Below are 144,179 nucleotides of genomic sequence, written 5' to 3' on the forward strand. Positions count from 1 at the left end.
TGTGCTTAATGGTGATAAAGAGTGATACACACTCAAAATTCTCAATGGAGTCTCAAGAATAGAGATCCAATAATACATTGGCTTCAAATTACGTGTACTTAATATGTAATCATTTAAAAATGAATTCACTTTTGCCCTTTTTCTAGAGAAAGGAAATTTTTGGTGCATGAAAGTATGCACGCTTTTTTTTTTTAAGGGGGAGAAAACTAATTCAGTTTCCTGTAGCTTATTTCCTATTTAATACTAATATTTCTATCAGAACTTACAGAAATTAAGTTCTACCCATTCCCAAGGACATGAATTCAGCAACTACCAGGAAGCAGTGTAACTGATTCACAAACATTCAGTCCTTCCCTCTTGTTAAGCGCTGATTAAAGCTAATTCTCAATCTTCCCTTCCTTTTCTCTCTCTTTCTCTCTGAGGGGAGAATTTTGATTGGTACAAACTGATTTAAAAAGTTGTTAGGGATTCCTAGAATGTGGATTGAAAGATCTATTATATGTCTTACCAATTTTTTTAACTGTTGACAAAATCATAAGTGAATCTTTCCATTAAAAAGAGGATGGTGGGTTCTCTTCTTACTGGTTTGCAGAATATTTCTTCACATACATAAGTACAACTGAAAAAAATAAATTATAAATGTTCTTACATTAAGAACTTTTCTCAATCCAGCAGAATTAAGGGAAGGGTTCTGTATACTATGGACATTTTAGCAAATGAATGCTCTTCTTCCCCTAAAAAAAATCTGATAACTTTATTTCCATTGACCTTCCCATAGCGAAGCTATCACAAAAGTGATCTTAAAGTGGCTATGTTACATTCAGAAATCGGTATTTTTCTGCTAGATTAATGGTTAAATATTTCTTTGTCTTCAAAGTTATTTTATGGGGACTTACTTTTTTCCACTTGATTTTTTTTTTTACAACTTCAGCTGATTTGAGGATGAAATACACAATTCTCTACATTATTTTCACAACCAATATGGAACAAAGATCTTTTTCTACAAGTAAAAAAGAAAAAATAAGAATACTTCTTTAACCAATACTCATAATTATACAGATGATATCACCAACATCAGTGAACTTGAGTGAAATCATTATGTTGTTTTCTCTAACAGATATATCTTTTGCCACTGTTCTTGACAAAGTTCAGTAATGCTCTGAAATAGTTACCCTTTACACAGCTGTGTTAAAACAAAACAAAACAAAACAAAACAAAAAATTTCCAGTAAGGGAAATACCTGGAAATAAAAACAGTATTTGTAATTCCCAGTAAGTGAAGAGAGTACCCAAAGATTTTCAGGCAATGGGGTGATGTAATATAAGCTTGCTTAATATACCGTAAAAGTGCCAGTTAATGCTCAGAATATGTTACCATCGGCATTATTTCTCACTTGGTTCCACTTCACATTTAAACATGATTTTCTATATAATCCTCTTTAGCATATCTATGGTTTCTCTTTTTTTCTTTGCCCAGTATAACACAGTAGATCCATTCCAATGTAGCTGCTATTCATTAGAATTTACATTTTTATTCCTTCAAATTTAAAATGGCAATTATTTTTTCAATAGTTTTGAATATCTGTGCTATCAAGGGTAGGGTACACTTCTTTTTTGTTCGTTTGCACTTTTTGTCAGTCTTGGTATCCGTATCCACGTCTAAAAATCATACTGCATATAATATTTTATAAAATTTTATAAACTTTAGTCAGTATATGGTGAATATTTTTCATTTCCTCAAATGCTCTTTGCAACATTGTGAAACCATTTAAAATAATGTCATAGAACGGCCAACATATAAAATGCCATACTTTCCTTAATTGTTGAGTGTTTAAGGGGCATTTATTTAAAAAAATATTGTGATAAAAATCCTTTAGGGTGCCTGGGTGGCTCAGTTGGTTGAGCAGTCAACTCTTGATTTTGGCTCAGGTCACGATCTCGGGGTTCTGAGATTGAGCCCTTGTTGGGCTCCAAGCTCAGTGGGGAGTCTGGTTGAGGATTCTCTCTCTCTCTGGCCATCTGCCCCTCCCCCCACTTGCACTCTTTCTCCCTCCAAAATAAATACATAAATCTTTCTAAAAAATACTTTAAAATTTGCCAGTTTTATCAGCAAAATATGTTGCCTTGTTATTATATCTTTTGAGTAGGTTAAGTACAGCCATCATTCATTGAGGAAATGGGGCAGTGTATTTTAAAGGATACATTTTGTCTTTTGTTCTTCACATTAACTCCATAAGTAGATATTATAGTTAACATTTGATGGAGGTTACCAAGGCTGGTGGACACTGAGACATCTTCCCTGTGACACAAAGTTAATAAGTAATGGAGTCCATTACATTACCCAGACATCTCTGATCCACTTTTATAATGGGGTGATGATTGTTTTCTCTTAAATTTATTGGAACAGTTTACATATTAAGTAGTTTAACTCATTGTCTATAATAATACTAGACTAATGTATGCACACACTAGTATTTTTAAATTAAACTTTTTACTTTTGAGATAACTATATATTCACATGAAGCTGTAAGAAATAATTTGGAGAAATCTCATGTAATCTTTACCCAATCCACCGCTCCCCCCCCCCGAGTGGTAACATCTTGCAAAACTAGAGTAAAATATGACATTGATACAATCAAGTTACAGAACATTTCTATCATCACAAGATAATAACCACACCCCTAGTGGGATAAATAGGGAAAAGTGCATCTACTCCATCTTTCCGGAAACAGAAGTCTTTCAGCATTTCTTTTTAAAAAGACTTTAGCATTGAGTCAAATGCTCCAATAATTTATTTTAAGAGACATTGAACTAAAAAAACTCTATAAATTACAAGGTTTGCCACATTTTAAACTGATCTCGAGGGCACCTACCAGCAGTCCCTGTCAGAAGTCCTTTTCTGCATCCATACATCAGAGTATACTTCAATAAGCCGTTACCTAATGGGAGCTAGGGCAAAATGGTAGACAAATATTTTGTAGGTGTCGCTACAGGAAAAAGAACCACAAAAATGGAAACAAATATCCTATACTCATAGTATTAAACTTGGAAACTGAACAGGGACATTTATGTTTATCATCTACCATCATCTATCATCTAGCAGACCTGGGTCAATTTCCATTATATGCCTGGGCCTCAGTTTCCTCCTGTGTAGAATTGGAATAAGAACCAACTATCAAATTTATGAATATTAAGTTATAACAATAAAAGTAAAATGTTACCTACTGTGTATATATAGGCAATCAGGTGGCAGATAGTCTACTCATTTAGCAGATCAATAGATGAAGAAATTGAGGAATTAAGTGACTTTGTTTAACATCAAATAGATCTTATGTGATGGGAATAGAGAATAAATATGACTGCCTTCCTCTAGAGCCTTTCTCTTCTCATTTGATAAATGAGAAAGCATTTTGCCAAATAGATCCACTAAATAAAAGATATGACTCACTGAGGAAAAAAACAGGAGGGGTTATGAGACCCTGTTTTCAGAGAAAGGGCAACAGGTATTTTTATATGTTGTAGACCTTATCACTGAGAAAAGAAGTTAGGAATAGAATGCATTCACCCAAATTATATCCATTGATTGTCTAGTATATCCCAGTGACTCTTACAAGCACCGTGGCTATAGATGATACTTTTGTGCAAAAGGCCTATTGTTGGGAAATGCCTTCTCATGATGTAGTCTTTTGACCTCTGTAAGAATGGGCCTTGGGCCTGGAGCACTTCCTTCACAAGAGAAAGAGAACTCACAGCCTGTGCCAGGCTTGTCACCCTGTGTGGGAATATCTTTCCCTGTTTCAGACTCAGTATGTATGCTTTATTCTTCTAGTGTATATCTGTGATACAGCCCCTGGACAAACCCACTACTATATCTGACCCTGTGAGGAGGGCACAGGGTCCTTTGTCCTGTGATACAAGAGGGATGTACACAGGCCAATGGCTGGCCACAGGGGGCCAATATCCACCACTGAAGCTGATCTTGCTCTGCTCTTCTCTGTGTGAATATGGTGTTCCATTCAGTGCTTGACTGTGTTGTGTTTTCCTTGGTGACTATGATACCAAGTTGCAGCGGGTAGATATGCCCAGACTTCTGATAATTAGTAACAGATGCTATCTGTTCTACACGTATTCAGAGAAGAGAAAAAGGAAATGCCAATGTGGGTGGATTACCACAAGCAGTGGGGTGGGTGGTGAGCTTGGAGAGTTAGGCAGAGGTCATAACTCGTAGACCATAGTAGGACATGGTGAGGCATTAGATTTCACTCAAAATGTGTTGGCAAATTATATTTGAGTGTTTTAAGCAGGAAATTACTTTCCTCTGATTGAATTTTGGAATGACTACCATTGGCTATGTGTAGAAAAGGGCCAAAAAAGGAAGCACATAAATAGTTTAGGAGGCTATATTCCAGTTATACTAGTAGGTATTAGCCTCTTCTGTTGAGCACACAGTATCAGAAGGCATTAGATTAGCCCTACTTACTTGGGATGACTTATGTTGTATGACAATAAATTTCAACTAACATGAATGAGCACTCACTTTTTGTTAGGTGCCATTGTAAGAATTCATCATATATTATCTTATTTAATCCACACTCTCCCTACGGTAGATGCCATTTGATCGTTGAGAAATCCAAGGCACAAAAAGGTCATGTAATTTGCTTGAGGTCATTGCAGTTAGTAAGTGGCAAGGCCAGGATTTAAACTAAAATAAATAAATTAATTAATTAAATAAAAATTTGTCTCCAGAGCCTATTCTCTTAATTAAGGCTGATTGTTGGCAAACAATGGGCATTTGACAGGAAAGAAGAAATGTGATTATAACATAAAAAGAAAAGTTGTGCAAGGTGATTTTTAACTTTCCTCCTAACTCTCAGAAACAAATGGATTCTTAAAAATGTAATTTCTGGGGGCATGTGGGTGGCTCAGTTGGTTAAGCAACCAACTCTTGATTTTGGCTCAGGTCATGATCTCAGGTCCTGGGATGGAGCCCACATCAGGCTCTCTGTGGCAGTCTGATTGAGATTCTCTCTCCCTCTCCTTCCGCCCCTATCCACCCTGCCCCACCCCCTGCTGTGGTGCTCACATGCACGTGTGCTCTCTCTCTTTCTCTCAAATAAATAATAAATCTTTAAAAAAATGTTATTTCTAAAAGTAGATTGGGTTGATAACTTGAAAAAAGACTGTTGATTTATTCATCTTGGGTAAAAGTCACTACTTTTCTAAGTAAACAAACTATATTTCCTTTCAAGCAGAGGAATGTAAGCAAATGGTGAATCATGGAACACTACATCAAAAACTAATGATGTAATGTATGGTGATTAACATAACAATAAAAAATTAAAAAAAATATTTTATAAATAATCTTAGAAGATGTAACTTTTTTCTCATATTACCACTCTGTGACCACAATATTCCACACTTTAATTTTTATTTTTTTATTAAAACAAGAGTTGTTGAGAATGACAAGTGAGTTAATGGTTGAGTAATGGTTTTTGCTTCACTTGCCTTCTTTTTGCCTAGATCGGTACATTTTTTTCCATGCCCATTCTCTTTGGTTCTTGGTATAGACTATATCACCCATGTCCTTATCAGTAGCTGATAAGGAGGTGGAGTATAAGGAGCTGTCAAATTGTCACCAATTCCATTAATTTCCCTTCTAGAACACATGCTTTTCTAGGGAAATAAGCATCATTAGGTAGTTAATGATAGTTCTTTGCTCTAATGTAATTCTGCATTATTATTTTAGAGAATACCCTAATAGTTTAGTTATATATTCATATGTTATGATTTTATTAATATTTGCATTGTATACCTCATGGAGCCAGAGACAATATCTGCTTTTTTTTTTTTCCTGGATATCCACAGCAGCACAGTGTCTATTGAGTAATAGATTTCAAAAACAAAAAATTAATGAGTAACTAAGAAAATAACTGATAAGACTGAATCTAGGAAACTAAATGCTGACATGGGTGAGGTAGTGTCAGAGAAATGGCTCTGAGCTTTAAGACCATGACAGGGAATTATCTGTAACCTATTTAGGCAGGAAGATTAGGGGAAGCAATGTAGGAAAAGGGCTAGATGGATAGCAGCAGACACTCAGCTATATATATCCTTCAAGGGCATGTGTCTAGATATCAGAAAACCAGGGAGAGAGATGTAACTCAACAAAGAACTATGACATATAAGAAACTACTAATTAATAGCTTGAATTAAGAAGCTATTAATTATGGTGAATGCTAAAAGGTAGAATTCCTATCACACTAAATGAAATCTAACCAATAAATATTCGTAAATTAACATGTGTCTACAACTTTGCTAAACTGTGAAAATTACGTGCATAAGATTTGCTTCTGGACTTCAAGAATGTCATAGTCATGTAGGAAAGATAGAAATATAATCCATCAACATATGGGAACATGTAAATTCAGACTGAAGAGATCTAAACCCATAGGAATTTACCACAGTAAATGGGATTCAGTCTGATGGTGCACCAAAATACCATAGCCGATTTATGAAGGTAGAAAAAGTCCACAATTATTTTCTTTGAGATCACATTTATATTATGAGAATTAATAGATGAGGGCAGAAACTGAATGTTACAGTGAAATGTCAGGCTCAACAGATCTTTTCCAAGTATAAGATGTGATTGAACAAATATTTACATACTAATTATTTCCTATAATTTGGAGTAATGGAATTTAATTCTCCTTTTCAAAATATCATAATTTTAAAAGGAGAGTATCAAGACTAATACATTTAGGTTTATTTGTTAAATTAAAACTTTACCTTAAATTTTGACTATTTTTTTATTTTGACTATTTTTTAAACCATATCACACCCATATGTGAATTTGCTGCTTTGTCATATACCATATAGTGCACATATTATAAGTATTTCCACGGAAATTCCACTTTTTACAAGCTATTTTTCATGTGTATTCTTCCTATTATTCCTGCACTGTTCTGTGTTATTTTTCCTTTGGTTCCTGTATATCAATTTAAATATTAAAATGACAAGACTGGGCGCCTGGGTGGCTCAGTTGGTTAAGTGACTGCCTTCGGCTCGGGTCATGATCCTGGAGTCCCGGGATCGGTCCCGCATCGGGCTCCCTGCTCAGCAGGGAGTCTGCTTCTCCCTCTGACCCTCCCTCCTCTCATGGGCTCTCTCTTTCTCATTCTCTCTCTCAAATAAATAAATAAAATCTTAAAAAAAATGACAAGACTGGCGGAGCAAGATGGCGGAGGAGTAGGAGACCTAGATTTCGTCTGGTCTCAGGAATTCAGCTGAATAGGGATCAAACCATTCTGAACACCTACGAACTCAATAGGAGAGTAGCAACAACTCTCTGAACAGAGAAGCGACCACTTACTGGAAGGTAGGACGTGCGGAGACGTGAATCCGAGGCGATATTCGGGAGGATAGACGGCGGGGGAGGGGCCTCCGTCGGCCGCTTCTGGCAAGTGATAGAGCCGCGGAGCACAAAATCGGACCTTTTAGAAGTTGGCTCGGCGGAGGGACGTCGCTGCAGTGGCTAAGCGGGGGGTGGAATCCTCCCCCGACAGTGTGGTCTCAGGACCCTTGGGGTCACAGAGAGACCGGGGGTTCCTCAGTGCGCCAGAGCTCCCAGGTATCAGAGCGGGGAAGCCGGCTGCAGAGACGGAGCCGAGGCGCGGGCTCTCAGCTCGGGGTTGCCATAAACTGTGATCTGCGGCCCAGTCGGGGCATGGCTCCCCCAGCAGGGACCCAACAAGCAGCAGATCCGGGGAGACTACCCTTCCTTCCCGGGGAGGAGCGGTGCGGGAACGCACTGCAGGGATCTGCTGGGTTTGGAGACTCCGTGCGGGGTCGGGTGCCAGAGATAGCAACGCTCGATCACAGGCCGGGTGAGCACGGAGTACGGCCGGAGACCAGGGACACGGAAGTGACTGCTTTTCTCTGGGGGCACACTGAGGAGCGGGGCCCCGAGTTTTCAGCTCCTCCGGGTGGAGATTGGGAGGCCACCATTTATGCCCTGGTCCTCCAAAGCTGTACCGAGAGCTTGCAGGGAACAAAAGCTCCTGAGAGCAAACCGGCGCAGCTTCCTTAGCCCGGACCGACAAGGGCAGGGCAATTCCGCCTCCGGCAAAGACATTTGGAAACCACAGCAACAGGCCCCTCCCCCAGAAGATCAGCACAAACAGCCAGCAAGCCAAGACCAAGTTGATCGATCAAGGAGAATGGGAGAACTCCGGCGCTAGGGGAATACTGCACATAGATTCATGGTTTTTTTTTTTTTTTACCATGATTCATTATTTCATCAAAGTTAATTTTTGTTGACTGTTTTTTTTTTATTTTTCTTTTTCCCTTTTTCAACCAACATCAATCCCTTTTTAAAAAAAAAAAAAAAACATTTTCTATTTTTCATTTTTAGAGTCATATTTTATCCCTTCATAGTAGTTACCCTTATTTTTGGCATATATATATAAGTTGTTCTCTCTTTAAAATTTTGAGGTACAGTTTCTTCTAACAGATCAAAATATACCCTAAATCACTAGTGTATGGCTTTGTTCTAGTCTCCTGCCTGATCACATTCTCTCCCTTTTTCCTTTTTTTTTCTTTTTTTTCTTAAATCTTCTTTCTTTTTTCAAACAACTTATCTTACCAAGTCCTTTTATAAAATCTTTTATAATTTTCAACTTTACAGTCATCTTCCATCCCTTCATTGTATCAACCCTTATTTTGTACATATATGTCTTTCTTCCTTTAACATTTTAGGAGACACTTTTTTCTAACAGACCAAAATACGCCCAAAAACTAGTGTGTGGCACTGATCTATGCACTAGCCTGATCATATTTGATCATATTCTGCTTTTTTTGTATTGGTTTGTTTTTGTTTTTATCTTTTTTTCTTTTTTTTTCTTTTTTTTTTTCTCTTTCTTTTTTCTTTCTTTCCCTTTCTTTTCCCCTGCTTTCAGGTCTTTTCTGATTTCTATACAGTATATTTGCTGGGGACGTTGTAAACCTGTTAGCATTTTGTTCTCTCATTCATCTATTCTCCTCTGGACAAAATGACAAGACGAAAGAAATCACCTCAGCAAAAAGAACAAGAGGTAGTACCGTCAGCCAGGGACCTACTCAATACGGACATTAGTACGATGTCGGACCTAGAGTTCAGAATCATGACTTTAAAGATACTAGCTGGGCTTGAAAAAAGCGTGGAAGTTATTAGAGAAACCCTTTCTGGAGAAATAAAAGAACTAAAATCTAACCAAATCGAAATGAAAAAGGCTATTGATGAGGTGCAATCAAAAATGGGTGCACTAAATGCTATGATAAATGAGGAAGAAGAGAGAATCAGCGATATAGAAGACCAAATGATGGAAAATAAAGAGGCTGAGAAAGAGAGAGAGAAACAACTACAGGATCACGAGGGCAGAATTCGAGAGATAAGTGATACAATAAGACGAAACAACATTAGAATAATTGGGATCCCAGAAGAAGAAGAGAGAGAGAGAGGGGCAGAAGGTATATTGGAGCAAATTATATCAGAGAACTTCCCTAATGTGAGGAAGGAAACAGGCATTAAAATCCAGGAGGCACAGAGAACCCCTCTCAAAATCAATAATAATAGGTCAATACCCTGAAATCTAATAGTAAAACTTACGAGTCTCAGAGACAAAGAGAAAATCCTGAAAGCAGCTCGGGAGAAGAGATATGTAACCTACAATGGTAGAAACATTAGATTGGCAACAGACCTATCCACAGAGACCTGGCAGGCCAGAAAGGACTGGCAAGATATCTTCAGAGCACTAAACGAGAAAAATATGCAGCCAAGAATACTATATCCAGCTAGGCTATCACTGAAAATAGAAGGAGAGATAAAAAGCTTCCAGAACAAACAAAAACTAAAGGAATTTGCAAACACGAAACCAGCCCTCCAAGAAATATTGAGAGGAGTCCTCTAAGCAAAGAGAGAACCCAAAAGCAGCAAAGAGCAGAAACAAACACAGACAACAGACAGTTAACAGTCACCTTACAGGCAATACAATGGCACTAAATTCATACCTTTCAATAGTTACCCTGAATGTAAATGGGCTCAATGCCCCAATCAAAAGACACAGGCTATCAGATTGGATTAAAAAACAAGACCCATCAATATGATGTCTGCAAGACACTCATTTTAGAACCAAAGACACCCCCACATTGAAAGTGAGGGGGTGGAAAACCATTTACCATGCTAATGGACACCAAAAGAAAGCTGGGGTGGTAATCCTTATATCAGACAAATTAGATTTTAAAACAAAGACTGTAATAAAAGATGAAGAAGGATACTATATCCTACTTAAAGGGTCTATCAACAAGAAGATCTAACAATTGTAAATACCTATTCCCCTAACATGGGAGCAGCCAATTATATAAGGCGATTAATAACAAAAGCAAAGAAACACATTGACAACAATACAATAATAGTGGGGGACTTTAACACCCCCCTGACTGAAATGGACAGATCATCTAAGCCAAAGATCAACAAGGAAATAAAGACTTTAAATGAAACACTGGACCAAATGGACTTCACAGACATATTCAGAACATTCCATCCCAAAGCAACGGAATACACATTCTTCTCTAGTGCCCATGGAACATTCTCCAGAATTGATCACATCCTAGGTCACAAATCAGGTCTCAATCGGTACCAAAAGATTGGGATCATTCCCTGCATATTTTCAGACCACAATGCTTTGAAACTAGAACTCAACCACAAGAGTAAAGTCGGAACGACCTCAAATACATGGAGGCTAAAGAGCATCCTACTAAAGAATGAATGGGTCAACCAAGACATTAAAGAAGAATTTAAAAAATTCATGGAAACCAATGAAAATGAAAACACAACTGTTCAAAATCTTTGGGATACAGCAAAGGCAGTCCTGAGAGGAAAGTATATAGCAATACAAGCCTTTCTCAAGAAACAAGAAAGGTCTCAAATACACAACCTAACCCTACACCTAAAGGAGCTGGAGAAAGAACAGCAAATAAAGCCTAAACCCAGCAGGAGAAGAGAAATCATAAAGATCAGAGCAGAAATCAATGAAGTAGAAACCAAAAGAACAGTAGAACAGATCAACGAAACTAGGAGCTGGTTCTTTGAAAGAATTAACAAGATTGATAAACCCCTGCCAGACTGATCAAAAAGAAAATGAAAGGACCCAAATCAACAAAATCATGAATGAAAGAGGAGAGATCACAACCAACACCAAAGAAATACAAACAATTATAAGAACATATTATGAGCAACTCTATGCCAGCAAATTAGATAACCTGGAAGAAATAGGTGCATTCCTAGAGATGTATCAACTACCAAAATTGAACCAGGAAGAAATAGAAAACCTGAACAGACCTATAACCACTAAGGAAATTGAAACAGTCATCAAAAACCTCCCAAGAAACAAAAGCCCAGGGCCAGATGGCTTCCCAGGGGAATTCTATCAGACATTTCAAGAAGAATTAATACCTATTCTCCTGAAACTGTTCCAAAAAATAGAAATGGAAGGGAAACTTCCAAACTCATTTTATGAGGCCAGCATTACCTTGATCCCAAAACCAGACAAAGACCCCATCAAAAAAGAGAATTACAGACCAATATCCTTGATGAACATGGATGCAAAAATTCTCACCAAAATACTAGCCAATAGGATCCAACAGGACATTGAAAGGATTATTCACCATGACCAAGTGGGATTTATTCCTGGGCTGCAAGGCTGGTTCAACATCCGCAAATCAATCAACGTGATACAATACATTAACAAAAGAAAGAGCAGGAATCATATGATCCTCTCAATAGATGCAGAAAAAGCATTTGACAAAGTACAGCATCCTTTCTTGATCAAAACTCTTCAGAGTATAGGGATAGAGGGTACATAACTCAATATCATAAAAGCCATCTATGAAAAACCTACAGCGAATATCATTCTCAATGGGGAAAGGCTGAGAGCTTTTCCCCTAAGGTCAGGAACGCGGCAGGGATGTCCACTCTCACCACTGCTATTCAACATAGTATTAGAAGTCCTAGCCACAGCAATCAGACAACAAAAAGAAATCAAAGGCATCCAAATCGGCAAAGAGGAAGTCAAACTCTCACTCTTTGCAGATGATATGATACTGTATGTGGAAAACCCAAAAGACTCCACCCCAAAACTGCTAGAACTCATACAGGAATTCAGTAAAGTAGCAGGATATAAAATCAATGCACAGAAATCAGTGGCATTCCTATACACCAACAACAAGAGAGGAGAGACAAATCAAGGAGTCGATCCCATTTACAATTGTACCCAAAACCATTAGATACCTAGGAATAAATCTAACCAAAGAGGCAAAGGATCTGTAGTCAGAAAACTATAAAATACTCATGCAAGAAATTGAAGAAGACACAAAGAAATGGAAAAACGTTGCATGCTCATGGATTGGGAGAATCAACATTGTGAAGATGTCAATGCTACCTAGAGCAATCTACACATTCAATGCAATCCCTATCAAAATACCATCCACTTTTTTCAAAGAAATGGAACAAAGAATCCTAAAATTTTATGGAACCAGAAGAGACCCAGAATAGCTAGAGGAATACTGAAAAAGAAAAGCAAAGCTGGCGGCATCACAATTCTGGACTTCCAGCTCTATTACAAAGCTGTCATCATCAAGACAGTATGGTACTGGCACAAAAACAGACACATAGATCAATGGAACAGAATCGAGAGCCCAGAAATGGACCCTCAACTCTATGGTCAACTCATCTTTGACAAAGCAGGAAAGAATGTCCAATGGCAAAAAGACAGTCTCTTCAACAAATGGTGTTGGGAAAATTGGACAGCCACATGCAGAAGAATGAAACTGGACCATTTCCTTACACCACACACAAAAATAGACTCTAAATGGTTGAAAGACCTAAACGTGAGACAGGAGTCCATCCAAATCCTAAAGGAGAACACAGGTAGCAACCTTTTCGACCTTAGCCGCAGCAACTTCTTCCTAGAAACATCGCCAAAGGCACGGGAAGCCAGGGCAAAAATGAACTATTGGGATTTCATCAAGATAAAAAGCTTTTGCACAGCAAAAGAAACAGTCCAGAAAACCAAAAGACAACCGACAGAATGGGAGAAAATATTTGCAAATGACATATCAGATAAAGGGCTAGTATCCAAAATCTATAAAGAACTTATCAAACTCAACACCCAAAGAACAAATAATCCAATCAAGAAATGGGCAGAAGACATGAACAGACATTTCTCCAAAGAAGACATCCAAATGGCCAACAGGCAAATGAAAAAGTGCTCAACATCGCTCGGCATTAGGGAAATCCAAATCAAAACCTCAATGAGATACCACCTCACACCCGTCAGAATGGCTAAAATTAACAAGTCAGGGAACGACAGATGTTGGTGGGGATGTGGAGAAAGGGGAACCCTCCTACACTGTTGGTGGGAATGCAAGCTGTTGCAACCACTCTGGAAAACAGTATGGAGGTTCCTCAAACAGTTGAAATTAGAGCTACCATTCGATCCAGCAATTGCACTACTGGGTATTTACCAGAAAGATACAAATGTAGGGACCCGAAGGGGTACGTGTACCCCAATGTTTATAGCAGCAATGTCCACCATAGCCAAACTGTGGAAAGAGCCAAGATGCCCATCGACAGATGAATGGATAAAGAAGAGGTGGTATATATACACAATGGAATATTATGCAGCCATCAAAAGGAATGAGATCTTGCCATTTGCAACGACGTGGATGGAACTGGAGGGTGTTATGCTGACTGAAATAAGTCAATCAGAGAAAGACATGTATCACATGACCTCACTGATATGAGGAATTCTTAATCTCAGGAAACAAACTGTGTTACTGGAGTGGTTGGGGGTGGGAGGGATGGGGTGGTTGGGTGATAGACATTGGGGAGGGTATGTGCTACAGTGAGCGCTGTGAATTGTGCAAGACTGTTGAATCACAGATCTGTACTTCTGAAACAAATAAAGCAACATATTTTAAGAAAAAAGAAAAAGAAGAAGATAACAGGAGAGGAAGAAAAGGGGAGTATGTCAGAGGGGGAGACGAACCATGAGAGATGATGGACTCTGAAAAACAAACTGAGGGTTCTAGAGGGGAGGGGGGTAGGGGGATGGGTTAGCCTGGTGATGGGTATTGAGGAGGGCACGTTCTGCATGGAGCACTGGGTGTTCTGAACAAACAATGAATCATGGAACACTGCACCAAAAACTAATGATGTAATATATGGTGATTAACATAACAATAAAAAAATTTAAAAAAAAATGACAAGACTATAATATGTAAAGTGCTCTTATTGTGTAGATTATAGGGCTAATTTTTTTTAGGAATGCAATATAAATCAGATTTTTCTCAAAGACAAAATATTATTTAGTTTGGTTTAAGATAAGGGTGTGGGGAAAAATAAATTATTCAATCTTTATGTGGAGGGTGTATCTATGTGGAAAGGAAAGGAATCATTGGCATTTTCTGCTTTTGTGCATCTATATCCTTAGTGCCAAAATCTGCCTGATTTTGTACTGATACATTCTTAAGACTAGGTGTATAGTAGAAACACAAACTACTTAAAAATTATTTTTAAAAAATTAACTTTCTATTAATTATATTATATATAGATAAAAGAGCACAGATCATAACATATAGTTTAAGGAATCATAAAAAAGATCATATATGTAAACATCATTGAGTGTAAGACACAGACATTCCCAGCATCCAAATCTTCTGCCCACTTCCAGTTACTATGCTCAGCCTCTTCCACAAAGCTCAGGGTAGCAGTGAATATAAGTGGTTTAAGATAGGATCAGCTCTAGGTTTTCATAAATGACAACGTAACTGTCTCCGATCTCTTTGCCTTACCAATTTGAAATGCTATGTGTGTCACTTATTATGCTTTTAGTAGCTATTATTTTAAATGTGTTTGTTTCCAGTACCAATACTACATTATTAATTAATCAACTTAGAAGTATTTTAATACATGTTTTGTAAATCCTCATTCATAACTCCTTTTTAGAAGATGTCTGAGTGTTCCTGTACAAGGATTAATCTCACCAAAATTTGTCAAACAAACAAAAAAATGTATGAAGTTTTTATCATTGTCTAATAAATGTATAAATATGGATTAGATTCATTAAGAGGAACATCGATTTCTTTTCTAAATCCTCTCAATCATAATTTTTGTCTCCATATATATTCAAAATTTTTTTCATGTGCCTGAAAACTTTGTAGCGTGCTTCACTTACCCCCTTTAGACTTTCATTATGTTTATTTTAGAGACTTTTAATTTGGATTTTACTTTGGATGAGATTTTTTACTGCCATTTTATTTTCAAACTAGTTACTGTTGCTAGATAAGAAAATTATAAGCGGCCAGTTATTAGAGTTTTAATTAATTACAATAGTTTTAAAACTAATGAATAAATGATATTTAAATTAATAAGTTTTATTAACTGAATAAATGGTATTAATTTTTTAAGAGAAACTGATGCCCATGGTGAGAAATACCACTAAAAAATAGTATAATCTATCCTATCCCATGAGCCAATATCCATTCATGCAGTAGGTTAACATTTCACTAAAACTCTGAAGGTTGAGACAAGAAAACAGAAGATTTGGGGGGCTCCTGGGGGGCTCAGTCAGTTAAGCATCTGACTCTTGATTTGATTCATGATCTCAGGGTCATGATCTCAGGTTCCTGAGATCTGGCCAAGTGGGGCTCTGCATAGGGCCTGAAGCTCAGTGAGCATGGAGTCTGCTTGTCCCTCCCCCTCCCTTTCTGCCTCCCCGCCCCCACGCTTGCGCACGTGCCTGCTCTCCCCCACCCCACCTCTCTCAAATAAATAAAGTCTTAAGAAAAGAACAAGATTTTCATATTTTTCAGTAACATTCCTCTTTAGCTATCCAGTAAAGATACTTTTTAGTGATCCCAAACCACTTTTTGTGTACTCAGATATGACTAGAAAATTTGAACAAAAATGTTCAAGAAAGAAGTCAATTTCAAGTAAGGTAAATTTCAAGTAAGACTAGAGAGAGTTAAAAGGTGGAATGGATTAGAAGTTTTCTGGCTCACATGAAGTAAGTCACTGCTCTGAGAATTTAGAGATGACAATCTGAGTTGGATTGGGTAACTGCTCCAAGTTGAATGCCCTGGGAAGCAGACTGTGAGATGGAAAGTAATGTGAAAAAAGTTTATTGAGGAGTCTTGTTGGGACAAACACAGATCAAAAAAAAAAAAAAAAACAAGCAAGCAGGAATGGCAGAGAGAAGTTGGCTGCACCATCGTTACAACAAAGATGTCAGCAGATCCCAGGGAAAGCTCTGAGCCTGGGATGGCCCCCCAGGGATATGTTGTTGTCACAAGAGGGTTTGTCTTTGTACGGCTCCCTGGAAGAGTCACTGGATGAAGCCTGCCCCAGGAAAAGGGCATGACTTTAGGCAAGGCTGCTCTCTACAGAGAAGGGAAATTGCCAGTCAGAGCTGACAGCTGCAGGCTGTTTGCCAGCAGCCAATCCAACAGCTGTGGGGATTAAGTCATCAGTACTGAAAGCGGATCTGGGCAGTACACCCCAGCATCCCTTAGTATAACCTCTGTGTCATAATAGAAATTCAAAGAGATCCCTAGAAGAATGAGTCAGACAGATGTCTAGAAGGTAGATTCTGTAAACCATAAACTAGAGATCCAACATCATTTCCCGGCAAATAAATTGCTAGGTAGACATTTTGTAGGCACCTAGAATGGAAAGTGGTAAGTGAGAACAAGAATGTCATATGAACTCATTTCTATTTCCCCTGAATCAAATAGCCTAAGTTGTGCCGAATTAAAAACTTGGAGTTACAAACAATAGTAAACCCAACATAAAATAAACCACATTTTCCATTTGAAAATTAAAAAGAAATTATGGAAAAGGAAATGCATGTATATATATATATATAGATATAGATAAATAGGAGCCTTATCTTGTGCTCTGTCCCATTCAACCATTTTAATAATGGTTTGAACAAAGGTCTAGTTTGCTTCAAATATTCTTGGAGCATGTATGCAGCAGACATAATGTTAGATGATCTATATGCGCTATATCATCTAAGGATATAAATGCATATTCACAAAATTTATAGATGATCTAATCCAGAGGATAAGCTAATGAATTTGATGGCAGCATGAGAATTCCAGAAGATATTTATCAGCTATTTTCATACTCTAAATAAGACAAGATGAAGTATAAAAATTATAAGTCCCGGAATTTGGTTCCAAAAAATATCACAAACAAAAGTTAAGATTGATATAAGTAAGAGGAACCCATGAAGAAAAATACCCAACTTGAGGGTTTTTGTTGACTGTTAATTCAGTACAGTTCAGTAGTGTTATATAAAACAGCTAAAATTATGTTAGGTGTAAATATTTTTTCCATGAATAAGATGATTCCTCACTGAGACAGTTTTCCAGATAGAAAGTCAAAGCCCTACTTATGCTACACATGCTAGGACCAGACTTCACTTAACCAGTCCTGCCTTGAGCCAATAAATTATCTTTTTGCTTAAGCTAGTTTGTACTGTTTTACTGTACCTTGCAGTGATTCCTTTCCATCTAAAATGTAGGAGAATGATGAGACTTATTCCATATCACTCTAAGAGGTAGGACAAAAATTAATCACTAACATCTCAAAAGCGATACATTAGGATTTAGTTCTCTAGAGAAGATTTTCTAGAATGTAAGCTACATGATTCAAAGTATCCTTTGAAATAAGATGCTATGTTCTAGGTCATATGGAGTGTTCAAGGAGATGTTTGAATGACTTGTAGATGACTTCAGCATCAGATGGGGAAGTACACCAGATAACCTCTGACGTCCCATCCGATTCTAAAGATCTGTGATTGCAATTAACAATTTTATGATCAAACAGTTATTCTACCATTAGAAAAGTTTTTAATATATTTATTAAGTATATTATTTAATATATTAAGTATATTAATATATTTATTATTATTAAGTATTTAATATATAGTCAGTCGAATAGCTATTCTGTAGTATGCCTTTAAAGTATCCCTCGAAAATAAAGTGAATGTAAAAATTCAGTGTTATAAAAATGCATAATCATAGTTTAAGCAATTCCTCTTACATTAAGAAGATACATTGTAGATATATGACTTTATTCTCAAAAATTTCCATAGGTTTAAATGAAAGGAAACCTATAAAAAGGTATAAAATCTCACAAGAGATGATACATTATGAACAACCAGAATCTTTTGCCCCTAATGTTTTAAATAACTGCCAATTTGGAATGAGAGAGCTTTTCAAAATCTAATTTGAATTATACAAACCAGATTGTCTATAAAAGCCATACAATAAAAATTCCCCCTCAGAAGAAAACTTTGAGGACATAAAGGCCACTTTTTCCCAACTGTAAAGTATTGGAGAATTGAATCTAAATCATACGTTAATGGTTAATGATGAATATTTGCATCCCCTATAGCACCAGCAGGGTACCTGTTCAAAATAGATGAATCAGAAGACATTTTTTGATTAGAATCAAATTTCCTGGATGAATGCAATGTTCATTTCCCTCAAGAGAATCTGGTGGTGGTGAGGATCATGTTGGAGATGTTGTATTTTATATATTTCATTTAAATATATTTAAATTAAAATATTTATTTTTTCTAATATAGTGTGAAAATATGGTCATTTTAGAAAACTTTAAAAAATTAAGAAATAAGTGAAAAAGAATAAAAATCACCTATGAACAGATGACTACTATTAATATTATGGTACATCTTAAGCCTTCTATAAAATCTATTTTCTGGAGGTGAGATTTCTCAATATATACTATTTGTTCATTTTTTTAATCAACATTATTTCAAAAACACTCTCCAGTATCATTACATATTCCCACAATTTTAGTGGAAGCACATAATTTCATTACTTCATCCTTAATTCTTAGTTGGAAGAGAATCACAGATTTCTTTGACTATCTGGTGAAAGGATGGACCCCATTCTCAAAAAAGTCCAAAAATATATAAAGGCTGAATAATATTCTAGAATGCATGGGTCCCCCTGAAGATCATGGGCCTCGGCTTAAGAAGAGTTCCTTGTTAATGTTCTCATTTATGCTTAGCACAGCATAGATCATATGTGCTACTAAACTTTATTAAGGTAAATTAGGAATAAATTCAGGAAATTTATTTTATATCATTTGCACATAGTGCATGTTCAATGTGTTGCCCTCATTTTTATTTTCATTATTTTAAGCATCTATATTTGCCTAATACTTTTAAAACATACTCAAATTTATGTGTATGTGAATATTTCTGGGTAGTAGATCAGTAGCTCCCCCTTAAAAATTTGAAGGATCTTGTGCTCCTAAATACGAACTTTTTCACTGCAAGAAAAAAAAACTAAGATTTGTGAAGTTTAAATTTGGGGGTCATAATTAGCTTTATTCAACTAAAAATAATGTTTTACATGAAATGGCATCTTTGCTACCAAAAGAGAAGTACAAGTGCTGTAACTTGATAAATCTATAAGCTTTGGTGTTGTTTATTAATACAGATTAAGGGAGTTAAGAAAAAACTTTATGTCCTGAACGAGAATGTTGTTGGTGCAAACTTAATTTGACACTAGGTACAGTGTGAATTGTGGATTTATTTTCTTACTCCTGAGTCCAGATTGGAAAAGCGCTCTATATACTCAAGATACCAGAGTGTTGAGTTGGTAGGGAGAAGTCTGGCAATCTAGTTGGGTCCAGGTGATGCTGCCTACTAGTTGTTTAAGAACTTTGGATTTTATTCATAAGGACAGTAGAGAGTTCCTGGAGAGTTGTAAGAGGGGTGTGACGTGTGGTAATTGCTTTACTTCAAGTACCTGTACTAAAATGGATTTTGGAGGCTGTATAGAATAGTGGCTAGGAGTGCCTCCATTAGTTTCGAGAAAGACCTGGGATCAAAATTCAGTTTTCCTACTGGCAGATCTCATCTGGGCCTTTGTTGCTTCATCTGTAAAATGGGTGTGATGATGTCCATGCAGCATGGTTCTACAGTTAAATACTGACAATGTATGCACTGCACTTAGTACTGTGTCTGGTCTGACACATTGAAAATACCCAATAAGTGATGTGGAGCATTTTTTCATGTGTCTGTTAGTCATTTGTACATCTTCTTTGGAGAAGTGTCTTCATGTCTTCTGCCCATTTCTTGACTGGATTATTTGTTTTTTTGGGTGTTGAGTTTGGTAAATTCTTTATAGATTTTGGATATCAGCACTTTATTCAATGTGGAACATAAGGAATAGAGCAAAGGACCACAGGGGAAAGGAAGGAAAACTGAATGGGAAGAAATTAGAGAGGGAGACAAACCATCAGAGACTCTGGACTCTGAGAGAGAAACTGAGGGTTACAGAAGGGAGGGGGTAGGAGGATGGAGTGACTGAGTGATGGGTATTAAGGAGGGTATGTGTTGGGATGAGCACTGGGTGTTATACATAACTAATGAATCATTGAACACTACAACAACAACAAAAAAATAAAATAAAGTAAAATGGCTCCTAAGGAAAAGAAAAAAGAAGAAGAAAATATCCAGTAAGTATAACTAATTATTGTTGAAGAAAGAAGGACAGTGATACTCAAAAAAGTTTTCTAGTGCCTCCAGTAGTGTGATGTAACAAGTACATGAATAGCTAAAGTGTATTTTAACTTTAAACCTGTGAATTCCAAAGACTGTGTTTTATCTGCCCATAATCCTTAAGGCATAGTATATGCCACATAACTCTGATCCTTCCTTTTCTTTCTTCCATCTTTCATTTTACTCCAAAAGAAGGGATTGAGGAACTTATCCCTATTTTACCTAATTTCCCTCTAGTTTTTCTTTAGATATTTCAAAATGAGCTGGGTATACAGGCTGTTAAAAACAGAAATGTCATGCTAGGGAGGTGGGCATATTTCTCTGGGAATCTCTGTTAAAGAAACCTGTGCACTCCTCAATAAATATGTTCTAAATGTAAACTAGAGGAAAATTTGTGACAAATGCCAGATTGCATAGGTGCCAGTTACTTGCAAATCTTATATCCTCCTGACACGACTGAAACACTACTCAAAAATGCAACCATGAAAACAGATCTCTAACAGGAGCCGGCAGCAAAAAAGTATGCCTTCCAACAACTAAACCGCCCTTGTTAATGAAATTGATCATTCCTTCTGTGGTGCAAAATATTTTTAAACCACTGATTTATCAGGGCACTTGGGTGATGCAGTTGGTTGAGCGTCTGTGTCTTGGTTTCAGTTCAGGTGGTGATCTCAGAGCCGTGGGATTGAGCCCACCATGGTGCTCCATGCTCAGTGTGGAGTCTGGTTGAGAGTCTCTCTCCCTCTCCCTCTGTCCCTACCCCCAACCCCTGCCATGTTCTCCCACTCTCTCTTTCTCTCTCTCTCTAATAAATAAATAAATAAATCTTTAAACCACTGATTTATCTAAATTTGCCTCTTTACTCCTAGGGCTTCCATTGAAGGGTTCTATGTTGGGTTGTTAACTTATTCAATCATTCATCAGCTAACTATTGAGACACATGATCAATGTCTGGCATCTACTGGACACTCAAACATTGTCGGCAAGAATGTACATCAGGCAAAGTGTTTGATAGAAGGATAGAGTTGTGGACAAGACAGACAAAAGTCTTGGCCCTCATAAAGTTTACAATGCAGTGAGGGGGACATGTGTATTAAAACAATTATATTCCCACCCAAAATGATTTGTTTTGCAATTATGCTAAATATATTGAAGAATGTTCATAGGGTACTGTGGATGTGATATTTAGGAGGAACCCATTCTAAGGGTTCCAGGAGACATTTCTGAGGAAGTAAAATTTTCGTTAGAGGTTGCTACCTCTTAACCCCACATGAAGAAACAAGTAATATATCTCAGTGAAGCTGGGCTCCAAGTGCATGTGAATATATGTATACAGGTCCTAAAATCTCAGACCCATCCAGAAGGTTTATTCATCAGCTAATGGTTCCAGCTGCCATGTACAAACATGGACACAAATGTTGCCAGATCCCCATTTTAAAATAAATGACTGAAACTGATGGTTCCTGTAAAATTTGGTCTCTAATGCATAAAACACTGCATGTTCAACACAGAAGTTGGTAATCTATATATTTAAGTTGATGCTTAAGGGATAAGGTAGGGGCAGGATTGGGTCAGATGAGGAGAGGGACATTCGAAGAAAAGTGAACAGCATTAGCAGGAGTCCAGAATGGAAAAGGGCTATATGTACTCGAGGGTACAATGTGGCAAGTTGATAGAAGACTGGCAACCTAATTGGGTCCAGGTGATGCTGCCTAGCAGTTGTTTTAAGAACTTTAGATTTTATTCCTAAGGACAGTGGAGAGTTACTGCTATTAGTTTTAAAGGGTGATAATTGCTAGATGCTAATGTATCAAATCACATAGACATTTATTGTCCCCAGGAAGTAAACTCTTCTAGACTCTCTGTCATTTGGGGTTAGAATTTTAAGATAACACTTCTATGATCCACATCACACTTATAAATATCATAATTATGAAGTTCTAAATTATGAAGACAGAATCTAAAATATCATAGCTGGTATTTGGAGATAACCTGCCCCAGACCTGCCATGTTAAGAGATAAAGAACAGATCTAAATATATTAAATATATCACATATTTAGAAGCAGGTAGAACTAGAACGCCAGCATCTACTAGCCTCTTGTTCTTTTTCCAAGCCCACTCTCTATATTTTCATCATTCTTAAAAAAAATTCTACTGTACAGTGTCATTGAATTGTCATAGTACTTGTCTATCAAAATTAGCTTTATCAGACATTCTAAAGAGTGTAACAATCATGAAAACAAATGTGTTGATGCATAAGTAATATACACAGGGTATATACAGGCTATGCATTGTTGACATCACTATAACTCTGATTCATTATGTTTAAACAGAGGCATATAGACTTATCAATTCATTTACAGCTGCAGGGACACTAGAAAAATACAGTAAAAGTTTTGACATTTACTCTTAGCAGAACTATCATTAGTCCCTGGAAGACAGCTAATACAAAACTGTTCAGTGAAAAGCACATTCGTCTGGGCAGGAAATAATTTTTATTGCCATATTTAATGCTACCCAGGAAAGCTATCTGATTACCTTGTGCCCTATTTATCCTAATAGTAATCTTGGTTAATATTTTCCTAGCAATAATTATGGGCCAGATACTTTAATGTTTTAATATTAATTTTTAAAACCGTTAAATGTTTTAAAATCTTGAGTCTTTAATCATTTCTATAGTAAGTCGATGTAGTATTATCATTTCTATTTTACAGACAGGGAAATTGAGAATCAGACAAAAGTTACATAGCTAAGAAGTCTCAGAATTGGGATTTGAACCCAAGCAATTGAGATCCAGACCTGGTAATTTTAACTGCTATTCTATTTTGCTGCCTATTCCTAGATCTCCCCTGTTACATGTGAAAAATGGGGGCAATGTAAATGGACTCTATTTCAGGAAAATACAGCTACTTTGGTATTTAATATGATAAAGGAGTGCACTTGTTTTCAGATTACATCATGGCTATGAAAGAAATTACTTCGGAGAAGACAGAAGTATCAGAAAGACCTTGAAAATGGAATGAACACAATATTCAATATAAAGTACTATGGGTAGCAAAAAAGATGGTGTGTATGGTGTGTCAATCTCATTACAGGCTATAAGAGATGGCAGAAAAACATAAAACCAAAATTTTGGCATGGTTATGCACTTCTCAGGAAAGTGTCAGGGATTTGGGGTCCAGAGACTCATAGTCCAGCTTGGGAGCCACAGTTTCCCCACTACTTAATCCTTATGACTTGAAATACCTTCATCTGTTAAATTGGAATATTTTTACTCTTTTCACAGCATGGCAGTGGGCACTACAGCAGATAATAGATGTGAAAAACATCTGGAAACTTAAGTGAAATGTTCATGCCTTATATGATTAATTTTATATTAACAATTAATTATTTAAGGTCTACAGGAGAGTAGTATCAATGTGAAGCAAAAAAGAAGAGGAAATTGCCCAAGGAAAGAGCATTAATTATTTACATAATGCATGAATATTATAAATATAAATCTAAAACAAAAGTACAGGTGCAAATATTATATACCTATAAGCATAGCAAAATGCCTGGCCAGATTCACATTGTTTTCTCTTGGTGATGACATTGGAGGGATAACAGAGTTGTAGAATGATACTTTTTTACATAAATGTAAATATAATTATGTATACTGATAAGTACACATGTATATATGCACATATGCCACATGCATACATACACACACATAACCCTTTTATAGATACACATACATGATAAAATTATGGGTGATTTTAACTGTTTTTCTGTATTTTTCAAAAATTTTATAAAAAAAGAAAGAATGGTTATGTATTATATAAATATCTACTTATAAAGAGTGGAAATAAACACATACTTAGATAAGAAGACACTACCAAGCCTTTAAAAATCTAAATAGGTAGTTAAGATAGGGCAAAAGAAAACATTGATATGAGAGCATTTGCTTAGAGAAGTAGAAACTGATATATTGGAGAAAGCTCTTGATTCATTAAATACTCCCCATGTGTCAGAAATAGTTACAAACACAGTCACATAAAATCCTTCAACGAATCCTATGGCTGAGACACTGATTATTTCCATTTCACAGGTGAGCAGTTAATTCACTTCTGAAAGTAACCCAATAGTGGCAAAACTATCATCTACATTCAGGTCTGCCAGATTCCAAAGACCCCAGCTGATTAAACTTCCTGATTGCTATAGTGCTATGGACTGGTGGAAACACCAAATACATGAAAGCACACTTTTTGGAAAAAAAGGGAAAAAATAATAAGGTTTTTAAGTCAAGGTAGGACTTCTAAAAAAAAAAAAAAGGTGTGCTCACCACAATACATCATATAGAGTTTGTAGTGTTGATGTAAGCTCATGGCAGGCCATTCCAAAGACAAAGGAAATAGTGAAGTTTTTGAGACAACCCAATCACTACATGAGAACTCCAGAAATACCAGGTATTGGAAAGCATTTCTGCTGCTGAACTCCAACTATAAAGCCTTTGCAGAGATTTGCTTTATGACAGTCACTAAAAGAAAAGCTACATGTGGCAAATAGAGCAGTGGTTTAAAAAAAAAATCAAAACAAAGCACACTCTTTTTTTGGTCATACTCTGAGGAAATATGCCACATGGAAAGGAGGTAGACAGAAAAACTATAAGGATTATAGAGCAAAGCAAAGAAGTAGAGGACTGTAAGCAATAAGTAAGCTGGGGAATAAGACACTCATAATAGCTGCAAAAGTAATATTTTGGCAGCAAGGTCACTCCTTAGAAGAAGGCAAGGTAAAATAGGGAATTGAGTGGTCAAAGGTAAAGAAGGTGGAGACCAAGAAAATAAGTCATAATCATTATTTATACTTCTGGTTCAAGGGTTAAAAATAGAAAGAAATACTTGAAAATGCCTCCAAGAAATTTATCTTTCACATTCTAGTCTTAAAAATACATATCTCTCTTCTGAAAAGGCATACAGGAAAAAAAAAATGTGTGAAGGAGCAAACTTATTGCAAAAAACTCAAGTATCATTACAATAAAGGAGGAAGAATCTGTCACAGCTTGAAGACAATTGGTCTGAATAAGACATGTCGTTTAGCGCTGGAAAGGTAAAATTGCATTCTATTTTCTCCTGAAAGAACTCTATGTTCTCCCGTGAGAAACAATTTCTCCCTTTCATAAAACCAAATGTCTGCCACCTATTGGTTCTTTCAAATTATCTCTTTGGGCCAGTACGCTCAGTTATTAAGAGTATCATTAATAGTGAGGTCGTCTCAAAGATAAGGAGGACAAAGAAGCAATTTCCTCTGGGCCTATTCTGGAAAGATAATCTACAAGTGAATGTGGCATTACTGAAATGCTCAAGTCCAATGTGTCAGTTGAAACAAAGCATGAAACATGGAATGACTGAGTATCAGTGGAAGAAAAAAAGAAGTGAGATAAAGTGACAATGCTACAAGGCTAGATAGATCCCATATAATGCAAAGGGATAAATGACAGACACGAGACCAAAAGTTGGGGGGACCCATGGGGCAAACTACTGTTTGATAAAGGGGGACACATAGCGAACATGAAGGAGGGAAATTCGATGTATTGTCAGAATGAGTATTGGGAACCCAGTCATGAAAGAGAAGATAAAATGGTTAAGTTGAAGAATATAGTACAAGGAGTACAGAAACTGAAAAATAAAATTCATGTCGTGATGAACACTGGGTGTTATATGCAACTAATGAATCGTTGAATACTACATTAAAAACTTAGTAATTAAGGCACACATTTCTATGTGGTATCTCTACTTACCCCACATTTGTGATTGCACAGTAAATATTGGGTTACATGGAAATGTTACTAAACTGAAGAGAAACCTGTCTTCACATTACCATTTAATAGGTTGAGATGAGTGGTAGGAACTTCAAGATAGCAGATTGAAAAGACACTTGTGCTTGTGACTGGTGTTGCCAACCCTATTCCCCTCTGCAGGTATCCAGAAAGAATGGCAAGTTCCCCTTTGAAGATTGAATTTCAAGGGTCTCAAATCTGTGTTGAGTACAATGGCAAAACATATGCTTTTGGGGCCAGCCACAATGGAGTAAGAGAAAATAAATGATATTCAATTGCTGTCACTTAAGTTCTAGAGCACAGAGAACTTCAGAGGATTAATGAGCAAACTGTGACCCCTGAATCATACCACACAACCCTTCCATGTGTGGTTCTAACCCAACCGCTACTCCAAGTGGGAGCCTCATGTCTCACTTGTTCTATGGACTTTTGGTGCTCTGCATACAGAGAACTCCCAGCAAACTTAGTGGCCCCTATGGTACTAGATAAAAGTAAGGCAATGATGGGGGTGTGCAGGGAGGGAGGGAGGGAAGGACCAGGCAGAGATGGTATAGTGGTTGAATTATGTCCCCCAAAAAGATATGTTCAAGCCTTAATTCCCAGCGCCTGTGAATGTGACCTCACCTGGAAATAAATGCAGATGTAATTAAGAATAGGCCGTACTGGATTAGAGTGGGCCCTAGATCTAATGACTTGGGTACAGAGGCACATAGGGAAGAAGGTTGTGTGATTATGCAGCAGAGACTGAAATGATGCAGTAATAAGCCAAGAAATGTCAGGAGTCACTGGAAGCTCAGAAGAGACAAAGAAGGATACTTCCCTAGAGCCTTCGCTTCAGAGGGAACATAGCCTTCCCAATACCTTAATTTCAGACTTCTGACCTCCAGCATTGTCAGAGAGTAAATTAATTCTTTCTTTCTTTCTTTCTTTCTTCCTTCCTTCCTTCCTTCCTTCCTTCCTTCCTTCCTTCCTTTCTTTTTTTTTTTTTAAACCACCTGTCTGTAGTTCTTTGTTATGGCAGTCTTAGAAGACTGATATACAGGGAGAGAGAGGGAGGGAGGACAGACTCATAAGAACACAAATGCATTCTACTTCACTTGATCATTAATCTATCTTTCCTGAAAAGGAATTCATAAACTGTCTTGGTGTAACCTTGACAACAACATCAGTAGTGATCATATCAACAGGTTGTTTTGAAACATTTTTGGGTTTCCAAAGTAATCACCATAAAAATGTTTGAGTAGATATCTGTCATCTATGTATACTCATCTATGTATGCAATAGTCAAATGTACTAATATACTAGCATTTATTAAAAATTATAACTAAATTAAAATATTAATTAATGTATAGAATAAAGAAGAACAAAGAAATGTCTTAAACACCGTTATATTTATTAATGATACATAAAATCATTTTTCTCACTAACCTATTACACAACATATTACTAATAATAACATTTTCAGAGAAAGCAATCGGATTGGATTTGCCTTATAATTTTTTTAAAATTCTTGCATGCACACTTTGTCATAAAGCTTTGAAAAGCCCAACTGTTTTGCAGTATCTGGTTTTAATGACTGTAAGAATCATAAAATTTACCTCATGATGATGCACGGGCCCACTATTGGAGGGGGGCAATGTTGACTGTTCTCATGAAGTCATGAAACTTTATTTCCAACCTCACGCACTAATTAATGTAAGGCTTGGACTAAAAATAAGCTAGTGAATTTCCCCTCCCTTGCTGTCTATGTATTGCATTTTCAAACCAGGTATATTTTTTTCCAGTTTAATCAAAGTGATCAAATCCATTAAAACTTCTCATGTAAAGGATATTGAAACAGCTTACAAAATTTCAAAGTACCATTTCTGAGCATAAGTGCCCAGGTATGAGAGTTTTTATAGGTGGTATACTTAATATTTTAAAAAACAAACTCATACAATGATAGAAATATTCCCACACATCTGTTTTTAAAAGCTTTCTCCATTCCATGATTTTCCTTCTAAAGGTAGTAATTTTTCTCACTCACTGTTAAAACATCATTTTTACTTTGAAGATGCAAATTAAGTGTGACAACAACACAATAGAGATGGCTTCCTTTATTGGAAAAAGCCTTATAAGGTGTGCTTTGGGGGCTACTGCAAAAAGGACTGATCTCTTCCAATAACAATAAAAAAAAATACTATCCACATAATGGCCAGTCAACTTTTGTTAGGGGAAATTTTATTCTAACATAAGCAAGATGTGTTGTATTCATAGATATGTATGTGTATATATGTATGTATATATATATATATATATACATACATATATACCATATACATACAGTATACATACTATATTCATGCATATGTACACATGTCTGTATGTATACATATATACAAGTGTGTATACTATACACTATATACCTACTATAGGCATATATATTATATTCTACAAGAAGAAAGACTTTGGCTAGAATCAAATCTATCCCCCACCTTCCACCCCCAGCATCTGGTACTTTGCATATAATATGTCATGCAATCTTCACAACAGTTTATGAGAAATAGGCACTATTGTTTATCCCTATTTATAGAGGAGGAACATAAAATGAGAAAGGATGTGAAATAAGTTAAATAGTGAGGGTTAAATGAGTAATTATGGGTAGGTCATAACAATAGCAACCATTAGGACTTGGTTTTGCAATTGGTTGTATCTGATTCCAAAACTAATGTTCTGATATCAGCCCCATTCTGGTTTCAGGTTTTGGTGATAGGTTTGGGTGTAAGGAGATAAATAATTCAAATATACTCAAGTCCTAACGAAAGCTCAGTAAGTGTTTCAAGTGCGGTAAACCTGGGGGATGTAGAGCAGTTAGAGGCTGACAGTAAAAGCCTACTGCAAACTTTTGCTTAGGGTTTGTTCGTATTTGTGATCTCTTCATATAAACAGTTAAAACAGACAAAATTACATAAGAAGGAGTATAAAAAAACCCAGAACATCACCATGCTTTTGTGTGAGACACTGCCTTGAGACATCTGCGATACTTAGAGTGGATATATACAATGTATGTCAAAGCTTTATGAACTAGAGCAAAATAATAATGCAGGAAAGAAGGTTGAGTGCAGTCAAATTATTTTCCTCTTTTAGTAATTCCATGTCGTGATTCAGTAAATCCTGGCATACTCTTTGGACATCCATTATGCATATACAAGCAAAATGTTTCTGGCATCTACTCGCAAAACAGCCTTCTTCTGTCCGTTTAGTTCTTTAGAACATTTGGTGTATTATGAACATGAATAGTATACTTAGGAACAAAAAGGAAATTTTGTTTAAGAAAAGAGAAGGGACAGTTCTTCACATGTAGGGCTCTCAGTACTGATTGCCAGGAAAGCAGATGAAAAAATGAAAAATGGCTGGAGAGTTTTGTTGCAGAGTTGGGCCCAATTTATAATGAGAAAAAAAAACATGATAGGTTGCAAGAACATTATAGTCTAGGGTACAATGTAATTGCAGAAAAAATTGAAACCAATAGCAGAGAGAAGTCCTAAGGAGTAATAGGAAGGACTAGGGGCCACACCAGGAATGACAAGAGAGGAAGGCAATAGGCAAATATGGAACCCCAAAAGTGATGACATAGAAACCAAGGACAAAGATTAGAGAATGTATTAAGGAGAGACATGGGACACTCATGAAAAATCCTACAGTTCTGATAGATGGTCTTTGTTTAGTTTAAGCCAGTTTTATGTGGGGTGCCTGAGCTTGCTTTTGACTTTGTTCTCTAACTAAAATGGATTTTTTTTAAAAAAAAAAAGCAGAAGACACACAAACATTTATTTTGTATTCACTCTCTCTTCAATTTTCCCCCCAAAATTAATTTTTTTTTACTAGAAACAGAAAATGGGCTTGAAAATGGGCCATCAATTATTGCTCAATGTTCATTACTGAAAATAAAATTAATTTGATTTGAATTTTTCACCTAACATGTGCCGGGCCATGTTTTAAATAACTTTAAGAGAATTATTTAATCCTCAAACAATACTAATTCTGAGGATGTGAAGAAACAAAATTGACAATGAGTTGATGATTGTTTAAACTGGATAAGCGGCAGATGGACATATACAAGACCTTTCTCTTTAATTTTATGTATGTTTAAAAATTTCCAAAATTAAAAAAAATATATAAAAAAGCAACATTAGTTATAAGTTATCAGCCCCATTATAGGGGATGAGAAAATTGAATTTGGGAGAGTGCAGATGACTTAGTCATAATCAAAAACAAGCAATGAGTGATACAGGTAGAATTTAGACCCATGTCTCACTGGTTTCAGAATAAAAAGTTCTAAAACCACAGCAGCAATAGAAGCACCAACATGTAAATGCTCAATATATAAACCATGAGACAGTTTCCACCTCAAAATTCTCATATCAGGCCACAGTGTAGTATCAGAGCAGGTACAAAACAAAGACATTCAGTTTCTCTCCAGATAATTTACAAATAGTATATTAATATCAGTTTAAACAATATTTGTCCCATGACATAAATTTTATCAATATTAAATGAATAATAGATTTTGGTCAATAATGACTTCAACATGAGTCTATCATTCTTCCAAATTTGAGTTACTATTTCACAGATCCCAAAGTAAGGAATTAGGAGCACAAATTCTAGACTCTGGTACACCCGAATTTGAATCCTTTGTCCATCATTACAGCTCTGTGAACTAGGTACACTAACTACTCTAAGCCCTAATATTTGCTTTGCAAAATGGAGATAATAAAGACCTAAGCATAGAAGGTCATGACGGACAGCTTAATAAAATGTGAGTAAAGTATTTATCAAGGAATGGAGCCCATAGCACTTGACAACAACTTGAAAAGTTATTGACTATTATTATGAATATAAACCCGGTACTCTGGGCTCAAGGAAGTCTCCCAGAGGAGCCAATATTTTAATGGGGTCTAAAAGATTGCAAGGAATTTGATTAGTGAGGAAAGAGAAAGAGGTGGCCATTTTAAGAAGAGGAAATACCGAGTGATATAGATGATAAAAAGATGTGTGTCGGTCTCATAGAGGCAGCAAGAGATAGAGGAAAAACATAAAGTCAACAGTTGAAGAGGAGAGAAAGATCTCACCAATAAAGGATTATACCTGATCATTGAGTAATTTGCCAAAAAAATTGCTGAAAATCCTTACTGAATGTTGAGCATTCATAATTACCACTCACTAACTCATCTAAGGGTGACACTGGCTATAGGGCCTGGCAAGGAAATCTCTGATTTTTTTGCCAAAAAATTCCTTTAAATGAAATGGCACCTTATCTTCTTAATTGAATTGTGAATTTCTTTAAGGAAATAGACAAACTTCTACATTCCTTTCATGATCCACAGCAGCTAGTATGCACTAATAAATAAATATTGATTAGCAGATTAGAAAGGGAAGGGAAAGATGCATGTTGTTAGAATTGTCACACAGCGTCAACCAAACATCTCCAGGGCTGGAAAGCGTTTTCCTAACCACCATGCCAAAGAACATGCTATGTATGCAGCCTCACAAATCAAATGGGAAAAAAGCAGGTTTAACTTGTAGAAAGTAGATGCAACAACATGGGTAAAAATACAACAAAATAAAAATTAAGAAAAACCATAACTCCCAAAGCTACAGAAGCAGTCAGATGCTAAAGTACTGGAAGTCATCAACATTAGTTCCCCTTGAAATAACTGCATAAAAACAGCAAAGATATGTGCAAAGATGTTTTTGTGCTCAGTTTAAGAAAATTTTATTTCTTGAAGACAGTAATTTTGTTCAATTTCATCATATAAGAAACCAGCTTTAAAAACAGAATTTCCTGAACAAATCTTAGTACAAAGAGAGACAAAAAGACTAAAGGTATGCATCGCCTAGGGGTATCTTGTATGTGGATGGTCAGCATTGCCAGGTAAGAACACCTACAGAGGAGCAGCGTTAAGAAAATTCCTTGAAATTAACCAGGAAAAATGAACTTCAGCATCACCCACAGAAAACCACACAACAATTAGCATTGGTGGGAGAAAAAGAGGAAACTTGCTTCATAGTCTTTCCTTTTGCAAAAGAATTACTTTAAAAAATAAAACATTCTCTTTTAACTGACAATCTCTTACCTGTCTAACATTATCAAGTGTGGTAAATAGGCTTTCTAACTCCCCTATTATTACTCTTTCTGGTGACTGAGCTGTGGTTTTAAAAGGCAATGGGAGAAAAAAAAAAACAAAAACAAAAACCAAACCAAAACAAAACAAAACATTTTTAATGTTAGTTTACATGCAAAAATTTCGGTATGTCTTCAAGCAGAGGGCAATGTCAGAAACATAACTTTCCCAATTCAAAAATCTTAATATAGGAGAAAGAATGTATGTATCAACTCTTTCATAAAAAATGGAGTGAGTTTCATTCCACTTTACAAAAGACAGTTTTCTTCTTCCTTTGGGAAAAAAAGATCATCATTTCAAAACCTGGGAAAACAGACAAATAAATGATTCAGTGAAAAAGCACACAAAAAATAATTAACAACTATATTTAGGCATTGTACAAATCGCTTAAGAAAAGGTGAAAGAGGCTTTAAAAATGAGGAATAAAACTGAGTTCTAGAATTCTCTAAGTTTAAATTAAAAGTGGAAAATATTTAAAAAAAAGATTTGGAGTTGGAAAAAAATGACAACACAACATGCTTTTTAATGTTATACAAAAAGCCAGAAAGAAGTTTATCCTGCTTTTAATGTGGAACCATGAGCATGACAAAAATAAGTAATGTGATGGAAGGTGTTTTCAATTAAGTTCAACACCATTTAGCATTGGGTCAATGGAAATAAAAAACATTATAAAGTGCATTTGTGAGGTTTCTTGAAGTAGAACTATGAACTGGGGCTGTGAATTGCTGAACATGTTTCAATTGCTAAGATATTTATTGCCTGACATGTTTAAAATAAAATGATTCAAAATCCTACAAATGGGAAAATTAGTAATAGGTCTTTAGAACCACCTAGGTTGTAGGTGGTTTTCTTGTAATACATAAATATGTGTTGTTCAGATAATGTATCTTATGAGAAAATGTCAAAGCAGAAACCAACTTTGACAACAGGAGAAATAATGAAGAACTATTCAATAAAAAATGATGAAAGCCAGACCTTTTTTTCGTAATAGGGATATATTTTAATCTTATGCCAACAAGTATATTCATTATATACTTATGCCAACCAGATCCATATCATTATAACAAATATGCCAGTTATATATGGGCTTTTACATGAGGTAAATAATAGTGAAATACCCTATTTTTTACGCTATATGTCTTTTAGAAAGCATGCTTATTTCCCCACTTCTTCCTTGCTGTGTTCTGACTCTAAGTGCTTAGTGACCAGGCCAATAGGTACATGATAGGCAGACACTCTATAGAGGTGTGTAAGGCAATGATGTAATAGTTCAACTGGTTAATGATTTCAAACAGCATAGTGCATTGATACAGACTATATTATACCTACATTTCTGGCAACAACATAATTATTACCCTACTGTTTTAATTTTTCTAAGCTAACTATATTCATTGTCTGTTAATATATAAAAATAATTCAATAATACAAAAATGCTAACCACTTAAGCAGAACATTTTCAGGTGAAAACCTGTTCTCAACTGGTTGTAAAGACAGAGAAACAAAGAACTCAACAAACATACAAATATGAAATAGCTATAAAGTTTTACTTTTTTCTAAAAATTTTTCAAACAAAATATCATGTTTTTCTAGAACTGGTTATATTCAAAGGAAATGTGTACATTGCATATAATGTAGCTGACCATACACTAATCATATGCCATAGTATGTCATATATTAATTACGTACTATAATATACTCCATCCTAATCATAAACCATAATGTAATTTATATTAACATCCAAAGAAGACATAAATGAAGATTTTTACATCTCTAATGTGATAGAAGTCTATCTTTTGCTGATGTCATATTTGTTTGCAAAAGAAGAATCAGATGAAAAGATAAAGAATTTCCTTGAATATATATTCTTGTTTTACTCTGCTGAAACATATGCTAGGTAAAGGTAATCAATGATTAGTTGATTGATATTTGAAGCAATTTCTATTTTTAAAATAAAATAAATTAAAAATGTGTTCCTTTATTTTGAATATAGAATTTTTAAAAGTGACATATTAAATGAAAGCTTTTCATTGCTTATGTGTATTTTAGTGGACCATTACAATGATTTTGATAGTTGAGGATGACAGGAAAATAAAAAAGAAATACTCAGGTTTTAATGATTATACTTTTTCAACCGTTCAAGGACAGGGATATCTGTCTATCTATCTATCTATCATCTATCTATCCATCTAAAGAGATAGAGGAGGGCAGGTATCAATACCCTACTTGACAATTTTGCCTACATCTAGTCATGTAAGAGATGATATTTCCATTTAAATCAAATTATCTCAAACAGGTGAATTTCTAAATACCAGCTAACCTTGTAGGAAGAAATTACCCTACATATATATGAGCTTGAAAATTAGTTACAACTCAATGTTTCCAGTTATTTTATAGTCAGATTTCAAGATCAAATGTTTCAAATTAACTAAAAATTCTCCATGCCAATTCTCTCTAACTCATTTTAGATGAAGGAATGCATATGATCAACAAATACCCTCTCAGAGTCCACATAATATAATGTGGTTTTCTTATTCTAGCCCTTTATTGTGATGTCAGTTTCATCGGGGCCAAAATATTTATTATACTACCATTATGATAAATAATAACATAATTCTTTATATAGCACTTCAAACTATTTAATTAATATTTCATTAATATTAAATGCTGTGATTTCAAGAAATATCTTGGGAAGAATTATATTTCAAAACCTGAAAGTAATAAAATATTTTTCGGTGTCATAAGCAGAAAACATATCCTGTAGATTATGATAGTCACAACGGCAACTTTCATCTACCTGTGTCATATGCCATATTGAGTGAGGAACATAGGCACATGGGTGTGGCTGAAGAGATTGAGAACATAGTCAAATATCATTTAAATGGCTTTTACAACTGCTTAAGTGTTTGCACAATGACAAAGTTTGAACAAGATAACAGTGTTAGTATTCAATAAAAGCAAATCCAGGGGCTCCTGGGTGGTTCAGTCGTTAAGCATCTGCCTTTGGCTCAGGTCATGATCCCAGGGTCCTGGGATAGAGCCCCTCATCGGGCTCCCTGCTCTGCGGGAAGCCTGCTTCTCCCTCTGCCACTCCCCCTGCTTGTGTCCACTCTCTTGCTGTGTCTTTCTCTGTCAAATAAATAAATAAAATCTTTTAAAAAAATTTAAAAAAAAATAAAAGCAAATCCATACAATTCTTGTATTTGAATGAGTAAATAAAATATTCAACTCTCCAAAGGTACTGAAAAACCAAGATACTTTGTGATGACTTAATAATGTCCTTGTGCAAGGAAGGGTGGTGGCTGAATCATCAGAGAATGAAGGACACACTAATGAATTAAAAATCATGAGTAAACCCAACAAAAATATTTTTTATTCCAAAGAAATAATGGATAGTAGTTGCTTCTGTTTGTGTAAAGTAGAATTGCATTAATGGCAATGCTGAAATAAAAAGTCTTATCTCTGCCCTACTTAACTTGTATAGTCATTTTGTATGTATAAATTCCAACAGAATTTGCTTTACATTCTAGTCATGTAATAGCCATGAAAAATTGTTCCAAACTATGAAATTTCTCTTAAAAAGAACATTTTTGCTTCTTGAAAAAGGCAATGTTGGAGAATTGATGTCACCAAGATGGCAGCATAGGTCATTGCTGACTTTGCTCTTCCTCGCAAGAAGAACAAACTAACAACCATTCATGGACAAGACAAGACTGAGAGAATCTTAGAACACAAAAGTGAGACTGAAGTACTCTCCCTTTCACCACAAAGACCAAGACAGACTGCATTAGAAAGGTAAGAGGAAGGGCTATACACTGACCACATTGCTCCCTACCCATACCAGTGAAGGACATCACAGAGATGTCTCCCCTAAGCCTATTGTTCTTCCAGTGAGAAAAGAGAGCCCAGGGGTGACATCCAGCTGCCCAGTGTTGTGGGTTGCTTTGTGGGAGTCCCTACTCTGGTTTTATCCCATGGGAATCACAGATGAATACGCAAGGCTCACCTACTGACTGTGATGAAGAAGGGGGAGGAGTTTCTAGCAACCAGTTCTCTGATCTTGGCAGAATGAATTCCTACCCACAGAGGCCAGGTAGTAGTGCCAACCAGTGGTTCTGCTCATCTGCAGAACCATTTTGGGGTTACTGTTTGACCAAGGAACTTGGTGAGGTGCATGTCCATCTAATCTGGGTCCTCAAATGAGGAGTTTTGCCCACCCTGGAGCCTTCCCTGTCCATGCCTAGCAGAATATCTGACTCATAACTCCCCCCACTACGATTCCTGACCCCTCAACCAGAAAACCTGTTCAGAAAAATTTGGGAGCTGCCTGAAATGGGCCCTCCCAGTCCCACCCAGGCAGGAGACTGATTCATCCCCTCTCCCCCCAAAATTATGGAGCACGGTCCCCAGCCCTATCTGATAGGAAGCGCTGGTGAGAATACCTGGAAGCTGCATAACTCAGCAACTGTTGAGCTGAGAATCAGGTGGGCAGAACTCATTACTCCAAAGAAAACCTGTGACACTGTTCAGCCAGGAAATTTGGAACACAGTTTAGCTTGAGTCAAGACCACAACCAAGAGTGTCCTGCTGTACCAGGTTAAAAAAATTAATTCATAGCTCCACTTATTGCTAAATACAGCCTTTAGATTACCTGACCAGGGGATGTTGCCAGACCACATGTGAAATTGTGTAGCCCATCCAACAACCCTGCTCATAATGGCACTGGAATAGAGCACAGCCCATAGCTTTCCCTATCAACAAAGAAAAAAAAATGGTCCTCATCTGACCAGGATATTTAGTATACATTCTTGCCTGGCCTTTTCCCTAAGCAACCAGTCATGGAGGCCTGGGGCTCTGTCCTACTGCTCTACCAGGACAGGGAAGTTAATTCATAGCCCCACCGGAATATGGCATCTAGCCCCAAATATCTAGTAAGCCATCCCAGAGAATTCAGGAAACCATGAAGTCCAGCCTACAGCCTCACTTAGGCAGGGAACGAGGCCAGCAGTCCTACCAGCTGTTCTTAACCAGTGGAAAACCCACCATCCCCATCATCAGGGCTCAAGCAGTTGCCTCACCCAAAAATAGACCCCAATAGCAGGCCCTATCTGCCCAAGGACATATTCCTTGACACCAGCGGACACATTCATAAGCCCTAACTGAGCTGACTGTCTGGTGAAGAACTATTTCTGCCAAAGTGAACCTTCAAAGTCTGGAAGAGGAGCTCAGTTATTCAAATGCAGATATCGATGTAAGAAATCAAGGATCACAGAAAACCTGGTAAATATGATTACCACCAAAGGAAATTAATAAAGCTTTAATAACCAATACTGAAGAAACAGAGATTCTTTGTCAGACAAAGAAACCAGAATATTCCTCTGAAAGCATTTAGCAAACTACAGGAACACAAAGGAGGACAATTAAAAAGATTTTTAAAATAACGCATGAATTAAATGAGAAGTTCAACAAAGAAAAAGATAAAATTTAAAAAAACCCACTGAAATCCTTGAACTGAGAAATTCAATAACTGAACTGAAGAATTCAGTAAAAACCTTCAAAAACAGACTTGACTATGCAGAAGGAAAAAATCCAGTCAGAAGAGCAAAAAGAAAAATGAGTGAAAAAGAGTGAAGAAAATCCATGGGAATTATGGGATACAATAAAAAGAAAGACTATTCTCATGATGGGAATTCCAGAAGAAGAGAGAGAGAAAGGAACAGAAAGTATATTAAGCAGTAATGGCTGAAAACTTTCCAAACCTTGGGAGAGAAATGGACATCCAGCTCCAAAAGGCCCAGAGGACTCCAAATAGGTTGAACCTGAACAGGGCTACACCAAGACAATTTATAACTAAGTTGTCTAAAGTCAAAGACAAAGAAAGAATTTTGAAAGCAGCAAAAGAAGAGAGAACTTACATACAAGAGAACTCTCATAGAACCATTTCTCAACAGAAACTTTTTTAGCCAGTAAAGAATGGGATGATACATTCAAAATATTGAAAGAAAAAGAAAAGGTCAATGAAGAACACTATAATCGGTGAAGCTATTCTTCAGAAATGAAGGAGGGATAAAGACTATCCCAAGCAAACAGAAGCTGAGAGGAAACATCATTACTAGACTTACTTTAAGAAAAATGCTAAAGGGAGTTCTTTGAGTGGAAGTAAAAGAATGCTAAGTAAGTAAGAAGGTAGTGTAAAACTCACTGGTAATGCTTAATATATTGTCAAAGTTGGATTCTGTAACATGGGAATGGTAATGTGGTGCACAATTCACTTACAACTCTAGTTTAAAAGTGAAAAACAAATATAGTAAAAATAGCTATAACTACCATAATCTGTTATTAGTTACACAATATAAAAAATATGGAAATTAGAACATTAGAAACCTAAAATTTGAGGAGTTGAGAAGTAAAGTGTGAACTTAGGAACTCTATTGAAGTTGCTATTAGTTTAAAATAGGGTGTTATAATTTTGATATATTTTATGTAAGCCTCCCAGTAACCACAAGGGAAGAACCTATAAAAAGACACAAAGAACATGACAAAGAAGTCAAAGCATGCTGATACCACAAGACTTCAAGACACACACAAAAAGACAGCAGTATAAGAAACAAGGAATAATAGATACAGAACAATCAGAAAACAACTAGTATGGCAATAATAAGTCCTTATCAATAATTACTTTAAATGTAAACAGACTAAATTGTCCAATCAAAAAACAGAATGGCTGCATGGATTAAAAAAAAAGAGAGAGAGATCCAATGATATGCTGCCTACAAGAGACTCACTTTAACCTTAAAGACACACAGACACTCAGAGTGAAGTAAAAGAAAAAGACATTTCAAACAAATGATAATAAAATCCCCCAAAACCAAAAACAAAAGAAAAAGCAGCCCCCCCAAAAAAACTGGGTAGCCATACTTACATCAGACAAAATAGACTTTAAACTAAAAATGCCAAAAATGAGACCAAAAAAAAAAGGTGATAATAAAATTATCAAGGAGTCAACCTAACAAAATATGACAACTGTAAATATTTCTGCACCTAAGATTGGAGAACCTAAATATATTAAATAAATCTTAAGGAGGGCACATATTGCATGGAGCACTGGGTGTTATATGCAACCAATGAATCACAGAACACCACATCAAAAACTGATGAGGTACTGTATGGTGACTAACATAACATAATAAAAAAAAATCTAAAGAAAAAACTAACAGATAAAAAGGAGCAATAAACAGTAATACAATAATATGTAGGGACTTTTAATACTCTCAACAATGAATAGATCATCCACACAGAGAATCAATAAGGAAACAGATTTGAAGAACACTTTAGACTAAGTGGATCTAACAGACATATACAGAAAATTCTAACAGCAAAATACACAGTCTTCTAAAGTGTACATGGGGCATAAAATAGATTATATGTTATGCCCCAAAGTAAGTCTTAACAAACTCAAGAAGATTTAAATTATACCAAGTATCTTATCTGATCACAATGGCATAAAACTAGAAATCAATTAACAGGAAAACTGGAAAATTCACAAACACTTGAAAATTAAACAACACTTGCCTAAACAACAAATGGATTAAATAAAAAATTAAAGGGTAGATAAAAAAGTATCTTAAGACAAATGAAAATGGAAACCCAGAATACTGAAACTTCTGGGAGGCAGCAAAAGCAGTTCTAAGAGTGGAGTTCGTAGCAATAAATGTCTACATTAAGAAGCAAGAAGATCCCAAATAAGCAAACTAGCTCCACACTTTAGGGATCCAGAAAAAGAAAAACAAATCTAGCCTGAAGTTAGCAGAAGGAAGAAAATAATAGAGATTAGAGCAGAAATTAATGAATAGAGAACAGGAAAACAATGGAAAAGATTAACCAAACTAAGAGTTTGTCCATTGAAAAATTAAACAGAATTGACAATCCTTTAGCTGGATTAACCAAGGATAAAAGAGAGAGGACCCAAACCAACAAATTTATAAATGAAAAAGGAGACATTACAGTGATTCTACAGAAATACAAAGAATCATAGGAAGCTACTGTGAACAACCATATGCTGACAAAGTGGACATCCCAGAAGAAATTGAAAAATTCTTAAAAACATATAAACTACAAAGACTGAATCAAGAAGAAATAAAAACTTTGGATAGACCAATTACTAATAAGGAGATTGAAAGAGTCATCAAAAATCTCCCAATGAAGAAAAGCCCAGGCCCAGATGGCTTCCCTGGGGAATTTTACCAAATATTTAAAGAATTAATGTCAATCCTTCTCAAAATCTTTCAAAAAATGAAGAGGAGGGAAAACTCCCAAACTCATTTTCTGAGGTCAGCATCACCCTGATACCAAAAACAGAAAAAGACAATACCAGAAAAGAAAACTATATACCAATATTGCTGATGAATATTAATGAAACAATTCTCAGTAAAATAGTAGTAAAATTCAGCAACACATTATAAAGATCATTCACCATGATCAAGTGGGATTTATACCTGGAATGCAAGGATGGTTCAACATATACAAATTAATGTGATGCATCACATTAATAGAATTTTAAAAATCACATGATCATCTCAACAGACACCAAAAAGTCATTTGACAAAATTCAAATTCAGTTCATGATAAAACCCTTAACAAATTAGATATAGAAGTAACATACCTCAACAGATAAAGGCCATATATGATAATCCCACAGCTAATATCATACTCACTGATAAAAGGTTGAAAGCTTTTCCTTTGGGTCAGTAACAAGACAAGGGTGTCTACTCTCACCACCTCTAGTCAGTATAGTACTGGAAGTCCTTGCCAGAGCAATCAGGTAAGAAAAAGAAATAAAAGACATCAGAATTGGAAAAGAAGAAGTAAAATTGACTCTATTTGCAGATGACATGATTTTATATATAGAAAATCCTAAAAATCCCATGCAAAAAAACTGTTCAAACTAAACAATGAATTTAGTAAAGTTGCAGAATACAAAATTAACATGCAAAAATCAGTAGTGTTTCTATACACTAGCAATGAGATATCTGAAAAACAGTAAAGAAAATGATCCTATTCACATTGCATTAAAAACAATAAACACGGGGTGCCTGGGTGGCTCATTTGGTTAAGCATCTGCTTTCAGCTCAGGTCATGATACCAGGGTCCTGGGATCAAGCCCCACATCTGGCTCCCTGCTCAATGGGGAGCCTGCTTCTCCCTCTCTTCCCGGCTTGTGCTCTCTTGCTATCTCTGTCTCTTTCTCTCAAATAAATAAATAAAATCTTAAAAAAAATAAAAACAATAAAAATACTTTTTTATAAGATTTTTTTTTTATTTATTCATTTGAGACACAGAGATACAGAGAGAGAGAGCATGAGCAGGGAGAGAGGCAGAGGGAGAGGGAGAAGCAGGCTCCCTGCTGAGCCAGGAGCCCAATGTGGGGCTCGATCCCAGGACCCTGGGATCATGACCTGAGCCGAAGGCAGACGCTTAACCAGCTGAGCCACCCAGGGGCCCCAACAATAAAAAATGCTTAAGAATAAACTTAACCAAGGAGGTGAAATTCCCCTGCTCTGAAAACTATACAGCTCTGATGAAGCAAATAAATGGAAAGGTACCCTGTGTTCATGGATTGGGAGAACTAATACTGCTAAAATGTCTATACTACCAAAATCCATCCATGGATTCAATATAATCTTGATTGAGATTCCAATGGCCTTTTTTACAGAGGTAGAAAAAATAATCCTCAAATGTATATGAAACCACAAAAGACACTGAATAGTCAAAGTAATCCTGAAAGAGAACAAAGTGGGAGATAAACTACTTGATTCCAAGCTATACTACAAAGCTCTAATAATCAAAACAGTAGGATACAGCCATAAAAACAGACATATAGATCATTAGAACAGAACTGAGAGCCCAGAAATAAACCCAAGCTTATATGGTAAACCAATATTGGATAAGGGAACCAAGAATACTCAATGGAAAACCAATATTGGACAAGGGAACCAAGAATACTCATTCAATAAACAATGTTGGGGAAATTGGGTAGTCACATGTAAAAGAGTGAAATTTGCCCCCTGTCTTATATTACCAACAAAAATTAACTCAAAATTGATTAAAGGTTTAAATTTAAGACCTGAAACTATGAAACTCCTAGAAAAAAAAAAGGAAAAAACATCCTTGATATGAGTCTTAGCAATGAATCTTTTTTTTTTATTTTATTTATTTGTCAGAGAGAGAGAGGGAGAGTGCACAAGCAGGGGGAGCAGCAGAGGAGAGGGAGAAGCAGTCTCTCCTCTAAGCAAGGAGCCCAATATGGGACTCAATTCCAGGACCCTGGGATCATGACCTGAGCCAAAGGCAGACAACTTAACCAACTGAGCCACCCAGGTGTCCCCTTTTCTTGGGATACAATACCTAAAGCACAAGCAACAAAATAAGCAAGGGGGGGTGCACATCAAATAAAAAAGCTTCTGTGAAGCAAAAGAGAGTGAAAAGATATCCTACAGAATGGGAAAAAATATTTGCAAACCATATAGCTGATATCTAAAACATATAAAGAACTCATAGAACTCTATAACAAAAAACAAAGACCCAAGTGATCCAATCAAAATGTCAAAAGATCTGAATAGACATTTCTCCAAAAAAGGTATGCAAAGGCCAATAGTAAGTAAAAAGATGTTCAACATTGCTAGTCATTAGGAAAATGCAAATTAAAACCACAAAGAGATATTATCTCATGCCTCTTAGAATGTGTAAGAGCTAACAAGAGCTAACAAATGCTGGTGAGGATGTGGAGAAAAAGGGAACCCGTGTGCACTCTTAATGGGACTGAAAACTGGTACAGTCACTATGGAAAACAGTACAGAGGATCCTCATAAAATAAAAAATAGAACTATCATATGATCCAGCACTTTCACTTCTGGGACTATATACAAAGGAAACACAAACACTAACTTGAAAAGATATCTGTACCCCCTTGTTCATACAATATTATTTACAATAGTTATGTATATTTCAAGTGTCCATTGATGGGTGAATTGATGAAGAAAATGTGAGATAGATAGATAGATAGATAGATAGATAGATAGATAGATAGATAATTACTCAGCCATAAAAAAGAAGGAAACCTTGCCATTTGTGACAATGTGGATGGGCCTTGAAGGCATTATGCTAAGTGAAATAAGTCAAAGACAAATACTGTATGATCTCAGTTATGTGTGGGATCTAAACCAAACCAAAGCAAACCAAACCAACAACTCATAGAAAAAGGGATAATATTTGTGGTTACTAGAGGCAGGTGTTGGGGGCAACAGAAAAAAGGTGATCAAAAGGTACAAACTTCCATTTACAAAATAAATAAGTACTAGGGATGTAATACACAGTCTGATGACTCTAGTTAACCCTGCTGTATAATATATAAGAAAGTTGTTAAGAGAATAAATCCTGAGAGTTCTTATCACAAGGAAAACTTTTTTTTCTTTTTTGCTTTCTCTTTTTATTGTATGTATATGAGATGATGGATGTTAACTAAACGTATAGTGGGAATCATTTCACAGTATATGTAAGTCAAACTATTACATCGTACACCTTAAACGTATACAGCAATGTTTGTCAATTACATCTCAATACAACTAGAGAAAGATAAAAAAATAAATAACAAAAAAATATAGCCCCCAAATCAATATCTTTAGAGGTGCCTGGGTGGCTCAGTTGGTCAAGCATGGGACTCTTGGTTTCAATTCAGGTCATGATCTCAGGGTCCTGGGGTTGAGCCCCACATTATGCTCAGTGCTCAGCAGGGAGTCTGCTTGAGATTGTCTCCCTCTTCCTCTCCCCCTCACGTCTGTCCCTCTCCCCATTCGCACTCTCTCCCAAATAAATAAATGAATAAAATCTTTAAAAAATAAATCAGTATCTTTTTTAAAAAGATTTTATTTATTTGAGAGAGAGAGAGCAAGCATGAGCGTGGTAGGGGGTAAGGGAGGGGCAGAGGGAGAGGGAGAAGCAGACTCTCTACTGAGCAGGGAGCCTGAAGCAGGCCTTGATCCCAGGACCCTGGGACATGACCTAAGCAGAAGGCAGATGCTTAACCGAATGAGCCACCCAGGCACCCCTTAATCTGTATCTTTGATAAAGCATTAGTAATGGATTTTTAAAAACTTATTAATATATCTATTAGCAACACTTTCAAATATGCATTGTATTATTTTTTTCCAGTGGGTTCCTAAACTTTCAGTTGCCTTCAGAATATTATCATCTTAGTACAGTATTTTTTTTTTAAACAGGTTAATCGATGACCAGTTTTATTGTCTTAAAAAAGGGGAGGGTGCTTATTTGAAAATACAGCTAAGTACATTCTTATCTATGATTATTTACATTCATATACTGAAAATATTTATTATCTGGACAAATCCTGTGATATGCCATTTGTTATAAAATGAAGTTCTTACAATGAGTATGAGTAATTTATCCTTTTCAGATAATGGAAAAATGTATCAAATCTTCATTTATGTTCCAAACATTAAAAAAAAATCAAAATAAAAAATCTCAAGCCTGAAAAGCTATGAAAAAAGACCCACCACCCACAGCTCTGCTCCTCAGGACATCAACTTCTGCGAGGACACGATATGTTTGCTGACTTTAAAATGTTTATTCTTTAAAAAATCAGTTGTTTTTTATACAGCTATACAAAGTTCTTAATGTTTCTTTGGTAATGGAATATAATGGAATTTTACAACTATATAAAAAAATTACCTTTGCCTAAGAAACAGTATTTACTGTGTGTACATAGTTGACTGACAAAATTCTCTACCATCCAGCACCCTAATTAATTGATGAAATAAGCTACCTCAAAAGGGATATTACAGGATTTCCAAAAAGAAAGAAAGAGAGAGAAAAATATAAACACACACATGCGTGCACACACACACACAACACCTGTGGCTCAAAATACAGTATCATGGCCCTATCTGTGGGCAACTTATAATAATCGCCAAATACAATTTAGTGATAAGAAAAATCCTTTCAGTGATGAAAAAATACTTATAAGTCCCATTGAAGTACTGCTGTAGTTTAACTATACATAAGAAATTACTTAACCTTCTGCTATTCCAAATATATTTAATGCTCATTTTTTAAGATGAGCCTTCCCCCCAAAAGTAACTGCATTTTATCTTTGAAATTAAGCAGAAAAACAGCTAGTACAGTATTTCTATATGTCTATCACATATCTTCAGTATTATAGACCAAAAACTTTATGTTCATTGAAATCAGCGAGTTAAATGAAGACAGACCTATATAATAGCTACCATTCATACCAAGTTTTCCAGGACAGATGCAATTCCATGAATATAGAACTAAATTAGATTTAATTTTTATAACACCTGAACTTCTTTCAAATAAATAACTGACAAATTAGGGGAATATTGTATATGTGTATTTTTTTTAAGATTTATTTATTTATTTTGAGAGAGTGAGAATGAGAGAGAGAGAGAGTACATGAGAGGGGGGAGGGTTAGAGGGAGAAGCAGGCTCCTCGCCGAGCAGTGAGCCCAATGTGGGACTCGATCCCGGGACTCCAGGATTATGACCTGAGCTGAAGGCAGTCGCTTAACCAACTGAGCCACCCAGGCGCCCCGTATATGTGTATTTTAAACTATACATCCTAATTTTTGGTTTAAATGTGCAATTGTTGCAAGAACCTCTCATGTTAGTGAGATGTCCAATTTCAATGAAAATTTTTATATTCTAGAGCATATTTTTGTCCCCTTTATATAATAATTTTTATTGTATTTTTATATTATGGAAATATTTATTTGCATTGTAGAAAACTTAGAAAATACAGACAAACTAATAAATGGAAAATTAAAATCATGTGTGATTTCACCATTCACAGCATATTTTAGGGTTGTTTCAGTTTCTTAAACATCTTAAGTTCTTAATTTTGACCTGCTTCTCTTTTCTGTCCCTAATTTCACATTGCCTTCATTCCACTACTCTTATAACAATGCGATTTTCATCCCTGGGCTCTATTTCTTGTATTCCTCTTGTTCTTACTGCCCTAAGCTGGTTTTTAAAAGGCAATGTAAGCTTTCTTTTCCTCCAGAACGGCTGGGGGTCTTTCACTTTTCTGTGCCTGTTTCCTGCAATAATTATCTCAAAGGCAATCCAGTAAATTTTCCATGAAGCCATTCTGCTTACACTCCACCTGGATAGAAATGATCTAAATGGAATCTGAAGTAGAGACTCTCATTTCTTTCTCAGTGTTCAACTTGATTGTAGAGACCTGGCCTCTACTTGAGGGCAGAGGCTTCTCACCGGCGCACATATTAAGTGGTTTTTCACTCCTCCCTGAGACTAAGCTCAGTATTATCTTGGCTAATTGTAGTGCTGTTCTTGGATCTCTGCGTAGCACTCTTCCTTAAAGCGTCCGTGCTGGTTCCCTGCATGAACCTTCTGGCTCAAAGCATGCTGTTATTGATTAGTTTTGCTATCTGAAGGTTTACATGGTATTTTATAACTCGTATTGGTAAGAACACAAAATCAGACAGAAAACTTCTATACTGTTCAAAAGTATAAAAAAACACAAGCTCACTTATTTAATCCAGAAGCCCATAAAGGCTATTAATATGTGTATGTTTGTGTATATGTATGTTTACTTTAAAACATGTAATATACACATTCAGCCTTGTTCCTTTCATTGGAAAGTTCAAGGTAACAATCTCAAGAACAGTCAGTACACATTAACACAATTTTTAAGCATTGTTATTCAGGTCTGCAAAGAATTGTGTAAGACATTTTCTTTCTTTTGTAATGCTTCAAGTGACCAAGTGTTGGTCTCTTTGATAAAGCCAACTGGAGAAGCTACAGTGAAAAACTGAACAGTTATAGCCAGCCACTTGGAAGTCACTATGGTATCATTCAGTGTATTTTACTTCAGAAAAAATTAATTGAGAGAAAGGATTAGAGAATCTTGTCTGATAGATTTCTGCCCTGCTTCTGGTACTAATTAGCTCAAAAACTTTGGTCAGGTTTCAACGTGTCTGTGCCTTTGTTTCTCTAATTATAAAATGAGGGAGACTGACCAAGTGAACTCTAAATCCCCGTCCATCCTTAGAATACCATGAGTCTGTGATTCTGTTTCTACTATCCAGGAAACAAAACAAGCAAACAAGCAATCTATTATGACAATCTTTAATTTTCAAGTTCAAAAGAGAAAGGTTTTATAGGATATGATACTCTTGTTCCCAGTAGTAATTGTGTAGCCCTGTGTAAGTTATTAAGATAATTTCTTCAAAACTCAGTGTCTTCACAGGTTAAATGAATATAATTTCATGAATCCTACCAACCTCATAGTGTTCTTATAATGTCTTTGGGAGCAAAAATAAGTATAGGGATAAGTATAAAGACACTATTAATTTTAAATTTCAGCAAAAATGACTTAAGATATATGTATATGCAGATGTATATCTGTCACGTTTGTATACAGTAGTACTTAGTATTTTTGCCTTACCTGGCAACATGCTTGCTGGTCAGGTGACTGATTACTATATTCTACCTGATGGTGAAAGTTAATAGACAACGCTAAATAGAGACTCACTATGCCATACAAAGATCTGAAGAGAAGGTAAAATGGAAATTTAGTTCCTGTGTGAATAAAATAAGGCTACCTCTTCCATTGACTCATGTCACTCCACGTGAGTGAAGTGATGTGTGCAATTTTTGAGTTGAATTCTTAAAAATTTGCTGTTTGTCTTCCATCCACTTTCTCTTTCCTCTCCCTGCTCTCTGTAAAATTGTTACAAATGGATCAGTCCTTGGGCTTACAGCGATGAAAGGACATGTGGCCACTCGGCCTCCTTCAAACTCAGCTGTAGATCATTCTGTGAGAAAAAATAAACTTCTACGTTTTTAAGTCTCTGTATTCTGGGATGTCTTTGTTGGAGCAGCTTAGCAGGACACTAATACAGTGTGTCGGCTGTCTCGGATAATTATTCATACACCCACTTTCACACTCAAAAGTATACTGGATTGGATCACAAATGGCATGGTTATCCCAGCTCTAAACACACAAAAGGTCAGTATTATATTGTGAGCTCATTCTCCCACCTGAAGAAATATTTTGCCCCAATAAGCATTGTCATTCAACTATACTGTTATAAAAAGTATTCTCACCTTTGAACAACCTGAAGGTCAAAGACTAATGCTTTTTTCTGTTTTGAAAGTGAAACAGGACAAACTCTACAAAGCCTTTGAAGATAAAGACAGAGGACAAAAAAGCAGCTCAGCACAATCCTTATTCTTGAAAAACATGGCTTTCAGACCTGTATTGTCATCACAGAGTGCAGTAGCTTTCAACTTGAAGATTACCTGCCTATCAAAAAGACAAGAAAAGCCAACAACTCCATGGGGATAGCAAAGTCAGGGCCAAGAATTAACTAAGAAGCACAAGGGAGGAGACCAGCCCTGTTCTGGGAGGAGTGGAGGACTTTTAAGTACAAGATTCCTTTGGAGAACTGGAGTAAATAATTCTTCACATTTTAAAATGTCTCAAATTTCTTGAACAGAAGGCAAAAATCCTATGATGCGGAGCTGCAAGTCAGCACTGGGAAATAAATGTTAGAGGAGATTGAGGAGTGTAATCCTGTCCTTGTTTTGGGATGTCTGGGCAATACCACCATTTCTCCTTCCTGTCCAGCAAACTCCAACTCATCTCCATCTGCCCTGTGCATTAGGACAAATCTCATCACACCTTTTGTTCTTGTTTTCGTCAGTCTCTAGGCGTCCCAAATAATCCCATAGCTTCATTTCTGATTTCTCTCTATGCATTTCCTTTTCTGTGTCCTTCCCCAGCCAGTCTCCAACTCCCCAAACCTGTCTCCAGTGGAACTGGGAGTCTGATGTGGGCAAAACCTTCTATATTCTTAATCTCTTTTCTGAATGTTAACTTGACCTTCTTGCTCTAAGATCTGATTCTCCTGTGAGGACACTGCTTCCCTACAGTTGTCTTCGTCTTTTTACTTTTTTATCTTTTTATCTTCTTTCTTCTTTCTTTTTATCTTCTTTCCACATTCCTGTTTCTACCGGGAGGTGTGTGAAGGTCCTTCCTGCTCCTCACTGTTGCTTTCAGACATCTCCCTTCCCCTTTCCCCAAAACAGCCACAGATTTGAAGCTTAATCTATCAGACTATACCACCCATTACCCATCCTTTGTTTGTTTGTTTGTTTTTCAATTTTATTAACAAAATATTTTTTAGTCTTCCAGAAATAAATCATCTATAGTTAGTTAAGAAAACTAATTTTCATCAATGTTAAAAATCAGAAAATGTAGCATTATTGATAAAATTATCAAGGAAGTAAAGTTGAGCTGAGAGTATTACACACGCCAATTTTTGCTTATTTTTAAAGGTGGTGAGCATACATTATAAAACATAAGAATTAAAAATAAAAGCACTTGAGCACTTGTTATGACAATCTTCTTAGGCATTCCACAATGTTATCCCTTGGACATTTTATCATCTGGTTACTGTCACTCTCTAAAATTACCTTTGGGCGCCTGGGTGGCTCAGTTGGTTAAGCGACTGCCTTCGGCTCAGGTCATGACCCTGGAGTCCCAGGATCGAGCCCCGCGTCGGGCTCCCTGCTCGGCAGGGAGTCTGCTTCTCCCTCTGACCCTCTTCCCTCTTGTGCTCTCTATCTCTCATTCTCTGTCTCTAATAAATAAATAAAATCTTTAAAAAAAATAAAATAAAATAAAATTACCTTTCCCAATTCTCTGTGAATTAAATAGCCTGTGAAAGATTCTTCTAATTCCCTGACTTCTCAATTCCTTGACCTCCTTTACTCTGGAGAGCCTGTCCTTCCTAAACACAGTCTTTTACTCTCACTGATGTTTCTTGGGCTTAGTTACATGTAGTAACTTCATTCCCTTGATAATATCACCACATCACTCATCAATTAACACCAATCTTTTTACCTTTTTATTTTTCCAGTTTTATTGAGATATAATTGACGTACAACACTGCATAAGTTTAAGGTATATGATGTGTTGGTTTGATACATTTATATATTGCAAAATGATGACCACCATGGGGATAGCTAGCACCTCCCTCATATCACAAAATCACCATTTCTTTTTTCGGGTGAGAACATTTCCTGTCTTAAAATTTACTCCTGATTTATGCCTAGTTCAACATTTCTGCAACTACAACCAAATCCTTTGAGCCTATCAACTTTTTATTCTCTCTCAGTGTCCTCCTGTCTTTTCTTCTTCTCTAATAAACCTAATTAGATTCCACTATTAATTATTATAATAGCTTCTTTCATTCCATTTGTTACTCTTACCTTGCAAAATCTCTGCCTTGGTTAAGCTATATTTTCCATTTAACTCAGCACAGAAAAATCGGTTGAAGAGAAACAGACAACGTATTAAATGGCCTTACTTTTTCATAACTACTGGTCTTAGATGGTCCACTCATGTGTCTCAAAGCAAGCACACTGTGGCCTCAACAGCCAAATTCAGCCCAATATCTGGTTTTACAAATAAAGATTTATTGGAACACAGTGACATTCACTTGTCTGTATTATTGTTATTTATATTATCGTTATATTTTGTTATTGTCCATGGCTGCTTTCACTCTAAGACAGAGTTGAGAAGATGTGACAGAGTCCAGATGGCCTAGAGCCTAAAATATTTACTGTCTGATCCTTCATAGAAAAAATTTGCTGACCTCTGTTTTAGAAGACAAGTTTAAATCTACTCCTTCTTCTCAACTTTTCAACAATACCTCCCTGATCCTCACTTGTACTTGAAGCCCTTGTGTCCTCTTTTATTTAGAAAAAAGAAACAGTAAACATAAAAAATCACCATGTTACAACCACTGCTCTTTCTATTGCTCTGTCTATGCCAATATAAATCATAATTTCAATACTGACTGATAATTTCCCTTTTCTTACTACGGATAAACATGCATGCTCATATTTGCCTTTCAGCTGTTGATCACTTTTCAGTTCTCCTCGACAGAAAAGCTTCTCAAAATTGTTGTCACCATTTCTACATTCTCTCCTGAACTCACACTCCAGTTGGACTTTGATTCCTACCATTCAACTGAAATTTCTCTTGTTGGACCACCACGAAACTCCATCCCACTACATTCAAGGATCAATTTTCAGTTTTTGTTTATTTGTTTATGTCTGATCTACTAGTAGCACTGAATCCCCGCATTCTCCAAACCCTTTCTTTAGTGGGCTTCTAGGACATCACACTCTGCTGATTTTGTCCCTATTTTATTGGCTACCCCACTTCCTTGAACTTTATTGAGCCCCGGGCTCATGGAGCTCTGTATTCTCCCTCTCGGTCATCTTATCCAGCTTCATGGCTCTCAGTGCCATCTCTAGCCCATGATTCTCAGACCTCTCTTCTGAGTTCCAGACTCATACAACCATTTACAGTCTTCCCAAAAAATTATATTTCCAGAATCAGACCCCTGATCCTCATCCTTCACCAAAACAAGATCCTTCAAACCATAGTCCCCATTCCAGAAAATGGCCACTTCTCCTATTTGATTGTTTTGGCCAAAAATGTTGGGTTCAGTGTGATCCTCTTTCTTTCACAGCTTCTTATCTCAGAGGCTGGGTCTTTCCCGTGGCCTGTCATGCTCTCTATGATGTGGCCTCCAGTGCTGCTGTGACTCACCTCCTCTCCTTGCTCAATCTGCTCCTGGTTTGAACTTCTGGGAATGTTTCAACCTCAGGGTCATTGCACTTATTCCTCTTTCCTCTCCCCTGTTGACAACTTATAACCCCCATCTCTGCTTTATTTTTCTCCCTAGTATTTAGCACTACCTGATATACATCATTTTTAAAATTTTACATTTGTCTCTATCCACCCACTAGAATGTATACTCCATTAGCAGGAATTTATATACATATTTTTTGTCTGGTGCAGTATTCCCAGCAACTGGAGTAGTTCTGGCTTATAGCAGGTTTTCAATATACATTTCTTGAATCAAAAATTAATTAACATTTTTTAAAGAATACAAAACTAAGCATACATATAAAAATTGCTGGAGGAGAGAGAAAAATCAGGATGTTTTCTCATAGTGACATTCTCTCTTGTCTGGCCCTGAAATGTTAGTAAATAAAATTAGTCACAAGATTGTTTGTGTGCATATTTATTAATTTATATTCTGTTTAATAAAGTATAAGCTGTCAGTTCTGAAAGTTTTCGTTATGGGACCTGAAGTGGAAAATTGGCTGCCTTGCATATTTTCCTCTTTGTGAATTGAGTTTGTGAAAAATCCCTTATGATCACACTAAATATGGTCCATTGGACTGGCTTAGTTTATGGACTAGTCCATGGCCTTTTATTTCCAATTCACTAGTTTTAACCCATCAGCTTTATAAGCTATGAAATGTTCCATTTTCCCCAGGTAAAATGGTTTACCAATCATGTCTGCATGGGATGGTCAGTGTCTCCTTCAAAAAATCATTACAGTTAAGCCTTCGCTACCACAGAAAGGGAAGTCAAATGATACAAGACAATATCCTTTGTCTCTCAGTGGTATGAAGGTGTCCATTGAAATAAAGTAATCATTTTTGGCTACAGATTTGGGTTTGGATAAGAAATATAGCCCAAAAAGTAACTAGATTACCATTTTAGCTCAATTAATTCATTCACTCATTGAATTCATTTTGACTCAATTCTTCAACAAATATTTATTATGCATCTACTACATATCATGCACTCTCATGTGCATTGGGGATGTGACAATAAATAAAACAGCATATGGTCAATATTATTGTGAAACTTAAATTCAATTAGACAAAAATCTAATACAGAAACAGAAAGATAAACATCAGGTAATGATTATAATTATGACATACATAATATGTTGTAATGTGATAGAAACTGGAGAGATGCTATAGAGTGGTAGTGAGTCTCCTGAAGATGATTCCTAATGCCAAGACAAGATGTACATTATGAGTAGTCCCCCAGGAGAGGATATTGGGAATGATCATTCCTAGCAAAAGGAGATTGTTCTGAGACAAAGACCTCTGGGCAAGAATAAGTAACTATTGTATGTGTCTTACAGTTACATACTTTTTATGGCTAAGTAAAAATGTAGCCAGTTCAGAGGTGCTTATTCCATAAAAATTAAGTTCAATGAATATTTAATAATAAAGCAAATAAATAGGCAGCTATATAGAAACTGCGGACACTACAGGAGAATAGAAAGGAGTTAAATAAAACCCATATTTATTCCTACCATCAAAAGCTGAGTTAGCATTTTCTCTGCACATATATAATGTTTTTTTTATTCTTACTTCTTTAACATAGCAGTGAGAATACTTCATTTTATATATTCTCAAGAGGAAAACTCCCATAAACTAGGCATCAAGTTTGGTATTCATGATTATGACACGTTTATCTACTAATTTTGGAATTTTGGCAGGTTTATTAACTCTCATCCTACAATCATAGCAGTTTTTTTCTATTCTGATTTAATTTTATTTTTGTACATATTAAACACTTAGCAAGAACTAGTTTTTGTTTTTAATAATTAGGCAGAAATACACATACCATAAAGAGCTGTTATCTTAGGCCTATATCTGCCTAATTAGGAAATTAGAATTTCTTTTTTTTTTAAGATTTTATTGATTTATTTGACAGAGAGCACAAGCAGAGGGAGCGGCAGAGGGAGGGGGAAAAGCAGGCTCCCCGCTGAGCGGAGAGTTGGATGTGGGACTCGATCCCAGGACCCCAGGATCATGACCTGAGCTAAAAAATGCTTAACCGCTGAGCCATCCAGGTGCCCCAGAAATTTGAATTTCTATTGGTGAGCCTAAGGCTGCAAAATTACAAAGATCGGGTAAAGAAAATATTAAAGGATTACTGCATGATTCAAATGTTATACTAAGATTGATATTAGCTATTGAGCTACATAAGGAACATACTATCTATAAATGAACTTTGTGAAAGTAAAGAATATTTTCGATAAGTAGTCCTGTCTCTAATTATGGTCCTAAATCATCAACGTGTTATTCTGAGTCTACTGTTATCTATCTGACAAGTGGAAAGAATTACTGGCTAAGATCTGAGACATCTGGGCTTAGTACCAGCTTTATCAGGCTAGATGACATTGAGCAAGTCATTCAATTTCTGTGCCAGAAATCTGTCATTTGCAACAAAGGGTTAATAATTCCTGTCTTTCAGCACCCAGAGGTGTCAAGAGGATTAAATAATTTAGCTGAATGAATCAAATAAAGCATTTTAGTTATTATAGTGTATTGATTGAATTGGGGTATTATATATGATCACATATAAAATAAGTAAAACATTCCATATAAGTTTAAGTATAGTATCCCTATTTTTTCATATCTGTAGTGCACAAGGCAATAATGTGCACACAAAGTCATTACCAAAGTTTTCTGAATACTATGGTCCATCCAGTTGAAACTTTCATTTTTAATCAAAATTTTAGTTATTCTGGTATAGTGTTTTAGGTCATCTAGAGACTAAACAAGGATGAGGGGTGGGCATACATCTGTGGTTTCCCCTCACAACTTCATGATTTCAAGAAGAAGAAAGCAAAGTAAACTTGCTTGAACTATTTTGTTGTTGTTTGTTTGTTTAATGGAAATTCTTTAGCAAAAGATTTAATCAGTTGTTTGCACTGATTGGCTAATTAGAATGCATTTAACCAAGTGCAAAGCATCTGGTCAATTTGATTGAGTCCATTACTCAAGCTGCCAATTTTATTTTAAAGAACACCAATAACCACACTTGGATCATTATAGCTAGCCCCAACTATATAAATGGCTTGAATTACTCCCTTCCCCCTCTTACTGAGAATGTTTGGTAAATCCAGCACCAGCATAAATATTTGAGTCCAAACTATCTAGATAGTACCCCAAATCTGTGTATTTTGAGCTAAAACAAAGCACTGGCTCAAGCAAATATGTTGCTAAAAATCACTGACTCTTGGTCACTCTTGTGGATGGGCTGGACCATGGCAAGGAAAAGAGGAACAAGCCAAGCAATAGGATTTCATGATTGCTTTAATTCCAGGCCAGCTCACACATGACACCAGGAAAATGAGCCTCTTGCTTGGCTAGTCTCTGATTTATCTAACACAGTGATTCTGACTAGTGAACAGTGAACAATGTTTGTCTGCAACTACATGAAGTATTAACAATATGAATACGATCAGTATTGGTGGGAGAAGTGCCCTGGATATTCCCAAATGCATGCTTGAATTTATATATCAAAAATCTCTTTCCTTTAGTATTGTCTTTTAAAATAAACTTTACTTGAGAGATGCCTGGGTGGCTCAGTTGGTTAACCATCTGATTCTTGATTTTGGCTTAGGTTGTGATCTCGGGGTTGTGAGATTGAGCCCCATGTTGGGTTCCATGCTCGGTGTGGAGCATGCTTAGGATTCTCTCTCTCCCTCTGCCCCTCCCCGCCTCCCTCTCTAAAAAAAATAAAATAAAATAAAAACTTCTAAAAAATAAAAATAAAAACAAATAAACTGTACTTGAATGTACAAATATGTTGTCAACCTCATACCTCATCATTTTACCCTCAACAACAATAATAGTAATAGTTGCAGGTAACATGCTTTGAATGTCTACATGCTTTATCTCATCTATTTTCCCATTTTTATGGGTGATGGTACCAAAGCTCAGAGGGGAATGAGTAACTTGCCCAACGTCAGAGAGTTATTACTTGTAGGAGTGGTTTCAAACTCATGCTACCCAACTCCAGAGCAGCTATGATTAACTAAGTTCATAACAATAGAGACCTGAAAACACCAATGATAAAATCAAGAATGAGTATGACTGTGCTTAAGAATGAACTTCTTACAATTAGACCCAGCATTGTAGATTATTACCAGTTAAAATAAAAATATTCCTATAAAATTGTGAAACCCACTCTATTATACTTTGAACTACTTTTTAAAAGATTTTATTTAATTATTTGAGAGGGAGAATGAGCATGAGCAGGGGGAGGGGTAGAGGGAGAAGCAGACTCCCTGATGCCTTGGGAGCTGGACACGGGGCTTGATCTCAGGACACTGAAATCATGACCTGAGCTGAAGGCAGACGCTTAACTGACTGAGCCACTCAGGCACCCCTGAGCTATTTTGATATACCTGTCTTCTTCTATGTTGATGGGCTTCTCACACATGCTTCTACTAGCAAGGCAAGGTCATGATTTGTCTACCTATCTGTTCCTCCTTCTAGATCTTGAGTTTTCCAAGGACAGGAATATTTCTTCATTCTTCTTTGTCTCCAGTAGCTAGCCTAGTTATTGAAGCATAGTATTAGAGGCATTGTCTTAGAAGCACTGAGTAGATGACTGTTGAATAAATTTTGCTGTTAATACTCAGGAGAATAAACAAAATGACCTTTTGTGTATCTCCCAAATTCATTATTCCTTGACACAGTTTTCACAGGGAATTTTCTGCTCCTGATAGCTATTTACAACACTGAAGAGCCTCACTGGAATAATGCAGTTCAAGCTTTTAGGAAAGTTCATTATTCAGCTATAATATAGCTGAAAAATGATCATTTCTTAGCATGATGCATAGTAGTTTCTGTATTTTGGTACAGAATAGGCTATACCTATTAAAGAATAGGCTGGGATTACCCTTCTAAGCAAATAGCAGGGCCTGTCCACGTTCATAGGCCATGAGGTCCTTGAAAACAATGAGTTAGTAAACCATGGCAAATAAGCCCTCCACATGATGTATGCATCTAGAAAAAAAAAAAAAAAAAGAACATAGCTGCTGGAAAAATACCATTTAAGTTTGAAAACTAGTACTGCCAATTTCTAGATATGGAAACTTGCCCAGGTATAGAAACTATTTGCCTTGGTTTCTTCACCTTTTTTTAAGATTTATTTATTTATTTGAGGGGGGAGGGGCAGAGGGAAAGGGAGAGAGAGAGAATCCTCAAGCAGATTCCCCACTGAACATGGAGTCTGACATGGGGCTTGATCCCAAGACCCTGAGATCATGACCTGAGCCAAAATCAAAAGTCAGATGCTTAACTGATGAACCACCCAGGTGCCCCACTTCACTTCCTCATTTTTTAAAATTTGGGATAATAAAGGGATCTGATAAGACTTTTTTGAGAATCAAATGCTTTAAGCCACATAAAGCACTTACAATAATATTTGGCACAAAGTACTCGATGTAATTTATTTAATTTATTTAAATCATCAGTATTTATGAGAATTATCTCCTACATTTGCTTTGGAACTACAAAAAGTAAAGACAACTAGCACAACAGCAACACGTTTTGCCCCCAAAATGCTTTCTAACCTACAGTTTTGTTTTATGTCTGTTTTCAGTGAAAGAGAAGGCTAAGAGATCTATCAACTATCAGGCAGTATGTCTGCTTATGTTAACGTATCTGATCTTTAAATCATGGTAATAAATGAGGCTGAGAGAAATTACTTAGGGTCGTATTGCTTTTCAGCGGCTGAGTTCAGATTCAAGCTCAGTTCTCTCTGATTCAGAAAACTTTAGAGCAATGTTTTCCCTTCTATGTGTTGGAAAATAGAGATGCTGGAGTTATTTTTAAAGATTCTTTAGTTTATAGGGGCCACTGATAACTGTCTGTAAACCCAAGTGTTACTGTGTCTCATAATGATATGAAATAGAATTTCAGCATGCTATTAAAAATAAACATGGGGGGCGCCTGGGTGGCTCAGTTGGTTAAGCGACTGCCTTCGGCTCAGGTCACGATCCTGGAGTCCCGGGATCGAGTCCCGCATCGGGCTCCCTGCTCAGCGGGGAGTCTGCTTCTCCCTCTGACCTTCTTCCCTCTCATGCTCTCTCTCTACCATTCTCTCTCTCTCTCAATAAATAAATAAAAATCTTTAAAAAAAAAAAGACTCCCAAGGTCCTAAAAAAAAAAAAAAAAAAAGTAATAATAAACATGGGGCGCCTGGGTGGCTCAGTAGGTTGAGCAACAGACTCTTGATTTCAGCTCAGGTCATGAACTCAGGGTCGTGAGATCCAGCCTGCATTGGGCTCTGCACTCAGTGTGGAGTCTGCTTGTCCCTCTTCCTCTGCTCCTCCCCCTACTTGCTCTCTCTCTCTAAAATGAATAAATAAAAAATTTAAAAAACCCTACAAGTTTAATATTGTAAGAAATTCACAACATCCTGTTATTATATAGTTTCTCCACCAACAGATCATAAAAACACAAATGAAATATTGTCATTTAAGGGGATCATATAACTCTACCATAGATATTTCTCTATGACATGGAAGACAACACAACCAGAGGGAAAAACTATATAGAGGACTTAAAACAAGCCCAGTGGAAAAGTGAAGCCCCATATAATGAGTGCCTGCCACCTGGATTTGTACTGAATGAATGAGTAAATGAATGACTGAGTATGTATTCAGATACATATACACAAACCGAAAGAGACTGAATGTTTACAGCCCATGAAGACAACTAAGAACACTTAAGAGCACTTCATTAGCAAGGGGACTATAATTCTCCTTCTCTTCCCCAGTACATGAGAACATCTAGAATGGCTTTTCCTATAAATTTATTCTAGGAGGTGAAAATTGGTCTTTCTTTATGAGAAGGTTTGTGTCATCAAGTAAATTGGGCAAATATTGTACTCTATAACCACATTTTAGAGAGTCCTCAAGTACATAGGCAAATTATAGGCTCAGAAAAATCTTATGGTAGGGCACCTGGGTGGCTCAGTCGTTAAGCGTCTGCCTTCAGCTCAGGTCATGATCCCAGGGTCCTGGGATCGAGTCCCACTTCGGGCTCCCTGCTCAGCGGGAAGCCTGCTTCTCCCTCTCCCACTCCCCCGTTTGTGTTCCTGCTCTCACTCTCTCTCTCTGTCAAATAAATAAATAAGATCTTTAAAAAAAAAAAAGAAAAAAAAATCTTATGGTAAGAAACCCCAGAATTTCCCTAATCTATTTGATTACAGAAGCCCTTTGTTCTTAGAACAAGCATTAGCCTCTGACAAAACGAGTTATCCAAGGCAAATAATTTGGTAAACAAATTTCTACATGATTCTTATCCATCAAGTTGTCAGAGAGATCCCTTTTGATACTTCATGTAATTAAGTTGTTAAATGTTCTTTTTATTGCTCAAAATATAACGTCTTTCACAAAAGAAAAGAAAAACCATAATTCCTGAAATGGGTCTCTAAAACCCAGAAGCCACAAAAGCAGGACCCTTGTCCTCTGTCATGACAGCTCACAGGTGTCTGGGCAGCAACACTTCATCTCCCTAACTGCCCTTTTCCTGTGTGTTCAGTTGTGTGCTGAAAAGTGACCCCTGGGGATGAAAATGGCCCTGGGGATTGTTAGTAGGTCACACAGCTGAGTTGACTGCAAGGTTACAGGGAGGCAAGTAATGCTTTTGCAGGTTGGGGAAAAAAACAAAACAAAACAAAACAACCACTCCTGGGAAACTCTGGCTCAGTACAGTCACTAGCATGCAGCCTATAAGCTTCCCACCATGGGACCTCTCTCCATAGCTGCTGATCTCTGAAAGCCCTACAGCTGATGCCATTGAACAGGGACAGGGAGCCTTTGAGGCCTTGCCAAGATACACTGGGATGGTGAGAACAAGGAAGCCTGTCTCGGGAGGGTGATCAGGAGGATACCTTCCAAATCCCTTTTAAGAAGATATGACATGCAGGCATATCCTGGGATTCCCGTGGAACACAAAAAGCTGAAGGAAAGCTACATGCTGATATTCTCTGATCTTATCCACAAACCATCACACTTTGTTCATTGGACACTACGTTCTGGGGACTATACTAGGCCCTGTAGGAGGTGGAAAATGAGGAACATCATGTTCTCTCCTTTACCCTTCAATGAATTTACAAACTAATTTGGTAACATAACATGAGTGCATTTTAAAAAGATAAATTACCATGCAGAGCAATTTATAATTAGCATCAGGTGAATGGAATGGGTTGTGTTTGTGGAAAGATGACAATCCAGGCAAGGAGAATAGCTTTGAGCAAAAACCAGAGGGAATCAATACAACAGCTTGGTGAAGGAAGGAGAGGAAGCATTTGGGTAAAGAAAAGTTTCAGGGGTAGGATTAATATGAAAATGGATCTTGGATGCCAGGTTAAAGAGTACAATTTAGGTATTGGGGCTCCTGGGTGGTATAGTCAGTTAGGCATCTGACTCTTGATTTCGGCTCAGGTCATGATCTCAGGGTCACGAGATCAAGCCCCACGTGGGCTCCATGCTCAGCATAGAGTCTGCTTGAGATTCTTTCTCCCTCTCCTTCTGCCCCTCCTGCTCATGCTCTTTTTCTCTCTAAAATAAATAAATGACTCTAAAAAAATAAAAATAAACTAAAAAATAAAAAAGGAAGCAAGCTAGCTTACATATTTCTAATGCTACACCCTCTTCCTCTAAAAACATAATCCCATTGTTTCAGTCATACCCAACTATTTGTTGTTACTCACATGTACTCTGTTCCCCTTCTCTGTTATACTATTCTCACTCTTTGGAATGCCTTTTCCAATTTTATGGCCTGCTGACCTCACCCTACAGTTTATGTAAAACAAATATTCCAGTGGACCTGTCATCGAATACAAATGTAACACAATGTAATATGTCACATCAATGCTCAAACTACCAGAGTACTTAGCCCCATGGATGTGAGTATTAGATGTCAGCTCCCTCTCAATATCTTTTCAGGTATTTCTGAGGGGTTCTTATGAGAAATGTTTACATTCAAGTTCTTTGATTCATTGCTCACAGGACAAATACTCTTGGGGGGTGGGGGAGAGAGGTGAATCATCTCTTCCACTGCTGCACTAACCTAGCATTTGCAATCACTTAGTAGGTGATGTAAGCTCTCAATGGGCCAGAGCTCTGTAATGTATCACGATCCAGGAAGAGTGGGGCAGAGGAAGGTGTGATATGGGATGACAGGTCCTTTTGCTGATTCTGTATTGAACTTTCTCACCTAAGTCTTCTTTGAAAAACCTAACTTAAAATTATTAAGCCATGCACATAATTCCCTGGCTTTCATATCTGAAAAGGTCATTTAGGCTCGGCTGGGTCCTAGAGCTTGCATCACATAATCAGGACGTGACTTGCTCATTCGTTCCATGTCTTGGCTTTGCTTTTCTTTTGTCTGCTTTAGGCTCAAGCATACACACAGCTGGAACTTGTATTTCTAAACAAGGTAGATTTTGACAAAACTCAAAAAGCCTAATTCACCCCACACTGTGGCTTTCTTTAAGGAAAGTGAAATGATATGCGCAAATTGTTTTTTAAACATTTACCACAGATACTGAAGAAAAGCAATCAAAAGAAAGCAGAGGCTTTCTAAATCCACTCCTCTCTCCCTTGAGAAACAGTGTGATTCAAGTAAGAGAGCAGTTTCTTTGTCTGTCTCAGGTTCATCTGAAAATTGGAACGTCTCTTCAATTCACAAATAGCAAACTGAAAGAGAGGAATAGTCTGCAAGTTTATAAAACCAACTAAAAAGCCTGAATGGGAGAAATTATCCAAGGTGGAAATACTGGGAGATCCAAATGCATAGAGTATCAGTGGCTGGAATGATATCAGGTCTATAAGGAGTTTCAAGGTGGGCTGGCAGAGAACAAGAATCACATTATGTCTTCCACACCATTCTTTCCTTTCAAGTGAGACATTTTTATACAAATACATATCCATTTGCTCAATACAAATATTTGTCAGTGATCTAAAAATCACAATGTTACTTGCCAGCACTGGAGATTTGAAGATAAAGCTTAGCTCCTACTAATGACAGTGTATGTTATGTTAGAATAATCATACTATAGCTAACAATAATAAATTCTGTACAAAATATAAAATATGATTATTTAAAGTGACTGAATAGAGAATAAAAGGAGGTAAAAACTGGAGGGTATTCAACCCCTGAAAGAAGTGAAGTCCACTTGGAGAGATATACCTTTATTAGGTTTTCCCCCTAAAAGAACTCCCACATTCGCAGTGAAGAGCAAATCAGTTTTAAGCAAAAATACAGTCATTATTTGCTTGGATCTCAGAAGATGGAGTTTATGCCACCAAAGCAACTGAACAATGTTAGAAAGAAAACCTGAAAGAAAAGAAATACACTTGAGGGGAGCCCCAAAATCCAAGTATAATCTTTCCTCAAATTCTTGATTGACCCCAGAACTGTTCATACTCCATAATGCTCAATGGGATTAGCAAATGGAAGGCTGAATAAACAGAACAGAGATTTCAACTGCTACCAACCACTGCAGGAAGAAAGTATAGAATTGTAATTTTACTAAAGTATTATTGTTGTTGTTGTTGTTGTTATTATTTGGCAAACACCTTGAATTTTATTCCCTAACAAAAAATAAAACTAGTTTTAGTTGCAGGTGACTAGTAAATTCAATTCTTGAAAGGAAAAAAAAAACAAAGACACACACATACCACCATTCAGAGAAAGATAATATAATCCAGTCTTCTCAACATTTTATTTATCCAGTAGACAGTAAAAATGTAGAGAAGCAAAGTGTGACACATAGAAGGGAACAAAAGTCAATACAAATGGACCCAAAGATTACCCAGATTTTAGCATGCAACATTTATTTAGATGACAAATGTCATAAATTTAATTTGTTTGGCTGCTGATTTTATTTTATTTCCTTAAAGAGTATTGGATTTTGTTTTGGCTTTGAACAAGGTAATTTGCAAATCACTTTATCATTCGAGATTGGCTTTTATGCTTGTTGTGGATGGTCTAAAGAGGCCTTCATGGGGTGCCTGGGTGGCTCAGTCATTAAGCCTCTGCCTTCAGCTTAGGTCATGATCCGAGGGTCCTGGGATTGAGCCTCAGATCAGGCTCCCTGCTCCGCGGGAAGCCTGTTCTCTCTCTCCCACTCCCCCTGCTTGTGTTCTCTCTCTCGCTGTCTCTCTCTCTGTCAAAAATAAATAAATAAAATCTTTTTTAAAAATTAAATTAAAAAAATAAATAAAGAGGCCTTCATTCTTGGACTAATTTAGCCTCACTATTAAGGAATAACAATTCTCAGGAAGCTGGTAAGGATTAAAACATGTCCCCCTCAAAAAAATATTATATGCTGAAGTCCTAATGCCCAGTACCTTGGAATTTGATCTTATTTAGAAATAGAATCATTGCAGATATGGGTAGTTAAGATGATGTCAAACTGGAGTGGAGTAGAACCTTAAACCAGTATGACTGGTATACTGAAGAGGAGAAGAGAAGAGATACACAGGGAGATGGCCATGTGACAACAGAGGGAGAGATTGGAGTGATGCATCCACAACCCAAGAAACACCAAGGATTATCAGCAAACACCAGAAGCTAGAAGATGTAAGTAAAGATCTTTCCTAGAGGTTTCAGAATGAGTGAGCCCCTGCTGACATCTTAATTTTTGCTTTCTATCCAGAACTCTAGAGAAATAAATTCCTGCTGTTTTAAGCCACCTAGTTTGTGGTACTTTATTTATGGCAGCCTGAGGAAACTAATGTGTAACTCAATGCCTCAGGCATGACAAAGTTTCTTCATTCTGGCCTTTGGGAATGCAAACTCTTCCCATTCCCCATGCTGTGTGAGGGGCAGAAGTCGTTTCACCTACTGCTTTCTTGGTGGAGTTCCCTCTCAAACCAATGGCTCAAGAGGACTCCTTGAATGTATGTCTAGAACCTTCCTTCTTATGAATATTCTGGCTTTCAAATTCTAGCCCCCTCAGTTACCTGACACTCCGGTTTCTGTCTCCTTAGTTAAATGAGACTATTGACTGTTTTGGTTCCTCTCCCTGTATTACAGCCTGGAAATTGCCTCCAGGTAGTAGGCCTGGTGAGTCATAAGGGGCTCACCTCATGTTTCCCTTCTCTCAGGGGTCATATTGTTGCCCTTCCTCTTTTCTAATTTCTGAAAACCACTGCTTCATATAATTGGTCCTATGTTTTAGTCGTTTATGGTAAACAGATAATTCTCATATCACGTTCTTTTTCATAGGTGGGATGGAAGTCTAACACATATAATCCTCAAGAGAACATGGGAAATTTATCAGACAGACAAAATACCAGGCCATAAAGTAAGTGTAGGTTAATTTAAAAGATTGAAATCTTATGTAGCACTTTTTTCTTCAGATACAATGTACTAAATTAGCAATCAATAGAATAAGAATTTTAGAAAAGCTCCAAATATTTGGAATTTAAACAAGACATTCCTAAATAACAAAGGGTTAATAAAGAATAAACAAAGAAAGTTGCAAAATATTTAGCTAAATGATAATGAAAATTCAGTGTATGTGCTGCCGAAGCGAGCACAATAATGAAAATTCAACATATGAAAATTTTGAGGCTATAGATAAAGCAGTGCTTAGTGAGAAAATAATAGATATATATGTATATAATTGAAAGGAAGAAAAATTTAACATCAATTATCTGTTTTCTATCTACTTATCTAGAGAAAACAAGAGCACATTAAAAGAAAAGTAAATAGATACATGAACATAATAGTAAGATATGATAAAGATAGGAGCAGAACTCAATGAAATATAAAACACAAATATTAGAGAAAATTACCAAGCCAAAAGTTAGGTTTTTGAAAAAAAAATTTCTGGAAATACCGATAAAGAATAAAAAGACAGAAACAAATTTCCCAATATCAGAAATATGAAAGATTAGGTAACTACAGATATAATGGTAAAAAGACAATAACGAATATTTTGAACAACTTTATGGTGATGAATTCACAACTTAGGTAAAACTTATTAAACTGACACAAAATGAAATAAAAAACCTGAATAGCCCTATATTCATTAAGGAAATTGAATTAATTATCAATCTTACCATGACAAATGACATGTTTGTTTACATATGTTTGTATGTGAGTTGCTTTCAGTTTATTTCCTCCCCATACAAAATTGTAGGCTAATGATCTCTTTTAACGAACTGTTTCTGTTCATTTGTTGTTGTTGTTTTAAGTCTGAATTGATGTAATCTATTTAAAATTGTTTTTTATGTATTATACTACAGTATATTCCATTAGAGAAAAGCCACACACACAATTTCATTGATGACAGTCCCCCTTCTACTTCAGGCTCTGAGTCAGAATGCTGTGGGAAAATGTTCTGAAGACTGTGAGAAATGCTCTTTTCAGAGTATGTCTACAAAGTACACCTCTGAGATTCTTAAAAGCTCTTTTATCTAGCTAGAAGAAGCTTTAAAACTTTCTGAGCTTTCAACAGAAACTTCTAACTGTAACACTGATGTGATCTTTACTCTAAGGACACATTTTTTTTATAGGCAACACTCTATTTGGTATTTGCATTGAATCCATTTTAATTTTAGAGTCTTTTGCTGGACAAGACTGAGGATTTTCGAGCCCATCAACTCCTGGTTCATCCTTATTTCCTCTAAATTATGCTTGAAATTTAGCTCATCCCTCTCCTGTCATGTTAGTCATGCATTACCATAGGCAGCTAGCTAATAAAAGGTGTTGATACTTTCGACTGATTCTGATTAATGAATTGTTCTTCCAGCATATCACCTAGATCCTGTTTCTCAGAATTCCTATAGCAGAAACCATACTACCTTTCCATTTCCACTAGTAGTCTCCTTGGGGCCCTCCAGGCCTCTATCTGCTACATGGTCATACACTAACACCATGTTTTAGGTTGCTGTTACTGCAGTACCCTACTACAAGGTTCCAATTTCTTCTTCAGTTGTTTGTTTTTGTATAACTAATTATCCCCAAGACAAGTTGGCTTAATTTTATTTGCTAGTGATTTTGTGGGTCAGGAATTCAGACAGGGCATGGCTTGTCTCAGATCCATGTGGTATGGATATACATGCAGGAAGAATAATTCCACCAATTACTCCATTGCTTAGTGCCCAGACTAAAGGAGCTATCACTCCATTACTCCAGTGGGGCTACAACTGGACTCAGATTTCTGGATTTACAAAGATAAATGTCCCCTTTTTTATACCTGCACATGGCAGGTATTGGTAATAAATTCTGATAATCCTTTCTCCTGATCCCCAGGACCCATCTCAAACAGCACTACATCTAGTTCCTATTAATCTGGCATTGCTCAGGAGGTGAAATAATTATTAAATAAACATTCTTGTTGATAGAAATGTTAAAAAGATTGAGATAGAAAGTGATGTCTATTTTTGATACTACTATGTTTGTTTCAGAAGTAAGTTCACATGCTCACCGTCCTATCTGGTTGAATTTTTAAACACATACGATAATCCAGGAATAGGGCACCTGGGTGGCTCAGTCATGAAGCATCTGCCTTTGGCTCAGGCCGTGATCCCAGGGTCCTGGGATCGAGCCCCGCATCGGGCTCCCTGCTCCACGGGAAGCCTGCTTCTCCCTCTCCCACTCCCCCTGCTTGTGTTCCCTCTCTCGCTGTGTCTCTCTCTGTCAAATAAATAAATAAAATCTTAAAAAAAACAATAATCCAAGAATATAAAATATTCCAGAAAAAAAAGTGTTCAAGATCTTGTACCACCTCTTATAGTATTCCTCAAGTTACAAAGGAGTGATTTATATGCCTCCATCTATTAGTTTTGTTTTGCACAAACAATCCTATGTGATTTATCCCAGTTATCTGATACAATTACAGCCATCCTCAAGATCCAACTCACATGCTACTTCTTTCAACAAAAGTTTCTTGATCACCTCTGTAGAACTAATCCTGCCTCTATTGTCTCAGAGCATTAAGACTACCAACTTCCTTTTATCACCTCTTTGGGTACATTAATCTCAGTACTTTTACATTTCTTAAGTGTTAAGGATCATGTAAATACAAGAATAAATGTGTGAATAATGAAATGCAGTGGTTTTCTGTCAAATGAGCTAAGCCTTTAGTAACTGGCTGACATTGGTTGTTATAAGAAAATAAACTCAGGATTTTAGTGTTAAAATAATATAATATTATCACATAATTACTGAGCACCTATTCCGTGTCAGGTTTTGCATGTAGTATTCACATGCTTCTGAATGAATCCTTGAAGGAGACCACGAGGTAATGTTAACATTTATATTTGAAAAGTAACAATATTGAGAATTGCAGGTAAAATCATATACCCATGTTCCATTTAATGCCAAGCCACTCAGGGGCAGAAGCAAGACAGAACAGAATTTTCTAGTTATGAAATTCTTGCTATAGAACTTGCCTCTATAATGTACCAGTGGAATATTACTATTTTCTTTATCAAAGACAAAGTACAAAAGCAACTAAACAGATATCAATCATGTTTGCAGCAAAGGCCAAATAAAATGCCACGCACAGGTCAGTAAAACACGGATGAGTAGCTGAAAAAATATGGGTAAAATACACAAAATAAAAGCATGCCTTCCCTTTATTTATCATTGAGAAAATACAAAAGCTCTCATTGGGGGAATCGATAAGTGAAGAGAGATTTGAAAGGATTGGATACTTAGGCAGATGGATAAATTGGAATTTCCTCTTCCTGGGATGATTACTAATCACTACCTATGTCAGATCATTTCATGTCACATGCACAGCTCAGTTGTGTATATAATTATACAATTCTTATTCTAAATAATGATTCTGCAAATAATGATGCTGAAAATAAATAGACAGTGTTATAAATAATATTGCATAAATTGAACAATTGTTACATTCTAATGAAACCTAACAATTATATTCTACTTTGGTAGTGGAACTTGTACCAGGTACTCATTAGTCAGAAGTCATTTGGTAGGTATTACTTATTGCTAATAATACAATCATGTCACTTTGTCTTGGGATTAATTTGCTCTTCAGTATACCTTCTATATCACTGAACACAGAAGACACAGGCATCTTGAAACAGACAGGGAGTTTCTACCATTGCTGGGCACTTTCTTCCAGTGATCAAACAGGGAACAAAACAAATATCCTGCTTCCATATATATTCAATAACTATTGAATAAAATGACACTCGATACCGCTAATTTCTCCTTTTTTCTAAAATGGTTTCCTTATAGACAACATTCTCCTTGTCCCCTCCATCCTTTTAGTGATGTCTCCACGCTCCCTTGCTGGCTCCTACTTCCACCTCTGTCCCTAGAAATAAGGGTTTCCCAAATTTTGGTTGTCATTTCTCTGCTCTTTTCTTGCTTTGCTCTCACACACTGAGATCTCATCAGTTTTTTTTTTTGTTTTGTTTTGTTTTCCTGTTCTGTCCCTTTATTCAATTGTATTTTTTTTGTTTAAAATTTGTTTTTATTTGAATATAGTAGGCACACAATGTTATATGTTTTAGGGGTACAGCATAGTGATTCACCTTCTTCAGATATATTCTTTATGCTATCTATACCCACTGTAGCTACCCTCTGTCACCATACGATGTGATTACGGTATCATTGACTGTATTCTATATGCTGTACCTTTCATTCCCATGACGTATTCATGCCATAACTGGAGGCCTGTATCTTACTCTCCCTTCCCCCATCATCCCCTGACCCTCTGGCCGCCATCAGTTTGTTCTCTGTATTTGTAAGTCTGATTTGAGATTTCATCAATTCTTATAGGTTGGATTGTAACCCAAACTAACCCAATTCAAATCCTTCATCAATTGCCTGCTAGAAATTTCCATTTGGATATCCCTCCATAACTTCAAACTCAACTTATATAATAAAAGCTCATCCTCCTCTTCCTTTGAGACCTCTCATACATAGCAAGAGTAAATTTTTTTGTAAAACCATTTCAGTTTATATACATGTGTATGTCTTTATATAAGCATATGTGTATAGTTATATATGGACAAGTGGACATATATACATGTAAAATGGGTCATGGTACAAAACATATTTTCTACTATGAGTTTGGGTCAAAAATATTTGAAAGTGAATGGAGGGGCACCTTGGTGGCTGAGTTGGTTAAGCATCTGACTCTTGATTACAGCTCAGGTCATGATCACAGGGTTGTGAGATCGAGCCCCTGCTTTGGGCTATGTGCTGGATGTGGAACCTGCTTAAGATTCTCTTTCCCCTCTCCCTCTCTTTCTCTCTCTCACACATAATTTATATATATATATATATATATATATATATATGATAATATATAATCATCTCTCTCTATATATATATGAAGCCAATGGAATATATGGCCACAAAAACAGTGGCTTATAGGGAAAATAAAAATCAGACCAAATCACTCAAAACCTATGCAGTGTTGTAACGAGAGCAATAACCAAAACAACAATATATATACTGATTGATAACTTAGCCTAGAAAAGAAACATCGGAGAACTTTAAAGATTCACAGAAAGCAATTGTCTTAGAATGCTGGCTTGCAGGTACGGAACAAAAGCAAATAAAAGTGGAGCTTTGTGTTGCCAGGGCTGCTGTTAGGATGAAGATCGGAAGAAGTGGAACCTGCTTTTATCAGACAGCCATGCAAGTGTTAAGGGTTGCACCTCTGTGAGAAAGGGGACTGGATGTGGGCATCTATTTTTAAACATTCTTATCTTCTCTAAACCCCTTCAGCCCAAAAGTCTTCGACCCTAAAAGAGAGTTCAAACATTTCTGTGCAGCAGGTTGACTTAGGGGATTTCTCTCTCTCTCTTTTTTTTTTTTTCCCCTTCCTGGTGAAGTATTAAACTCTGCTGCAGTTATCCTGGCTCTCCTTGCCTAGGAAAAATCACAATGAACAAACACTGCTTCCACATTAGCAGAACATTGTGACTCTCCTGGCCACATGTCCCCGTTTGTTCTGGTTTAAGCCTGCTGCCTTGGCATGATTATTAATAGCACCCCTCCACTCTCAAAAGTATTTGGGTTTGAACAATAAATTATATGATCATTCTAATTATTTTGCTATTTACCCTCTATGGTCACAGAACAGATGGGAACATATGGGTAGTAAGTTATAATAAATGCAATGATAAATGGTAAGCATGCATTGACAACAGGGAAGGCACACTTTTTAAGATGTTTTAGTTCTAGCCTCCTTGAAGAAGTAACATTTAAGCTGAAGTGGAAGCAGGAACCAGCAGAGAAAGTATGACCAGCAGAAAAGGAGGCAGAGGGAACAGCTTATGCAAAGGCCCTGCAGTGAGAAATTGTTTGACAGGTTTGAAGAAATGAAAAGCGGCTCTGAGTGGGGAGGAGACAGGGATGGTGGCTTGAACTTGGGCGGTCTCAGCACAGACGGTGGGAGCCACAGGTAAGTTTGGAAATCCAAGTGGTAGGACTTCTAGATAAACTAAAGAGTCGTGAGGGAGAGAAGGCAGGCAAGGATGATTCTGAGTTTCTAGAAGAAACCCAGGAGATGAGGATTCAATTTGTACTACTTTCTCTAAATTCTTAGATACTTTAGTGAAATCACAACTTATATCGAATCAAACTCAACTTATATAATAAAAGCTTATATAATAAAAACGATCACAACCTGTGATCGTTTTGGGACCCAGTTATCTTATCTATTGAAAATGATGGGCCCAGGGGGCGGAGCAAGATGGCGGAGGAGTAGGAGACCTCGATTTCGTCTGGTCTCAGGAATTCAGCAGAACAGGGATCAAACCATTCTGAACACCAACGAACTCAACAGGAGATCGAAGAGAAGAATAGCAACAACTCTCTGAACAGAAAAGAGACCACTTTCTGGAAGGTAGGACGTGTGGAGAAGTGAATCCGAGGCGATATTCGGGAGGATAGACGGCGGGGGAGGGGGCCTCCATCGGCAGCTTCTGGCAAGTGATAGAGCCATGGAGCACAAAATCGGAACTTTTAAAAGTTGGCTCCGCTGAGGGACGTCGCTCCAGTGGCTAAGCGGGGGGTGGAACCCTCGCAGGACAGTGTGGTCTCAGGATCCTCGGGGCCATAGAAAGACCGGGGGTGCCTGAGTGCAGCAGAGCTCCCAGGTATTGGAGCGGGGAAGCCGGCTGCAGAGACGGAGCCGAGGCGTGGGCTCTCAGCTCGGGGTTGCCATAAACTGTGATCCGCGGCCCAGTCGGGCCACTGCTCCTTCAGCAGGGACCCAACAAGTGGCAGAGCCGGGGAGACTCCCCTTCCTCACCGGGGACGAGTGACACGGGAGTGCACCGCAGGGAACTGCTGGGTTTGGAGACTCCGCACGGGGTTGGGTGCCAGAGAGAGAAATGCTCGGTCACAGGCCGGGTGAGCACAGAGTACGGCCAGAGACCAGGGAGATGGGAGTGACTGCTTTACTCTGGGGGCGCACTGAGGAGCAGGGCCCCGAGTTCTCAGCTCCTCCGGATGGAGACTGGGAGGCTACCATTTTCAACCTGGTCCTCCAAAGCTGTACCAAGAGCTTGCAGGGAACAAAAGCTCCTGAGAGCAAACCCAAGCAGCTTGCTTAGCCGGGACCAACAGGGGTGGGGCAACTCCGCCTCCGGCAAAGACATTTGGGAACCATGGCAAAGGCCCCTCCCCCAGAAGATCAGCACGAACAGCCAGCAAGCCAAGACCAAGTTTACCGATCAATAAGAATGGGAGAACTCCGGCGCTAGGGGAATACTGCACATAGAATTCATGGCTTTTTTTTACCATGATTCATTATTTTCAAAGTTAATTTTTTTAACTTTTTTTTTTAATTTTTCTTTATCCCTTTTTCAACCAAATTCTTATCAATCCCTTTTTTAAAAAATTTTTTTTATTTTTAATTTTTAGACTCATATTTTATCCTTTCATAGTAGTTACCCTTATTTTTGGCATTTATATATAAGATGTTCTTTTTTTAAATTTTTGAGATATAGTTCCTTCTAACAGATCAAAATATACCCTAAATCATTAGTGTATGGCTTTGTTATAGTCTCCTGCTTGATCACATTCTCTCCTTTTTTTTTCTTTTTTTTTAAATCTTCTTTCCTTTTTCAAACAACCACTTATCTTATCAATTCCTTTTATAAAATCTTTTATAATTTTCATCTTTACATTCATCTTCCATCCCTTCATTGTATCAACCCTTATTTTGTATATATGTCTTTCTTCCTTTAAAATTTTAGGAGGCACTTTTTTGTAACAGACCAAAATATGCCCAAAATCTAGTGTGTGGCAATGATCTATGCACTAGCCTGATCATATTTGATCATATTCTGCTTTTCTTGTATTGTTCTGTTTTTGATTTTATCTTTTTCTTTTTTTTTCTCTTTCGTTTTTCTTTCTTTCCTTTTCTTTTACCCTGGTTTCAGGTCTTTTCTGATTTGTATAGAGGATATTTGCTGGGGACGTTGTTAACCAGTTAGCATTTTGTTCTCGCATTCATCTATTCTCCTCTGGACAAGACGACAAAACAAAACAAATCACCTCAGCAAAAAGAACAAGAGATAGTACCGTCAGCCAGGGACCTATTCAATACGGACATTAGTACGATGTCGGACCTAGAGTTCAGAATCATGACTTTAAAGATACTAGCTGGGCTTGAAAAACCGTGGAAGTTATTAGAGAAACCCTTTCTGGGGAAATAAAAGAACTAAAATCTAACCAAGTCGAAATCAAAAAGGCAATTAATGAGGTGCAAAAAAAATGGAGGCACTAACTGCTAGGATAAATGAGGAAGAAGAGAGAATCAGCGATATAGAAGACCAAATGATGGAAAATAAAGAGGCTGAGAAAAAGAGACATAAACAACTACAAGATCACGAGGGCAGAATTCAAGAGATAAGCGATACGATAAGATGAAACAACATTAGAATAATTGGGATCCCAGAAGAAGAAGAAAGAGAGAGAGGGGCAGAAGATATATTGGAGCAAAAAATAGCAGAGAAGATTCCTAATGTGAGGAAGAAAACAGGCATCAAAATCCAGGAGGCACAGAGAACCCCTCTCAAAATCAATAAAAATAGGTCAACAACCCGACATCTAATAGTAAAACTTACGAGTCTCAGAGACAAAGAGAAAATCCTGAAAGCAGCTCGGGAGAAGAGATATGTAACCTAAAATGGTAGAAATATTAGATTGGCAACAGACCTATCCACAGAGACCTGGCAGGCCAGAAATCACTGCCATGATATCTTCAGAGCATTAAATGAGAAAAATATGCAGCCAAGAATACTATATCTAGCTAGGCTGTCATTGAAAATAGAAGGAGAGATAAAAAGCTTCCAGGAAAACAAAAACTAAAGGAATTTGGAAACACAAACCCAGCCCTCCAAGAAATATTGAAAGGGGTCCTCTAAGGAAAGAGAGAGCCTAAAAGCAGCAAAGATCAGAAAGGAACACAGACAATATACAGGAACAGTCACCTTACAGGCAATAAAATGGCACTAAATTCATACCTTTCAATAGTTACCCTGAATGTAAAAGGGCTAAATGCCCCAAACAAAAGACACAGGCTATCAGATTGGATTAAAAAAAAAGACCCATCAATATACTGTCTGCAAGAGGAGCGCCTGGGTGGCTCAGTTGTTTAAGCGACTGCCTTTGGCTCAGGTCATGATCCTGGAGTCCCGGGATCAAGTCCCACATCGGGCTCCCTGCTCGGTGGGTAGTCGGCTTCTCCCTCTGATCATCTTCCCTCTCATGCTCTCTATCTCTCATTCTCTCTCTCTCAAATAAATAAATAAATAAATAAATAAATAAATAAATCTTTAAAAAAATATATACTGTCTGCAAGAGACTAATTTTCAACCCAAAGACACGCCCACATTGAAAGTGAGGGGGTGGAAAACCATTTACCATGCTAATGGACACCAAAAGAAAGATGGGGTGGCAATCCTTATATCAGACAAATTAGATTTTAAAACAAAGACTGTAATAAGAGATGAAGAAGGACACTATATCCTACTTAAAGGGTCTATCCAACAAGAAGATCTAACAATTGTAAATATCTATGCCCAAAACATGGGAGCAACCAATTAAATAAGGCAATTAATAAGAAAACCAAAGAAACACATTGACAACAATAAAATAATAGTGGGGGACTTTAAAACCCCCCTGACTGAAATGGACAGATCATCTAAGCAAAAGATCAACAAAGAAATAAAGAGTTTAAATGACACACTGGACCAAATGGACTTCACAGACATATTCAGAACATTCCATCCCCAAACAACGGAATACACATTCTTCTCTAGGTCCCATGGAACATTCTCCAAAATAAATCACATCCTAGGTCACATTCAGGTCTCAACCAGTACTAAAAGATTGGGATCATTCCCTGCATATTTTCAGACCACAATGCTTTGAAACTAGAACTCAACCACAAGAGGAAAGTCGGAAAGACTCAAATACATGGAGACTAAAGAGTATCCTATTAAAGAATGAATGGGTCAACCAAGAAATTAAAGAAGAATTAAAAAAATTCATGGAAACCAATGAAAATGAAAGCACAATGGCTCAAAATCTTTGGGATACAGCAAAGGCAGTCCTGAGAGGAAAGTATATAGCAATACAAGCCTTTCTCAAGAAACAAGAAAGGCCTCAAATACACAACCTGACCCTACACCTAAAGGAGCTGGAGAAAGAACAGCAAATATAGCCTAAACCCAGCAGGAGAAGAGAAATCATAAAGATCAGAGAAGAAATCAATGAAATAGAAACCAAAAGAACAGTAGAACAGATCAACGGAACTAGGAGCTGATTCTTCGAAAGAATTAAAAAGATGGATAAACCCCTGGCCAGACTTATCAAAAAGAAAAGAGAAATGACCCAAATCAAAATCATGAATGAAAGAGGAGAGATCACAACCAACACCAAAGAAATACAAACAATTCTAAGAACATATTATGAGCAACTCTATGCCAGCAAATTAGATAACCTGGAAGAAATGGGTGCATTCCTAGGGATGTATGAACTACCAAAACTGAACCAGGAAGAAATAGAAAACCTGAACAGACCTATAACCTCTAAGGAAATTGAAGCAGTCATCAAAAATATACCAACAAACAAAAGCCCAGGTCCAGATGGCTTCCCAGGGGAATTCTACCAAACATTTCAAGAAGAATTAATACCTATTCTTCTGAAATTGTTCTAAAAATAGAAATGGAAGGGAAACGACCAAACTCGTTTTATGAGGCCACCATTACATTGATCCCCAAACCAGACAAAGACCCCATCAAAAAGGAGAATTACAGACCAATATCCGTGATGAAAATGGATGCCAAAATTCTCACCAAAATACTAGCCAATAGGATCCAACAGTACATTAAAAGGAAATTCACCATGACCAAGTGGGATTTATCCCTGGGCTGCAAGGTTGGTTCAACATCTGCAAATCAATCAACGTGATACAATACATTAACAAAAGAAAGAACAAGAATCATATGATGCTCTCAATAGATGCAGAAAAAGCATTTGACAAAGTACAGCATCCTTTCTTGATCAAAACTCTTCAGAGTATAGGGATAAAGGGTACATACCTCAAGATCATGAAAGCCATCTATGAAAAACCTACAGCGAATATCATTCTCAATGGGGAAAAGCTGAGAGCCTTTCCCCTAAGGTCAGGAATGCGGCAGGGATGTCCACTCTCACCACTGCTATTCAACATAGTATTAGAAGTTCTAGCCACAGCAATCAGACAACAAAAAGAAATCAAAGGCATCCAAATTGGCAAAGAGGAAGTCAAACTCTCACTCTCTGCAGATGATACGATACTGTATGTGGAAAACCCAAAAGTCTCCACCCCAAAACAGCTAGAACTCATACAGGAATTCAGTCAAGTGGCAGGATATAAAATCAATGCACAGAAATCAGTGGCATTCCTATACACCAACAACAAGACAGAAGAGAGACAAATCAAGGATTTGATCCCATTTACAATTGCACCCAAAACCATAAGATACCTAGGAATAAATTTAACCAAAGAGGCAAAGGATCTGTCCTCAGCAAACTATAAAATACTCAGGAAGGAAATTGAAGAAGACACAAAGAAATGGAAAAACATGCCATGCTCATGGATGGGAAGAACAAATATGGTGAAGATGTCAATGCTACCTAGAGCAATCTACACATTCAATGCAATCCCCATCCAAATACCATCCACTTTTTTCAAAGAAATGGAACAAATAATCCTAAAATTTGTATGGAACCAGAAGAGACCGAGAATAGCCAGAGGAATGTTGAAAAAGAAAAGCAAAGCTGGCGAAATCACATTCCGGACTTCCAGCTCTATTACAAAGTTGTCATCATCAAAACAGTATGGTACTGGCCCAAGAACAGACACATAGATCAATGGAACAGAATCGAGAGCCCAGAAATGGACCCTCAACTCTATGGTCAACTTATTTTTGACAAAGCAGGAAAGAATGTCCAATGGCAAAAAGACAGTCTCTTCAACAAATGGTGTTGGGAAAATTGGACAGCCACATGCAGAAGAATGAAACTGGACCATTTCCTTACATCACACACAAAAATAGACTCCAAATGGTTGAAAGACCTAAACGTGAGACAGGAGTCCATCCAAATCCTAAAGGAGAACACAGGTAGCAACCTTTTCGACCTTAGCAGCAGCAATTTCTTCCTGGAAACATCGCCAAAGGCACGGGAAGCCAGGGCAAAAATGAACTATTGGGATTTCATCAAGATAAAAAGCTTTTGCACAGCAAAAGAAACAGTCCACAAAACCAAAAGACAACCGACAGAATGGGAGAAAATATTTGCAAATGACATATCAGATAAAGGGCTAGTATCCGAAATCTATAAAGAACTTATCACACTCAACACCCAAAGAACAAATAATCCAATCAAGAAATGGGCAGAAGACATGAAGAGACATTTTTCCAAAGAAGACATCCAAATGGCCAACAGACAGATGAAAAAGTGCTCAACATCGCTCGGCATCAGGGAAATCCAAATCAAAGCCTCAATGAGATACCACCTCACACCCGTCAGAATGGCTAAAACTAATAAGTCAGGAAACGACAGATATTGGCGGGGATGTGGAGGAAGGGGAACCCTCCTACACTGTTGCTGGGAATGCAGCTGGTGCAACCACTCTGGAAAACAGTATGGAGGTTCCTCAAACAGTTGAAATTAGAGCTACCATACGATCCAACAATTGCACTAGTGGGTGTTTACCACAAAGACACAAATGTAGGGATCTGAAGGGGTACGTGCACCCTGATGTTTATATCAGCAATGTCCACAATAGCCAAACTGTGGAAAGAGCCAAGATGTCCATCGACAGATGAATGGATAAAGAAGAGGTGGTATATATACACAATGGAATATTATGCAGCCATCAAAAGGAATGGCATCTTGCCATTTGCGATGATGTGGATGGAACTAGAGGGTGTTATGCTTAGTGAAATAAGTCCATCAGAGAAAGACATGTATCATATGACCTCACTGATATGAGGAATTCTTAATCTCAGGAAACAAACTGAGGGTCGCTGGAGTGGTGGGCGGTGGGAGGGATGGGGTGGTTGGGTGATAGACATTGGGGAGGGTATGTGCTATGATGAGCACTGTGAATTGTGCAAGACTGTCGAATCACAGATCTGTACTTCTGAAACTAATAATGCAACATATGTTAAGAAAAAAGTAAAAGAAAATGATAGCAGGAGGGGAAGAATGAAGGGGAGTAAGTCGGTGGGGGAGACAAACCATGAGAGACGATGGCATCTGAAAAACAAACTGATAGTTCTAGAGGGGAGGAGCGTAGGGCGATGGGTTACCCTGGTAATGGGTATTAAAGAGGGCACATTCTGCATGGAGCACTGGGTGTTATGCACAAAGAATGAATCATGGAACCCTACATCAAAAACTAATGATGTAATGTATGGTGATTAACATAACAATAAAAAATTTAAAAAAATATTGTAACAAATGGAAAAAAAAGATTTGCATTAGCTGTTAATACAGGCTTTGTGGATGCAGTGGGGTGGTGATGGGATAATTAACTTTCTCTGCCCACCTCCCAAATGTTCGATAATATCAAATAAAATAAATCAAATTGCAAAAAAAAAAAAAGAAAAGAAAAATGATGGGCTCAATGCTGTCTAAACACCCTGCCTCCTTGACAGTCTATAATTCTAAATCGCATTTCTGTGGCTTCATATGCATATGGGGCTATAGGGCACAGGTGTCCTTTTCAAAGATTCAATACAACATCTCTTTCAACAGGTAAACTTACCCTTCTGCACATTTTCTCTGTGTACTTCCTCTAGGTTTCTCTCTGTGGTAATGCATTTCTTCTCTATCTCCTTTAATTCTGATTCTGCTCCTTTTTCCCTTTCAGACTTGGCAGGGCTCTCCATAGTTGGGAATGAAGATTGGCATAGATTTTCCAAAATCAATTTTTTTTTTTACTACTCCTCCTAAACAAACACACATACAGAAAAGCAAGCATTAGCAAGCAAATGGGAACCCTGACATAAGGTCACTTCCCACTAAATTCTGGTTGGTGAATCTCCCTGGAGTAATTTGATTAAACACATTTGATTTACTTTGCAGAGACAAGCATGGCTCCTACTGGCATATACAGACTCTGAGGGAGTCTCCAACATTTAACAAAATGTGTTCATTTATTTAGCAGAGCTTTATTTTCTCCAAAAAATCATGTCTGTTACTATAGTGGATTCTTTCCAGGTACCTAGAGAATTTACAAAATAAAACCAAAGTGAATGTATGTGCATTTGTGTGCACATACACATAAACAGGTATATATACTCCCATTACTTTCAAGGTTAGATATTAAGGTACATTTGTCAACCGTGCACACAGTGGTGCCATTGGGCTGCCCAGTAAATATAGACACCTTAAGTTTCCAATCTTCCAAATTTTCCCAGAGGAAATGCCCACCCTATAAAGGTAGAGGGAGAGCACTGTGAACAGACTCTCTCAAAGTGTGATCTGAAGATAACCTGCATTGTAAAAAATGCAGATTCCTGAGTCCTATGCCAGAATCATCATATTAAAATTGTGTGTGTGTGTGTGTGTGTGTGTGTGTGCACGCACACGCATGCACTCATGTATCTAGTAGAGCTTCTTAGGCTTTCACATGCATAAGATTCATCTGAGGATCTTGCAAAAATGCCAATTCTGATCCAGGAGGTCTGGGATGGGCCATGAGATGACACTTTTCTCAAAGCTCCCAGGTGATGGCCATGGGCTGGTCCACAGACCACACTTGGAGGAACAAGGCACAAAAGTTCGTACATGGCTGTATGATGTAGTATTGATGTACTGCCATTGGAAGATTTCTCCTGCCAGTTCCATTTTAAATGTAATCGGTTCACTGCTGAAGGCTTGAGAAACAATACACAGTGGAGAATGTTTCCACTAATAGGGCTCATTAGAAAGCGTTCAGAAAACAATACGATCATTTTTACAATTTAAAAATGCCTATTCAATCTACCATCTTAATACATCAGAGGCTCAGCAAGGCATCATCTACCTGTGGGCTGTTTGATGCCCAATTTATTTCCTTAGCAATCTTCATTGAGCATTGCCCGTACCACCTTTCTTCCTATGACAACAAAGTGGAACAAGCTGTCAATATTTCTTTCTAGATACTGATCAAGGAAAATACGGCTTCTCAACACTGATGCTCAGCTTCCCAGCATTGATTACCCCTCAACAAAATAAATTCACTCTTTAAACAGACAGCCTCCTACATCAGCATGGCAGGGGATGGCAAGAGGTGCCTGAAATTTTCACATAATTCTTAATCTAAGTCATATGCTGCTCTGATATGAGGAATTCTTAATCTCAGGAAACAAACTGAGGGTTGCTGGAATGGTGGGAGGGATGGGGTGGCTGGGTGATAGACATTGGGGAGGGTATGTGCTATGGTGAGCGCTGTGAAGTGTGCAAGACTATTGAATCATAGATCTGTACCTCTGAAGGAAATAATACATTATATGTTAAAAAAAAAAAGAAGATAGCAGGAGGCGAAGAATGAAGATGGGGGTAATTGGAGGGTCTGACGAACCATGAGGGACTATGGACTCTGAAAAACAAACTGAGGGTTCTAGAGGGGAGGGAGGTGGGAGAATGGGTTAGCCTGGTGATGGGTATTAACGAGTGCACATTCTGCATGGAGCACTGGCTGTTCCAATCATGGAACACTACATCCAAAATTAATGATGTAATCTATGGTGATTAACATAACATAAAAAAAAGAATTCCTCATATCAGTGAGGTAATATGATACATGTCTTTCTCTGATTGAATTATTTCGTTCAGCATAACACCCTCCAGTTCCATCCACATCATTGCAAATGGCAGGATTTCATTCCTTTTGATTACTGCATAATATTCCATTGTGTATATATACCACTTCTTCTTTATCCATTCATCTGTCAATGAACATCTTGGGTCTTTCTACGGTTTGGCTATTGTGGACATTGCTGATAAAAACATCGGGGTGCACGTACCCCCTTCGGATCCCTACATTTGTATCTTTAGGGTAAATTCCCTGTAGTGCAATTGCTGGATCCTAAGATAGCTCTATTTTCAACTGTTGGAGGAACCTCCATACTGTTTCCCAGAGTGGCTGCACCAGCTTGCATTCCCACCACCAGTGTAGGAGGGTTGCCCTTTCTCTGAATCCTTGCCAACATCTGTCGTTTCCTGACTTGTTCATTTTAGCCATTCTGACTAGTGTGAGATCGTATCTCATTGAGGTTTTGATTTGGATTTCCCTGATGCCGAGATATGTTGAGCACTTTTCCATCTCTCTGTTGGCCATTTGGATGTCTTCTTTGGAAAAATGTCTGTTCATGTCTTCTGCCCATTTCTTGATTGGATTATTTGTTCTTTGGGTGTTGAGTTTAAGAAGTTCTTTATACATTTTGGATACAAGCCCTTTATCTGATCTGTCATTTGCAAATATTTTCTCCCATTCTGTCAGTTGTTTTTTGGTTTTGTGGACTGTTTCTTTTGCTGTGCAAAAGTTTTTATCTTTTTTCCTTTTGGATTTTGTTAAACAGCTTTATTCAGATATAATTCACATACCACACTATTCAACAATTTAATGTGTATAATTCAGTGGTTTTTAGTATATTCACAAAATGGTGCAAATATTTCCACCATCTAACTTTAGAAACATTTTCTTTTTTTAATAATTTTTTTATTGTTATGTTAATCCCCATATATTACATCATTAGTTTTTGATGCAGTGTTCCATGATTCATTGTTTGTTCATAACACCCAGTGCTCCATGCAGAACGTGCCCTCCTCAATACCCATCGCCAGGCTAACCCATCCCCCTACCCCCCTCCCCTCTAGAACCCTCCGTTTGTTTTACAGAGTCCATCATCTCTCATGGTTCGTCTCCCCCTCTCACATACTCCCCTTTTCTTCCTCTCCTGTTATCTTCTTCTTTTTCTTTTTTCTTAAAATATGTTGTGTTATTTGTTTCAGAAGTACAGATCTGTGATTCTACAGTCTTGCACAATTCACAGCGCTCACCGTAGCACATACCCTCCCCAATGTCTATCACCCAACCACCCCATCCCTCCCACCCCCAACCATTCGAGTAACACTCAGTTTGTTTCCTGAGATTAAGAATTCCTCATATCAGTGAGGTCATGTGATACATGTCTTTCTCTGATTGACTTATTTCACTCAGCATAACACCCTCCAGTTCCATCCACGTCATTGCAAATGGCAAGATCTCATTCCTTTTGATGGCTGCATAATATTCCATTGTGTATATATACCACCTCTTCTTTATCCATTCATCTGTCGATGGGCATCTTGGCTCTTTCCACAGTTTGGCTATTGTGGACATTGCTGCTATAAACATTGGGGTACACGTACCCCTTCGGGTCCCTACATTTGTATCTTTGTGGTAAATACCCAGTAGTGCAATTGCTGGATCGAACGGTAGCTCTAATTTCAACTGTTTGAGGAACCTCCATACTGTTTTCCAGAGTGGTTGCACCAGCTTGCATTCCCACCAACAGTGTAGGAGGGTTCCCCTTTCTCCACATCCCCGCCAACATCTGTCGTTCCCTGACTTGTTAATTTTAGCCATTCTGACGGGTGTGAGGTGGTATCTCATTGAGGTTTTGATTTGGATTTCCCTGATGCCGAGCGATGTTGAGCACTTTTTCATGTGCCTGTTGGCCATTTGGATGTGTTCTTTGGAGAAATGTCTGTTCATGTCTTCTGCCCATTTCTTGATTGGATTATTTGTTCTTTGGGTGTTGAGTTTGATAAGTTCTTTATAGATTTCAGATACTAGCCCTTTATCTGATATGTCATTTGCAAATATTTTCTCTCATTCTGTCGGTTGTCTTTTGGTTTTGTGGACTGTTTCTTTTGCTGTGCAAAAGCTTTTTATCTTGATGAAATCCCAATAGTTCATTTTTGCCCTGGCTTCCCGTGCCTTTGGCGATGTTTCTAGGAAGAAATTGCTGCTGCTAAGGTCGAAAAGGTTGCTACCTGTGTTCTCCTTTAGGATTTGGATGGACTCCTGTCTCACGTTTAGGTCTTTCAACCATTTGGAGTCTATTTTTGTGTGTGGTGTAAGGAAATGGTCCAGTTTCATTCTTCTGCATGTGGCTGTCCAATTTTCCCAACACCATTTGTTGAAGAGACTGTCTTTTTGCCATTGGACATTCTTTCCTGCTTTGTCAAAAATAAGTTGACCATAGAGTTGAGGGTCCATTTCTGGGCTCTTGATTCTGTTCCATTGATCTCTGTGTCTGTTTTTGTGCCAGTACCATACAGTCTTCATGATGACAGCTTTGTAATAGAGCTGGAAGTCTGGAATTGTGATGCCGCCACCTTTGCTTTTCTTTTTCAGTATTCCTCTGGCTATTCTGGGTCTCTTCTGGTTCCATACAAATTTTAGGATTATTTGTTCCATTTCTTTGAAAAAAGTGGATGGTATTTTGATGGGGATTGCATTGAATGTGTACATTGCTCTAGGTAGCATTGACATTTTCACAATGTTGATTCTCCCAATCCATGAGCATGGAACGTTTTTCCATTTCTTTGTGTCTTCTTCAATTTCTTGCATGAGTATTTTATAGTTTTCTGAGTACAGATCCTTTGCCTCTTTGGTTAGATTTATTCCTAGGTATCTAATGGTTTTGGGTGCAATTGTAAATGGGATAGACTCCTTGATTTTTCTCTCTTCTGTCTTGTTGCTGTATTGGAATGCCACTGATTTCTGTGCATTGATTTTATATCCTGCTAATTTACTGAATTCCTGTATGAGTTCTAGCAGTTTTGGGGTGGAGACTTTTGGGTTTTCCACATACAGTATCATATCATCTGCAAAGAGTGAGAGTTTGACTTCCTCTTTGCCGATTTGGATGCCTTTGATTTCTTTTTGTTGTCTGATTGCTGTGGCTAGGACTTCTAATACTATGTTGAATAGCAGTGGTGAGAGTGGACATCCCTGCCACGTTCCTGACCTTAGGGGAAAGACTCTCAGCCTTTCCCCATTGAGAATGATATTGGCTGTAGGTTTTTCATAGATGGCTTTTATGATATTGAGGTATGTACCCTCTATACCTATACTCTGAAGAGTTTTGATCAAGAAAGGATGTTCTACCTTGTCAAATGCTTTTTCTGCATCTATTGAGAGGATCATATGATTCTTGTTCTTTCTTTTGTTAATGTATTGTATCACGTTGATTGATTTGCGGATGTTGAACCAGCCTTGCAGCCCAGGAATAAATCCCACTTGGTCATGGTGAATAATCCTTTTAATGTATTGTTGGATCCTATTGGCTAGTATTTGGTGAGAATTTTTGCATCCATGTTCATCAAGGATATTGGTCTATAATTCTCCTTTTTGATGGGGTCTTTGTCTGGTTTTGGGATCAAGGTAATGCTGGCCTCATAAAATGAGTTTGGAAGTTTCCCTTCCATTTCTATTTTTTGGAACAGTTTCAGAAGAATAGGTATTAATTCTTCTTGAAATGTCTGATAGAATTCCCCTGGGAAGCCATCTGGCCCTGGGCTTTTGTTTCTTGGGAGGTTTTTGATGACTGTTTCAATTTCCTTAGTGGTTATAGGTCTGTTCAGGTTTTCTATTTCTTCCTGGTTCAATTTTGGTAGTTGATACATCTCTAGGAATGCACCCATTTCTTCCAGGTTATCTAATTTGCTGGCATAGAGTTGCTCATAATATGTTCTTATAATTGTTTGTATTTCTTTGGTGTTGGTTGTGATCTCTCCTCTTTCATTCATGATTTTGTTGATTTGGGTCATTTCTCTTTTCTTTTTGATCAGTCTGGCCAGGGGTTTATCAATCTTGTTAATTCTTTCAAAGAACCAGCTCCTAGTTTCGTGGATCTGTTCTACTGTTCTTTTGGTTTCTAGTTCATTGATTTCTGCTCTGATCTTTATGATTTCTCTTCTCCTGCTGGGTTTAGGCTTTATTTGCTGTTCTTTCTCCAGCTCCTTTAGGTGTAGGGTTAGGTTGTGTATTTGAGACCTTTCTTGTTTCTTGAGAAAGGCTTGTATTGCTATATACTTTCCTCTCAGGACTGCCTTTGCTGTATCCCAAAGATTTTGAACAGTTGTGTTTTCATTTTCATTGGTTTCCATGAGTTTTCTTAATTCTTCTTTAATTTCTTGGTTGACCCATTCATTCTTTAGTAGGATGCTCTTTAGCCTCCATGTATTTGAGTTCTTTCCGACTTTCCTCTTGTGGTTGAATTCTAGTTTCAAAGCATTGTGGTCTGAAAATATGCAGGGAATGATCCTAATCTTTTGGTACCGATTGAGACCTGATTTATGACCTAGGATGTGATCCATTCTGGAGAATGTTCCATGGGCACTAGAGAAGAATGTGTATTCCGTTGCTTTGGGATGGAATGTTCTGAATATGTCTGTGAAGTCCATTTGGTCCAGTGTGTCATTTAAAGTCTTTATTTCCTTGTTGATCTTTGGCTTAGATGATCTGTCCATTTCAGTCAGGGGGGTGTTAAAGTCCCCCACTATTTTTGTATTGTTGTCAATGTGTTTCTTTGCTTTTGTTATTAATTGCCTTATATAATTGGCTGCTCCCATGTTAGGGGCATAGATATTTACAATTGTTAGCTCTTCTTGTTGGATAGACCCTTTCAGTAGGATATAGTGTCCTTCCTCATCTCTTATTACAGTCTTTGTTTTAAAATCTAGTTTGTCTGATATAAGGATTGCCACCCCAGCTTTCTTTTGGTGTCCATTAGCATGGTAAATTGTTTTCCACCCCCTCACTTTCAATCTGGGGGTGTCTTTGCATCTAAAATGAGTCTCTTGTAGACAGCATATTAATGGGTCTTGTTTTTTAATCCAATCTGATAGCCTGTGTTTTGATTGGGGCATTGAGCCCATTTACATTCAGGGTAACTATTGAAAGGTATGAATTTAGTGCCATTGTATTACCTGTAAGGTGACTGTTAACTGTCTGTTGTCTGTGTTCGTTTCTGCTCTTTGCTGCTTTTAGGTTCTCTCTTTGCTTAGAGGACCCCTCTCAATATTTCTTGGAGGGCTGGTTTCGTTTTTGCAAATTCCTTTAATTTTTGTTTGTTCTGGAAGTTTTTTATCTCTCCTTCTATTTTCAATAATAGCCTAGCTGGATATAGTATTCTTGGCTGCATATTTTTCTCTTTTAGTGCTCTGAAGATATCTTGCCAGTCCTTTCTGGCCTGCCAGGTCTCTGTGGATAGGTCTGTTGCCAGTCTAATGTTTCTACCATTATAGGTTACATATCTCTTCTCCCGAGCTGCTTTCAGGATTTTCTCTTTGTCTCTGAGACTCGTACGTTTTACTATTAGATGTCGGGGTGTTGACCTATTTTTATTGATTTTGAGAGGGGTTCTCTGTGCCTCCTCGATTTTGATGCCTGTTTCCTTCCTCACATTAGGGAAGTTCTCTGCTATAATTTGCTCCAATATACCTTCTGCCCCCCTCTCTCTTTCTTCTTCTTCTGGGATCCCAATTATTCTAATATTGTTTCATCTTATCGTATCACTTATCTCTCGAATTCTGCCCTCGTGATTCTGTAGTTGTTTCTCTCTCTTTTTCTCAGCCTCTTTATTTTCCATCATTTCATCTTCTATATCACTGATTCTCTCTTCTGCCTCATTTATCCTACCATTTAGTGCCCCCATTTTTTATTGCACCTCATCAATAGCCTTTTTGATTTCGATTTGGTTATATTTTAGTTCTTTTATTTCTCCAGAAAGGGTTTCTCTAATAACTTCCACGCTTTTTTCAAGCCCAGCTAGTATCTTTAAAGTCATGATTCTGAACTCTAGGTCCGACATCGTACTAATGTCCGTATTGAGTAGGTCCCTGGCTGACGGTACTACCTCTTGTTCTTTTTGCTGAGGTGATTTCTTTCGTCTTGTCATTTTGTCCAGTGGAGAATAGATGAATGAGAGAACAAAATGCTAACAGGTTTACAACATCCCCAGCAAATATACGGTATACAAATCAGAAAAGACCTGAAACCAGGGGAAAAGAAAGGGAAAGAAAGAAAAAAGAAAGAGAAAAAAAAAGATAACAACAAAAATAAAACAATGCAAAAAAAGCAGAATATGATCAAATATGATCAGGCTAGTGCATAGATCAGTGCCACACACTAGATTTTGGGCGTATTTTGGTCTGTTAGAAAAAAGTGCCTCCTAAAATTTTAAAGGAAGCAAGACATATATGTACAAAATAAGGGTTAATACAATGAAGGGATGGAAGATGACTGTAAAGATGAAAATTATAAAAGATTTTATAAGAGGACTTGGTAAGATAAGATGTTTGAAAAAAGAAAGAAGATTTAAGAAAAAAAAAAAGGAAAAAGGGAGAGAATGTGATCAGGCAGGAGACTAGAACAAAGCCATACACTAGTGATTTAGGGTATCTTTTGATCTGTTAGAAGAAACTGTACCTCAAAATTTTAAAGAGAGAACAACTTATATATATATGCCAAAAATAAGGGTAACTACTATGAAGGGATAAAATATGACTCTAAAAATGAAAAATAAAAAAAAATTTTTTTTTTTTTAAAAAGGGATTTGATAAGATGTTGGTTGAAAAAGGGAAAAAGAAAAATAAAAAAAAAGTCAACAAAAATTAACTTTGATGAAATAATGAATCATGGTAAAAAAAAGCCATGAATCTATGTGCAGTATTCCCCTAGCGCTGGAGTTCTCCCATTCTCCTTGATTGATCAACTTGGTCTTGGCTTGCTGGCTGTTTGTGCTGATCTTCTGGGGGAGGGGCCTGTTGCTGTGGTTTCCAAACGTCTTTCCCGGAGGCGGAATTGCCCCGCCCTTGTCGGTCCGGGCTAAGGAAGCTGCTCTGTTTTGCTCTCAGGAGCTTTTTTTCCCTGCAACCTCTCGGTACAGCCTTGGAGGACCAGGGCAGAAATGGTGGCCTCCCAATCTCCACCCGGAGGAGCTGAGAACTTGGGGCCCCGCTCCTCAGTGTGCCCCCAGAGAAAAGCAGTCAATTCCGTGTCCCCGGTCTCCGGCCGCACTCCGTGCTCACCCGGCCTGTGATCGAGCGTTGCTATCTCTGGCACCCAACCCCGCGCGGAGTCTCCAAACCCAGCAGATCCCTGCAGTGCGTTCCCGCACCGCTCCTCCCCGGGAAGGAAGGGGAGTCTCCCCGGATCTGCTGCTTGTTGGGTCCCTGCTGGAGGAGCCATGCCCCGACTGGGCCGCGGATCACAGTTTATGGCAACCCCGAGCTGAGAGCCCGCGCCTCGGCTCCGTCTCTGCAGCCGGCTTCCCCGCTCTGATACCTAGGAGCTCTGCCACACTCAGGCACCCCTGGTCTCTCTGTGACCCCAAGGGTCCTGAGACCAACTGTCCCGGGAGGATTCCATCCCCCTCTTAGCCAATGCAGCGACGTCCCTCTGCTGAGCCAACTTCTAAAAGGTCCGATTTTGTGCTCCGCGGCTCTATCACTTGCCAGAAGCGGCCGGCAGAGGCCCCTCCCCCGCCGTCTATCCTCCGGAATATCGCTTCGGATTCACTTCTCCGCACGCCCTACCTTCCAGTAAGTGGTTGCTTCTCTGTTCAGAGAGTTGTTCCTACTCTCCTGTTCGATCTCCTGTTGAGTTCGTAGGTGTTCAGAATGGTTTGATCCCTATTCAGCTGAATCCCTGAGACCAGACAAAATCTAGGTCTCCTACTCCTCCGCCATCTTGCCCAAAAGTTTTTATCTTGATGAAGTCCCAAGAGTCCATTTTTGCCCTTGCTTCCCTTGCCTTTGGTGATGTTTCTAGGAAGAAGTTGCTGTGGCTGAGGTATAAGCGGTTGCTGCCTCTGTTCTCCTTTAGGATTTTGATGGAGTCCTGTCTCACATTTAGGTCTTTCAACCATTTTGAATTCATTTTTGTGTGTGGTGCAAGGAAATGGTCCAGTTTCATTCTTCTGTATGTGGCTGTCCAATTTTCCCTACACCATTTGTTGAAGAGACTGTCTTTTTGCCATTGGACATTCTTTCCTACTTTGTCGAAGATTAGTTGACCATAGAGTTGAGGGTCCATTTCTGGGCTCTCGATTCTGTTCCATTGATCTATGTGTCTGTTTTTGTGCCAGTACCATACTCTCTTGATGATGACAGCTTTGTAATAGAGCTGGAAGTTCAGAATTGTGATGTCACCAGCTTTTCTTTTCTTTTTCAATGTTCCTCTGGCTATTTGGGATCTTTTCTGGTTCCATAAAAATTTTAAGATTATTCCATTTTTTTTTTTTTAAAAATGGATGGTATTTTGATGGGGATTTCATTGAATGTGTAGATTGCTCTAGGTAGCATTGACATCTTCACCATATTTGTTCTTCCAATCCATGAGCATGGAACGATTTTCCATTTCTTTGTGTCTTCCTCAATTTCTCTTTCATGAGTACTTTATAGTTTTCTGAGTACAAATTCTTTGCCTCTTTGATTAGATTTATTCCTAGGTATCTTATTGTTTTGGGTGCAATTGTAATTGGGATTGACTCCTTAATTTCTCTTTCTTCTGTCTTGTTGTTGGTGTATAGGAATGCCACTGATTTCTGTGCATTGATTTTACATCCTGCCACTTTACTGAATTCCTGTATGAGTTCTAGCAGTTTCTGGGTGGAGTCGTTTGGGTTTTCCACATAAAGTATCATGTCGCCTGCAAACAGTGAAAGTTTGACTTCTTCTTTCCCAATTTGAATGCCTTTTATTTATTTTTGTTGTCTGATTGCTGTGGCTAAGGACTTCTAATACAATGTTGAATAGCGGTGGTGAGAGTGGCCTTCCCTGCCGTGTTCCTGAACTTAGGGGAAAAGCTCTCAGTTTTTCCCCTTTGAGAATGATATTCGCTGTAGGCTTTTCATAGATGGCTTTCAGGATATTGAGGTATGTACCCTCTATGCCTATACTCTGAAGAGTTTTGATCAAGAAAGGATGCTGTACTTTGTCAAATGCTTTATCTGCATCTATTGAGAGGATCATATGGTTCTTGTCCTTTCTTTTATATTCATGTATTGTATCACAATGATTTATTTGCGGATATTGAACCAACCTTGCAGCCCAGGGATAAATCCCACTTGGTCGTGGTGAATAATCTGTTTAATGTACTCTTGGATCCTAATGGCTAGTATTTTGGTAAGAATTTTTGCATCCATGTTCATCAAGGATACAGGTCTGTTAATTCTCCTTTTTGATGGGGTCTTTTGTTTGGGGATCAAGGTAATGGTGACCTCATAAAACGAGTTTGGACGTCTTCCTTCCATTTGTATTTTTTGGAACAGTTTCAGGAGAATAGGTATTAATTCTTCTTGAAATGTTTGATAGAATTCCCCTGGGAAGCCATCTGGCCCTGTCTTTTTTTTGTTGGGAGATTCTTGATAACTGCTTCAATTTCCTTGGTGGTTATAGGTCTGTTCAGGTTTTCCATTTCTTCCTGATTCAGTTTTGGTAGTTGATACATCTCTAGGAAAGCATCTATTTCTCCCAGATTATCTAATTTGCTGGCATAGAGATGCTCATAATATGTTCTTATAATTGTTTGTATTTCTTTGGTGTTGGTTGTGATCTCTCCTCTTTCATTCATGATTTTGTTGATTTGGGTCATTTCTCTTTTCTTTTTGATACGTCTGGCCAGGGGTTTATCTATCTTGTTAATTCTTTCAAAGAACCAACTCCTTCTTTCATTGATCTGTTCTACTGTTCTTTTGGTTTCTGTTTCATTGATTTCTGCTCTGATCTTTATGATTTCTCTTCTCCTGCTGGGTTTAGGCTTTATTTGCTGTTCTTTCTCTAGCTCCTTTAGGTATAGGGTTAGGTTGTGTCTTTGAGACCTTTCTTGCTTCTTGAGAAAGGCTTGTATTGCTGTATGCTTTCCTCTTGGGACTGCCTTTGCTGCATCCCAAAGATTTTGAACAGTTGTGTTTTCATTTTCACTTGTTTCCATCATTTTTTAAATTCTTCTTTAATTTCCTGGTTGACCCATTCATTCTTTAGGAGGATGCTCTTTAGCCTCCATGTATTTGAGTTCTTTCCGACTTTCCTCTTTGATTGAGTTCTACTTTCAAAGCATTGTGGTCTGAAAATATGCAGGGAATGATCCCGATCTTTTGGTACTGTTTGAGACCTGATTTGTGACCTAGGATGTGATTTATTTTGGAGAATATTCCATGGGCACTAGAGAAGAATGTGTATTCTGTTGCTTTGGTATGGAATGTTCTGAATATATCTGTGAAGTCCATTTGGTCCAGTGTGTCATTTAAAGTCTTTATTTCCTTGTTGATCTTTGGCTTAGATGATCTGTCCATTTCAGTCAGGGGGGTGTTAAAGTCCCCCCACTATTATTGTATTGTTGTTGATGTGTTTCTTTGCTTTTGTTATTAATTGCCTTATATAATTGGCTGCTCCCATGTTAGGAACATAGATATTTACAATTGTTAGATCTTCTTGTTGTATTGACCCTTTAAGTAGGATATAGTGTCCTTCCTCATCTCTTATTACACTTTTTGTTTTAAAATCTAATTTGTCTGATCTAAGGATTGCCACCCCAGCTTTCTTTTGGTGTCCATTATCATGGTAAATGGGTTTCCACCCCCTCACTTTCAGTCTGGGGGTGTCTTTGGGTCTAAAATGAGTCTCTTGCAGACAGCATATCACTGGGTCTTGTCTTTTTATCCAATCTGATAGCCTGTGTCTTTTGATTGAGGCATTTAGCCCATTTACATTCAGGGTAACTATTGAAAGATATGAATTTAGTGCCACTGTATTGCCTGTAAGGTGACTGTTACTGTATATTGTCTGTGTTCCTTTCTGGTCTATGTTGCTTTTAGCCTCTCTCTTTGCTTAGAGTACACCCTTTCAATATTTCTTGTAGGGCTGCTTTCGTGTTTGCAAATTCCTTTAACTTTTGTTTGTCCTGGAAGTTTTTTCTCTCCTTCTATTTTCAATGACAGCCTAGCTGGATATAGTATTCTTGGCTGCATATTTTTCTCTTTTAGTGCTCCCAATATATCGTGCAGTCCTTTCTGACCTGCCAGGTCTCTGCCTATAGGTCTGCTGCCAGTCTAATGTTTCTACCATTGTAGGTTACAGATCTCTTCTCCCGAGCTGCTTTCAGGATTTTCTCTTTGTCTCTAAGACTCATAAGTTTCACTCTGATGTTGGGGTGTTGACCTATTTTCATTGATTTTGAGGGGGGTTCTCTGTGCCTCCTAGATTTTGACGCTGGTTTCCTTCCCCACAGTACAGAAGTTCTCTGCTATTATTTGCCCCAGTATACCTTCTGCCCCTCTCTCTCTTTCTTCTTCTTCTGGGATCCCAATTAGTCTAATGTTGTTTCATCTTATGATATCACTTATCTCTCGAATTCTGCCCTCGTGATCCAGTCATTGTTTATCTCTCTTTTTCTCAGCTTCTTTTTTTTCCATCATTTGATCTTGTATATTGCTAATTCTCTCTTCTGCCTCATTTATCTTAGCAGTTAGAACCCCCATTTTTGATTGCACCTCATTAAGAGCCTTTTTGATTTCGACTTGGTTAGATTTTAGTTCTTTTATTTCTCCAGAATGGGTTTCTCTAATAACTTCCATGTTTTTTTCAAACCCAGCTAGTATCTTTAAAATCATCATTCTGAACCTTATTTCTGACATCGTCCTGATGTCCGTATTGATTAGGTCCCTGGCACTTGGTACTGCCTCTTGTTCTTTTGGTTGAGGTGATTTTTTCCGTCTTGTCATTTTGTCCAGAGGAGAGTAGATGAATGAGAGAACAAAATGCTAACAGGGTACCAACGTCCCCAGAAAATATACTCTAAACAAATCAGAAAAGACCTGAAACCAGAGGGAAAGAAAGAAAAAAGAAAAAGAAAAAGAAAAAGAAAGAAACAAACAAAAACAGAACAAAACAAAAACCCAGAATATGATCAAATATGATCAGGCTGGTGCATACTAGATTTGGGGTGTATTTTGGTCTTTTAGAGAAAGTGCCTCCAAAAATTTAAAAGAAAGAAAAACTTATATGTGTACAAAAATAAGGGTTAATATGATGAAGGGATGGAATATGACTGTAAAGATGAAAATTATAAAATATTTTATAAAAGGAATTGATAAGATAAGAAGTTTGATAAAATGATCAGGCAGGAGACTAGAACAAAGCCATACACTAGAGATTTAGGGTATATTTTGATCTGTTAGAAGAAACTGTATCTCGAAATTTTAAAGAGAGAACAACTTATATATCTATTCCAAAAATAAGGGTAACTACTATGAAGGGATAGAATATGACTCTAAAAGTGAAAAATAAAAATGTTTTTTAAAAAAGGGATTGATAAGATTTTGGTTGAAAAAGGATAAAAGAAAAATTCAAAGAAAAAAGTTAAAAAAATTAACTTTGAAAGACTAAGGAATCATGGTAAAAAGCCATGAATTCTATATGCAGTATTCCCCTAGCGCTGGAGTTCTGCTGTTCTCATTGATCCATAAACTTGGTCATGGCTGGCTGTTCTTGCTGATCTTCTTGGGGAGGGGCCTGTTGCTGTGGTTCCCAAATGTCCTTGCCGGAGGTGGAATTGCCCCGCCCTTGCCAGTCCCGGCTAAGTAATCTGCTCGGGTTTGCTCTCAGGAGGTTTTGTTCCCTGCAAGCTTTCTGTACAGCTTTGGAGGATGAGAGTGAAAATGGCAGCCTCCCAATCTCCTCCCTGGAGGAGGAGGTTAAATAAAATGAAGGGATAGAATATGACTGCAAAAATGAAAATTAAAAATATTTTAAAAAAGGAATTGATAAGATGTTGGTTGAAAAATGAAAGAAGAAAACTTCAAATAAAAAATAGAAAAAGGAAAAATGAAGAAAATTTAAAAAATTAACTTTGAAAGACTAAATCATCATGGGAAAAAAGCCATGAATTCTATGTTCTGTATTCCCCTAGTGCTGAGATTTTGCTGTTCTCATTGATCGGTAAACTTGGTCTTGGCTGGATGTTCTTGCTGATCTTCTGGGGGAGGGGCCTGTTGCAGTGATTCTCAAAATTTGCCCAAGGCAGAATTGCTTCGCCCTTGCCAGGGGCCAAGCTAAGTAATCTGCTCGGGTTTGCTCTTGGTAGCTATTGTTCCCTGAAAGCTTTCCGTTCAGCTTTGGAGGATGAGAGTGAAAATGGTGGCCTCCAAACTCTAGTCCCAGAGGAGCCAAAAGCTTGGGGCCCCACTCCTCAGTGAGCCTCCAGAGAAAAGCTGTCAATCACTCCTGTCTCCCCGGTCTCCGGCTGCACTCTATGCTCACATGGCCTGCAACCGAGCGTTTCTATCTCTGGCACACGATCCTGTTTGGAGTCTCCAAACCAAGCAGTTTCCTGTGGCACTCCTGTGCCACTCCTCCTGAGGGAGGAAGGAGAGTCTCCCCAGATCTGCCGCTTGTTGGGTCCCTGCTCCAAGAGCAGTGGCCCAACTGTGCCATGGATCACAGTTTATGGCAACTCCGAGCTGAGAGCTCTCTCCTTGGCTCCCTCTTTGCAGCCAGCTTCCCCGCTCCAATACCTGGGAGCTCTGCCACGCTCAGGCACCCCGGTCTTTCCGTGACCCCAAGGGTCTGGAGACCACACTGTCCCAATGAGGGTTCCACCCCCCACTTAGCCACTGGAATGATGTCGCTCAGTGAAGCCGACTTCTAAAAGTTCTGATTTTGTGCTCCACTGCTCTAGCACTTGCCAGTAGCCAGTTGAGGGACGCTCTCTCCTCCAACGGTCTATCTTCCCAAATACTGTCTTGGATTCATTTCTCCACATGTCCTACCTTCCAGAAAATGGTTGCTTTTCTGTTCAGAGAGTTGCTGTTATTCTTTTCTTCAGTCTCCTGTTGAGTTTGTAGGTGTTCTGAATGGTTTGATACCTATCTAGCTGAATTCCTGGGACCAGATGAAATTTAGGTCTCCTACTCCTCCACCACCTTGTTCCTCCCTGAAAAGCCCATGCATGCATCTTTGGGTTTACAGAGGGGCTGCTGCTTCTCAGTGCTCTCCAGAGTATTTCTCTTTGTTCTCAGATGTAGGTTAGTCAAGGACAAAACCAGAGCAACCCAATGAACAACAACAAAGACTTTTACTTTATCCATTATTTCAAACAGAGATTAGCATATAATTTAAAAACTACCTTTATTAAGGATTAAGAGAAAACAAACCATCCTCAAAGAGAAATAACCAAGGAACATGGAAAGCCACTCTGATGTCTGCATGAGACAAAAACTAGCCCATTTGGAAGGCTAGTGTTGGCAGGTTCTGGGATTTCTCTCCCACACTACATCCTATTCCTGTGACTGGCACAAGAAAGCTCTTAATTCAGATCATGAGGTGATGCCCTTCTGGTTCTGGCTTTCACACCCACTTCTTGAGAGAGGCTGACCAGACAGGACAAAATAGCAAGTGGTTAACAGGGCAAGCTTCAGCCCCAGATACAATTTGGTTTGATGACTGGCTTTGGCTACTTTAGACATTATTATGGAAGAGTTTTATACGTGCTTCTGCTTCTTAACCAATAAAACAGAAAGTGAAGATAATGAACACCTACATCATAAGACTGCTATGAAGATGGGGTGCTGGGTGGCTAGTCAGTTAAACGTCTGCCTTCAGCTCAGGTCATGATCCCAGGATCCTGGGATCTGGGATTGAGCCCCACATTGAGCTCCGCATCAAGCCCTTCATGGCTTCTCCCTCTCCCTCTGCCCTTCCCCCTGCTCATTCTCTCTCTCTCAAATAAATAAATAAAATCTTTAAAAAAAAAAAAAAGACCACTATGAAGAAAGAGGAAGGTTGTATGAAAAGTGCTCTTCTTAGTGACAAAAATAAAGTAGTCAATTACTAGTTCTATTACTATTAATAATAGGAGCTATGTCCATATCCATCTCTCAGGGTCATTGTCAGAATGAGAATAATCTAAACCTACCTTCACATGAAACTAAATAAAATATAAATTTTTGGCAATTGAAGGTTTTGTGACACATTCAGTAAAGGCAACATTTAAGCCAACACGGAAAAGCCATGTTCTAGAATTTTACCAACTGTTCTTATTGAACAGTGAATAGACATTGTAAGCAGCTCCAGAAGTCAGAACAGGAATCAATGGGTAAACTTTACAGGGTGAAAGATTTTGAGTCCAAAAAAAAAATGCCATTCTCAAATACTAGAACTCCAAAACAAACCAATGGATTAATATGCAAAGGAGTATTTGTATGTACTCCATTATATATATATGCAGCACATGCGCATGTGCACACACACACACCACATACAAACATTTATCCAATGAGAAAAATAGAGAACATTAATATGTCAGGCTATATGGAATGCTTTTCATGTAGTATATAATCTCATTTGGCTTATCAAAAGCATGTCGTACTAGTGATGTGTCATAACCCTCACATATATATGTATAAGGATACTACATCTCAGCACTTTTAAAAAATTTTTATTGTTATGTTAATCACCATAGATTACATCATTAGTTTTTGATGCAGTGTTTTATGATTCATTGTTTGTGTATAACACCCAGTGCTCCATGCAGAGCGTGCCCTCTTTAATACCCATCACCAGGCTAACCCATCCTCCCACGCCCCTCCCCTCTAGAACCCTCAGTTTGTTTTTTGGAGTCCATCGTCTCTCATGGTTCGTCTCATCTCAGCACTTTTAAATAACTTGGGGTGCCTGGGTAGCTCAGTTAGTTAAGCATCTGCATTCAGCTCAGGTCATGACCTTGGGGTCCTGGGATCAAACCCCGAGCCCTGTGGCAGCTCCCTGCTCAGCAGGGAGCCTGCTTCTCCCTCTCCTCTCTGCTTGTGCTCTCTCTCACTAACTCTGTCACTCTCTTGGTCTCTCTCTCTCAAATAAAGGAAATCTTTAAAAAAATTTAAAAAAAGAACTTTTGAGTAATTTAACCACAGAATCTGAGTTTGAATAAAGGCCATGCTAGGCCTTGAACCTAAGTAAATCCCAAGTTATTTGATGCTATGTTGTTTGCTTTGACAGTAGGCCTTCTTTTATTATTTTTAGATTTTTTTTTTATCATTATGAGGATGCTTTTGTTCTCCTCCCCCACCAATGGAATATGACAATGGCTGGAGACATTTTTGGTTGTCATATGTGAGGTGGAGTGTTGCTAGTGCACCTAGTCTATAGGGACCTGGAATGCTGCTGAAGGTCCTACATTACACAGGGAAGCTTTCAGCAACACGCAGTTATCTGATGCAAAAGGTTGGGAGTGCTGAGGTTGAAAAATCCTGCTAATTTGTGAAACTTCTTCGAATCTTTAACACTGGCTTCTTCTACCAAGTTTACTTGTATGCCATTGTCAAATTTAAGAATATACCCATTGTGTTTATATCTATACTGTTTCTAGTTTCCTTTTTTCTCTTAATGTTCCATTTAGCTTCTCCTTTTCAAAGCCTCTTTTAAATTTTGCCTTCCTGCAACAACCAGTCAAAACTAATGTTCAACCTGTTAAAACATTGACCAACTTTCTTGTCATTAAAGTGCAATAGTTGCCAATTCTGAGGGATTTATTTTATATGTTGACATTTTCTACTCAAAAGATAAACTTGGATTCTAGTTCCTTTGGGGGATTTTTTTTTTTTTTTTTGAGAGAGAGAGAGAGTGCTCAATTGGGGGGGGAGGGGCAGAAGGAGAGGGAGAGAATCCCAAGCAGGCTTCCCACCCAGTACACAGCCTGATGTGGGGCTTGATCCCAGGACCCTGATATAATGCCCTGAGCTGAAAAATAAAGAGTCAGACACTAAACCGACTGAGCCACCCAGGCATCCCTTTGGGGGAATTATTTGCTCCCATTTGCCTCGTTGCTCTGCGAAAAGCAATTCCCCATGTGAATATATATGACACAAGCCACTGGAAAACTCTAGGCACCCTGTTTTTATGCAGCATCACATCTTAGAAAATGCTCACCACTGTAATTATGTCATTTTGAGAGCAGGAGTGGGAAGCCATCTCCCTGCATTTCCATTCCTTTAGGCTTCATCAGTGCAAGACATTTCCCCATGGATTTCCACCTCATCCATTGAGACTCAAGATCCAAGTTGCATAAGACTATTAAAGCAAAATGAGAGAGACTTGAAGGCATCACCAGAGCTCCCTCATTGGCAGAAACATGCCTTTAAGACAAGGCTGTGACTTGGCACAATCTGACTTTGGCAACTGTATCATAGTCTGTATTATCATAACTGAAACATTACATTATAGGGAAATGACATTATTACCTTCAATTGATACTTCTCTCAACCATTAAAAATAAGACATTCTTCATTTTTGAGGAAAATAGAACAATTTAAAAATCATGACCTTTTCATAACCCAATAGAAATGCAAAGGTGGAGGTTCGAGAAACTTGAAAAAACAAAAATAAGGGCTACTTTTAAAGAACTTAACTTAGTCTTTTATATGTGTACAGTCTCTGAATATAACAAATGTTAAATAGGTATGTGTTCAATAAATCTACTCATCAATCAATGAACTACAAAATTCTAACAAATTACAACTAGTCACAATAATGCCCATCCATGCCTCAGCAAAGATCCATCTTTTTAAATTGTTAAGAGCTAAAATGAGATATTAATGATAATCATAAATAATGTGTGCCTTACAAGCTTATTTTGTACCAGCCACAGTATTAAATACTCTATGTGAAGAATCATATTCAATTTACAAAAAAATCCTATTAAGACTGCAATAATAATAAATTAATTTTACAGAGGAGGAAACATGTTTGCTCAAAAATGTCAAATACATTGTGAGTTCATTCACAACTGGAATGTGACCCCAGGTCCACCTGAATATAAAGCTCATCCTCCAAATCACTATGTAATAGTGTAAATGGGCAAGTTGTACTATCTCAATTTGAACTTGCACTTACTGAGTAAACTAGTATAGAGGTACCTGTCAGAATTCATCCTCAAGGAGTCACTTCAGTTAAGTACCAACTCAGAAAGTCTAGATTGGCCCTAGAGGAGCCTAGAACCATGTACAACAGCAAGGAGGATTCCATCTGCGGCATCCAATCTCCCACCTTCTTCAGTGTCTTATTTCTATTCTGTTTCAATCGTATATTCAAGAAGCCCACGGTTATGTTCCTGGGAATTTTGAAAACTGTTTTTGTATTTTACCTATGACTGGGCTGGGCTATCCCTGGGACTCTCAGGGTATACTTCCTTGTGGACCTTATACTTTATCTTGGACCATCGTCAGCTTTGTAGAGGCTGAACTGAATCCCACCTAACAGGCCAAAGGAGAGCTATTAGCTTGGCCCTCACACTCATGAAGAGTTTTGAAAGAGTTTTGACATTGTCTCTAAAATTGGAGATACACTTGCAAGACTGAAACACTTGTAGGAATAAAGGATAATATGCTCATCATATACAGTTAAGCATATATTCCATTACCTAGCCCCACCATTATACTAGTCATAATTTTTATGAATTATGTAATTATCATATGAATTGTATAGTCATCATCACATATTATATTTTATGTTAAAATTTATATGTTAAATATAGCTGCTTTAAATTGTATCAGCTTTGATAACAATATTTTGGCATTTATTTTTTTTTAGTATTATCTCTCTCCATAAAAGGAAGTGGTATGAGCTTCTTTTGAATTGTGAAGACACTTGTGTGTGTTTCCTTGAGTTACACTAGCACATAAGGTCTGGGGCAAACTCCAAGTGAAACACATCAATGTGGAGAAACAAGGGAAAGAGGAAAATGAGTGGCAGTTCATACTGCCCTTATTAAATTAGAATCTCATTAAAAGTAGGAAATCTAATTTTTATACAATCATATTTCACAGAATGGAAGGTTCTTAGTTTCTTCCTTTCTTTTTCAATTGTTGGCTGCAAGAGATGATAGCAAAGATTTTTTTTAATCTCATGAACTTTTTACAGGACATATTTTATTTCATTTCAGTTGGAATTATTACAATGTGATAATTTGTACATTTTTCCACAAAAAAAATTGTCATTATTCTAATTCTAACCCCACTGCCCACAGCAAAGTAGAAACAGCATGTTGGAGGAGCAAGTAGAAGTGGTCATGGTAAAACTATTGAAATCAGTTCTAAGATCGCAACATTCCATCATTCTGAGAACCGTTGGTGGAGAGATGGATATCTTGTTTATACTTCTGTGGCTATAGAGAAAGTTACTCTGTTTAGCATCTGGAACAATATCTGATGTTGTAATAACACAAGAATGTTTCCTGGATTTCAAGGGAAGGTTAGATTTCATGCAGCATCTTCTGTTGAAGAAGACAGGGAAGAGTCACATTCTTGTAGGAAAGATTTTCGTGTCAATGTTTAAAGTGAAGGAAAGTTGTGGTGCTTACAACCCTGGGAATCTGGAAAACTCCCTCTTAAAAGTCCACTTTCCTGGCATAAATAAAATACTTCATAATAAGACTGTGACCTTCATAACATTGGTCATTAAATTGTTGATCTGGAATATCTTTTGGAGGGTTATAGCTGAAATGGGAAAGAGTTCGTTAATAAGGTTCACTCAAAAGGGGTCATATCCATGTTTTTATTTAAGGCTATCCATTTTACCGAGAAGTTGTAACGTCTTTCCTTCAGTGCAATGCAGTAAGGGGATCTGAATGCAAGATGTCAGAATACTCAGATTAGACGATGACTCAGAATACTCAGATTATTCATCCTGGATAAATGAATGAAGCAGACCAACTGCATGTTTTAGAGCATCATGCACTCAGTTGAATATTTAGTGATAAAGAACCAGAGGTCAAAGTGAACTTTAAACACAAACAAGTATAGACATTAAAAAAAAAAAAGTGTTTGCAAAGCTTGAAAAATCCTGGTACAATAAAAACAATTTCCTGCACAATATAAAAGAAAAATGTCTGTGGAGCCCTCAGAAGAAGTTCAACTGAATCAGAACAATGTTGGTACAGAAATATAGAATAGATAAGGTCAGGCACCATTCTATTGTTTTTTGTTTTGTTTTTTAAAGATTTTATTTATTTATTTGAGAGAGAGTGAGCAAGAGAGAGAGAGAGCATGAGTGGGGGATAGAGGGGAGGCCAGGGGGAGAGGGAGAAGCTAACTCCCCACTGAGCAGGGAGCCCTATGCGGGGCTCAATTCTAAGACCCCAAGATCATGACCTGTGTGGAAGCCTGATGCTTAACCCACTGAGTCACCCAGGCGCCCTATCTTATTGGTTTTAATGTCTCTTTTTGCTCATTTATTAGTGAGAAAGGAACAATTGTTTTTATGAAAACTTCATAATATATCTTTGTAAAGTTTGTTGATATAATTATGCTGAAATTGATATACAGTAAATTAGACTGGATTCTCTTTTTATAGTACACTTTCTAAAAAATGTTTCTTAATATCCTGAATTAGGGGGTCAGCAAACTTTTTCCTGTTAAACATCAGGTAGTCCTTTTCAACAAATGGTTCTAGAGAAATTATAATCCATAGACATTAAAAAAAAAGAACCTTGACAAAATTCTCACCTTATAGCAATATTAACTAGAAATGGATTAAGACTTAAAGGTAAAATGTAAAATATAAAACTTAAGAAATATAATCTTAAGAAAAATCTTTAGGATCTAGACAAAGAGTTCTTAAACTTGACATCAAAACTGTGATTCATAGGGGAAATATTGATAAGATGAACTTCATCAAAATTATAAACTTTAGCTCCTTGAAACACCTGTTAAGAGGATGAAAAGGTAAGTTATAGAGGGGGAGAAACTATTTTCAAACAACACATTCCGAAATGCATTAGTATCTGGAATATAAAGAACTGTCAAAAGTCAACACTAAAAAAAATAAGGCGATCAAATCAGAAAATATGCAAAGGACTTGAATGACCATTTTGCCAAAAAGAATATAATGATTGCAAAAAAGCACAAAAAAGAACTGCAAGGTAAAACCACAATGAAGTATCGCAGTCACCCACCAGAATGGCTAAAATAAAAAATAGTGAGAACATCAAATGCTGTCAAGGATTCAGAGAAATGGGATCATTCATACATTGTTTACGGGACTACACAATTGTTCAGAAACTCTGGAAGACCGTTTAGGAGTTTCTTACAAACACTAAACATTCAACTACCATATGGCCCAGAAATTGCACTCCTGGGTATTTATCAGAGGTAAATGAAAACTTTATCTGTGATCAATCTTATAAAAAACCTATACACAAATGTCCAAGGTGGCTTTATTTGTAATAACTGAAAGCTGGGAACTACCCAGATGTACTTCAATGAGTCAATGGTTAAACAAAGTATAGTGTATGCATAAATGGGATATTACTCAACAATAAAAATGAATGTGATTTTGATGGGTCCACTTTTCAGATTTTAACTGCATGATATAGTCCAGGCCTTCAGAGGGCCAATTTATGTAAAGAGAAATTGGATGAATCTCCAGGGACTTATACTAGGTAAAAAAGTCCCAAAGGTAAAATACTGTATGATTCCATATATACGATATTCTTAAAATGACAAAATTATAGAAATGAAGAAGAGAGTCGTGGTTTCCAGGATTGAAGGAGAGGGTCTGGACTAGCCAAAAAGCAGATGTGGCTATAATAGGACAACATAAGGAATCCTATTGGTATTGGAACTGTTCTTTATATTGACTTTATAATGCCAATATCCTGACTGTGATACTGAAAGCTGCTACTTGTGGAGGAAATGAGGCACACACTGCCTGGGTATCTCTGTATTGTTCTTTACAACTGCTTGTGAATTTAAAATTGCCTCAGATTAAAGAGTTTAATTTAAGGAAAAAGGCTGTGAATATTTTTGGCTTTGCACACCACAAGGTCTCTGTTGCAACCACTCATCTCTGTTGATGTAGTACGAAAGCAGCAACACCCAAAAGTAAACCGATGAACACAGATGTATTTAAAAAACAAAGTTTGTTCACCTAAACAGGTGGCGGACTGGATATGGCCCATGACCTGTACTTTGCAGACCTCTGCTCTCAGTTAAACACCCCCTAGAAAAATGGTTATATGTAACTCTTAAGAAACATCCCATACTTGGCCCAATCCTTGGGGCTTGTTATAGTTAATGAGACAGTTTAGAAACCAAATGGTACATTTAAAATAATAAATACTTAACTTACTTAACTTGAATCTTTAATACTATAACAGAAAGACAAATTCTTGGTGTCTCTCCCTTTTACTTGATATTCACATTGCAGGTGCTTTAACACTGCTCTGTTGTCAAATTCTTGAAAAATCCTTTCTCTCTTACCTGCCCTCATGTTTCCAACTCCTCCTTATCTCTTTTGCCGACTTTTAATGATTTCTCCTTGTCCCTACTCTTAATAAATAGATTGAAAAATTATTTTGTTAAGTCCTGTCTTTTCTCTATTACCTATTTGATCCTATTTTATACCCATAATCCTCAATTTTCCATTAACCCCAAAGAACAAATCTGTCCAGGAAGGGCAATTTATAAAGAATGGGTGAGGATAAGAGAATGCACTAGCAAAGTAAGAAGTCTTGTTAATGATTGGGAAAGAGGTTAAAATGGCAAAAATCCATACAATAATCATTTTTGTCATATTCCCTATGATCATACCCATCTATTTAAAGGTGCCTCAAATAGAGGTAAGCAGGTCAGAGATTGTTGTTGCTGTTTGAAGATTTTATTTATTTATTTGTCAGAGAGAGAGAGAGAGAGGACAACCAGGGCGGGGTCAGGCAGAGGGAGAAGCAGGCTCCCTGCTGAGCAAGGAGCCCGAACCAGGACTCGATCCCAGGACCCTGGGATCATGACTTGAGCCAAAGGCACACGCTTAACCGACTGAGCCACCCAGGCATCCCAAGATTGTTGTTTTAAAAGTTCTTTGCTACATTATGCCATACACTAGATACATCAAGACAAATTCTTCTAAAGCACTTGGGCTGAGAAAATAACTAATTACACGTTCAGTTTTTTCCGAAGAGGATTACAAGTTTTTGTTTTGTTTTTGTATAAAGCTTTCCTTCTGTGAATCCAACAAATCTAGCCATGAAGGGTATTTTGTGTTTATTATGAATGATGACCTCTTAAATTCCTTCCTACATATTACAAGTCCAACTCTCACCCTGGACCCTTTGGCAGAGCACATTTTCATTCATCTTGGAACAGAATGCCCTAAACCAATGAAAGAGAAATGAGGCAATCAAATAGTGCCTGTCAGAAAGCGAAATATGCACAACATATTTCTTCTCATTACTGCATATTATGAGGGCTAGTGGCAGAGATGAATATCTCTAGTCAGAGCCACTTACATAGGAATTTACATTTAAAAGTAATTGCTATAGATCATAATTGGTTGATTAGGTGTTCTCAACTCCTTTAGGCCCTTTTCAGATTTTAACTACATGATACATGCCAGGCTTTCAGAGGGCCAATTTGTGTAAAAAGAAATGTAATTTGTCCCTTATCAGGGTAGAAAATGTTACCCCCTACTTCACACCCTCCCAGACCTCCCAGTTATTGTCTTCCATGGTAGGAGTCACCTACCAAACTCTCCACCACGATTAGAGTTTTTGACATGGAAATATAAGTAATGGAGTTGACCCCAATCTGTGTAACTTGTTTGAACTATTCCACAAATTATTTTTTTTAAGCCGGTCATATTATTTTAACAATCTTAGTAATCACAATTCTCCATGCCATATTAGTGGCGAGTTCATTACATCCTTCTTGGGTTTTCTTCTTAAATTACAGAATCTCCATTAGGTTTTATATGGCAGGGGGAGGGTTATCAATTATGCCTCTATACCCCATCAGGCAAAAAAAAAAAAAAAAAAGGCATCTCTTCAATCCTCTATTGCTTTCCTTTTTGCTGCCACAAAGTTTCTCCATCAACTATGGGCTCTGCCTAGCCTCAGATCAGAGGAGGACCCAGGAGTGAGGTAACACTTCAGTGATGTGAAACTGAATCACTGATTCCCCAAGGGAAGGCAATCTCACTGCCTCAATGCCAAACTCAGACCAAGGTGTCCTGCAATGGGACTCTTGGAGTCCCAACTCAAATTGCTGAGTTCCGATTCCCATTCACATCAGCAGGTCAGGGAAGCATATAGGACAAGAACAGGATTGGTGTTTGTATTCTGTACTTTATTGATGCAGAATCCCTAACTCCCTTTCCTCCCCAGATGTTCATTCATAGAAGCCAATCACATTTTTTCTCAACAGTGAAAACTCAATAGGGTTGATCATACCCATTTCCCTGGACAATGGGTCCACTTTTCTGAGAAATGATGTCTTGAGTAATTCCTAGATGAGCTATTCTAAGAAAAATTTCCCCAAGTGATCCCATGGTAATTTTTCTGGCACTGCTCTTGCTTAGAAAAGAAAGAGAGAGGAAAATAAATCTACAAATTTTGTCTCTATGAGGGCATGTTGCTTCAATGCACATGGCATTATGTCAAGGAAAAAAAAATTCCCCTACAGCAAAAATATGTCCCATAAGTTTTTTGTGCCTTTCTTGGTGCTTTATTAATTCATACTATTTATATACTTATTTATATGCCACTTAATTTCACACATTTGAAAATCTGATTCAATTCATTATCTTTGATTTTTGCATCACTGCCTCTCAAAGAAGGTTAACAAAGGGCTCCCTGAACAGAACACTTATGTATTATGGTTGTCAACATGTCTGCCCTCCCCAGGGAATTTCTAGGCAGGGACAGTGTCATTTTGTCATGACTCTTTTGTTTCATAGCTGTTGGCATATTGCCTGGCACATTTCAGTCATTGTTAGCAAAATGTCTCCATTTATGAATAGATAGGAGGAAAGAATGGAGAGAGGAAATGAAGGAGGGGGGAGAAATGGAAGGAAGATGGCAAGAACGGAAGAAGAAAGGAAGGAAGGAAAAGTGGAACAAAAGAAAGAAATGGAGGGAGAGAGGAAGGAAAGAAGTCATAATGATTTATGCCTTTGGATGAAATCATTATAGGCTGTAGGCATCTTCTGATCAAAACTAAAATTCTGAGAAGTAATAGTGATTATATGATTAGTTACAAAAACTTTGCTGGAAAATAATTTATCTGATTTCTTAGTAGTGACAACAAACTGAGTAAGATGGATACCAGTAAGTGTGGCATTCAGTGAGAGACTTGAGCATGGTGGAGGGAAGGGATGACCAGCAGGCTTCAGTCCATGGAATTTTGTACAACTAAGACCAGTATGAGATTCCAGTAGAGATGAATGTGAAAGAGGGAGGAGGAGAGATCAGAGATTACAAAAGACAGATCAAAAAGACAAGTCAGGGGGCACCTGGGTGGCTCAGTCAGTTAAGCATCCGACTAGTGACTTCTGCTCAGGTCATGATCCCAGGGTCGTGAGATCGAGCCCCGTGTTGGGCTCTGCACTCAGCGGAATCTGCTTCTCTCCCTCTCCCTCTGCCCCTCCCCATGTTCTCTAATAAATAAATTAATCTTTAAACAAAACAAAACAAAATAAACAACAACAACAAAAAAGCCCCAAAAGACAAGTCAAGGTTCTCTAGAGAAATAGAACCAATAGGATATATGGAGAAATACATGTAGGAGATTTATGATAGGAGTTGGCTCACATGGCAATAGAGACCAAGAAGTCTCACAATCTGCCATCTACAAGCTGGAGAACCAGGAAAGTCAGTAGTATAACTCAGTCCGAGGCTGACGGACTGAGAACCAAAGGTTGCTGGTATAAGTCCTGGAGTCTGAAGGCCCAGGAACAAGGAGCTTCAGTGTCCAAAACCAGGGAGAGAGGGAAGCCTCAAGAGGGGAGAGAGGAAATTCATTCCTCCTTTGCCTTCTTGCCGTGTTCAGGCCAAGGGACTTGATGAGATACACAAAGCTGTGTCTCTTTACTCAGTCTGAGTCTGAATCAAATGCTAATGTCTTTCAGAACACATTCAAAGACACAACCAGAAATAACGTTTTACCAGCTGAATATCCCTAAGCCCAGCCAAGTTGACACATTAAAATCAACCATCACACTCTCATATCTGCTCATTTATGACTGTTAGGCTTTGAAATAGCCTGTTCATCACAGTGTTCATCACACAATGCACCCTGTCCACTTCTGTTAGGCAGAAAGAAGTGATGGAAGACAGGAATGATTTAGGAGGAAGATCAGACTTGGAATCAGAAGAGCTGGATTTAGGACTGCCTCCTCCACATCCCGGCTGTGTGCTAACTTATCTGAATGCATAAAACATGCATAATCACAACATACCTCCGGGAGCTGTTGTGAGCACTGCATGATACCCGAAACCTCCTAATGAATGATGAAGCACTAGGCAGACCCAAAGAGGTGTTTCTGTTGCCCAGAGATAATTGAGAATAAAACCATTTTTACTGCAAGTTTTGCAAGAGACAATTGCAAGTTTTCACACCTTGATCTCATATGTATAATTTGGAAAATTATAGTGTGTGGTTAGTTCAGAAACAGAGGAGCTAACTACTTGTCTTTGACTTTCAAGGATTTTGGATGAAATTTGAAACTAGAGGGGCACAAAGAATTAGCTTGGGGAAAATGCAGAAATAATACCTCTCTGCTGATAAGAGCAAATACATTTTACCTATGAAATTCCGCACTGTAAGAAATACCATCACATTCTGTTTGCACAGGTAATTCACTGATTACAAACCAGAAACTATTGCACATCCCAGTTTCTGAAGAAAAAAAAAAAGACCATACCCTTTGGAGCCACCACTATTTGTCTTTCCTTTACAAGAACAGACAGTTGATATAAGTGAAATAGGCTATAGGCCACTTCTCTGTAATTCTCCTAATAATCCTATTACAGCCTAAACAAGAAATGTATCTGTTGAGGTTTTGAAAATTAAAAGATCAGTTCCACACAGGCTTACCAGAAATGAAACTTCTTGCAGAGCTAGCTACTCCTTCATGTTTACTGAAGTCACTGGTTGTTAAACATGTCCACTGAGTCTCCTTAACAAGTGTGGGGTAACAGACAATATCAACATTCATGGTAACTCAACAGTTCCAAGCACAGACTTCACCAACCTCAGGTCAAGGTTTGATTTTTACTATGCAACTGTGAGAAAGTTCTTTTAGCTTGTAAGCCGTTTTTCTCATCTGTAAAATAATTGTAGTAATAATACGTACTTCAAGGAGATGTAAGATGAGGCAGGCAGAACATCTGCCACAATGAGGGGTACAGAGTAGGAGCTTTGCAAGCCTTAGCTGTCAAAATAAACAAACCAAGCTCTAAGCATCTAAGGGCATGCTCCCATGCCAGCCTGATGTACTACTACAGTTCAGGTAAATTTTATATTCAACTCCATAATATGTCTCTGTTTGTTTGATTCTAAAGAGAAATTTCTTCCAAATCTTCAAGCAAAATTAACATTCCAGAAAGACATGTTTTGAGGGTCCCATGGACCAATCTATGCTGTCAGTCCTGAAAGTTGAGACAGGAAAATAGACATTTTGGCTAAAATCAATTTTCTCCTGATAATGAAATGATATCATTTCAGAAATTAACTCATTTAGTGACTTGAATCACATAACGTGCCTGGAAAAGGAAATGCTTGCCATTATTTAAAGGAAATTTGGAAATCAACCAGTTGTGGATTGAAGCAGACTCTGCTACTGATGAGACAGGAGATGTTGAGCAAGTTTTGTAACTTCTCTGGCTTATGTCCCTCACACAGGGATAATGATGCTGTGATGATGACATGAGGTAACTATTCTAGAGTGTCCAGCACAATGCCTAGAATTTGACGATGGGCCCAATAACCAAGAATGTTCTTTCTCTTTCTTTCCCATACCAGTTCACAACCCAGCACCCCTAGAGATTTAGTCAGGGTGCACTCTGGAGAGGTAGATCTTCACAAATTGAAGATCAGTGTTTCTGTTTTATACAAATGTCTGTGTCCAGAAATAATAGTGTATTTTTAGTGGTATTGTGTTTATTTGTTTCACTCCTTTTAATCATCTCAGAAGACTGTGAGGCAGATATGAGTATCATTTGTTTGATGGAGCTATTGAAGCTGAGGCTCAGAAGCTAATAATTCACCTACTAGCGAATTGGTGCAGCCTCTATGGAAAACAGTATGGAGGTTCCTCAAAATATTAAAAATATAATTGCTACATGCTCCAGTAATTCCTCTACTGGGCTTTTTTATCCAAAGAAATGAAAACACTAATTCAAAAAGATATACACACCCCTATGTTTATTGTGGCATTATTTACAATAGCCAAATTATGGAAGCAGCCCAGGTGTCCATCAACAGATAAATGGATAAAGAAGATGTGGTGTGTATATATGCAAAGGAATATTACTCAGACACAAAAAAAGAATGAAATCTTACCATTTATAACAAGATGGTTAAATCTAGAGAATATAATGCTTAGTGAAATAAGTCAGTCAGAGAAAGACAAATACCATATAATTTCATCCATATGTGGAATTCAAAAAAGAAATAAAAGAAATGAAAGAAGAAAAGAAAGAGAAAAATCAACCGCCCCCCCCCAAATAAAAACCCGATTCTTTACTGTAGAGAGGGGAGGTGGGTGGGTGGGGTGGATGGATGAGACAGGTGAAGGAGACTAAGAGTACACTTATTGGGATAAGTACTGAGTAATGGATAGGATTGTTGAAGCACTATATTGTACACCTGAAACTAATGTAACACTGTACATTAACTGTATTGGAAATAAAATAAAAAATAATAATAATTCACCCACTGTGTCCCAGCAAAAAAAAGTTAGAATGCAGACTTAAATCTCTCTGCCTCTGATTCCTGCCTGAGGTTTATGTGAATTCTTATGTTACTACTAAGTTTGAACTGGACTCTGAGCAGTATTCCTCAAAGTAGAGCCCTTCAAATCACCTACATCAAAAAATAACTGCTACTTGTTAAGAATTCAGATTCAGGGTCTGTCTCCAGAAGCAAACTGAAGCAAAATCTATGGGTTTTGAGGCCTGAAATTTTACCAAATTGTCCAGATGATTTTTCTGTTAAGTATCAAAGCCTTTGTTATAGGTTATTGCACATGTCTATCCTTAATCTCTGTCCCATGGAGTCAAGTACAGGACCAGCCAGTTGAATTCTGGTTAAGTGACAAATGTCCATAGAGTTTTCTTAAATAGACAGATGATAGATGATAGATAGATAGAGATATAGATACATAAGAAACTATGCAGCCCTCAAACTCTTTTGGTGCCTCAAGCAGAATAGCAGATGAGGATCTTCACCTATCCTTACCTCCACATTCCTGTCCATTGGAGGACTTGACTGAGGGTGGGGTCCCAGAATATACACAAAAATACATAGTCCATTGAAAATATTGGAGCATAATTATGTTCTCCTTTATATTACATTAGGAGACTATTTTTCAAATACAAGGGAAAATGTCCCTGTTAAAAAGGGGATGGCAGACCTAGGCTTCCTTCCCTCCCTCCTTCCTTCCTTCCTTCCTTCCTTCCTTCCTTCCTTCCCAAAGCTTTTCTCTAAGTAAAAGTATATTGTCAGTAAGTTGTTTATATTTAGTAAAGTTAAAGCTTTCAAATGTGGAACAAATATATCATGCAGACTCTAAAATATTGCTGTGAACTGGCAAAAGGCAGTTTGGGGTTTCAGGTGCTGGAAATGTTACTGAGGCATATAATTTAGAGTCTGTGCTACCAAAAGGACATCTCGAGGAAACAAATAGATCTATTTATCTTGAAGCCTGCCTGGTCCAGCCAGCAAGATGCGATTTGCTGAATGACAGGGCTTATTTCTATGAACTAACAAAAGCCAGGAAGGAGTCATTAGGGAGTCAGAGATTGCTGAGTTTCCATTCCAGACCTCAAAACTACATACAACAAATGCTGAAAAGGAAAGATGCAAAGATCAAGAATCATTGACTGGTACATTTGTGAAGGCACTCTCAGAACTCAGGGAAAAATAGAAAAGGCTTCCTTCTCTACCCCCCAGAGGCTGCCCGACTCAGTGAGTTGAAAGGCAAGATGGAGAACAAGTAGCTTTAGAGGACTGATTCTGTTCATTGGATGATCCTCCCTAAAGACCTATGGGTCCTGCAGCTTACTAATGGAAATTACCAAGCTCACCATCCTTCTGTCTCCTCAGTTTGGAGGTGAGTGTGAGTTACTGCTAAAGGCAGGCAAAATACACTACAAACAAAGAGTGAAAAATGTTTTCAGAAATAAAATGGTCTGCAGTGGGTATTGGCAGAATATCACTCTCAGTTTGTGAAGTGGATATCAGTTGACCTAGGCCAATCAATGCTAGTCATTCCCTTTGTAAATAGTAACTTGGTCCAATCCTTAAACAATCAGCACATAGCATTCATCTGGTCAGAATGCTAGGTATTTTTTATCTAGCTATCATTTATTTTTCTAAACATTGCATTATGAAAATTATCAAGCATCAAAAACCATTGAAAGAATTTTATAATAAACTTGTATAGCTACCACCTACATTCTACCACTATTATCTTATTATATTTACTTTACCATTTATCCATTCTTCTATCTATCCATCAATTCCTCTTACTTTTGAAGCATTTCAAAGTAAACTTCAGAGGTCAACGGAGTTTGATAGAAACAGTGCATTTATATAATTGAGTTATGTGTTCAATTATAGTTTTCTTCTTCTTCTATAAAATTTACGTACAATAAAATGCACAAATCTTAAGTATAGATTTACAGCATTTTGGCAAATGCATATATCTCTGTAACACAAAACCCTATCAAGATATTGAATATGCCAAGCATCCAAAAAAGACTTTTCATATCTCTTTACAGTCAAATTCTACCTATGTTACTCCAGAGGCAACCATTGTTCTAATCATTCTCCACCTGAGACTAGCTTTCATAATGTTGATTTTTATATAAATGTAATCATAAAACAGGTACTCCTGTGTAAGGTTTCCTCCAGTTAATATTATTTTGGGGGTTCCTCCATATTGTTGCATGTGACAGAAATTTGTTCTTTTTATTGCTGAGTAGTATTTCGTTGTTTACCTTTTCACCTGTTGCTTGACACCTGGGCTGTTTTCGTTTTTTGAATAAAGTTATCAACATTCTTTTACAATAAGAGGAACAAGTGTGCGTAGAAAAGTCTGCCCCAACTGCCCTAAAATTCTATCATTAGGATTGCTAGCATATAATGGTAAAAAGCAGACCAACTTTATTACATTTTATTATTGTTTTTGAAGTCTCACTTACTATCGGTACCTGGGTGAGCTATCCTCACGGTGCCATCAGCCTGTCTTAAAACACTGCTGACTGAAACCATGTCTGCTTGGTTCATCTTTATTAGTCCATTTTGTGGCATAGTGTGTGGCATACCTACAGCTCAATAAATATTTATCGATTGGCTAAATGAATGATCTATCACTGACAATGATAGAGAAAAGCAGTAGAGTTCAAGTGACCTTTCTTCTTTTTAAAGCCTCTTTTATAACCTGGTATACTTTAGTGTAAGATAAATATGTTTAAGTAGCAATGAACACTTTACTTTTAAAAATATTTCTCAAAAACTATCTTGGAGGTTTTGATTTTAATCTGTTAGAAAAACCATATCTTATGTCATGATATTTGGATATTAGTTTGAGGTAAATGACATATGGCCACAGTTCATTGAAATTTAAAATATATTCACATCAAATGAGACCTTTCCAACCATCAAACTCTAGCTCTATAAAATAGCCAATATTTATTTTCCTAAGGTCTTCAAAGGAGTTTGCACCTGTATAAGTAAATGGCTTAAGTTTGAGAAATTTATTTTGGAATATTGTGTTTGCCTATTTTCAGAGCTGTTTTTACAAGTGAGAAAGTCAATTTAAAATGTCACCACATCTATGAACAAACCAAAAATTGTGTTCTTGAAATTATACCGAATCTTAAATGTGTATAGATAAACAACCGGCAATTTATCTGTAATTAGTATTCTGCTATATTTGGAATCTTCATTTGTCACATTATTCTGGCCTCCCCCTTGTGGTTTTTCAACAAATAAATTATTTTATGGTCATATTTTATTGAGGGAAATGACTAGCAAATGCCCATGAAATGCAGAACTATTCCTTTGGAATGAACACAAAATTACTTCTGAAGATTTAAAGACAAAATTTAGCATTTAATTTTTGTAATAAGAAAGGCACAATTACAGGCTCTGCAATTGAACAATCTGTCCTTCGGTCCCAATCTCACCATTGCCTGTTTGTGTGAACTTGGGGAATTCACTAAACTTCTCTGTACTTCGGTTTCCTTTTAAAATGGAGGCAATACACACAAACTTATCAGATGGCTTTGAAGATCAAATATGTTTCTCCCACATACCATGCTTAGTCCTTGAGGACAACTGAGTGCTGGGCACAGGGAATGTGAGGATGCTCTCTCTCTTACTATTGTTGCATCTTTGGCCTCATTTTCCCCCTTGAGGGCAGAGACTTATTCTCCACATCTTCCACACCTTCAAAGGGCTCACAGTTAGTAGGTGCTTAATGAACACCTATTGATGCTTACCTATTAATTCACACTCAACAATATGTTACCTACCCCTTGCATATGCTAGAGCCTCTGTCTCTTTCAATGCTCGACATCCCACAATCTCTCTTCAAAGTTCACAACCAAGGTCTGAATTATTATGAACATTATAAAGACAAGGCCACTGAAACTCTGAAAGACTTGGTGCAGTCTAATGACTCTCTGGGTCTCAAAGGCTGTTTCTAACTTCACACCCTATTCTTTTGCCATTAAGCTGTAGCTAAAAAATATGTGTTTGGCAATAAACAGGGTCAAGCTCCTTTGACTATTCAACTACTGCAAATGCAACAAAGAATTTTAGTGCATCTAATAAATATTTCATATAAAAATTTTGATAGAAATTCCCCCACCTCAGGCTCACTTAAAAATTGAAAAAGTAAAGCTATTTAGAATACAGTAGTTTGTCATTTTCAGTAAGCTAAGAAAACTGGCTTCCCCTGAAGTGAAATATGCGAAAATTGCCTGAACGTTTGAAATTTAAGACTGAACCCATTATCCATCTAGGCACTAGTTTGATCTCACCGGCAAGATAAATTCTCCAAAATACACTGATATATCTTCAACAAATAGAAAATCCCCAAATTTATTGAACTGGTTGTGTTATGCCATTTGATTTTTGTATCGCCCCTTTGCCCTCTTAACGATCGTATGTAGCTGGAGAGCTAGACAAGTGTAGTACTAAGATTCATTGTCATACATGCTTCACTGAGTCAAATTCAATGGTCAAAGGTGGAAGGTGAAAATAAATATGCAATCCCCAGGTGGGAAAGAGAAGCAGTGAGGCAAAGAATTCCTGAGTCATAAATCTTTGCCCTGTCGGACAGGCAGGGAGAATGCAAGCTAATGAGGTGTAAAAGGTACAAATCCATTTCTGGATTACTATTTGTCTTCAGAATCATGGATCAGAGGTGCCCCAAATAAGCAGGCACAATCTGGCTAGACATTCACGGCTCTAAACATCTTCTCTGGTACCTCCCTCATTGAATGGGTGAACCTCCCTTAAGTAAAATATAATTTGTATGTAGGGTAGGAGGAGCTTTGTGTCAAGATTTTTTGGTCCATAATTTTAATTTTTTCAGGAACTGAGAATTTAACATAGAGGAGAGAAAAAATTTTAAAAAAACTAAACATTATCTGAGTTGGAGTATATGACGTAGAAACCATCTGATGTCCTTCTGTGATAATTTTTTTGTAAGCTTCTCACTTAGGTAACATCTATTTAGGCACCATGTATTTTTCAAGTAGGTCTTTTTATTCATTCTCCCCTGGGATAGGACAGATTTTTCACCCAAATTAGGTTGGGTTGAAAATTACATTATCTCCAATAGTGGGCTCATGTGTACACATTATTTTAAAAATCCTAACAGGAGACCTACGTAAGCACAAAGTCATGTTTCCTTTCTTCTCCCCACTGTCCACTCTTAGGTGAGAGCTGCCCCAGAAAACATGAGATGTACACAGAGGTGACTTCATGCATGTGCAAACTGAGCACTGTTGATTTAATGCTCTGTTGTTGTAATTTGAAATTAATAATAATTTGATATTTACACTGGTGTTTTGTCTGATGGGACAATGGAGCATGCAGATGAGCAGAGGAGATACACACAATACGCATGTCTGCTGTTGTTCCTGGTTATCTCATTTGGATGTAGTGGTGTTGATGTCCCATAAACACAAAATTCTGGTGGATCCACAATACGTGGGAGTTCAACAAGACTCAAAAGACTGAAGAAGGGAAACATGTTTCTTATATGCGTGTGTAAGCAAGGTACTGAAAGCTCTGAGAGACACTTTCTTTTCAGACCAGAACATGCTTTGAAGATAGAAAGAAATCATTCTAAGAAACACGAATAGTTAAAGAACCCTATCCCTTATTTTCTTTCTTTACTTCCCCGTATCAGCCAACCACTTACGCAAAAATGGTGACACAGAAGGAAAGGGAAACAGGACAACCCATAGTTTCTCTTTCTTTCACTCCCTCCGTATTGTTTTCAGGCCAAAAATAGTGCTTTTAGAATGTGCACCTATCAAGAAGAGGAGTAAAAACAGTTGAGTTAGTTTTCTGCAGTGTGTCTATTCTTCTGTTAAGAATGAAGTACACATGCATATATAAACTAGAAAATAGAAATTGTATAATTTTGATGATTCCATCTATGAATTAAATGCTCCTATGTTTTCATTTAAAACTAGCACTGCCCAACATAAGGATGAATGGTAAAAGTAATGCTAATAATTTAAAATTTTAATTTTTCCATAGATAGAAAGACAATAAAATATCAAATAACTATGACAAGATGATAAGAAATACCACAAAGAAAAGGGAAAAAGCTTTATGTTTTTGTGCCTTTAATGTTATGTTTTACATGCTTCCTAAAATGAGATCCGCATTCTCATTTTGCACTGGGACCCACAGGACAAAACATTCCCAGAAATAACTGAAAGTGTCTTGTGGGTCCAAGAGAAATATATTGACTATAAAGTGGATGATGTAGGTAGAAAATTTCATACAATCTTACCTCTCCTTCAAAACTGGATTCTGCACATGCAGGTTAGTAGGTTTCATTCTGCCCCTATCATATTCCAAGCTCACCATCATTACAAATTAAACCCCACTTTGAATATTAGTTCATCAAAATCAAGAACAATGAAGCATTGGTATTTTTGTTTTCAGGGGACTGGGGTAAAAGAGGTTCATATGGTGTCTGAACTCAGATCCTGACAAATACATTAGTATTTCTTCCTTCTACCAAGGAACTCAGTGTTCCAGAAAAAGTTGAGTGGATCACAGTGTTGGGTTAACTTGTGGCCACTGATATATCTTACAGTTGGGAATGTGGATTTTAGCATATTTCTATCAATATAAGTGTCATATTTGGACACAAGACTGCATCTCTCAGCCTGTCCTTTATGTATTTTGGGGATGCCCATTATGGACCCCGAGGCATACTTGCTTCTTATGCTTAAAAATACTTAGAAAACACAGGTGCCTGGGTGGCTCAGTCGGTTAAGCGTCTGCCTTCGGCTCAGGTCATGATCCCAGGGTCCTGGGATCGAGCCCTGCATTGGTCTCCTTGCTCAGTGGGGAGCCTGCTTCTCCCTCTCCCTCTGCTCCCTGCTCATGCTCTCTCTCTCTCACTCTATCTCAAATAAATAAATAAAATCTTAAAAAAATATTTAGAAAACAGGAACAATAGGGAAATATGATTGAACAATAGGGAAGGATTAGAAGTTGGCTAACAAGCAAATCCCATGGGCCCATGTCCTTTTATTAGAAAGCTAATGCTGTGTAGCATCTGTTCAAATATTTGCTGAGCAACTGCTCTGAAAAAGGTATAGTAGAAACTCCAAAAAGGGCAATGATGGAAGTGGTCCAATGAGTAAGAAGAGATCTGGGGATCATCACATCCTTCTGTAGAAATCAGCTTCATTCTCATCCCAGCTGACAACTAATTTCCCCTCTTTACCCTCAATAAGATATTAATCACAACAAAGCCAGAATAATTATAAATAAAACAAGCAAAGGACAATTTTGCTGAGCAATATAGACCTGATCAAACACAGAGACAGTAAATAGATGAGAAAAAAGAAAGCATCAGGAATTAGAGCTTAAATGTTTTAATTGCCTCTAATTGTATCTCAGTTTTGGCTATTACACGAACTAAAAGACATAGACAACATCACAAGAAAGACATGCATGGCTGAAACAAACATCGAAGCAAACTTACCCCCAACACCTACACAAACCTTTTTTTTTCTTTTTTAAGATTTATTTATTCTAGAGAGAGAGAGAGTGTGTGCAAGTAGGGGGAGGGGCAGAATGAGAGCGATAGAAAGAATCCTCAAGCAGACTACTTGCTGAGCACAGAGCCACCAACTCAGGATGGAATGCATGACTCTGAGATCATGACCTGAGTCGAAATCAAGAGTCATTCGCTTAACGGACTGAGCCACCCAGGTGCCCCACACCTATATCAACCTTCTAAGAAAGTCTTTGTTTGAAAGAAAGGGTCAGTTATTTGACATAAGAAATGACATGGAGCCACCTGGAGAAGAACATAATAGGTCCAGAACGCAAAAAGAGGGAATGAGGTATAACAGGAATTGGGGATTTGACAAAAAGATGAAGTCAGGTGATGAAACAAAGGAAGGTAAAGAAAGGAACAGAAAAGAAGCAATTGCTGTGAGAAATACAACTGGAGGAAGATATGGTTTTTACAAAGATAATTTTAGAAAGACCCTCTGTGTACTATATGATGCAATTTCTCCTTTGTTATCTCTTATAGAGTCCCTTTGCGAAGACTCGCATGATTTTTTTCAAGACCTTAGCAATTTCCATGTGAATTTATTTTTGGACATGGCATGTTACCTTCAGGTGGTGGCTGGTCGTATTTATGTTAAACAAAAAACACAGTAAAGAAGATTGAATTAGGCAATGTCTTTGGTAAGGGATGTTAGAAGTTAAGAAACTGTCAACAGAGGGGAAAAAACGAGCAAGAAACTAAGAATAGACCATCTCAGGAGGGTAAGAGCAGGGCAGGGAGTACCTGGATTCTATGACAGAATTCTTGGAATTTATAGAATTTAGAAAAACTCAAGAATGGGGAGGAGTTAAGTGCTACAGTCATCCTTTTGTCCTGCCCCAGGTAATTCAGTCCAGTCTGGAAGACCTCTGGTAATGGAATTCAGGCACATTAACGGACAAGATAAGCACAGAGGCGTGGGGTTCAGGTTGAACTGTAGTTCTTCTACTCGTTGGTTGTTATTTAATGTCATCTGAGAGACGGGTAACCACCTTTCCTTGTTTATTTAGGGGATAAAATTAACAAAACTATATATTAATGGCTTAGAACAGTGTTTAACACTGCCTTGATAAATGTTAATTGCTATGATTACTTCTTGAGAAAGCACTGAGAACAGATTTTTTTTCAGAATTCGGATTCCAGATTTTACAGAACGTAATTATAGAAAACTAATTAATACAGAAACATAAATCACCAGTGGGAGTCTCAGTCGACAATCCATAAGGAAATATTAATATTTCTGCAGCAGAAGATATGAATATACCCAATAGTGATATAAATAAAGATCATAGTCTCTTACCAGATTAGATCAGTCCTTATTGACAAATAAATCATAAAGGCAATTAAGTTTAAAAAAACATTGTTTTTCAGATTCTTTTTCAATATTAGAATTCTGGACCAAGAAGGCTAGACCTGGAGCATTCTCAGCACCATTTCTTTTTTTTTTTCTCTTTTTCTCAAAATTCTTTTTTTAAATTTTATTTTACTATGTTATGTTAATCACCATACATTACATCATTAGTTTTTGATGTAGTGTTCCATGATTCATTGTTTGCATATAACACCCAGTGCTCCATTCAGTACGTGCCCTCTTTAATACCCATCACCAGGCCAACTCATCCCCCCAACCCCCTCCCTTCTAAAACCTTCAGTTTGTTTCTCAGGGTCCATAGTCTCTCATGGTTCATCTCCCCCTCCAATTTCCCAGCTTTCATTTTTCCCTTCCTACTATCTTCTTTTTTTTTTTAACATATAATGTATTATTTACTTCAGAGGTGCAGGTCTGTGATTCAACAATCTTACACAATTCACAGTGCTCACTGTAGCACATACCCTCCCCAATGTCTATCACCCAGCCACCCCATGCTTCCCACCCCTCACCACTCCAGCAATCCTCAGTTTGTTTCCTCAGATTAAGAATTCCTCATATCAGTGAGATTATATGATACATGTCTTTCTCTGATTGACTTATTTCACTCAGCATTATACCCTCCAGTTCCATCCACGTCATTGCAAATGGCAAGATTTCATTCCTTTTGATGGCTGCATAATATTCCATTGTGTATATATACCACATCTTCTTTATCCATTCATCTGTCAATGGACATCTTGGCTCTTTCCATAGTTTGGCTATTGTGGACATTTTCAGCACTATTTCTTGACAAGTTGATTTATTTAACCATGTTTCCTACCACATTTGTCTGCATTCCTACCATGTCAAAGTCAATGTCCTAACAATAATAGATGTGAAACTTAAGGAAAGTCAGGCTAAAATTCTACTTTGTATCCTGTTTAAGAAATTAGCAAGACAATGAAAGATTATTAAAAAGTAATGTAAATATTCAAAATATGTAAATAATGTAAAACAATTTGTTATGAAATGTTTAGCTCTATTAAATTAAAAAAGCAATCTGACAAAATTATATAAAGTGTGTATACTACAAATGCAAAATATGGATATCACTAGATGATTGGATTAGAAGCAGTGTGTATTCTCTATCGACATTTTTCTGTGTTTTGGGATTTTCTACTACAAGTATTATTGTTTATATTCTAGAAAAGAGTATATTTATGTTAAGGTATGTAAAATGGGCTGTGCAATTACAAAGGATGTGGGTATAGGAAAGATTTTTGACATTGCAATAACAAGATGTGGATGGTACATTGATAATTATTTAGCTACACTGATAATTACCATATGTCCAGGTTGCCATTGAGGGATCACCATATGTAGCACATCATAGATGGTTTTGAATTCTTTCACATTCCTCCCATCGAGAGATGAGGACAATCTCTCCTTACCCTGAATGTGAACACCATACTTTGTGAACTTTAAAAGAGCAGCTACAAAGTCCTGGCTAAAGTACAACCCCTACAGTTCCTACCTTCTTCTTTTTTTTTTTTTAAAGATTTTATTTATTTATTTGACAGACAAAATGAGACAGTGAGAGAGGGAACACAAGCGGGGGGAGTGGGAGAGGGAGAAGCAGGCTTCCAGCGGAGCCAGGAGCCTGATGCGGGGCTCCATCCCAGGACCCTGGGATCATGACCTGAGCCGAAGGCAGATGCTTAACCGACTGAGCCACTCAGGCACTCCCCCACCCTACAGTTCCTACTTTCAATGCAAACAGGCAAAAGAGCATGGTGGGGTAATCAGGAGGAGTTTCCCTGAAAAGATTTCATGTGATTCCAAAAGACAGAATCTTACCAATTAAATTTTAAAAAGAGAAGACATAAACATACATAATTAAAAGCACGTTGGAATCATTAAGGAAGTTTTTCCTCAATCATTGTGTTTGATGTTTCATAATTCACCAGAGATACATGTCACTCTATCATTGTGAGTTATTGTATGGTTAATTCGAGAAGAATAATATAAATGCAACACAGTTCCCCCAAGGGCTGTTTATTAATTACTATCCACCTTTATAACTGTAGTCATAGTGGAATATTGAATAATTTTTTTTCTTTCAGTGGGCTTCTGTGCTCTCCTTGTTAAAATCAAAAAAGGGCATGCTTGATTACAATCCATTCTGTAAGAATCCATAAAATACTGATATGAACAACCATCATGTTTTTTTATAAAGTCTATCACAATTTAATTTTTGAGAACAGAATAGAGAGTGGATAAGCAGAGCAAACTGCATGTTTGTATGTGGATGTATTCAATTCCTCCACTGGTAGGGTGCTTAGATACCACAGAGATAGGCATGTCATCTCTTTATCTACTTCTAAAAAGCAGAACTTCCTACCTTACTTGTAGGGCTAATGCTTTCAGGCTCCATAGGAAAAGGCAAGAACAAAAACTTGAAGAGCAACTGCAACAAATCTAATCGAGAATGTAGCTACAAAGGCTTCTCTTACTGGTAAGTTTGTTCCACAAATTCAAAATCACAGTATCTAGCTGTTCATTCACCTTACAGTTAAGATTATTTTCAGTTTCTTTTGCTTTTTGGAATGGATCAATTCTGTCAAACTTGTCTGTCATATAAACACATGTTGAGAAGACCTACTTTCCCCTGTGTATCTGGTGTCTCAGAATCCTATAACGTGAGATTTGGAAATAACGGAGTTTCTCCATCTCAGTGGTTTTCAGACTGTTCCATGGAACCCTATAATTTTTCACAGGTTCCAAAACTTTTGGGTTAGCACTGGCTTGTAAAATAATTTTACCTATTTTAAAAATTTAAATCTAAATAACCTACAAATGAAAGATACATAAAGACTACATTAAAAACCTAGAGAGCCCGGAGAGGTGGGGGTCTCTCTACAGACCACTCTTCCACCTGGGGTGTCTTGAAAGGCATTCTGGGGTCTGACTGATGACTTTGAAAGTTCTCCACAGTTCAAATTCTATAAGAAGACATGACAACTAAATGTAATGAGATATCCTGGATTGAATCCTGCATGAAAATACAGAAAAGAGGGACAGGCTGGGCTCTTCCCGGAGGGGGGAGTGGCGGCCCCAAGAGCTATGTGCAGAGACTACAACCCTGAGGCTCTGCCTTGTAGTTTTTTTGTTGCTGGTCAGACAGATTGTGTCAATGAGTACAAACTGAGGAAGTGGTTTTTATGCTTGGAAAGGGTCATGCCTTTCCTTCTGCAAGGCCTTTAGTGTTGTTTTGTTGTTGTTGTTGTTAACTCCTGGTCAGGAGTTAGGTTGGTTTAAGGTTTGTTATTGCTATGTTATATTCAGCAAAACAAAGGTCTAAAGACACCTAGAGGTATCTTCTGTTTAGGGCAGGGGCTGGTTTTACAGAAAATGTTAATTAATGTCTCTTTGAATTTCAGTATGGGGATTTCCCTTTGTGCTGTGCCTAGTGACAGTCTCTCTCTTCCAGCTGTCCTGGCAGTATCCCACAGCTGCTTGCTACTGATGCTCCTTAGCCTAGTGGTGGGAAGCAGCTGGGGCCATCCTGAGGATCTGGTTAATCTTGGGAAGGCACCATGTTCCTGGTATCGTGGTGGGGCCTGTTCAGGGCTCTAGTCCTTCCTACCATTATAATTTCTTCCCACATAGTCCTGCCACTCCCCTGGGAATAAAAGTGTTAAAAATAATTTTTTTCCAAATTCCCATTCCTCAACACCCTGAGAGTGACAGTTTCTGTTATTCTTCTTCCTCAGATTATTATTTTTTAAAGAACTTAACATAGATTTTTTAATGAAGTACAATTAACATAGTGTTGTACTAGCTTCAGTTGTTCAAGATAATGATTCAACAATTTTATACATTACTCAGTGCTCATCACAGTAAATGTACTCTTAATCCGCATCACCTGTTTGACTTCTCTCCCTCCCCACACCACCTCGCCTTTAGCCACCATCAGTTTGTTCTCTGTATTTAAGGGTCTGGTTTTTTTTTTTTTTTTTTTTTTTGGTTTTTTGGTCTGTCTCTTTTTTTTGTTTGTTCACTTGTTTTGTTTCTTAAATTCCACATGAGTGAAATCATACGGTATTTGTTTTTCTCTGTCTGACTTATTTCACTTAGGATAATGCCCTCTAGTTGGTGGGAATGCAAAATGGTGCAGCCACTGTGAAAAATAGTATGGAGATTCCTCAAAATTAAAAATAAAATTACCTCAGATTATTTTTTCCATCTAAAAGATGGGGAGATGGGCCCAGGGGAGCTCTGAGCTCCAACAGCAGTGAGCCCATGGGGAAAGCTTTCTCAGGATCCACCATGATCTTCTCTGTGAGCAACTGGTAAGAGTTCCAGGTAAAATTGCCTGCAAGATGGTGTGAGGCTAGAATTCTAAGATACTGCATTATCTACTTCCCAACCTGGCTGAAGATCAGCAGTCATTTCTTCTCTTCCCTGTGTTAGGCATACATTTTTTACTTTATCTTGAAGAAGAGTGATATGTTGAGGAATACTAGTACATATGAAAAAGAGCCAAGAAAAGATGAGTCCTCACCAAGAAGACATCTTTATCTTAACTTGTTTGACCAGGTAACAGTTTCTGCCCCTGGGCATAATTTTTGCTGAGACCAGTGCTTCATGGACCATGTGTTATGGGGAAGACAGTGAAATTAAGGAAATTCTCTTCATAATTATTAATAAAAAAATAAAATTTAGTCAGCAAGACTACAAAAACCCAAGGGTGATCATCTCAAAAGATAAATTACCCCTGAAGTTTTAAAAATATTGATAGACTGTTGTTAAGAAGTAGAGGTAATGAACCCTGCAAAATGTAGAGACAATAAGCCTCAGGTAAGCTAATGATCCCGTCCCATGATTCCTTACAGGTGTTTTTCTCTCTCCAGATTTCCCTGAAACTGCAGTTCAATGATGATTTTAAGAAAAGTCATGAACTTGCAGTCTGTCTTTTTCTTGTTATAATGGCTAGAGAAGCATCACTACCAACTTTCTGCTGTGGTATGCATTATAGGAAATAAAGAGATAAAGAACACATGATCCTAACAAAGATGTATGCACTAAGAGGGGAAATAAGATATAGACAAGGTATAATTAGCACCAATTTGGACCTGAGAATTTCTTAAAGAGACCACTAGAAAGCTTTAAGAAAGAGATGACCTTGAGCTGGTCCTCAAAAATCATAAAATGGATAAGCAACATGAAGACACTCTAGGGGAAGGTAATGGAATGAATGAAGTCTGAATTGAGAGGATTTAGAAGAATCCAACTTAGCTGAAGTGTAGGGTCAAAGAAAGAATGGAGTGGAAATAAGGCTGAAGGAGAGACTTGGGGTTATATTACGAACAACTTCAAACACCAGACTATACCATTTCCATTCTTGCTGTCTATCCTATCACTACACACCAGACCATCCCAGAAGATCCCTTTTATAGTATGCAGAAGATCTATTTTCAGAAACCAGTAAGCAAGTAGAGGAAAAGAGCAGTGTTTCCCATCTATTCAAATACTGTGAGTGTTCTACTTACAACCAAATATGTGAGCTCTGGAATGGAAATCCTTATCTGGCCAGACGGTGACTGCTACCAAGTATATATTTAGCCTCCTTCCCTCCCTCCCCAGCAGACCCTCTGGGCTGAACCTCTCACACCTTGCATATGTCCAGTAAGTATGCTAATAAGACAATAATACTTTATGCAGAGGCTATTGCTGATACTTGTTCTTCTCAGTGTGATCATGCACAACTCTCTGAATAAAGTAGAGTAGTGTTGTTCCAGGGCTCATTCAAGCATATAATAGAGTTCCAGTGAATTATAGCAGGCTCCTGCTTAAAGAACCACTTGGTGAGTTGTTGTTTTCAAAGAATTGGACTAATCTGTTTGCCCACTTCGTAGACAGATTTATGCAGCCTGGGATGTATGGAGTTGGATTTAAGTTTTCCTTGAGGTGTCAGCAGGGTGTGTAAGTTCCTATGCCCCACAGCATCCTCCGAAGGTGATTCAAGGGGAAACTTAGCCCCCATGAGCCTGCTGAAGAGCAAGATATTCTTCCCTAGAGAATCACTGGGATCATGACTTAGCAAATGAGATGCTCATCTCTTCCATCTGCCTTTGTATTAAGTTTTACCATCTTCTAAATCCTCTCTTAAATAAAAATGTCTGGAGTGGTAACATTTCACCACTAAAATCTCTCCTTTATTGGGGGCTTAATTTATTGTAATGGTTTACAAGCTTCTCTTCTTCAATTCACCTGAGGACTGATGATAACTCCCATTAATACAGGTAGCTCAATAACTACATCATGTTGATAATGAAATAGCAGACAGGGGGGTGAGGACAAAGAGGGGGAGAATTTAAAAAAATTGTACCTAATATATTGATGGTTTATTAAGTGCTACATCCTGTTCCTAATTAATTTTAAATATTGTCATTGAAGCCTCTCAATAACTTTATATGTTAAGGAATGTTGTTATTATCACTTTAAGGAGCATTGAGGAGTGAAGAATTAAGTTCTTTTCTTAAAATCACACATTATGGAGTGACAAAACGAGTGTATACCTGTACCTCTACCTGTCTGGTTCCACAGTGCATAGTTTTATCCCCTGTGTTATTTTGCCTCCCTCTGGAAGAAGAAGCGTGCTGTGATGAAGCTTCTCAGGCTTCCGATAACATCAAAATGAGATTAAGAATCGTTAGTTATGAGAATACTCCATTCATTGCAGACAAGAAGAGGAATGCAATGGTCCTCAGAACTGTCTGAGTGCTGGGACTGGAATTAAAAAAACAAAAACAAAAACAAAAACAAAAAAAAAAGAGGGACTGGAATTAAAAAAACAAAAACAAAAACAACTGCATTGTCCACTTCCCAACCTGGCTAAAGATCAGCAGCCATTTCTTTCCTTCTGTGTGGTATGCATATATTATTTTTTCACTCTATCTTGAAAAAGAGTGAAATGTTAAGGAGTGTTAAGGGAGTAAAGAGAAGACAAGGATGCTCCAAAAACATGCCTTCATCTTAACTTGTTTGACCATACTTCCTTCCCAAGGTATAACTTTTGCTGAGATTTCATACTTGATTCCAGAGAAATGAAGCTTTTGTGGATCAGGTAGTATGGAGAAGACAGTGAAATTAAGGAAACACTCTTCACATACATTAAAATAAAAAAATTTTTAGTCACAAGACTACAAATATGATTCCAGGGTGGTTGCCTCAAAAGATAAATTACCCTTGAAATTTGAGAAGTAGTTATTGACTATCATAAGGAGGGATAGTAAACTGCAAAAACGTATGTACTCCCTAAACATAAAGAAAATAGTTATCTATTCATTTTATTGGCCAAAGTCATCTGTTTGACTGTTTGGCTCTTCAGATATTGTCCAAATATTTTGTGCCAATGACTTCACATTTCTGGATTAGCAAAACTGAAATATTATTCCAGGGCAAAAAAGGGTAGCATTTGAAGGAATACCACTTTTGTCATTATTGTCATGAAAGGTAAAATTTTCTCAGCTATAAGCTATTATCCATTTTAAAAACAGAACATCTAAACTTACTTCAGATTTTTCCTATAGTTAAGTATTTCACCATCACCAAGTCTTATTTGTTTGCAGGGTCAGAAATACAGCCACATTTAGTAAAGAACTGAGAGAGAAAGAGAGATGGAAGGAGGGAGCGAAAGAAGATGACAAAGAAGGAGGAACAAGAGGAGTGGGGGGGAGGGAGGAGCAGAAGAAGGGGGAGGGAGAAAAAGAGACAGAATAGAAAGAAATTATTTGTAATGTAATTAAACAAACAACACTGTTGATTGTTGGCGTGTCCGAATACCGGCAAGGCTGTGTTCAGGTCCGCACACCAAGTCCTGAGAAGCTCTCAATCCTCCCTGTCTCTTTTCTTTGCCTTTTTGGCAGTCCTTCTCACCATACTTCTACCTCCTTCCCCTTCTTCCCTGCTTACCTTTCTTTCACTTGATTTATTGTCATGCCCTCTACACATAGTAGAAAACTTCCCAGAAGCCCCAGGATCATACGGTTTTCCACAGCTTGGACCTCAGAAGGAAAGACCTTTTCAATTTTGGAAAAATGGATGCTGATTAGTCCTTGTTGAAAAGGAGCCTATGCTGTATTCAGTCAAGACAGAGTCTCTGAAGATTTGTTCTTGGTCATGTGACCAATTTGGATATATAGACCATTCAGAGAAGCACATCTAGAATCATCTGGGAGAAGCAGACCCCAAGGCAGGAGAAAACAATCTCAGCTACCTATTAATATACTATAATTAATTGAGGTAGTCCCTTCCAATTCATTGATTTCTTCTTTGGGTTGTTAGACATCTAAAGATGTTGCATAAATGTTTACATTTAGTTAACAATTCCATAAGCTACTTATTGTGAATTTGTTAACAACTAGGAATTATAATAGATGCTAAGAATACACACATTTGGAATAATCAGTCCTTGCCCTCAAGAGGCTCATATTCTCTATAAATAGATCAACAACAATTATGTTGTATACTTTGGACTAATACAATGTTATATGTCAGCTATATCTCAATAAACCTGGAATAAAATTTTAAAGGAGGCTCATATTCTCTAAAGGAAGACAAATATTATGAATACTGTATGCCCTATAGTGTAAGGATCATCATGCTGATAAAAGTTTGGGGATAATAAAAAACACCACCAGGGGAAATGAACAAGCAATTATAAGATGCTTCCATATCGATATATGGAGATGCACAGTTTCCCACATTTTAATATAACAAATCAAAAATAATAATGTAAGCAATGTGAAATAAAGGAAATTAGTAAAAAAAAAAATACTATGGGAGTATAGTACAGCTAGCAAATTATTCTTCTAGTGTAATCCAGAAAACCGTATAGTGAAGAGATAGTGGTCCTGCATGGGCAATTTTTGGAAATTAGAGGAAGTATATCATTGATCACCAGAAAGCTTTATACAGGTATGCTTTTTAAAGTGCTTTAAAAAATAACAAAATTCGTGTACAGAATTATTAATAAATAATAAAAAACAAAAACAATATTATCAGGAAGCTCTAATCATGAGGAAATGAAGGACAAGACAAGAGGGGGGCTCTTTAATTATGGAAATGAACAGCAAAGGAAGCTAGATCTCCACATTTCTAAATTTGCCCCAGTGTCTTCATCCATGAGATACTTTTTTTTTCCAGTTAAAATGCTTTTTCTTTCCAAGTTAAATTGAGCAATGAGCATAATTTATATTGGATTTGTGAGTCAGGTATTTTTACCTTCTGTCTTAAAAGACAAATGGTTCTATTGATAGAGATTCCATATTTTAACTGCTAAGGATTTGGTGAGGAAACAACCAACCTATTTCTATGAATACTCAGTATTTGGGGACTTGCTTCAAATGAGAGTGAGCAGGGGGATGAGATGAGAGCCATTTGGCATCCGCATACACATAGCAGCATGAATCTGTAAGGTTGGTGGATTTCAGAAAAACTGAGAATAAGAAATAGTCTCTGATAATAAAGCTTTGTGCTTTTTAGCTAATGTCAAGGAAAAGTTCATCAAATAAACAAATATAAAAGCAACTTACTGAAAACAAAATAAGACAAGACATTTAGCAAGATCTGAAAGCCAGTGGATATTTGCAGAGAAAACAGAACTGACAGTCATCCACTCAACATAATGGAAGTGTGTTTACTAAATACAATGACAAAGAGACGACGCCATATCTGAAATAAATGCAGTGCATTATGCTATCTGACAGTGTTCTCCATGTACATGATACTTTATGTATGAATATTATGCAGGGAACAATTGCACATCTGCCTCTGTGTTCTTATAAATAATAAAGGGAAACTATTTCTTGATGATGTAGCCTCTCCTGAATTTACTCAGGTCAAACCAATTGTGACCCAATTTTCAAAGTTTCAAAGGCCACCCTTCAGCTCCAGTTGTGATATAAAATATTTATGGGCTAGGGAAAAGGGACTGAGGATCCTTCAGTTAGACATAATCTGTCCTACTATTGTGAAGTAGAACATCGGAGCAATTCTATCATAGCATTTCTGTTGCCTGGTGAGAAGGAAACAACTTTATTCATCAGTAAAACTGATTTCAGGTCAACTCTCCCTTTTTATTGGAAATAAAAATAGACCTTGCTTATGGCTTGGGTCACATGAGATCAGGTGAAAGCAAACCTCCTAAAAAGTATTCAGCTTTATCCAATCAAGTAATAATTATGAACAAAATAGAATGTTAGAGATCATAATGCCATCTGGGTTCCTTAGAGCATGGAAACTTCTAAAAATGTGTCTCAGCAGCATTTGGTAGTAACCAGAAAGAATGTTGAGCCTCCTGGTCTCTTTACCTATTGAACCAAAGCAATTCTGCTTTAACATGTGTGATGTATCAGGCTCCCACAAAATTTTCACTTAAAAGTTTCCATGGCTTTAAAAAGTTTGGAACCAACTGGCCAATATCTCATGAGGTACAGACTGAAGCATTTGTTAGAAGTCATAGATCAATCATTGATAGAGCTGAAATCAAACCCATGTCTCCTGACCTCAATGTCAATGTGCATAACCTGTGTGGGGTGTGTGTGTGTGCGGTTTCTCATCAGAACTTTTGTTTTAAGAAAGAATGCCATTATTTCTTAAGGGTTTAAAATTGCAGGGTTCGATAACTTCTAAGATATTTTTCAAAATTTACCTTTCAGGGATTGTAGCATTTCTTGGTAATATTCCTCAGCCTCTCAGGCTAGGCCAATGGTTTTCAACCATGGCTTGAATTAGAATAACTTCGGAGAACTTAAACATGTCTATGCCTAGGGTACAACCCACGGTATGATTCAAAATCTCTTGGGATAAGTTCCAAGAATCTATAATCTTTTAAAGTATCCTAGATGATCCCAATAGTTAACCAAGGTGGGGAACCAGTGGTCTTGGCAAAATTTTGAATTCTATGTTATATAAGTCCTGAGCTTGATTTCCTGCTCTGATGTGTGTTTGCTGACAAAACAAGCATGGAGTGGTATCTTGAGGTCTATTGTCCCACTTGTAACATGACGGGATTGGAGTAGATCAGTGGTTTTCCAACTGTGCTCTCGGGAATTCCTTTACTTTTTGAAGACACATTCTGAAGGGTATGAAAAGGACAAGAGAAGCAAGAATAGATAAGGTTCAGGGACCTTTAACTCATTTTTATCTTTTTCTATAAAATATTCTCACCAGAGCTTTTGTTTTAAGAAAGAATGCCATTATTTCTTAAGGGTTTAAAATTGCAGGGTTTGATAACTTCTAAGATATTTCTCAAAATTTACCTTTCAGGGATTGTAGCATTTATACAAAATGAATCAACTTACTCATTCTAAGGTCAGGATTCTTTAACTGGTGTGTGCAGCTGCCTAATTCTCCCCAATACCTTGACCATAGATTGGGAGGAAAGTGGTAGACTCAGAAGCATCATTAATGCTAATTGCCCTGATTTATCAAGTCCTAAGCGAAGCATTCTTCCTTCTAGAAACCTGACAGCTACTAGTGAGAACATTCAACCCTGTTTGCCCAGAAGTGTCCCGGTTTTAGCACAAAAATCCTTGTGTCCCAAGAAACCCCTCAGTCCTGAGCAAACTGGGATGGTTGTTCACCCTCTGACTAGCAGGCAAAGAGAGGGGGCTCCATTCCATTGTATAATTTCACCATACAATCTCTGGGGATGTCCAGTTCATGCAGCAGAGGGGACTGGATGGATGACTCATAATCCAGAAATCAGCAACCTCATTTCATCTGATGATCTCCAGAGGTGCAAGTGCCCAGGGCAGCCTAAGTCTAGGGAAACTGTAATAATCTATTATGTTTGGATAGCACTTAATACATGAAGGCATTTCCAGGAAATTTGTGTCATTTAACTGACCCCTCTCATTTTATCCCTTCCTCATGAAGTTGGTACAATGTCCATTAGCCTCCAATCATATATCCATTTCCTCCAATCAGTGTGCACTTAAAATTCTATTTTCTTCCCTCCTTGTTTTTCTCTATGTTTCTAGCATATCTTTCTTCCTTACCTTTACTTTTTGAAACGTGCTTCTACATTTGGATATTTCCACTGTGGCAGGAAGTCTAATGTGATTTTTTTTTAATTTTTTTATTGTTATGTTAATCACCATACATTACATCATTACTTCTTGATATAGTGTTACATGATTAATTGTTTGTGTATAACACCGAGTGCTCCACGCAGAACATGCCCTCCTTAATACCCATCACCAGGCAAACCATCACCCCACCCCCCCCCTTTAGAACCCTCAGTTTGTTTTTCAGAGTCCATCGTCTCTCATGGTTCGGCTCCCCCCCGACTTACTCCCCTTCATTCTTCCCCTCCTGCTATCTTCTTCTTTTTCTTTTTTCTTAACATATCTTGCATTATTTGTTTCAGAAGTACAGATCTGTGATTCAACAGTCTTGCACAATTCACAGCGCTCACCATTGCACATACACTACCCAATGTCTATCACCCAGCCAGCCCATCCCTCCCACCCAGCACCACTCAGCAACACTCAGTTTGTTTCCTGAGACTGAGAATTCCTCATATCAGTGAGGTCATATGATACATGTCTTTCTCTGATTGACTTATTTCCCTCAGCATAACACCCTCCAGTTCCATCCACATAGTTGCAAATGGCAAGATCTCATTCCTTTAGATGGCTGCATAATATTCCATTGTGTATATATACAACAGCTTCTTTATCCATTCATCTGTCGATGGACATCTTGGCTCTTTCCACAGTTTGGCTATTGTGGAGGACGTTGCTGCTATAAACATTGGGGTGCACGTACCCCTTCGGATCCCTACATTTGTATCTTTGTGGTAAATACCCAGTAGTGCAATTGCTGGATCGTATGGTAGCTCTATTTTCAACTGTTTGAGGAACCTCCATACTGTTTTCCAGATGGCTGCACCAGCTTGCATTCCCAACAGTGTGTAGGAGGGTTCCTTTTCTCCACATCCCCACCAACATCTGTCATTTCCTGACTTGTTAATTCTAGCCATTCTGACGGGTGTGAGGTGGTATCTCATTGATGTTTTGATTTGGATTTCCCTGATGCCAAGCGATGTTTAGCACTTTTTCATGTGTCTGTTGGCCGTTTGGATGTCTTCTTTGGAAAAATGTCTGTTCCTGTCATCTGCCCATTTCTTGATTGGATTATTTGTTCTTTGGGTGTTGAGTTGGATAAGTTCTTTATAGATTTTGGATACTAGCCCTTTATCTGATCTGTCATATTCAAATATTTTCTCCCATTCTGTAGGTTGTCTTTTGGTTTTGTGGACTATTTCTTTTGCTGTGCAAAAGCTTTTTATCTTGATGAAATCCCAATAGTTCATTTTTGCCCTTGCTTCCCTTGCCTTCGGCCATGTTTCTAGGAAGAAGTTGCTGCAGCTGAGGTCGAAGAGGTTACTACCTGTGTTCTCCTTAAGGATTTTGATGGAGTCCTGTCTCACGTTTAGGTCTTTCAACCATTTGGAGACTATTTTTGTGTGTGGTGTCAGTAAATGGTCGTTTCATTCTTCTGCACGTGGCTGTCCAATTTTCCCAACACCATTTGTTGAAGAGACTGTCTTTTTTCCATTGGACATTGTTTCCTGCTTTGTCGAAGATAAGTTGACCATAGAGTTGAGGGTCCATTTCTAGGCTCTCGATTCTGTTCCATTGATCTATGTGTCTGTTTTTGTGCCAGTACCCTAATGTCTTGATGATGACAGCTTTGTAATAGAGCTGGAAGTCCGGAATTGTGATGTCGCCAGCTTTGCTTTCCTTTTTCAATATTCGTCTGGCTATTCAGGGTCTCTTCTGGTTCCATACAAATTTTAGGATTATTTGTTCCATTTCTTTGAAAAAAGTGGATGCTATTTTGATGGGGATTGCATTGAATGTGTAGATTGCTCTAGGTAGCATTGATATCTTCACAATGCTGGTTCTCCCAATCCATGAGCACGGAACGTTTTTCCATTTCTTTGTGCCTTCTTCAATTTCTTTCATGAGAATTTTATAGTTTTCTGAGTACAGATCCTTTTCCTCTTTGGTTAAATCTATTCCTAGGTATCTTATGGTTTTGGGTGCAATTGTAAATGGGATCGACTCCTTAATTTCTCTCTCTTCTGTCTTGTTGTTGGTGTATAGGAATGCCACTGATTTCTGTGCATTGATTTTATATCCTGCTACCTTACTGAATTCCTTTATGAGTTCTAGCAGTTTTGGGGTGGAGTCTTTTGGGTTTTCCACATACAGTATCATATCATCTGCCAAGCCTGAGAGTTTGACTTCCTCTTTGCCGATTTGGATGCCTTTGATTTCTTTTTGTTGTCTGATTGCTGTGGCTAGGACGTCTAATACTCTGTTGAATAGCAGTGGTGAGAGTGGACATCCCTGCTGTGTTCCTGACCTTAGGGGAAAAACTCTCAGCTTTTCCCCACTGAGAATGATATTGGCTGTAGGTTTTTCATAGACGGCTTTTATGATCTTGAGGTATATACCCTCTATCCCTATACTCTGAAGAGTTTTGATCAAGAAAGGATGCTGTACTTTGTCAAATGCTTTTTCTGCATCTATTGAGAGGATCACATGATTGTTGTTCTTTCTTTTGTTAATGTATTGTATCACGTTGATTGATTTGCGGATGTTGAACCAGCCTTGCAGCCCAGGGATAAATCCCACTTGGTCATGGTAAATAATCCTTTTAGTGTACTGTTGGACCCTATTGGCTAGTATTTTGGTGAGAATTTTTGCATCCATGTTAATCAAGGATATTTGTCTGTAATTCTCCTTTTTGATGGGGTCTTTGTGTGGTTTTGGGATCAAGGTAATGGTGGCCTCATAAAACGAGTTTGGAAGTTTTCCTTCCTTTCTATTTTTTGGAACAGTTTCAGGAGAATAGGTATTAATTCTTTTTTAAATGTCTGATAGAATTCCCCTGGGAAGCCATCTGGCCCTGGGCTTTGTTTGTGGGGAGATTTTTGATGACTGCTTCAATTTCCTTAGTGGTTATAGGTCTGTTCAGGATTTCTATTTCTTCCTGGTTCAATTTCGGTAGTGGATACATCTCTAGGAATGCACCCATTTCTTCCAGGTTCTCTAATTTGCTGGCATAGAGTTGCTCATAATATGTTCTTATAATTGTTTGTATTTCTTTGGTGTTGGTTGTGATCTCTCCTCTTTCATTCATGATTTTGTTGATTTGGGTCATTTCTCTTTTCTTTTTGATCAGTCTGGCCAGGGGTTTATCCATCTTGTTAATTCTTTCAAAGAACCAGCTCCTAGTTTTGTTGATCTGTTCTATTGTTCTTTTGTTTTCTAGTTCATTGATTTCTGCTCTGATCCATATGATTTATCTTCTCTTGCTGGGTTTAGGCTTTATTTGCTGTTCTTTCTCCAGCTCCTTTAGGTGTAGGGTTAGGTTGTGTATTTGAGACCTTTCTTGTTTCTTGAGAAAGGCTTGTATTGCTATATACTTTCCTCTCAGGACTGCCTTTGCTGTATCCCAAAGATTTTGAACAGTTGTGTTTTCATTTTCATTGGTTTCCATGAATTTTTTTAATTCTTCTTTAATTTCCTGGTTGACCCATTCATTCTTTAGGAGGATGCTCTTTAGCCTCCATGTATTTGAGTTCTTTCCGCCTTTCCTCTTGTGATTGAGTTCTAGGTTCAAAGCATTGTGGTCTGAAAATATGCAGGGAATAATCCCAATCTTTTGGTACCGGTGAAACCTGACTTGTGACCAAGGATGTGATCAATTCTGGAGAATGTTCCATGGGCACTAGAGAAGAATGTGTATTCTGTTGATTTGGGATGGAATGTTCTGAATATGTCTGTGTAGTCCATTTGGTCCACTGTGTCATTTAAAGTCTTTATTTCCTTGTTGATCTTTTGCTTAGATGATCTGTCCATTTCAGTCAGGGGGATGTTAAAGTCCCCCACTATTATTGTATTGTTGTCAATGTTTTTCTTCGCCTTTGTTATTAATTGCCTTATATAATAGCAGCTCCCATGTTAGGGGCATAGATATTTACAATTGTTAGATCTTCTTGTTGGATAGACCCTTTAAGTAGGATATAGTGTCCTTCCTCATCTCTTATTACAGTCTTTTGTTTAAAATCTAATTTGTCTGATATATGGATTGCCACCCAGCTTTCTTTTGGTGTCCATTAGCATGGTAAATGGTTTTCCACCCCCTCACTTTCAATCTGGGGGTGTTTTTGGGTCTAAAATGAGTCTCTTGCAGACAGCATATTGATGGGTCTTGTTTTTTAATCCAATCTGATAGCCTGTGTCTTTTGATTGGGGCATTTAGCCCATTCACATTCAGGGTAACTATTGAAAGGTATGAATTTAGTGCCATTGTATTGCCTGTAAGGTGACTGTTACTGTATATTGTCTCTGTTCCTTTCTGATCTATGCTGCTTTTTGTGTCTCTCTTTGCTTAGAGGACCCCTTTCAATATTTCTTGGAGGTCTGGTTTCATGTTTGCAAATTCCTTTAGTTTTTGTTTGTCCTGGAATCTTTTTATCTCTCCTTCAATTTTCAAGGAAAGCCTAGCTGGATATAGTATTCTTGGCTGCATATTTTTCTCGTTTAGTGCTCTGAAGATATCATGCCAGTGCTTTCTGGCCTGCCAGGTCTCTGTGGATAGGTCTGTTGCCAATCTAATATTTCTACCATTGTAGGTTACATATCTCTTCTCCCGAGCTGCTTTCAGGATTTTCTCTTTGTCTCTGAGACTCGTAAGTTTTACTATTAGATGTCCGGGTGTTGACCTATTATTATTGATTTTGAGACGGGTTCTCTGTGCCTCCTCGATTTTGATGCCTATTTCCTTCCTCACATTAGGGAAGTTCTCTGCTATTATTTGCTCCAGTATACCTTCTGCCCCTCTCTCTCTTTCTTCTTCTTCTGGGATCCCAATGATTCTAAAGTTGTTTCGTCTTATCGTATCGCTTATCTCTCGAATTCTGCCCTCATGATCCTGTAGTTGTTTATGTCTCTTTTTCTCAGCCTCTTTATTTTCCATCATTTGGTCTTCTATATCGCCGATTCTCTCTTCTGCCTCATTTATCCTAGCAGTTAGTGCCCCCATTTTTGATTGCACCTCATTAATAGCCTTTTTGATTTCGACTTGGTTAGATTTTAGTTCTTTTATTTCTCCAGAAAGGGTTTCTCTAATAACTTCCATGCTCTTTTCAAGCCCAGCTAGTATCTTTAAAGTCATGATTCTGAACTCTAGGTCCGACATCGTACTAATGTCCGTATTGAGTAGGTCCCTGGCTGATTGTACTATCTCTTGTTCTTTTTGCTGAGGTGATTTTTTTCGTCTTGTCATTTTGTCCAGAAGAGAGTAGATGAATGAGAGAACAAAATGCTAACAGGTTAACAACGTCCCCAGCAAATATACTGTATACAAATCGGAAAAGACCTGAAACCAGGGGAAAAGAAAGGGAGAGAAAGAAAAAAGAAAGAGAAAAGGAAGAAAGAAAAAAAAATTAAAAGATTAAAAACAAAAACCGAAAAATAAAAAAAAAACGAATATGATCAAATATGATCAGGCTAGTGCACAGATCAGTGCCACAAACTAGAATTTGGGTGTATTTTGGTCTGTTAGAAAAAAGTGCCTCCTAAAATTTTAAAGGAAGAAAGACTTATATATGTACAAAATAAGGGTTGATACAATGAAGGGATCAAAGATGCCTGTAAAGATGAAAATTATAAAAGATTTTATAAAAGGAATTGATAAGATAAGAAGTTGTTTGAAAAAAGAAAGAAGAAGATTTAAAAAAAAAAGGGGGGAGAGGATGTGATCAGTCAGGAGACTAGAAGAAAGCCATACACTAGTGATTTAGGGTATATTTTGATCCGTTAGAAGAAACTATCTCAAAAATTTAAAGAGAGAACAACTTATATATATATGCCAAAAATAAGGGTAACTACTATGAAGGGATAAAATATGCCTCTAAAAAAATTAACTTTGAAAAACTAATGAATCATGGTTAAAAAAAAGCCATGAATTCTATGTGCAGTATTCCCCTAGCGCTGGAGTTCTCCCGTTCTCCTTGATCAGTAAACTTGGTCTTGGCTTGCTGGCTGTTCTTGTTGATCTTTTGGGGGAGGGGCCTGTTGCCGTGATTCCCAAATGTCTTTGCCGGAGGCAGAATTGCCCTGCCCTTGTCGGTCCCAGCTAAACAAGCTGCTCGGGTTTGCTCTCAGGAGCTTTTGTTCCCTGCAAGCTCTTGGTGCAGCTTTGGAGAACGACAGTGAAAATGGCGGCCTCCCAATCTCTGCCCAGAGGAGCTGAGAACTCAGGACCCCACTCCTCAGTGCGCCCCCAGAGAAAAGCAGCCAGTCACTCCCATTTCCCCGGTCTCCGGCTGCCCTCCGTGCTCACCTGGCCTGTGACCGAGCGTTTGTATCTCTGGCACCTGACCCCTTGTGGAGTCTCCAAACCCAGCAGATCCCTGCGGTGCGTTCCCGCGCCGCTCCTCTCAGGGGAGGAAGGGGAGTCCCCGGCCTGCCACTTGTTGGGTCCCTGCTGGAGGAGCAGTGGCCCGACTGGGCCGCAGATCACAGTTTATGGCAACCCCAAGCTGAGAGCCCGTGCCTCGGCTGCGTCTCTGCAGCTGGCTTCCCTGCTCCGATACCTGGGAGCTCGGCTGCACTCAGGCACCCCCGGTCTTTCTGTGACTCCAAGGGTCCTGAGGCCACACTGTCCACAAGGGTTCCACCCCCCGCTTAGCCACTGCAGCGACGTCCCTCAGCAGAGCCGACTTCTAAAAGTTCCGATTTTGTGCTCCGCGGCTCTATCACTTGCCAGATGCGGCCGACGGAGGCCCCCTCCCCCGCCGTCTATCCTCCCAAATATCGCCTCGGATTCACTTCTCTGCACGTCCTACCTTCCAGTAAGTGGTCGCTTTTCTGTTCAGAGAGTTGTTGCTACTCTCCTCTTCGATCTCCTGTTGAGTTCGTAGGTGTTCAGAATGGTTTGATCCCTATTCAGCTGAATTCCTGAGACCAGACGAAATCCAGGTCTCCTACTCCTCTGCCATCTTGCTCTGCCCCTCTAATGTCATGATGTTTTCTCCTCCCTTCTTCAGCAGGCAGTAGTAAGTAATAGCTATCATTTACTGAGAACTTACTATGAACCAGGTACTGTGTTAAATTGCCTTAAGTACATTATCTTATTTGATCTTCACAACAACCTTGGGGTATTAATGATGAGCAAATATTGGCTGTGAGAGACCAAGGATCTGGCTGAAGTTCACATGGAAAATGGCAAAACCAGGATCTGAATTCCCAACTCTCTCTTTCCATAGTCTTAGTAATCACAATAATTTGTTTCCCAAATGTATTCTTATTGCTGTGTGCTCCTACTTGTCCTAAAATACTTGCCTGTAGCCTCCAAGTGTTAAGTCCTTCTTCAAAGCCACATGATGGTAAACTGGACAGGTATTGTATTTCCCATAGAAGAGGTAAGATGACAGAGACACAGACTTCCCTATGATCAAAAATGTATTATCAGAGTCAAGACAATTCATTTTACTATCTAAATGTTTCTAAAATCAGTTAGTTTGCCTCTCTGAGGTTTGGGAATGTGTTTCGGGAGTTCATGAATTCTGTCAGACATATATTCTTATATTTTATGTGATCAGTTCAATGATAACTAGAGACATCCATATAAGCATGTGTGAGCCAATAGAAATTTCTGCAAAAGTAGAAATATCATATATGGAAATATTCTTTATCTGCATGTTCTTTATCCACAAGCCATATGTGGTTCTTAAGCATTTGAAATGTAGTGAAAACACAGAGAAACAGCAGTGTCTGGGTGGCACAGTCTCGTAGGCATCTGACTTGGTTTCAGCTCAGGTCCCGATCTTAGGGTCATGACTTCAAGCCCACCTTGGGCTCTGTGCTCAGCATGGAGTCTGCCTAAGATTCTCTCTCCCCCTCCCTCTGCTCCTACCTGCCGTGCTCATGCGCTCTCTCACTCTCTCTCTCTAAAATAAATAATCTTTAAAAAAAAGCACAGAGAAATAAAAATAATTATATTTAATTTTAATTAAATGAAATGCAATGTCAAGATATGTGTTTAATTGGTATCATATTGGACAACATGATATATAGATTAGAGGTCTGCAACCCAAAGCCACAGGTCAATACGTTTAGGTAGAACACAGCCATAACCATTTTTTTAAATATATTGTCTGTGGTAGCTTTGGGGCCACCACGGCAAAACTGAGTAAGTTACAAGAGAGGTGTATGAACCTCAAAGCCTAAAATATTTATTATCTGGTCCTTCACAAAAATGAACTAATCCCTGGTCTAGAATGCCACTTAAGACCTATCTTTGCATTTACGCTTACAGTGGACTTTATGCCATCATAATTTGAAACAAGAAAAATTTATGGGAAAATGAGTCAAAGCACAATAGTATAGGTGTGCTGAGAATCTAATAACTTACCACTAGCAGTCAGCACCATATTCACATAGCCGTACATATACTGAATTGGTCTTAGCTTTGTACCAATGTACTACAGATTAGTAATAAAAACGTGGTATTTAATACACAAAGAAAAATTTTCTGTCTCTAATTCACTCATTAATTACACTGGGCATTAATTTAATTTGAATTTTAATAGACCTGTAACATTAACCATATCTTTAATTAAGTTAGAGCACTGTACAGAATGATCACCTATCAGTATCAAGTGGTATTTGAGCACTGGTCAGTGGCAGAGTTTGGGTTAAAGATGAGTATGAATATCCTGAACTTAGCTAACAAAACCTTAAAGTTATTCATAATGTTCTATTCAACCCACTATGTAGACAAGCGATACCACTGTTTAAAACACAGAAATAAATTAAGTACCAAAGCAGACCTGAGTTTCTATATTTCTTCTTTTTAAAGATTTTATTTATTTATTTGAGAGAGAGAGAATGAGAGATAGAGAGCATGAGAGGGAAGAGGGTCAGAGGGAGAAGCAGACTCCCCACTGAGCAGGGAGCCCGATGTGGGGCTCGATCCCAGGACTCCAGGATCATGACCTGAGCTGAAGGCAGTCGCTTAACCAACTGAGCCACCCAGGCAACCCAAGTTTCTATATTTCTATTATTATCCCCAACATGAGCAATTTTGTTTCAGCAAAACAAGATCATCTGTCACATTTAATTATTGGTGGTAATTTGAATTTCATATGATTTTTATCTTTCTTAAAATTTTATTTATTTTTTTGAGGGAGAGAGAGAGAGGTAGCAAGAGAGTAATCTGGGTGAGGGGCAGAAAGAGAGGGAAAAGCAGGCTCCATCCCAGGACTTAAGCCAAAGGTAGACACACCTCTTGAGCCACCCAGGTACCCCATGATTTTTATCTTTGTTTGCATTTATTTGGTATACATATTTCAAATCTGTAAGTAAAGGAAAAGATAAAGGAAGACAGGGGGAAATAAGATGCAAGAATGGAAAGTAACAAAGGTGACTGACAGAGACTTCAAGGATCCCTGAGAGTTTGAGGATTCCCTGATGGGGTCACATCACAAAGACCCCTTCCCTGAACTCTCCTCCTCATCCCCTCCAGTAGTAGCTGACTGCAGAATGAATATGGAATCATAAGTTTTACAATAAAGTATTTTGTGTAAAATTCAAAAACTCCTGTTTGTAAAATCTTCTGAGACATTTAGATGAAAGAAACAGTATCAGAAAAAGTGTCATTATGGTTAATAAAATTGCATGAATAGCTGCAGAGCTGCAGTGACCCATAAAAATGAGACAGCTTTAGTTTTCAGATCAAAGCAAAGAGCACCAGACATTGAGCCTTTTCTTCAACATTCATTTTGTTGAAAAGATTAAAAGTATCTTCAGACCTTTGCCTCAGCCATAATAAGCAAAGGTAGGAAAGAATCCCAACGTACTGCCACAATCTATTAAAAGCCTTCAAGAGGCAATGGGTTTTCAACGATCTCTACTTTGTTTCATTGATATAAATAAGAAATAAGCAACACTGTCAAAAGATAATCAGCATCTGAAGTTATAGAATTATTTTAGGAAAAGAAAATACCAAAACTCATCTGCTTCCTGACTTTATCTTGTGCCAACGTAATTTAGGTTGACATTTGATCATTGGAATAATGATGTTCATTGGAACATTATTCTGCATTTCATACCATAACATTTTATAGCAAGTGTGATCATAACAACCTGTTATAAGAAGTGAGTTAAGAAATTAAGATCTAAAAAGAAGGTAGTTTAGTTATATATTTTCTAAGGCTTTGGAAGATAAGAGAGGGGGGGAAATACAAAGGATATTATAAACCTATTTCTTGAGCCCACAGTTCAACACGAATCTTCTGTTTAGGTCTCACCAAATAAATCTCTGCCCACCTCCCACAGAGAAAGTAAGAACAATGTCACAAATCATTTGGCTCATCTGTAATGTTAGACATCATTTGGTCCTGCAGCCTCAACCTTTTAAGAGCCAGTAGGCAAAGTCAACACCTTGGAACAAAATCCATGACTAACTTTTGCTGAAAAATCTCTTTCCCACACTAATGAGGAAGAACATCTCCTAAAGTTACATACATACTTACCACTCTACTTTGGAGATGTTTCCTTTATACTTTGCTAATTAAAGGGAAGAGACTGGGTTATTCAACTGCATATATTAAGCCTGATTGATGTTAATCTTTTTTCTACTTAATAAATCTCCAATCATTGCTATTTAAGATTTCATCATTTCAAGAGTAGGGAATGTTTACAGCTCTCAAAAAATGCCCAAGGGAAAAACAAATCCCCACACACATAGAAAAACATGCATACTCATATAGAAATAGAAAGAGAATTTTAATGCATTAAATCTACAAATCTACATTGTCAGATCTGACTTCTTGCCATTGGGTTACTTGAACCCATGTTACCCACTTTATTCTTTATTGACATATTCATTCCAAATGAAATACTTTGCACTTGACTTTAGTTTCTTGAATCTCAAACATTTTTTTTAACTTCTGTTAAGTGCCACTTTCTCCAGGAAGCCTTACCTGACAACTCTTAATCCACTATTCCCAACCCCACCAAAAGTTTTTTCTCTATTTAGTATTTCCAGAACATATTTACTGAAATGTGATTTTCATGACTGAATAGGCCTTTGTTTAATTAAAAAATTTGGCAAATGATTTTATATTTAACAGCTGCTTAATAAATGCACATCAAGGGGAAGGGGTCTCATGTAATCACCTTGTGTTATCCTTGTCTCTAGAGATGAGAAAACTGTTCCTGAAATATACATTTATTGTGGTGATGCATTTGATTTTCTGCTCATTAAGAATTGGGGCCTATATCCTCTTTTCTTGGCTCTGGGAGATCTGTGTGACCCCTGTGCCTAATGAATTGAATGGCAGTCACGCCCTGTCAGCTTCTGCATCCTAGTCTTAAGACAATGGCAGCATTCATTTTTCTGTCCTTTGGAATACTCATTCTTGGAAGCCACTGGCAATGCTGTGGGGAAGTCCATGTGTGGAGAGGTCCATGGGAAGAGATACTGTGATTGGTAGCAGTGAACCAATATACACTTGTAAGCCATGCACATGAGCTACATTGGGGAGTAGATTTTCCAGTTTGGGGTCACACTGCATGGACAGGAGAGGGGTCATCCCTTCAAGTCCTGCTCAAATTGAAGATGGTGAGAAAAACAAGTGGGTGCTGTGTATTAGTCACTAGGATTTGTGTGGACAGTGAATTATAAGCAGAAGAGATACTTGTCACTTACAGGCCACAGCAAGTAAAGGCTGGTACAAGAAGGCTTTTCCGATCTCTCTACCCTCCTGTCAACAGGGTTTGGAGGAGATTTGTGTTGAGATGGAGGAAACACAGTATGGAAAAACCTAGATCCTCAAGTAACCACACAAAAGGAAATTGTCCTGGAATTTCCTGGGGCTGCAGGCTTTTTATCAGAGAGTTATTTATTAGAGAATTGTTAATACTATCGTGTTAAGCCACACAATTTGAGGTTATTTGTCACCTTAGTATTATGATATCTCTCTCCTGATTGATATATCAATTCTGTTCTTCACAGAGAATCTTGAGAGGGTTGCAACTTAAAATAGGTTTTCAAATCAAGTTAAAAGGAAATATCATTTTGGAGAACAGTGAGGACTTTGCAGTCAATATGCATGTGTACGGTGTGGGGAAGAGCTGAATTTGTGTTTCTGTGAATGCTCCTAATTGCTTTTGGACTATCAAACTAAACGAAAAAATAACTTATCTGAGGGTGCAGATGCAATATTTCTGATAAGTCATCCAAAAAAAAAAAAAAAAACAGAGCAAACAAATGAAAAAACTAGTGCTTTCATTCTGTTTTTTTTTTTTAATAGGACAAGAATTTTCCAAAAATAAAAGCCTGCCCTGAATGTCTTATTGAAATGTTTTAAAGAAGTTTCACTGTTACTTTTAAAACTTGCTAGAGGAATTGTGAGAAGTTGAAAAGGCTGTCAGGCACTGGTAGAATGAGCTAATTAACAACTTTTAAAAATCATGTAGCATTGAGAAGGCCGTATATTTTCAAAATGTTACATAATTACAATAAAAGGGTTATATTGTCACAGTACTTTCAGAACAAAACCAAACCAAAACAAAACACCTCATTGGCGTTTTTTCCTGCAGAATGATACTCCGTACAAATAAACAATGTGAGTACTGTTATCCTTGATTCCTTCATTCTTGCTTCTCCTGCGCTTTCCCCACAACTCCCCATCGCAATAAAAGAAATCTGCGTTTACCCAGCTATCTTACCTCCTGCAAAATAAATAAATAGCTAGATACGTAGATAAATAAATCAATAATTTGAACAATGGTTTCCTTTTGATCCTTCTTTTCTCACACTGCTCTTCAGATACATCAGCTCCATCTGCAAAGCGCAATCGTCTGACACCTTGACTTTGACCACGGCCTCCCATTTGGAGCCAGCATCACGTCCCCTGCAGAAATTGCAGTAGCCTCCAGTCTGGGGCACTGCTTACACCCATGGGCACTGTGGATTCTTCTCTACTCAGAAGCTAGAGGGATCTTTTCATAACTTAAGTCAGTTCATGTCCCTTTCCTGCTCAAAAGCCTCCAATGGAGGATTCCAATCACATTTAGAATAAAATGCAAATGCTTACACTGGCCCACAAGGCCCTAAGTGATCTAATCCATGGCCATCTTTCCACCCTCATCTTTTTCCACTTCACCCTTTGCTTATTCCCTTCCAACCTCAAAAGCCCCCACACTGAACTCTAAACACACCCAGCAGGCATCGGTCCAGAAATACCCTTCACCCTGTTACACCCCTGGCTCATTTGGTCCAGGGGTCCACTTCAATGCCACAACATCAGAGAGCTTTCTTCCACCCCAATATCTAAAATCTCAGCCCACTCCTCCCTGCTTCATTTTTCCTTCATTGTCCCTCCAACAACTAAACTAATAAGTTATCTATTTATAATTACCACCCCTTACCCCATCAAAATGCAAACCTTATGGTCCCTCGCCTTTCTTTCATGGAAAGTATCG

Source organism: Eumetopias jubatus, unplaced genomic scaffold, assembly GCF_037043125.1.
Source record: "Eumetopias jubatus isolate StellerSeaLion01/CBP00866 unplaced genomic scaffold, mEumJub1_p1.0 scaffold_1, whole genome shotgun sequence".
NCBI lineage: Eukaryota > Metazoa > Chordata > Mammalia > Carnivora > Otariidae > Eumetopias > Eumetopias jubatus.